Genomic DNA, 115,000 nt, shown 5'->3' with positions numbered 1-115,000 from the left:
ATTTACTTTGATATTTTGAGAAAGTTCATAAAGGTTAAAAACAAAAACTTTATTTGCTAATTGGTACCAAAGAGCGAATTGCTGAATTGTTTTGAAATTAAATTTCAGCATGTTTTACGAAACATATCTTAAAATGGTGAACATGCATTAACAGGAAATTGTTTTTTGAATAGAATTTATCAGATTTTGGTATTTCAGTCGAACCACCTTAAAGTGCGTAACGAATTCCGATCGGTAACTACTTATTTGACTTCAAATATGTCTTTTAGAGTCTCTGAAGGCATATTCATAAGAAATTTGATGGATATGTCTATGAATCCGTCGTTTTCAGTGTCATTTTGAAGAGAAAATCCTATAAAATCGAAAAAATAAGGCCGTTGCAAATATTTTTCAAAGTTTATGTCGCCCCCTTCAAAATTGGTCTGAAAAATCAGGGTGCAAAACAAATATTTTTCCAAAAACTTCAAAATCCTATAAAATCGAAAAATAAGGCCGTTGCAAATATTTTCCAAAGTTTATGGCACCCCCATTCAAAATTGGTCTGAAAAATCAGGGTGCAAAACAAATATTTTTCCAAAAAACTTCAAAATTTCCATAAAAATATTAGTCTAATCATCTGAAAACAATCTAAAATGCATTGTTCTGCATTGATAATCATATTTAGCATGTTTGGGCTTGTTTAAAAATGTTTCGAATTTTTATGAAATTCCAATGTACAGCACCGCAAAAATTATATTTTTCGCAAAAAATTAAATTTTCGTCAATACATAGATATTTTGGAAACAAATGATGGCAAAACAACTGGACAGGTGTATAATGCATTTTAAAACACTTTTTTTTCCTTCAAATGTTGAAGCCATGGCTCGTAATTTCAATTTTTATACTTTTTTTTTTTTTTTGCCCCCCCCCCCCCCCCCATTTCAAAAGTGCTGCGATTTGGTTTTAATTTGGCTTGAGAGTTCCTTGGCCAAAAAAATCAGACCCGCATGTTTTTGTTTGGCGACAACGGAGGTTCTATTCGAAATAGGGTGGTCCAAAATTGCGTTCTTAACGCGTTTCGCAAAAAAAAAACACATTTTTCAAGAAGTCTTTTCTCCGGAATGCCTGAACCAATTTTAGCTCACTGCGTTGCAAAATAAGGTGAATGGTTGGTATTTACTTTGATATTTTGAGAAAGTTCATAAAGGTTAAAAACAAAAACTTTATTTGCTAATTGGTACCAAAGAGCGAATTGCTGAATTGTTTTGAAATTAAATTTCAGCATGTTTTACGAAACATATCTTAAAATGGTGAACATGCATTAACAGGAAATTGTTTTTTGAATAGAATTTATCAGATTTTGGTATTTCAGTCGAACCACCTTAAAGTGCGTAACGAATTCCGATCGGTAACTACTTATTTGACTTCAAATATGTCTTTTAGAGTCTCTGAAGGCATATTCATAAGAAATTTGATGGATATGTCTATGAATCCGTCGTTTTCAGTGTCATTTTGAAGAGAAAATCCTATAAAATCGAAAAAATAAGGCCGTTGCAAATATTTTTCAAAGTTTATGTCGCCCCCCCCCCCCCCCTTCAAAATTGGTCTGAAAAATCAGGGTGCAAAACAAATATTTTTCCAAAAAACTTCAAAATCCTATAAAATCGTAAAAATAAGGCCGTTGCAAATATTTTCCAAAGTTTATGTCACCCCCATTCAAAATTGGTCTGAAAAATCAGGGTGCAAAACAAATATTTTTCCAAAAAACTTCAAAATTTCCATAAAAATATTAGTCTAATCATCTGAAAACAATCTAAAATGCATTGTTCTGCATTGATAATCATATTTAGCATGTTTGGGCTTGTTTAAAAATGTTTCGAATTTTTATGAAATTCCAATGTACAGCACCGCAAAAATTATATTTTTCGCAAAAAATTAAATTTTCGTCAATACATAGATATTTTGGAAACAAATGATGGCAAAACAACTGGACAGGTGTATAATGCATTTTAAAACACTTTTTTTTCCTTCAAATGTTGAAGCCATGGCTCGTAATTTCAATTTTTATACTTTTTTATTTTTGCCCCCTTCTCGACTTTGGTCAGAGTCGAGGGACATAAACTTCAAAAAATATTTGCAACGGCCTAATTTAAAAAAAAAAGCATTTCAGAATGTGTCTTAAAAATCCCGGAATTTTTCAAATTTTCTCACAGGTTTTGCAAAATACGCACAATATATTTTTGCAACAGCCTCCAACTCATACTCCCTTCCGTAAAAAAAAGGAATTTAATTTGAAGCCCAGAGTCTGGTAAATCGAGATTTTTTCAGAAAATATTTTTATTTCTTTTCCATTACGGAATTTGTCAGTACTATTTTTATTCAACTCCTTTTATTTATCGGAGGGCCTCGTGGCGCGGTGGTTAGCGGCTTCGGCTGCCGATCCCTAAGTTGCTACGGGGCGCGGGTTCAATTCCCGCCTTATCCTCCTGGCCTTCTCTCGGAATGGAGAAGTAAAACGTCGTTTTTTTTTTTAATTTATATTTTTGCCTTTCTTACTATTTAATAGGTTTATGATTTCAAAAAAAAGTTACCAAATTCTTCAATTGGTCTTGAAAACTTTTCATAACCATTGTTTTTGAAAAATCATGAAGTGTGACATGCATCTTGTAATTTTTACTAGACCTGGTCAATTCTTCCCCGGGGCACCTGGAACCGGTCAAAGTAGGTAAGAATTGATTGTTGCACTACTTGGACATTAGCAGCAGGCTACTCTGTTGAAAGCATGACGTTTAAAATGCAGCATGCCAAAATTACAGGACCGTCCTTGACCCAGGATTTAACTATTTTCAATCGACTCCCAGGACTTTTTTACTTAAGAAAAGTCTGGCAGGACTCGTGGATTAAGTCCATAAATTTAACAATTTTGGAAGAATAAGACAAAAAATCTTTGATTCAAGTGTACGAACTTGGTACGAACCCTTATACAGAGAAACCTCTTTTGACGCGGTGCGTTACGTTTTTCTAATTTGTCGATTTCTGTGGAAAGACGCAACATTGTTGCAATCTTTTAAAAGCATTTTGTAGGTTTTGTTCAGAACAATAAAACGCTTTTTGAAGCTTGTGAAAATATTGTATGATTTTAGAGAAATCGACGAAATAAAAAGCGTAACCCCACCGCGTAAAAAGAGGTTTCTCTGTAGTTGAAAAGGACACTTTCAAAACTTTTATGTCCTTATGCCAGCACGATTGCAGGTAATATTTCGCTCGGATATATGCAAACATATCTTTGCAGTGATGAATTTTTAATATGACGGGACAAAGAGGACGACAAGGAAAGCGAAATACGCACAGCTGCTAGCTTTGCTCTTTGCTGAAACGTGGTTCCCAATACACATTTTGTCTGTACGCTAAATATGGCTGCTTTGGCATGAGTGTCATTGTGATAACATACTTCACTCTAATGCAGCAAGAATTATTCAGTATGGGAAGTTTCTTCGATTGATTTAAATTCCACGTCATATTTGAACAGTTAAGCGTTCGTGAAAAAATGTTACAATTGATCTCTATCACATCATGACCTGGATAAAAATTGAACGTTACAATATCATATGCCAACACTTTAAACTACCGGCAACCCAAATCCTTCATAATCTGTCGGATCACCGCGAGTTCAAAATAGCTTCAACTGTGTGCACCACAAACTACACTGTATGAGCATTCACTCGCAATCCCTTGGACAAACTTCCTCCCCGTTCACTAACCACATCCGACAAAACTTTTCGGCCACTCTCCGCCGACTCCCATGCACCATGGCCACCCCCCCTTCATTCCAGGGCACTTTGCACTGCAACACGGAACAACTTTCCAACTCACGTGTCAGCTTCGTGTAGCTATTTTCCAGCTGAACTTGCCCAGCGGGTTGCAATTTCCATTACTGGGGCAGACCACCATCACCGGAGCTCCAGTTCCAGTAGCATCAATTTTGCTGGCGGTTTTACATGGTTCCGACGAAACTTGGCGTCCCCGTTTTGTTTGCAACACGCGTGCGACAACAACAATGTTGATGCAGCCAAATCCCCACACCACCCAAATTTTCACTGCGAGCACGTGTGTATTTTTTGTTCAGAACAGACACAGAAAACACGACATTCCTTATCGCGCGACCGACCGTGAATGCCAACCTGGTGTGGAGGTGGTGGCCAGCCGAACTAACAGTTGCTTCTGCCAGACTGTACGGTTTGGGATGGTTGTCGAAAAAAGAGAGGATACCGGGGAAAAATGTTGGACCCCAGGGTACAGTGGAGGGGTGGTTCCTTCCAAATATTGGTATGTTGTGCGTAAAAAAAATCAATTTAAAAAAAATCTGGACTTTGCTTTTACATTTCTTTTCTTTGAAGGTTTGTTCTCATAATTCTTGACTTTACGTCCGAGCAAACGAATTTAAGATTTCTATTTATTATTAATAGGATCTCCGACTCCAACTCCAGCTCTCCAAAGATACCCGACCCCTGCTCCGACTAAATCGATAACATCAATTTAATGTTGTTAGAATTAAACCGACTCCAACGGTGGTTCTTCAGAATTTGTCGACTCCAAATCTCGAGATTCCATCTTCTGAGAATTATGTCAACGTTATTTTTTTTTTTAAATTGGTGTTAAAATACAGCAATACCACGTCAAAATAGCTCCGATTTGGCTCAAATTTGGCATGGGATTTCCTTGGCCAACATAATTTCATGTATCTATTCGGTTGTTTAACGATAAGGGTACACACCACGAAAAAAAAACCCGATATAATCCCACCTGGGGTGAGATAGCGTCTTTCTTACTAAAGAATATAACAATGATAGAACTTCTTTTAATTCATAACATCGACTTTGTTTATTTAAAACGTCAGCCCAAAAGAAAGTAAAATGATACAAATAATCTTATGATGAAGCAAAGTATTATAAATGATATGTTTTCCAAAAGAAATTAAAAAAACGCAATTTTCACCGAAAGAATATTTTTAATCGTACATATTCTTAATCAAACAAGCGTTTATGACAAACGCGAGCATAGCAAGCTTCCCGTGCGCCTGTGATAACGCACACCGCGGCTTTTGTTTTCTAGCTTCGGTACGAGCCCATCCGTGTGTTGGTATTTTGGTTCATCGCACCAGCGCACCAAGACACGCGTCGGATCGTCTGTTCGGTTTCATATCTGGCACTCACCCGTGGCATGAAACCAGCGTATGAGCCAAGGTGGTTCACTGGGTTTATGCCACGGTTAAGTGCCAGACACGAAACAAAAAATCTCTTCGAGCGAGATGGTGTAAACCCAACAAAGCAGGTGCAAGCAAAACCGAGGTACAAGTGAACCGCGTATGCCGCACGGTGCAGGGAATGTTGTCATTCAGCTTCTATGAAAGTGACAGAGTCAGAGAAAGCTATTTTTATAACCGCACCACTACACACTCAATCGCGAGTATCTTAGGTAGAAAGCCACTGGCGTCGCGAACATTGAAAATCTTGAAAACGATGTAAACGATAAAAAGCTTAAAGCTCTAAAAATCCTATTGGAATCCAATGTACTCTGTTAAATGAACTTACGAAATCACGGTAAAACTATGCCTACTTTCAGACGATTTTAGGAGCACATTGGAAACAAATTGATTTTAGCCGGATAAATGTCCTATGTCACAAAAGTTTTTGAATGAACATTGGACAGTTATGCAAAAACGGACAGGGCAAAAGAAACCGAAAAGCTACGATATCTTACATGCTGTAGGGAACAGCGGTAGACAAGCTACTATAAAACGAGTATATCTCGAGCCACAACTTGTCGACGAAGTGTGATTTTTTGACAATTTTTCCGATTAAAATTCATGCTGTATTGTAATATTTACGTAGATGAAAATGATGTCCAGCCATAAAGTAAAACTTATACAGTTTTTTAGTAAGAAAGGCAAAACGTGTAATATTAAGTCAAATAAGATGCACATAATCAGAGCGTCGAATCTACCGCAAACTTGTGTTAAATTTGACGTAAAATTACACGACTCCAAGGACGTGCCTCTAGACGGGTTTCGATCTAAAAGTTCACCAAAAATCAATTTTTCAACCAAATCAAAAAATATTGGAAAGAAGAACTCTTGAAATGTTTGAAAATTTTAGGGTTGGAAGTTTGACTTGTTTTATGTGACTTTGCAAATGTTTAAAAAAAATGTCATTTAAATGGGGGTCAACTTTGGTTGTGTTTTTTGCAAACATTTCCTATATTTTAAGTAAGTCCCAGACTATGCCTCTATGCAATTTTTTCTACAATTTAAACGATAAAGGTATCATTATATACCGGAAAATGTGAAAAACAAGAAAAAAAGTGACTTTAAAAACATGAAAAAAAAATCTAGATAGACAAAAAGTAATGATAGAAGGTGTTAGAATAAGCCAAAAACTATCAAAAACAAACATGAACTAAACATGATAAATGCAAATTTAAATACTAAAACGGAAATAAGTAAAACATAAAACAAGAGAAGTAAAGTTTTTCGTAGAACAAAAGTTGCTCAAAATGACGGGAAAAATAAAAAAAATCGAAAAAAATATTTGTGCAGTAGAGGGTTAAGATAATCTCGACGAAAATTGCTTCTGCATCAATATTTTTGCGACGTTAAACATACTTTTCGTTTGATGTAAAATTACATCAAATTTCATGCTCCAGTTATGTGCATCAGATAAAGCGTATATTTGGGTTACTTGTCATGTAATTTTCGGTTTCGCGAGGTGTAAAAGTGTACCAATGGTAATTTCACCAATTTACGTCAACATAAACATAACTTCACATCGAACATACGATTACACGTTTTGATATTTGGTTTAATTAACAATCACGTGAAATGTTAAATTGTTATTGTTATAGTGTGTAGTCCGAGCCAGGTAACGGCAGTCCAACAAATTTAGTTTGTTTACTTCTTTCGACAATCATATCTAGATTTTTATTTAAAATGGTCCCATAAGCTATGGAACCTCCTATGTTTATAGGACTTTTCAAATAAAACTCTAGATATCATATGAGTTTTACAACGTACTTAAGCATACATAAAGGTCAAATGGAAACATAATTTGCTGAAAATATCCCAAGTTTCAATCATCCAAAGTTCGATTATCTATAAAAACTTGGGAAAATTGAATCACGGTTTTTTTTAGTCATATTCGGATTCAGTGACCCTAAATAAGTTAAATTTAAAGTGATTGAAATTTCATTACCAAATAAATATTTGAAATAGTCCATACTTGCCATATTGGCTTCATTTTTTCCGTATTGATAATTTTGCAAAGACTTAGAATAATCGAATCTGGACTGTATTGGTTTTTAATTGTGGGCTCTAGGCGGCTTCAATCTAAACATTCTTAGAGATCTGAAAAAAAAAATAACTTCAAAATGCATTGAATAAACGAACTCTTTAAAATTAAAAAATAGGGTTCGGAGATTGACTTATTTTATTGTAAATTGCCCAATGTTTTTGAAAGTGAAATTTTTCTGGAATCAACTTTGGCTGTATGTTTCAGTAACAATTCCTAGAATTTATATGAACATTAGCATGCAGTAATTTTTGTAATGTCCTAGACTTTGCTTCTACCCTTTTCTCTACAATTTAAACAATAATGGTATCATTCAAAAAATTGTGCAAAAGCATAACAAATGACTTTTTTTTAAATATTTGAATACTAAAAAGGCAAAAGGTGGTGGTAGAATAAGCTAAATACTATCAGAAACAAACATAAACTAAACAAGATAAATACAAACATAGTACTATTAATGAAACAAAAAAAAACATAAAAAGAGAAGTAAAATTTCACGAACAAAAGTTGCTCAAAATAACCTCCTGATCAAGCCTCAAAAACATGTATACAGCAATTCCCCACGAAAACAGCATGGAAAAAAAACAAAAGTGCTCGGATCGGGCTCAAATTTTTTCTGGGGGTTCCCTGGCCAAAATAATTAGACCCGTATTTTTTGTTTGGCCATTAGGCTGACCTACGCCGTCTTATATTTTTATCGAATTCTCCGGACATTTTTACATAACATACTAAAAAATGGGAGGAGTTCATTAACAGGATTCCGAGATATGTTTTTTTGAAAATAAAATCCGTGTTTTTCGACGCGCCGCGCGCAAAAACACAAAAATGACAAAATCGGCAAAAAAACAACTTTTTCCACTAAAACTGCGATTACTTAAAAATTTCAGGAATGACCTATAACGTCATGATTCGAAATCCGGACACTTAGTAGCATATCATTTTTGTTATAGCTGGCAAAAAATCATGTAATAAGTAGGAAATGTAGAAATATCATAAGGATGTAGAATAAACAGTCAATTTCAACAAAATGCATGCAAAATATGTCTTTTCTAACAATTTTTCATCAGAATTTTAAAATTAAAATGACTTGTTGTGCTTCGAATCCCGGACACTGATAAATGCTGATTCGAAATCCGGACACTTTTGCTTCGAATTCCGGACACTCGATTTTACTAATGAATCGCACAAATTTGGACTGAAATGTTAGTGAATGGCATTCTTTAGGTCTCAAATAAGCTGTTAACATCAAAACAATCGATAGTTTATATAAAAATTTGCTAGAATTTAAGGAAATCGAAACCATAAATTTTTGCTTTGCCTTCCCGGTGCTTCGAACGCCTATGAAATATTTCAAGTGAAATGTTTCGCATTTTTGGTAAACTTATAATTTTATTGTATTTAATTGTTTTGGCATTAACTACAGCGTTCAAACAAACTTTAAATGAAAGTTGATGTTGGAATTCATCAAATGACACAGTTTTGACATTCATAATGCGAACTTATATCCAAATAATTGATAAAACAAGATGAAGTGTCCGGGTTTCGAAGCGTCCGGGAATTCGAATCATGACGTTACATGTCTGGGTACCAAAAGTTGCGTCTTTCAATTAAAATTTTGGTACCCAGACATGTATAGATCATGGCTAAAATTTTAAAGTTATCTCAGTTTTAGTGAAAAAAGTTGATTTTTTGCCGATTTCGTAATTTTTCGGTTTTTGCGCGCGGCGCGTCGAAAAACACGGATTTTATTTTCAAAAAATCATATCTCGGAATCCTGTTAATGAACTCCTCCCATTTTTTAGTATGTTATGTAAAAATGTTCGGGGAATCCGATAAAAATACTTCCAGACATAAGCTCTTTGGTCCAGACACCGTCAAAACGGCACTTTAAAGTTTCATACGCCCTTTTCATATGTTAGGCTAGATTTTTGAAACTTCTTATTATTTTTCTTTGAAAGGCCAACTTATCACCTTTCATTTTCGTATAAGACAGATGAAATCGGTTAAAATGGCGAGGAGTTATGATTTTTCGAAAAAAGTGGTTTTTGCGAAAATCGACGAAAATTGCCATTTTTCAGACCACCCTAACATGGCATAGGTCACCCTAATGGCCAAACAAAAAAATACGGGTCTAATTAATTCGGCCAGGGAACCCCCAGAAAAATTTTGAGCCCGTTCTGCGCACTTTTGTTTTTATCCATGCTGTTTTCGTGGGGAATTGCTGTATAAATAACACTTAATTTTATCAAAATATCTGAGATCCGGTCTCAAAAAAGTGTTTCCAAAAAACTAAAGTACTAAAGTACGCATGGTAGATCTGGACAACGTTTTCATCAAAATATGTGAGATCCGGCCTCTTAAAAGTGTACAAATAACACCTAAGTGGTTATAACTTTTGTTAGGGTTATCAGATCTTCGATGTTTTAGGCTCATTTGAAAGGTCTTTTTATTATCTAACTAAGAACGGGTCGCATGATGGACCCGGACACAATTTTCATCGAACTATCTGAGATCCGGCGTCCAAAAAGTGTATAAATAACACTTAAGTGCTAATACCTTTTGATATGGTTATCAGATCTTAAATGTTTTGGGCTCGTTGGAAAGGTCTTTTAAATACCTTTCTTAAAATGTTTAACATGATGGGTTATCTTACAAAAACCACTCTTTTTAAAATCTTCCGGACTTTTGTTAAAATCGTTTTATTTTTGCATAACTTTTGAAGTACTTTACAAAACATTATAATATTAACTAGGGTCTTGTGAGACCCCAAGACGGATCGAATGAAACCAAAACGGCCCAAATCGATACAGCCAGTCCAGAGATAATCGTGTGCATATTTTTCGGTGCACGGACTTACAGACATACACACGCACAGACATTTGTTCAGAATTTGATTCTGAGTCGATAGGTATACGTGAAGGTGGGTCTACGAGGTCGAATGAAGAAGTTCATTTTTCAAGTGATTTATAGCCTTTCCTCATTGAGGTGAGGAAGGCAAAAAGGCTTTTCTAACTGTCACAACCAAACTGATAATTTTTTTTATTTTCTAACGAAACAATTTTTAATACATTTTCTTCTCTTTTTAAACAAAATTAAAAGAAAAATCTTTTCATTTCCTCAAAATACTTTAATCCCAAAAGGAACCACTCTAGAACGCAATACTCTCGAACCCCGATAACATTCTCAGACTGCGACGGCAGTAACAGAACTCACAATAAAAAAAATGGGTGGTGGTGGTGGTGGTGGTGGTGGTGGTGATGGGTGAATGCGGAAAACCACGCTTACAAAGACAGGAAATGTTTCGCCCAAAGTGATGAAAACCCGTGTGCTACTCGGGAATGGTTCGCAAAAAAAAAGTTAACCAGTAAAATGATAGTTGAATCGTCTGAATTACAGCATGGCGTTCTAACTGATGTATCACGTGTCGGTAGTACGCGCCATTGTGGGTGCGGTATGGATTGCGAGGGTTTGTGAGGGTGGTTGTATCCTGTTGCGCCTCCAAGAGAGAGAGAGGGCATGAACAGCAGCTATGCTGTCAGTTTAGGGTTCACGATGAATGGAAGGAGAGCTTACTCTCACTTTGAAATGTTCACCGTGAAAAGCAGAGTTCATCAAGCTGTTTCATGCTGTGGAACACATGAAATTGCTTAACAGTTGATTGTTTAGTGGGAGGAAATTCCTTAAGGAATTATGGGATATATCAATTTAAAAGGATTCTAATTCCACGAATGAAGATGTCGATAGCGATGGCTTGAAATTAAATCCTAATGAATTGGTTCACCCTCCTCTGAGACGAACAAATCATGAAAAGGGTTCGCAAACAACTCTCTGCCAGAAGCAACTAACAAGTTTTCCATGAAATTAAATAATGGTTTAAAAGAAACTCAGTTCGATATAAAAAAAAACTAAAGTTTTTCAATTCAAGCAAACAAACCAGCTGTTCAATAAACCACAAGAAAAATGGACCGAAAAGCACAAGCAAACTTTTGTTCAAGATCCAACTTTATCCAATTTCCTTTCCGGCGTGGTTGTGGCCGATGATTTCCCCGTTGAGAAACATCTGGTTTCTACCGAGCCGGAAGCTGGAAGACGAGCTACGGTTTAATGCACGTTTCATAGCTAGCTGTGTGTCCCTGAATCCGGAAGGATGAGAACCTGGAGACATCTCGGAAGGCATCAACTCAACGATGGGTCAGCCAGCAGCAGCAGCAGTGTCACTTAAGGTCTGACGTACGCAAACTTGGGTTGTCGAGCAAATGGGAAAAGTTTATGACACTTTATGATGTGTTGATTGTGCGAAACTTTATGCTGAACCTATGAGGTCGGTCTGGCTTTTTTGTTTCTGTGCAAGTTCCAGATGGCCATATACCGTATAGTGAGCCATAAAATTACACTTTAAGTGCCCAGAAGGGAAAATTTTGTAGCTGGATTTCTGTTTTCCATCGTGAGGAGTGAGAAGCTGGTTTTTGAATTGATCTAATTTGAAATTTAAAATTTTCAATGATGAAATGGAAATGAAAAAAAATTAAGTTTAAAATTTAAAATGTTATGTACTGTGTATGGAATAAATAAAATAATTAATCAATTGAAATTTTATTAAATGAATAGAAACAATAATTATCCAAATTGACCAACAAATTAACAAAATCATACTTATAATTCAAGTCAAACCCAAATTAACTAAAAACAAATTCCAACCAAACCGGACAGAGCTGAGATTATTTCATCAGCAAAATAAAAGCAAAACACCAATCGATCGATCTCAATGGCAAAATAGGGAAATCTCTTTCACGGTAATTGAATTTATGTTGATTAGATTGGCGTAAAGAGAGGAAAATATGAGCGGTTAAAAATTTTGCTCGTAAACACTCGCCCCCTCACAAAGACAGACAAAAGGCGAGCGCGACCCGTCATAACTCTGTGCCTGTTGAAGAGGCCAAGGTCCTGCGTTTAGGGTAGACTGTTTGATGTTGGTTCTTTCAAAAATCAAAGAATTAAAAAAGAGTAAAAAAGAGTAAAAAAGAGCTAAAAAAAAAAAAAAGAGAAAAGAGTAAAGAGTAAAGAGTAAAGAGTAAAGAGTAAAGAGTAAAGAGTAAAGAGTAAAGAGTAAAGAGTAAAGAGTAAAGAGTAAAAGTAAAGAGTAAAGAGTAAAGAGTAAAGAGTAAAGAGTAAAGAGTAAAGAGTAAAGAGTAAAGAGTAAAGAGTAAAGAGTAAAGACTAAAGACTAAAGAGTAAAGAGTAAAGAGTAAAGAGTGAAGAGTAAAGAGTAAAGAGTAAAGAGTAAAGAGTAAAGAGTAAAGAGTAAAGAGTAAAGAGTAAAGAGTAAAGAGTAAAGAGTAAAGAGTAAAGAGTAAAGAGTAAAGAGTAAAGAGTAAAGAGTAAAGAGTAAAGAGTAAAGAGTAAAGAGTAAAGAAAGTAAAGTAAAGAGTAAAGAGTAAAGAGTAAAGTAAAGAGTAAAGAGTAAAGTAAAGAGTAAAGAGTAAAGAGTAAAGAGTAAAGAGTAAAGAGTAAAGAGTAAAGAGTAAAGAGTAAAGAGTAAAGAGTAAAGTAAAGAGTAAAGAGTAAAGAGTAAAGTAAAGTAAAGAGTAAAGAGTAAAGAGTAAAGTAAAGAGTAAAGAGTAAAGAGTAAAGAGTAAAGAGTAAAGAGTAAAGAGTAAAGAGTAAAGAGTAAAGAGTAAAGAGTAAAGAGTAAAGAGTAAAGAGTAAAGAGTAAAGAGTAAAGAGTAAAGAGTAAAGAGTAAAGAGTAAAGAGTAAAGAGTAAAAAAAGATTGAAAAGGGAAAATCTATTAAGAAAATGTTGAAAAAAGTCAAACAACAGACGCCCTACCCTATCCCAATCCTGATGCTATATCAGCGCTCAAACAGGAAAATTTTCCACTTTTTGAAGCCTTTGGCTTTCCACGAGCTTTTCTCCACTGCCGCCTTAACAAAGCAAATGACAAAGAAGACCCAACACAAAAACACTCCAAATCCCGGTGCGGTTGGGAAAATCGTGCCGTGCCTCTTGCAGGACATCCTTTTCTTTCTTGGTGGGTCGCATTTTCCGACCCAATCCCAAGAATGCGGTTTGTATGTTGAAGACCAAAAGACCAAACGAATCTTGAACAAACAGAGACACGAACCCCCACCTGTAGGGGGGGGGGGGGGGGGTTGCGATAAAGTGGTAGCATACAAGCTCTGGTGCAGCAGATGGGGTAGGAAATGAATTTTTGAGCAACTTTATGATTATCGTCTGCTAGGCTGAAGCACACGTGGTAAGTGAAAGTCTTAGCAAGCGACGAGATAATGGGTGAAATTTACCATGAAAAATGGAGTTTATGGTAGCTTTTGTGATTGGGAGTGTAGTTTAGTTGAATATGCGAAGAATACCTGGGGAAAACGTTTTTTGAATACTGATTAGCGAACATAATTTGATTGCGTGCTCTAAATTTGCGATAAAAACGATTATTTACTTTTTTGAGTTGAGTTGAGTTGAGTTGAGTTGAGTTGAGTTGAGTTGAGTTGAGTTGAGTTGAGTTGAGTTGAGTTGAGTTGAGTTGAGTTGAGTTGAGTTGAGTTGAGTTGAGTTGAGTTGAGTTGAGTTGAGTTGAGTTGAGTTGAGCTGAGTTGGAGTTGAGTTGAGTTGAGTTGAGTTGAGCTTGAGTTGAGTTGAGTTGAGTTGAGTTGAGTTGAGTTGAGTTGAGTTGAGTTGAGTTGAGCTTGAGTTGAGTTGAGTTGAGTTGAGTTGAGCTTGAGCTGAGTTGAGCTTGAGCTTGAGCTTGAGTTGAGCTTGAGTTGAGCTTGAGTTGAGTTGAGTTGAGTTGAGTTGAGTTGAGTTGAGTTGAGTTGAGTTGAGTTGAGTTGAGTTGAGTTGAGTTGAGTTGAGTTGAGTTGAGTTGAGCTTGAGTTGAGTTGAGTTGAGTTGAGTTGAGTTGAGTTGAGTGAGTTGAGCTTGAGTTGAGTTGAGTTGAGTTGAGCTTGAGTTGAGTTGAGTTGAGTTGAGTTGAGTTGAGTTGAGTTAGTTGAGTTGAGTTGAGTTGAGTTGAGTTGAGTTGAGTTGGAGTTGAGTTGAGTTGAGTTGAGTTGAGTTGAGTTGAGTTGAGTTGAGTTGAGTTGAGTTGAGTTGAGTTGAGTTGAGTTGAGTTGAGTTGAGTTGAGTTGAGTTGAGTTGAGTTGAGTTGAGTTGAGTTGAGTTGAGTTGAGTTGAGTTGAGTTGATTGTATTTGTATTTGTAATTTGTACTTAGCCTTGTAATGCCTCAAAAGGGTCACGTTTCCGCTGCAGTAATTAACTCAAAGTGCATCGTCTTAACTCTCAACTGCCTCCATCCGGCTTGTCGGAGCAAACCTGATAAGTGCTCAAGTTAACGTTAAAGCCTCGCCACTTTCCCGAGAGTGCCTTTGTACGGGACACGTTCCGACGGCTGGGCACACTTGAAATCTTGATCTTGGTCCACGTCCTCGTTCTCCTTCCCGGCTGTATGTCAAGTGGTGCTTAACCGCATCAGCAGCAGAAGGGCTGAGCTCTCGGACACGCAATTCCATTCACTCCCACAGACATACAAAGTTTGGGGCAACCCTCCCCTACACTGTTCGACAATGCTTTCACACACGCCTACGCCCAGAGAGAGAGAGAAACCATGAAGTTGGTAATGTTGTTTTGCTTGCATTAAGAGTTGCCGAACCGTCCCTCTTGTTGGTTGACCTTCCAACGTCAACCGGAAAATGGGACACATTTTGCTTCTGGAGACAATCAACACACTTCTGACTTTCCACATGGTTCTTAGCTGGGAAAGAGCTTTAGAAAGGAAGAAACGACGAGGAAGTTTGGTTACAGTCAGCTTTCGTAATGGCACACTTGTGCAACAAACAAGCAACCTTGTTATGTTTTAACAAGTTGCACAAGCTTGTTAAATAACAAGTTACAATAACATCATCAATAAGTTTTTTTTCGCAAAGGGATTTTGCCGAACTATTGACAGTTCAAGTATACCTTATTTAACATAAACCAACTGTGTACATTCAACCAGAAGAAAACTTGTCCTATCTTGCATCGGAAATTAAAGTTGGTCTTCACTAAGGAACCATAATAGACTCTTACTATGTGCCCTCCCAAAGTAGTGTCAGTGACCTTGCTTCAACCACTCTGAATGAGTTCCCCGCCCTCTAATTTAGATCCGGTAATTTCTGCAATTCATCACACATCCGCCCATGAGGAAGGTGGTGGAATACATTGATAAATGAGTATCCATTATTGCATTGCCATCCTGGCTGTGACTTGGAACAAAAGCGTAAACAATGCCAGTCTCATTATCTTCGGTGTCATGGCTGTCTATCAGCGAGGATGACAGGCCATCAACACTTTAAGGGGAGGGGGTAAATCAACACCCCCCTCCAAATCAAAAGGCTTTGCTTGGCATTGCTTAAAAAGAAGTGTTTTGCGAAAATGCCTTCCAGACGATGTCAAACTGGTCGATGACAGAGTGGTTCATCAACTCTCAGGAAGCAATTACGTCGTCGATGGTGATTCATTGTGTTTTGTGCATTATATTTTTTTTTTATAAAAATTTGTGCTTTCAAAAAATCAATTGCTGAAAATACTCTAGAGCTTCTCATTATTTTTCGAGGCTTTGAATTTTGTACTTTTTGAGATGGATGAACAGGGCTGCGGAGTCGGGTCATATTCCAAGCGACTCCGACTCCGACTCCGGCTTTCTGAGTTAAGCCGACTCCGACTCCAGCTCCGGCTTTGAATTTTGTTGTTTGAAAAATTGGAACATTTTTTTCAACTACTTTAAATTTACATTCATTTTTTAAGTTAATAAGCTAGCTACACTAATTTTCAGTTGTACTTTTTTTTATTAAATGTTAAAAGAAAGCTAGCCTTCACGATCGATTTGACATATCAAATAAATTTGCATACTTTTAGGCTGAAATTTTGAAGAAACACAGAAACTATTAAAGATACCCAGGTTTTGGAATAAACAATTTTCAAAGTAACTATTTTTTAAAGTGTTTTGAATTTATATGAGAAGACGTACATGGACATTGTGTGATCCAGCTTAGTACACAATTCAAACATATAAATCATGAGAAAAATCTAAATTATAATATCAATAAATAATATCTAATAAATTCAATGATTATTTCAAAATTAGTTGCAACTTATTTTCGATATTTTTTTTCAGTTTGAAATGTTTTCAGCATGAAACTTTGATTTTTTTTTATTAACATACAAAATGAGCATGTTGCGTTTCAAGTAGAAGATTGATATAATAGTTGATAATGTTTTAAAACATTATTATTTTTGTTAAAAACTGATAGTGAAACTTTATTTTTCCTATTCAAAAAAAATTAGCAAAAAGATGACGGTGTGTATATATTTTATGAAATAGTATGATAAAATTTGGTCAAATTTTAATAAAAAGAATACATAAATACAAGCATAAAGAGACAGTAATTAGTCATTTTAATATGTTTTAATTTTATGACTACTTAGCGACTATTGTTTACTATTTTATGAGTTATGACACTATAGTATTGTCAATAGAGAGGATTAACAGATTGTCATTCAGTGATCTTAGTGAAATAACACAATAAGAGCTTTCCAATCACAAACCACGTGGATTCTTTTTTAGAAATGAAGGTTTTCAAGGTTATTTTGTTAAAGTTGTTCAGTTTTTTGCGATTTAATAACATTTTATGAAAGAAAAGTACACCTGCAAAATAAATTATTATCGAAAGGCTGAGAAACTTTCCAACAAATTTCCTTTTAAGACATAGTTTTCAGACTGCTGGTTGTTGAGATAAAGTCGCTTAAAGTAAACATTTTTGAAAAAAAAGTTTTTTTTTAATTTCACTCAATGTTGATGAATGATTTTATTGTGATACTTTCTGCTCTCTTTATTGTTAATAATGTATTGTTTCTTAATCAAACCTGCCACATTAAAAAAAAGCTTAAACAGATATTTTGGACATTTTCAAATGAGAATTGGGTAACGTCATGATTCGAATTCCCGGACGCTTTGAAACCCGGACACCTAATATTGTTTTTTAAATTTTTTGGATATAAGTTTGCATTATGAATGCCAAAACTGTGTTATTTGATGAATTCTAACATCAACATTCATTTAAAGTTTGTTTGAACACTGTCGTTTATAAGTTTACCAAAAATTTGAAACATTTCACTGAAATATTTCATAGGTAGTGCGTCCATCCCGGGAATTCCCGGGACAAAAATCCCGTGATTTTTCCAAAACCGGGAATTCCCGAATCCCGGGATTTTTTTATATTTTGTCCCGGGATTTCCCGAAATTGAAAACAAATCAAATTTTGGTCTTAAAATTCTGATTTGTTTGTGGAAATAGATATAAAAAGTTGAATACGCAGAAGTCGATAAAATTTTTAAAGCAATAATATTTGTATTCTGCATATATCAGCACTAATTTGGCTTATCATTTAAAATTGTTAAAATTTTAGTTGACAGATCCGCAAACTTATTTGCGCCTTAAATATTTTCTAATAAATTTTGTTTATTTAAAAAAAGACTTGGTATTATATTCACGTATATTTATGACTTTAAACTAGAAAAAAAATATATCTAACAAAATAATTTAATTTTTCATCAAAACACGGCATCTAGAGCAAATTAGGACAAAAGTTACAAAATTAGACAGCTGTTTGAGCTATTTTTTGCATAGTGTTCTAATTGTTTTGATGATTACGGTTACAACAGGAACAAACCTAAACAATTAGTACACCGATTTCCTAATTTATTGATCTAAAATCTCCTGTACCTGTCTTTAAAAGCATTCTCAATTATCCCTAGTTGGCGGTAGTGACTCAAAGATAATTTTTAAAATATGTTTTAAATATAATACATAGAATTCTAAACTTATCCAGAGTGTTAAATTGTCTGGTATAATTTTATTTGTTTTCGTTTCTTGCTTTTTTAGACAGTTTCAATGATATTGTTGAGTAGTCTTGTTATATAAATTAATAAACAAAAGAAATATATTAAGAATTGTGGTTCATTTAAATTCCAAAGCACATCAAAGAACAAAAAAAAAATGTTCTAAACTATCTAAATACTGCTGTCCTTGTTCAGATTGAAGCGTAGTTTATCGACAATTATCAGTATTGAGCTAACTGTGATTGGCTAGCATGATAGGATGATAGGGACATTTGAAAGTTGCGAAGTGGTGATGATTGGTTCCTACTCTTCATCTGTGGTCCACGGAGCAATTCTTGGAGGTCCTGGTCAATAACAGAGTAGCAACTACGGGTAGACACCAATGCAAAAAAAATGCAAAAAAAATATCAGTATTGAGCTAATTCTATGATTTAAGCTTAAACAACATAACAGATATAATGAAAACATAGATTTTATGACTGCTTCAAAAATTTCCTGGGAATTCCCGGGATTCAAAAAATATTTTTCCAGTTTCCCGGGAAATTCAAAACCCGGGAAAATTGGACGCCCTATTCATAGGCATCTGAAGCACCGGGAAGGCAAAGCAGAAATTTATGGTTTTGATTTCCTTAAATTCTAACAATTTTTATATAAAATATCGATTGTTTTGATGGTAACAAGTTATTTTAGACCTAAAGAATGCCATTCCCTAAAATTTCAGTACAAATTTGTGCGATTCATTAGCAAAATCGAGTGTCCGGAATTCGAAGCAAAAGTGTCCGGATTTCGAATCTACTTTTATCAGTGTCCGGGATTCGAAGCACAACAAGTCATTTTTTTATTTTAAAAATCTGATGAAAAATTGTTAGAAAAGACATATTTTGCATGCATTCTCTTAAAACTAACTGTTTATACTACATCCTGATGATATTTCTACATTTCCAACTTATTACATGATTTTTTGCCAGCTATAACAATAATGATATTCTACTTTATTATGGTTCGAATCATGACGTTAGTTGTGTAGCGCACTAACATTTCAAAAAGGTCAAATATTCAATAATACGCCGTTTTGAAATGTTCAGTCCAAAATTAAAAAAAAAACATTCGAAATGATCAAAAATTTTAAAAATGTTTCATTTTTAACATTGAAAATATGACCATTTGTCCCCTTAAACATATCAAAAAAATTATAAAATATCGATTTTAGGATTTTTTTTTGTCGAAAAGTACGTAAAAAACGGCAAAACCTATTCCGTAAGTCAATTTTTTTTTAATAGTCTTCATTTATACCTTTAACTTTGCCGAAGACACCAAACCGATCAGAAAATTTCTAAAAAAGATAAAAAAATATAAAAAATTGCATGAAATCGGCCAACTTTAGTTAATTTAAGTCATGAAATAATATTTTTAAAACAAATATAAATGAATTCAAGTTTTCAATGAAAACAACGTTTTTAACGTTTATTTTTTTAATTTGACCTAATTTGGTTGAGTTTCACTCTTTTAATGATAAAGCTTAAATAAATGAAGCAAACAAACTCCCAATTGGAATTTTCCTTGTCATTTTATGGTTTCACTAAAAGCAACGTTAAAATCGATACGTCAAAGAGTCCATCTGAATTGAAATCAGCCTGAAATGCCATAAATCTATGACATAAAAGAGGCGAACGTCTGGAGAACGTATAACAAATTGTGCTTACCTACTCTCGTTCACAGGAATGAAATACTTAAAGCTACTTAAAATCCTTCGTGCGGCGCCGTTCAATAAATCCTTCTTCTTTTCACCTGCCATCGTCGTTGCTGGTATCGATGATGATATCCTGGCAGGAAGCGTTTTGAAATCACTCCGGATGAAAGGAAAATGTATTGGCGTAATCGAGACGCAGCTTTTTCCTTGGTTTCTTTAAATCCCAATTAACATTTTTTTCCAGGAGTTCAACAAGAGCTCTTCAAGATAGCTACAAATAGCAGTTTGGACCGCGGTAGGATAAAACTCTCTTCAAGTACTCTTCCAAACTCCTCAAGAAGTTTTGAAGAGAATTTTATCCTACCGCGGTCCAAACTGCTATGCTGTTGCTATCTTGAAGAGTTCTTGTAGAACTCCTGGAAAAAATGTTACTTGGGATGTATGCTTTGTAACAGATTATTTTCATTTGTTGTACCGTTGGACTTAATGTAATCAATTTCAATATTTTAAACAAATTTATTAAATCTGCTTGTTTTGTTTTAAATTTCATGAATTTTAGCATCCACTTTAAAATGTAACATAAATCCCGAAAGAGACACGTGTACCATCCTCAAACAAAGACTTTCCCGCACTTTTTCTCCACCATTGGCAATATACCATTCGATGTCAGCCGGAAAACCCTATCTGAAACAAAAACACACTAAAGCACACACGCACAAATATAAACAACACTGAAACGAAAAAAAAAAGTTGATGTTTTGTGATGGACAGCAGAAAAAATGACACCAGCCTCTCATTCCTTTCGAGCCGTCTGGTTCAGTCAGCAGGACCAACCGTGTCATGTGATTTTCGTCATCGCACACTGCTGACACAGAATCAGGACAGAAGGCCACTGTTGGCTTTGAGCCTGAATGGTGAAGCCCTTTTTTTCATTTTCCTGCTCGTGTGATTTTTCCAACCCGTTTCCTTTTGTTGCGTTCAGCTCATTTCAGAAGTTGTAAGTTACTGATGTTTGAAAAATGTCATTTGAAAAAAACGCGCAAAATTATAAATAAAATTGAAAAATTGCACCATTTTCATTTCTAAATAGGGGAAGAAGAGCAGGATGGTAATAAGGATAATATTTTCTTTCATTATTCGTTCAATTAATTTGAGCAGTTCTCCCTGAAATCCGTAAATAGATTTCATTGGTGGGTAATTCTCTACCAACTCACACGAAATCGGGAAAAGTTGCCCCGACCCCTCTTCAATTTGCGTGAAACTTTGTCACTAGGGCAAACTTTTGTCCCTGATCACGAATCTGAGGTCCATTTTTTGATACCTCGTGACGAAGGGGCGGAACGACCCCTCCCATTTTTGAACATGCGATAAAAGACGTGTTTTTCAATAATTTGCAGCCTGAAACGGTGATGAGACAGAAATTTGGTGTCAAAGGGACTTTTACTGAAAATTGGACGCCGAATTTGATGGCATACTATAAATTCCGAAAAAAAACTTATTTTTCATCGAAAAAATACAAAAAAAAATTAAAAGCTCTGCCATTTTCCGTTACTCAAATGTAAACAATTTTGGAACATTTCATTTTAAGGGAAATTCAATGTACTTTTCAAATCTACATTAACCCAGAAGGATCTTTTTCATTTTGAACAAAAATTTTCATTTTAAAATTTCATGTTTTTTTCTAACATTGCAGGGTTATTTTTTAGAGTGTAACAATGTTATACAAAGTTGTAGACAGACAATTACAAAAAAATTGAAAAAAAAAAATATGAAAAGTTGTCAAAAGTTGCTCACCCCTAGAATGATAGATTAGGATGTCAGGAACAATGTTTTCATACCACAAAAAATTCCCAAAAATGGTTTACAACTCGCGCGCGGAGCTTTAATGAAAAAAGTGCATTTTTCGGGTATTTTTCAGAAATGCGCGTAACAATCACACTAAAGTCATTCAAATTTGGTCGCCTTGGGCTTCAAGTTATAGTTTAATGTCCCCTGAACAAATTCCTGTGCAGACATGGTCCATAAAAGCTTGTGTTTGAGCATGGCAGGGCGTTTCAGGGAGAAAAAATTGTATTTTTTAGCTAAAAAATTCCAAAGATCACTCCCCTAAACGAGTCAAAAAATTTTGCCATCAAAACTAATGCATTCAGCTTATAAGAAATTTTACGGAGATCATTCATCTTTTTTTAACATTCAATTTATGTCCACGCAAAGCCGAGATATTTGCATTTTATGTATGTATGTATGATCCCCATACCCGCAGGCAACTTGGTCCTGGAACACATGTGAGCGCTAGGTGAACAATTCGATCATCTTTTACTCCGTAATCTGTACACCCACGTGCATAAGTTTTTTTGCACGAATTTTTATGCTACAAATACCGGCGCATAGATCAAAATGGTTTCCCGCTTCCCTCCCCAAGCGCCGGAAATTTGTAGCGGGTGTAGGGACACTTCGTATAGACGCCCTTGCTCCCATCACGTCACTGAGGGTATGGAGCGACGAGAAATTAATAAGCATGCCCCCCCAGTCGAACCTTCATTAGAGAAGCAGGCAATCCACAACTCACAGCGAACGACCGAGGGAACACCCTACCGCGTATATAATAAGGTTGGCGTAGTTGTCTTGATTGTTTTGTGCGTATGATAGAATAAGTGAGAGTTTTTTGTGTTAAAAAAAAAGAACGGGCTCACCAAATAAAAAACATCAAATCTTGATCCAATCCAGTCTTCAAACTTCAGGTTTCCAATGATGACAAGTTCCAGCTTCTTGGAATTGAACCGCGACGTCCATTTACTGTTACTGTTGCTGCTGGGGAATGCTGACCGTGATGAAAACCAGAAAGGAACACCAAATTTTGAAGCTGTCACAAGTTCTTCAGATCTTGAGTGATGACTTTGAAGGTTTTCCCGTTGAAAGGTTCCGTGGTTCCTCTGCCAATTGTAAAACAGTTGCTCAGGTTCTTGGCATGGACACTGAAACGCCGTGAGCCGTTCCTCTCTACACTTTCACTTTTGAATTCGAACATTCAAATATTCTTATTAAATACTCCGCTAGAACCACTACCGGGCACTTCCACAGCAACCAACACCAGTACCGGAATCACCGGAATCTGTCGGAATCACAAATTTGGAATAAATATACAAAGAAAAAAAACGACAGCGAAAATCTTTGACGTCCTTCTTCGAGCGTAGCTTACTTCGATCTCAAGCCGAGATATTTGCATTTTAGTGAACAAAAAGTGACGAATTTTCAAAATTCTTAGTATAAAAGCGTTTTTAGCATAAAACGTGGGCAACTATGATTACAAACGATAAGGCATATATTTTGGATATTTTTATTTTGCTCGTTAAAAAACGTTATTTTTAAATAACATTTCATGAAAAACATGAGATTTTCTCACAATGTAAACGACAAATAATTATAAATCAAGAGTAATTTTGTTAAAGTTCATATCTCCAAGATGTGAACGTGATTTTTTTTTGCATGTACATTCGAATGAAACAAATTCATCTAAAAAAAATATCGTGAAGATCACAGAGCAGTTCTTATAAATATGTCGTTTGCGTCACATTGCGAGAAAATCTCATTTTTTCATGAAATGTTATTAACAAATATCGTTGTTGAGCGAGCAAAATAAAAATATCCAAAATATATGCCTTCTCGTTTGTAATCATAGTAGCCCATGTTTTATGCTGAAAACGCTTTTATATGTACCAAGAATTTTGAAAATTCGCCTCTTTTTGTTCACTAAAATGCAAAAATTGAATGTTAAAAAAAGCAAAATGATCTCCGTAAAATTTCCTGTAAGCTGAATGCATTAGTTTTGGCTCGTTTTGAGGAGTGATTCTTGAAATTTTATGGCTAAAAAATACAAATTTTTCTCCCTAAAACGCCCTGCCATGCTCAAACACAAGCTTTTATGGACCATGTCTGTACAGGAATTTGTTCAGGGGACATTAAATTATAACTTGAAGCCCAAGGCGACCAAATTTGAATGACTTTAGTGTTATTGTTACGCGCATTTCTGAAAAATACTCGAAAAATGCACTATTTTCATTCAAGCTCCGCGCGCGAGTTGTAAACCATTTTTGGGAATTTTTTATTGTATGAAAACATTGATCCTGACATCCTAATCTATCATTCATTTGACAACTTTTCATTTTTTTGGGACGGCCTAATCAAGAATCAACATTCCAATCAGGTCAAACATTCAATATTACATGCCCAAGTAACATTTTCAGTTTGTACCTATCTTGAGGAGAGATTGAAGTTATCTTAGCTAAAAATGACCATAAAGCCATTTTATCTCCAGGACAACAATAAATCAGCATTAAACCTGAGTTAAGAGCAAAGTGGACAATTTTAGGAGGTTATCATGACCATTTATTAGGAGTCATCTAAAACTCATCAGCATAGACATTGATTTTTAAAACACTCTGCAGGTGTATTTAATTGCTTAAATAAAACTTATGCTCAAGCTTCTTAAATTTATAACCGCACAGAAGAGGTTTTCAAGACTGAAATAAACTTTCATTAAAGATGTTTTCTCTCGTTGAAGATAAAATTGATTTGTCGAAGGAAAATCAGTTCTAATTATAATCTCGTTAAATTCAATAATTCTTTATGAAATAAATCACAAATGGCCAATGAAAAAAGATAAAATTATATTGATAACTATAAAATAATATCAAAATAATAAATTACTGTGACTTTACGCAGCCGTTCTAACTGAAAAATTCTTGCCATCAAAATTTCACTGGTCAGTTTTCTTAGATACCTCGAAAAAATATGCATCGAAGGCATGAATCGTTCAAAATTGCATCGATTTTTTATTTTGATGGACCGATTAATTATTTTTTTTTCTGAAAAATCAACATGGCTTCCATTTTTGGCCGTTGCTTTTTCGTGTTAATATGGCTGAACTCATAAAATCTATTCTCTCTTACTCAAAGCAGTTATTAGGGCCATTTTTCTTAAGAAGCTCTTGTACAAGAAACTTTAAGAGCTTTGTTTCTTGCGAAGCTCTTGTTCAAGATTAAGCAAGAACATGTAGACTGCAGTGAGCTTTAAGGCGATTTTAACCAAGAGCAAAAGGCGTAGTACTGCGACCGTAGCGCATGCGAATTTTAGTTAGCAGGAGGTAGATCCAAAACGTTTTTTATGGTTATTTTTCATCGTTGGATGAAAAACAAAATACATTTTTTTCATATTCTTTATTCATTTATTTGATTGGGATCATCATAAGTTTTCTCGCATAAAGGAATTTACCGTCGACACAACAACACTGATTTTAATAAACAACACTAGACCAACGTTAAAACACTAGCACTCCGCGACGAATTTATCCGCTTCTCGGAACGCCTTATCAAGCTTATCCTCGAAAGGCTCTGACGGACAAACGGATGGCCTAACTGATGATTTGTAGCTTGTCGATTCTGCGCGTCGGCTTCACGGTAGCTACGGAATCGGCGCCCATGATGATTCTCGTGTTACTCGATCAACACGTGCCGTAAAAAAACATCTACTGCCCATGCATGTCAATGGACCAAATCGGCATGTACTCGATCACCCTCGGATAGGTGTACTCCGTTACATCCGCGCTGGAGCCGGAAACGGGCGAAAAGTATCACTTGTTTACCGGGATCACAAATTTTGGTAAAAGTTTCTTTGACACTAAACCGACCGACTGTACAAAAAATGTGATTTGACAGATCAAGTTCAAATAATCTGGAAATATGCTTTCATAGAACAGAGTAGTTTTAATTTAGTTTCAAAGCAGTTTTGACAATGCTTAAAAGTCTTATAAATAACCTCTCTGGGATAGCTTTAAGAGAAACAATGAAGTGTGATATAAAACTATGTTCCATGCTCTTAAAGTATTCTTAAAGATATTTTTAAAACTTTCGTATCATAAACCCAGCAAGTTTTGATCAATGTTTTCATAAAACAGAAAAGCAAATTTCATACCTTTTATAAAACCTGTTAAGAAGTAAAGGCATTTTGCTTGTTACTTGGGTGTATTGAATTTTTGACCTTTTTAATTGTTAGTCTTGATTTAAAAATTTTCCAAATAACTTTTTCGAAGAGATCACAAAATTTTGCGAATGTTTATTGTATGGATTATTATGGACTGATCATCACTAGCGTGCCCAGGGTGGGGCAACATGGGGCAGTTGCCCCACCATCCTCGGAAATTTGTTCTAAAATTGGGCAGGGGGTGTCCATAAACGACGAAATTTTCAAAACTCTAATATTTTTGCCCCACCTTCCTTGAGGACCTGGGTACGCTAGTGCTGATCATTCAAATTCCCCAAGCTACAAACAGGTTTGGTAACAGGGAATTGACAGGGAACTAAAAATCGATTTCGGTAATGAAACGGTGTAAAAATTTGTTCCGGTGCCCACCCCGATAAGCTTTACAGCAGATATTTATAGCCCATGAAATGGAACTGAGCATTTTAATGACTCATGAAAACAGCCTTTGTTTTTTCTAGCATCAGTGCCAATAAAAACGCAATGAGAATTACCCAGAAATTAGACTGAAAATAAGAAACAAACCCAAAACCCAGCTTAAAGTCAAGATTATTGCCTACGTTACAACGATTTTTTCCAACGACAATTTCCCCGAACCAAAATTGGGTCATTTTTTCATTCTTCCCACGCTGAAGCGGCACAACAACCAGAGAGAAGGGGTTTTCCCTTTTTTTTTTCTAACAGGCACCCGATTACGTGCCTGCATGGTTGTTTTTTTTTTTGGCGAGAAAAAAGGGTTAAATTCACTGCAGAAGTGGCGCACAAGACTGAGAAAGTGGTATCATTATCATCTTGCTGATGCTTCCCAGCAGCAGAACGGCTTGAACGAAGAAAATAAAAACGTTTTGTTTGTGGCGAGAACGGAACGACATTTTAACCGGAAGTGGCGGGAAATTGTTGAGTTGGATGATTGTCTGTAGTTTTGATGCGATATGAACGTTATGGAACACTTGTGTAATGCTCGGAATGTGAAGAAAAATTAACCACCATGCGACTCCATGAAACATGTTTTCTTGTTGTGATTTTTCATGGAGCCGCATGTTGCTTTTACTTTTAGTGTGTTTTTATCAGAACTGAGTTGAATGGCATCATTATCTCCTTAATGAATATGACAGTTACTACTTAATTTCATTAAATCTACCAAAAGGCTCGGAATTTTTTTTAACGTCGTTGAAGTTGTAAAATTAAGTTCACATTTATAAATTAGGCATAAAATTTGCAGAAGAAATTGCATAAACGTTAAACATAATGAGCTTTAAGTCAATTTAAACAATTTAATCTATCTCCAGTAGAGTTAGGTCAAGTGATCAAAATGATCCGATAAAACCCCGTCAATCTTAACAATCCCAACTGAAATTGCTCAGAACAGCCCAAAAAGCATTAGCACGAAAACACCCTGCCCGTGGGGCTAAAGATTGAAATCCTGGCCTTAAAAATCCAAAACTTCTACCCGTCTGGGTGACATTTTGGGACCTGATAATAGCTATCCCAGAGACCAGTCCCAGAACCACACCACCGGTGGACTCGCCGGTCGGCACTTGAATAAACAGTTTTTATCAGATTTGGTCCAAATCCCATTGCTGACGTGGCTTCGACTGTTGTCCTGCCCACGGAGGAAAGTTTGCGGGATTTTTTTAGTCGTCCCAGGACTGTGGTATTGCTATCTGAATGGGGAAAGTGGGGTTAAATCAAGAATAGTGAAAAAAAAACCTAAAACAAGTAAAAGTGATATCGGTCAAAGTTCATTTTTCCCATTTTCCCCCGAACCGCCTGGTACAAGTTTTTATTGGTTTTTCTCTGTTGGAACAAAACAGATATGATAATATAATATCATAATAAAAAGTCATTTAACGATGAGATGGGTCAGGACGGGGCAAGCTGCAGCTTCTGCGCTGATGCTATCTGCTCTGCCGTTCGAGGGGCTGCCAGACGGAGAACCGACCCTGAAGTGCTTGACCGGCAGAACTGTTTACATTCCATTTGTGGGTTTTGCTCCGAAAACCGAGCCGCACTCGGTGTGTGCTCTTTTTGGCTCAGCAAAAGTACATACATAAATTTTGCACAAAAAAAAACCCTTTTTGACTTGAAAGTTCTGCTTGGGCTCGATTAACCTTTGCAGCTTGTTTGAAAGGGGAAAGCTTTAAGTGCTGTTGATCACGAGGGACTAAAACTAAAAAAAAAAGTTATCTTGTTAGGGATCTATTTAATCTTGCCATAACCATGTTCAAAGTTTCCAAGTTTATAGTTTCCTAAGTATCGACAACACTCCATTTCAGAATACGAGGGTAAAAATGTTACGTTGACCTACCCCTCGTCGAAGCGCTTTTTTCTCTAGCAGAATAACTTGCACTCAAAATGTCGACGAATGAATGAGTGGTCAGAGGTTAAAGTGTGTTGTTTTTGGGAAGAAATGGGTCTCCTTCCGATCAGGACCAGCTAGCAGCAAAAAAACAAAGATGACCAAGAAAAGTCACCCCATCCAGATGGTGTTATTTTCGGCCGAAACGACCAAACAAGCAATTCAATTTATAGAAAGAAGACTTTATTAGCGGAGTAAGAGAGAGGATGAGGTCTTGCTTGTATGGTGGAAGGGAAAATTAACAAGTACTTTTAGATTTATTTATATTCAAAATGGTAAAAAGCACCATCATTTCAAAATGGCAAATCTAACCTGAATAAGTTTATTTTAATAGGAGGCAAATGAGCGATTCTATGATTCCATGACTAAAGAAGCCATTTTAAGCCATTGTTTCACCCATACAAGGCTCCATGCCATCTGACAGCTATCCATACAAAAAAGGGTACTTAAATATTGAAAATCTGTATCTTTTGGAGGAATTCTCTGATCGATTTTGTGTCTTCGACAGAGTTAAAGGTATCGATGAGAACTATTAAATAACGGTACAACATTTCTAAATTAACTTTTTTCACAAAAATGTATTTCTTAAAATCCGTTTAGGGGACAATAACCCGCTACTCTTGAGCGAGCCACGTAGCCCAATGGTCATGCTTCCGCCTCGTAAGCGGTAGATCGGGGTTCAAATCCCGGCTCGGACCAACACAACTGGTGATCCTTATCCTTCTGGATTCGATCGCTAAGTAAAGGGAAGGTAGTGTATCGTCACAAACTGGACCTTATCAAGACACCTTAGGAAGACAACCTATGGAATGTTAGCATTAACTGAATTCACTTCATTCACTGAATCCGCTTTGTAAATGCCGGCCCCGATACTCTTCACGGGTGTTCCCCTCAGGAACAGGGAAAGATTTACTTTTACTTTTTTTGAGCCTTAGAGAAGTAATCGCCAAAATGTTGCCGCCGATTTATGTTAAAAGAAAGTATTATTTTTAAAATCGAAATGTTAGCATCAGTTTTTAATGTAAGTCAAATTTTCAATCGAAAATACTCTAACGAAACTAAGATTTTTTATTAATGTTAGTTTGATTTGTTCGATTTTTATTTGCATGTAAAATTCAATATCTCGTGAAAAATTATATTTAAAACTAATTTAAAATTTTCTCAGGATTTCGATGATAAGGTCAAAACTTTAACCAAAAAATGCGCTTATTGTAAAAATTAGCAAAAAGTTTTCATTTGCCCAAAAAAAAAACGAAGTTGACTTTATATCTGTCGGCCACCATTGCTAGTACCAACCACTAGTGTCTTCCTTTTATCTACAAGGACTTCGCCGCCCTGGGCTCCTAAGTGTATGAAAGTATGGCACGGAGCGACGGCGCCGAATACCCATATTTACTCAAAGAATTTTAGAGCGCCCGCCGCAGGATTCGAACCGGCGACCTCTGGATTGTGAGTCCAGTGCGCGGTCCGATTGATCCACACAGGTGGGACCCAAAGTTTGCTGAAAACAATTTTTAAGGTCGATGTATACACCGGGACTCGTGGTGTAGGGGTAAGCGTGGTTGCCTCACACCCAGTCGGCCTGGGTTCGATCCTAGAAGGACCCGGTGCACACAAAAAAATATTACCGTAATGACAAAAGTAACTTATTTTTGATTTAAAAAGTTGCTAAAATTAGCTTGAGGGAAAGTTTTTTTCTTGTTTAAAATATGAAAACTTTTACTGGTAAAGTTTTTGAAAATCTCCTTACTAACTGATATAAAAGTCTTAACTTTTAATACGACTGTAGAATTTCTTTCAATTTGACGTTCTCGTGTAACCGTGTACGACTAAGTTCCAAATGTAAACAAACACTTTGGTGGGTCCGGTGATGCTGGTGATTCTAGGACGCAAAGCAAAGCCGACGGTGGCAGCAGTCAGGAATAGGACGCGGAAACCATCGTGAGCCAAACAGCAGCAGCGGAACGCCTTCGAAGGAGGGTGGTGCGGGTGCGGGACGAGGTGAAGTGCTCAAAAAGGACAAGGCGAGCTTCCTGCAAGAACTGCAACTGTTCCACGACCGGAATGGGTAAGAAGAAAGCTTGGGTGTTTGGTGGGGCTTGTGATTGATTTTGTTTGTTTTTTTAGGATGGGAGGTAGGAATGTGGATTCGCAGCGGTTTTATTCGGTGGTGGTAGCCCGGGATTGGTGATTGAAGGTCAATTCCCGCGAGGACTGTAACGAGATCATCGAGGAGATGGTGTTGCCGAAGAGTTGCGTGAACAACGAGATTGCGTTGAAGAAGATAAACATCCGGTTTTTGGACAAGTACGAGACAGATGATTTTCACGGTGAGGAGAAGGAGCCGACGAAGAGGAGGACGTCGAGAAGCGGGATAATCGGAGGTAGCCAGAGCGGATGTTGCACTCGGTGCGGTTTACAACACCTGTGAGTAATGAGAATGTGTACAGTGGCTTGCCAACTTCACTTACTTCCATCTCTTTTAGCAAATAACCGCCCACAAATGCTCATCTCGCGACGGCGCAGCTCCAGCCGAATGAACCCTGGACAGCGTGCCGAAAAAATCTGTGTCATTCTCGAAGGAGGATGAAGTGCTCGAAATCGAATTCCGTTCCGAGGGCCTCATCAACCCAATCTTCCGGATGCGCTTCCAGAATCGGGAACTCCCCGTTCAGGCACTTCACTTTCCAGCCAGGAAACGTCGATCACCCTTGCTGAATCTACAGCCAACTTCTCCAAACCTGTCCTGATGAAGGCCGGCAACGTGACCATCCTGTTCTCTACTTTGCTGTCGCGCGTCGAAACGTTCGTCTGGAACCGTCCAGCTTGGGGTCTTCGGAAGTGACCGGTGGCGTACCCTAAGAATCGGTACAGCTTGGACTCGGATTTTGGCCAGAAGCGTTAAATACAATAACAAAATGTCTTATTTAACATACTGTTTAAAACTTTTAAAAATGAATATAAAATCAAGCCTAGAATCAAGCACATTTTTGTGAAATTAACACTGTAGTATTAAATATTGTTTATTCTTGCTATAAAAGGTTTCTTTTCCAATTAAAAGTAAAACACTTTTACCGATACAACGATTTTGTTCCATAAATGCATGGTAGTATCAAAAACTTTCCAACTTTTAAATTGAAAAGTTTGAACTTTCTACGAATATTCACCAACGCGAACTTTTAATCCAACGAACGATCTTTTTAAATTCAGAGTATTTTTTCTTTGTGTGTGGCATTTCTCGAGACGAGATTTGTCTGATCACGCCTTCCGTCGGACGGGGAAGTAAATGTTGGCCCCGGTCTAAACTAGAGGTTAGACATCCAGGTGCTAGAATCGTCTCCATGGGTCCTGTCTCGGTGGTAGGCAGTTGGACTCGCAATCCAAAGGTCGTCAGTTCGAATCCCGGGGTGGATGGAAGCTAAGGTGTAAAAAGAGGTTTGCAATTGCGTCAACAATTAAGCCTTTGGATACCTAGTTTCGAGTAGGAATCTCGCAATCGAGAACACCAAGGCAATGCTGTTGAGCGAAAAATTAGATTTTTTATTTTGATTTGCATACATTTAAAAAAAATAGATTTTATGCCAATTTTTTAAATTTCAATGATAAAATTGTTGGAAAATGCATTTTAAGCCCGTACAGTTGATTTGTCATCATAAGTTTTCAAAGAATGTAAGATTCAAAGAAAAGAAAAAAATACAAAAAAATCTTTTTGCGATACTGTATTTGATGTAAAATCACTAAAATTAAGATGATTTTGAAACGCAGAGAAATGCATTTGAAATTGATTTCAGCTGATTGCACTTAAATTTCAACTGAAATTTAAAAAGCTTTTGAAAAAAAAATGTTTTCGTCCCCGATTTTTGGAGCCCATTCTGAAGGAGGGGTGACAAAAACTTTGAAAAAACTTTGAAAAATATTTGCAACAGCCTAATTGTAAAATGGACTATAACAATTGAATCTATGTAAAATGTTCTAAGAAATGAGAATTGGCTCGACCTTTGTACGTTCAAAAATGGTGGTGCAAAAAATTAAGAGTTGTGCAAAAAGGAAAGAGTGGTCGAATTCGGACGAAAATCGAGATTCTTGCTTGTTTTGATGGTACCAAATTTTAGCTTGACCAGAAAACATTGATTTCGAGTGCTCTGTTCTTTTGAGTTTGGAATATATAATAAACAAATTTATCAAATATTTAATTTTTTTTAAATTTTATTATTTGGTCATTTAAAGGTTGAAAGTTTTATCACATTTTTTTAAAGGTTTGATCGAAATTTGACCAGCCATGCCAGATATACAGATAAATCTATATTTTACAGATTTTTCAATCCCAAAAATCACAAAAATTTGTAAATACATATTTTTTTTTAAAATTATTATATTTTAAAATTTAAACAATTTAGCAATTGAATTATGCTTTCATATGATTAAAAGGCTTAAATCTGCTGCTAAAATTTTAAAATATCTTCTATGGCTTCGAGATCAACATGATACAGATAAAATACAGATTTATATTAAAAAAATACAGATCTCTTAATAATTTTAGAAATTTGTTGATGTTTTTTTGGGATGTTTTATGCAAATTTGGAAGAAAATTCATATCCATCAAATAGCTTAGGAATATGCCTCGTGAGACTCTAAATTGCTTAAATATCAATGTAACCTCCAATAAAAGGTTTCATAACTAAATTTATCAGATTTATAGCATTCTTTGAAAGTAACCCGAAATCCAAGCGGTAATAAACAAGACGCCCGAATAAAAATCTTTTCTTTATACAATTTGTCATGAAAATACAAATTTGAGCATTAAACAATGCTGAACTTAGAGTATTTCTTTGAAAAGCAGTTATTTATCTAATAGCAAGCCCGTTACGGGCTGATGTCCCCAAACCCCGATTTTTTTTGAGACATGGTAAGAGGAAAGAAGAAGAAAATTTCTTCTTCAAGCTTCCAATACAATTCACATGTTTCAACAACATTATCACAGACAGATTGTCTGTGATATTATCATCATATTCATTTCCAGAGATTTTGGAGAAATTGGAATATCTCTGCTTATATTGCTTCCCTTCTCTCTGGTTTAGGCTTAATTATCTCAGCTATTCATTAAAAAAAATAACGGAAAACGTGCCAGAAAAATGGTTGCCTTCTACACAACTTTTTATTGCAGCTTAAAGTTCTGATGAAATTTTTATATTTTTATATGAAAATATTGCTTTGCAACTGTGTTTTTCTATTACTTTTTCTGTCCCTACGGAGTGACAAAATCATTTACTTTTAATCTCCCAAAATAGTCCCAAAAATCTTTTGACCACTCAAAAAGTTCAAATTTTCCGTACTTGTGTCGAAAGTTAAGCGTTTTCACAATCAACTTGAAAGCTACACCACTACATTATCCCCTATAGGGGTACTGTGCCCGAATCCTAAAAATCAGCTCAATTGACTATTTTTTAAAGCAAAACTCGTTTTCGTCAGCACTCATCATATTAAATGAACTCTGCAGAACCTCGGTGGATAAATGTACGACTCGGGGGTGTGGCTGCCAATCCTACGTAAATCATTTCATCACTATTATAGCATGACAGTAAAAGTATGTATTTTCAAAACGGAATTGCTCATAAATTGTAAAATATGTTTTTTTTTTCTCCTTTGAAACAATCTATCCAATATAAAAATTAATTTAAGTCGCATCTAGAAGTTTTTTGGGCAGATGCCAGACGTCCAGTTTCACCTTAAAAATGATTTAATACAAAATGGAGAAAAACCAACACTTTATTTTTCACTTGCTTTATTCGATTTTAATTCGCTTGTTTGGTTTCCTCGCTGATGAAGCATGAAACGATATCGTTTCCTTTAAAATAAAACTAGTTCAATTTATTAAATACAGCAATACGCACGGGCTTTCCAGTTCATAACTGGGACTGCCCAACTAATAAAACTCTACATTTTACACACTCACATAGAATTTGTACAACTGAAACACTGTTTTCCTTTCGTTAGGCTCTTAAGATTTTTAGTTCGCGTTAAGTTAACTCTTCCTTGTGCGATTTTAAGTTTAAAACTGAAACGTGGTTAAGTTTTTCTTTTCTTTTTGGTACGTTCAAACGTTAAGTCGCGGCTTGCCAACGAGGGCCGAGGACCCTTCCGTCGTTCCGGCATGCCTTCGCTTGATGGCCTTTAGCCGCTGGTTGCAGTAGACACGGAGGAAGATTGCGAGAAAGACGATCATCACGCCGACGATGCCGAGGAAGGAGATGCTGTGCTTGTAGATCAAACAGGAGAGCAGAATGGCGATCGCCTGCCGGAGGGTCATGATGATGGTGAAGACGACCGCGCCGAAGGTGGCGATCGTGTAGAAGATGAAGAGCTGGCCGATGGCGGAGGAGATTGAGAGAACGACGCAGTCGAGTACGAATTTTGGGTGTTCGGCGGCGAATTCGAGCGAGGAGGAGAAGCCGCCCTGCATGGAGAGAGAGGCGGCGGTGAAGAGAGTGCTGAACAGGTTGACGCCGCACATCATCTGGATCGAGGACATGGAGTACGTTTTGAACAGTTCGCCCTGCCAGTTGGAGGTGAAGCTGTCGAAGGTCATGTAGCAGATGAGGAGCAGGACACCGGTGAGCGTGGTCATGGCGGTTGTTTTGGACTCGTCCGTTGAGCCGGTCAGGAAGAAGATCATTCCGACGGAGATCATGATGGCGGTAAGGTACTCGTAGAACTCGTACTTGTTGCGGGAGATGATTTTGCCCATCATCATGACGGGGATGATTTTGCAGGACTTGGCTAGGACCTGGGTGGGGAAGTTGACGAACTTGAGCGCTTCGTACTGGAACCACGCGCTCATGATGTTTGAGAATGAGGCGTACGAGAATTTGTACAGCGGAGCACGTTGCTTGAGCTGCTTCCTCACGGTCAGGTAAACCGCCGTGATCATGAACCCCAGCACACGGTTCGTAAACACCAAAAACTGCGAATCCTTAAAGTGAGCCTTCTTTTTGTCCGCATTCTCATACTCTTGCGTCATAATCTTCTCCTGCAGGACGCCCCACGTCAAGTAGGACGTCATCAGCCCAAACAGGCACCACAGCAGCAGAATAAAATCCCGCATCGAATTACCCGACTTGCCACCCTTGTCCTGGCCCCGTCCATCAGCTCGTTCCCCATCGCTCGCTCCTCCAAAACAGAACCGGATCACGTTTGAAAAAGGTGACTTGTCCGACCGCTCCAGATACTTGATCCTGCGTGTGTACTTGTAGATCAACACTCCCGGAACAAACACGCACAAATACCCGAAAGTATTCACCGATAGCCGAATCAACCAGGAGTATTCCTTCGAGCGGCGATCGATCAGCTGCGAAAGCGTCAGGGTCTGCTCCTCCCGAAACACTGCAACCCCATCGACGACGATGGCCGCCGGAATCGTGCCCGGTCCTAATCCGAGACTCTCGTGCAGGATGTTGGACACGAGCCGCACCACCGTAACCGTGACGATCACGATGAAGCTAAAAGGAACCACTCTTTAGTTGAGAATCAAACAAAAGAAACAAATTAACCTACCAGATGATCAAATCCGGTACAACGTTCCTCATGTTTGGCAGCTGTTCTAGGGGGGTAACAAAACAGCAATCTAATTCCTCCCTCAACAGCTGGCCATTCTCCGGCGCAGCGGATGGTCGACCTTCCTGCAATATAGACCAGTTTCATCCGCTCTATTGCGTGCGCTACCAAATTTGACCTTACCTAACTAAACTAGTTATTTCTCGTTGCAAAAGTTCCTTTCTCTATCGACAAAATAATTGCAGCTAGAAGTGCTGAGTTGGACCAAAAATATTCATGCTTTCGAATTACAATCGATGGACACGCTGTCACTTTTTGCAACTTACCAATTTTTTTCTCGATGCAATTTCGATAAACTTTATGTTTTCTTCCTCCAAAAATCGATTTTGATTGCGGACGAAAAACTAGCCAGCAAAATAGTTTCAGAACAAAACAGCTGTTTTACGGTTTGACACCTGCAGCAGCGCAGTGCGTGTACGTCAAAAAGTACCGTTCGCTTTGATGGTGTGATTTTTATGCTCCAGTTGCAGTGATGTTTATGCTGGTTTGTTTATCTTCGTGAGCGAGGAATTGGAACTGGCGCAGTGCTGCCAGAAGCGGGGTGAATGCTTGACGAAGATTGCGAACCGGTTCAGACCGATAAGCTCGAATATAATTATTTAGGTTTTAGATAGGTGAACGTCATGCATTTCCAATTGGCATTGGATTACAGCTTCTTAAAACGTTTTCAATCGTTTATATAGTGAAAATGTGATCGTGATATCGTTATGAATAAAATAAAGTGCCATTGGAATCTGACTTGCACATTTTTAACGCATTTTTAAGCATTGTAAGATTCTTGGACACATTCTGCCGTAACGTTACAACGGTTTGACCCTTGGTAAAACTGTTGTTGATAATAATCTGGTAGTTTTTGTTATGTTTGTGCTTGTTCGGTACAAGAAAAGTGCCAGCACCAAAGAAATACTACAAGTTTTTCAACCTTAAATTTGAATGACTTTGGGTGTTTGAAATTTCTCCCAGAACATTTCATTTCCCTACACTGAAAAAATCTGACATAGAAAGTTCAAATGCTTTTTCACGAGAGCTGCTCAAAAAATCATCACGATGATTTGCCATGCTTTTCTTTTGACATAGAAGTGTTTTTCGTGTGACATTTAAATGATAATCATTAGAAATCAGCTGATTACAAGCGAGAACTTTTCATTCTGTTATCGCGTGGTGTTCACTTTGGATTCAATAGAATTTCACTCAGATTTTCCCCATTTGACTTCTTCCTTGATTTCGAAGTGAAAATCACGTGAGATTGAAATGTGTTGGTTTCAAAGGTGGTTGATGAAAAAATACTTATTCGTAAGATGGCGACGGACGAAGACAGTCCAATTTGCTTTTTCTTTATCGAATAAATTATTTTATAGTAGAACTCATATTTTTGAGAGTAAAATAAATTGTGCTAGAACTTTTTGGTAAGTATTTGATAGAAAAAGAGTGAATATTGACAAATGTAAAAAAATACTAACAATGTCAACGAATTTGCAGGATTTCAAACTCCGGTGAAGGGTTGGCTCCTGAACTCGTTTTTCCCGGACCGACACTGTATTGTCCGATTAATCCGGCAACTTCGGCATCTGGCTGCAGTATGACTTGCGTTCCGGAACGAACAAAATGTGCAACCGGCGGCAGTTCCGTGATGCGGTGCTGGGCGACACTGCTTCCCATACCCGTCCGTGGCAACTCCAGATCCAGATCAAGGTTGAATCTATGGAAGCCTCCAAGAACCGTTGTCAAGCAGTTTGACGACTTCAAGAACCGGTTCCCGTTACCGGAAGCTATCCTCGTTCCGTCGCCCAGACATCTACTAGCAGTAAAATGTGCCGTTGCCTGGTCGGGAAAGTAAGAAGTGAAAAATATAAAAAAAGATCGTTGCCCGGTTGTTTTTGTGCGACAATTTGTATTTATTTCATGGGTTACATATAATAAAAAGTTTTTTTTCAATAAAATAGATTTTTAATATTAATAAAAAAAACTGTTGAGATAATCAGAAAACTGTATGCAATATTCAGTACACATGAATATCGCTGGAAAACCATTCAATTTACACTACAAAATCATTTGGAATGCATGTGCCCTCCATTCCAATGTCATGTGAGCTTTCACTTAAGATTAACGTGTTTTGCATTTGGATTTGCAGGGTCGCTCGATGGATTCTTTCAAGTGATTTACACGTGACATTCACATGCTAAGTCGTATAGGGCAGATTCATGTGTGAAACATGTGATATTGCTATGTTGGTTTCTTTCAGTGACTATCAAACCAAACGTTGGGTAGTGTGTGTGAGCTCCATGTAAAGAGGGTGTCAAAATAAAATTGACCCCGCTCGTGTTGGTGTTAAACCATCGGGGTTTCAGTGAATTTGACTTGTATTTTACAGTTCTGATCAAGGTTCTGATCTTTACTTCTTTTCAGTTATGAATCTTTGCTATTTATTTTATTTATTTATTTATTTTTGGTTTTATTGATATTTTTTTAAAGATTTGAAATCGTTTGAAGATTGTTTTATTTAAGGATGATTCGAAATTGTTTGAAAACATTTAAAAATAGAGATTTTTTTTTAATCTAACAAAATTCAAACCGGTTTTAAAAACCAACCGGTAAAATTGTACAATTCCTTATCACTAGCGACCGCTTCCTCGTTCACTAAACATCAACGCTAGATTAAATTTTCAAAACAACCTATCCCTCATGGGTTTCCTATGCAGATAGGGCCTTTTGAAAATTTAATCGAGAACGCACCATAAACAAACGTCATGCTGGGCTTTATGCTCCCGTCACATTTATGCTTCTCACTCACTCACACCTTCGCACTTGTTAGCCTCATTCATTCGTTGTCGTCTCGCCAGTGCAGTTCGGGTCGCAGTTCGCTGCTTTGCTTTGTTGTGAAATTAAAAAAGAGGAAAAAATAAATAATTGAAACGCAAATCGGGTGAAAATCTAGCTTTTCGATTGGAATTTTCGACAAATTCGGGTGTTTTCGCGAGTAAAAGTTGTCCCCAGTGAGCTTTCCGCAGGATGGGAGCCGTTTTGGGGCTGGTTTCGGCGGCCAATGTGAGTAATTTTGGCTATCTTTTTCAAGGAGGGGGGATTTTTTTTTTCTTGTTTGGCTTTATTGATTTTTCAGCTGGTAAGACAAACATACGAAAGTTGAAGGTTGCTGGAATGTTTGTTTTTTTGAAGCAATGTTTTTAATGTTTTTTTTTTCAATCGTAAAAATATAATATTTATATTTGTAATATATTTGTTTACTGCTTATTTATTTTTATGTATACTTAACAGAAATTTTCTAACGCACTATATTTACTTATCAATTATTTTATTAAACTTCATTTCTTAAGAATGCTAAGTTGTGTATTTTTTTTGCAAACTAACAAAACACTATCTAGAATCGTACAAAGTGTTAAAAGTTAGTCATCAGGGAAGTACAATTCCACGACAAGGAAATGGAAGAATCTCGTAACAAATAAGTTAATTAGCGTAAACCCTCCAAGTTTGGTTCTTCTATTGGCGTTTGATGTAATTTTACTCTTGTATTTTTTAAAATTATTATAAAATGAATCAATCATGAAAAATGCTCAAAATAAAGAAAAAAGAACAGAACAAGATTAGCTGAGAAGAGCGTTAATATTTGGTCAGTCGAAGGTTATCAAACAAGTGCTGATAAAGAATCTCCTCCTTTGTGACAAATGCGTCCAAACAACTCTGACGATCTTAAGCCTCAACTAACAACCTCTTTTCTCTTCCTCCCGCAAACAGTTGGCCTGCTGCTGCACCGGAACCGCCTGTTCGCTGTGCTGCTCGCTATGTCCGTCCTCGCTCAAGTCCAACTCGACGGCGACGCGCTTCATGTACGCGCTGATGCTGCTGCTGGGGGCCATCGTGGGCGCCATCATGCTCGCCCCAGGCCTGCAGGACTTCCTGCAGAAGGTCCCATTTTGTGCGAACTCAACCTCGACGGCGGGCCACCTGATACCGAACTCGGACACGATCGACTGCAGCTCGGCTGTGGGGTATTTGGCTGTCTACCGGATCTGCTTCGCGCTGTGCTGCTTCTTTGCGCTGTGGGCCGTGTTGATGGTGGGCGTGCGATCGTCCAAGGATTCGAGGTCGGCGCTGCAGAACGGATTCTGGGGCATCAAGTTTATGATCGTGACGGGAATTGCGATCGGGGCGTTCTTCATTCCGGAGACGGGCTTCGGACCGGCCTGGATGTGGGTCGGATTGATCGGAGGATTTGCGTTCATTCTGGTGCAGCTAGTTTACATCGTTGACTTTGCCCATCAGTGGGCCGAAGCCTGGGTCAGCAACTACGAAGAGGAGGAATCCCGCGGCTGGTTCGCGGCCCTTTGCTGCGCCACCGGTCTCCAGTACCTGCTGTCCCTCACCGGAATCGCCCTGCTGTACGTGTACTTTACCCAGGCCGACGACTGCTCGCTGAACAAGTTCTTCATCACGTTCAACATGCTCATCTGTCTGGGCGTGAGCGTCCTCTCGATCTGGCCCAAGGTCCAGGAATTCGCCCCCAAGTCTGGTCTGCTGCAGAGCTCGATGGTCACGCTGTACACGGTCTATCTGACCTGGTCGGCCGTTGCGAACAATCCGGACGCGGAGTGCAATCCCGGTTTCCTCGCCATCATCGGCGATAAGCAGAACAAGGTACACTTTGACAAAACCAGCATCATCGGGCTGGTCATCTGGATGCTGTGCATTCTGTACTCGACGCTGCGTTCCGCCAATAACGTGTCCCGGCTGGCCGATCCCGAGAAGCAAGGTAGGTTGAAGCATAGAATAGAGAAAGATAGAATTGCCACTCATTTACCGAACGGGGGACAAAACTGTGCTGCCTAACTGATGCCAGCGGCGAAACGGGGAACTACAACACCCTGCGCATAATACTGTCAAGAATGTGGAGAACTGGTTGGCACATATATATTATTTATTTAAAATGTAAAATGATTTTAAAAAAACATGGAAAACAAATCAAAACAATTATGAAAATTCAAGATAAGTGCATCCCTTAACTAGGATATTTTGTTTTAAATAAGATTAAATGATTTTTATTTCGCATCAGCATTTTTTTTTCTAAATTTCAAGATTATGCCAAATAAGTTGACACCCGTTTTCACTTCTCCAAAACATCTGTTTTGTCATGTTGACATTTCGCTGTCGCTGTCAAACCAAGTGAAGAATCGGAAGAGGAAATGACTATTTTGCCGTTCGGAGTGAAGAAAAGTGGTCGTGGTGTTCCAGCAAAGACTCCGCACTCCAACTTAAACCGCAATTTGCGCCTAATCCTAACGTTCTACCGCCTTCACTATAGTCTCGTCTTCTCATCCGGCTTCCAAGCTACAGATTGTCAAGTCAAACAGATTGGCCGATGCAATTTAAATCGGCTTGGCAACCTATGCCTTGCCTTACCAAAAAATAACTAATTTTCGGCAACACTGCAAAATGTTCAAATTTTGCGTGACTTTGACATTATTGAAAAAAAGTAAACAAAAAGTCCTTAGGTGAAAAACGGCATGAAGCGTTTCAGCAAGTTTTGCAACAGTGATTCGCAAAACGTTGTTGCGAGGGTGGGATTCTTTCGGTTTTCGAAGAAAAATCAAGAATACTGGTTGAAACTGTGCGATTATGGCAGAGAACTTGAGTTGAAATCTCAGAGGATTTGTAGCGTAAGTTAATCAATTTGTTGTTTACATCTGCTAGAATTCAACCATCCAGCCGCGTCGGATAATGTTTTAACAATTCACAGAATACTGCTGGTGACTGCATGGAATCGTCCTCTTCGACTGCACCTCGACGTTAGATTTGTTGGAGGGAATCTATCCGGCCGAGGTGTCCTCAAGTACCCTGCAAGAACTCGATATCTCCTCGGAATAATAATCTCGTCCGGCTGGAGAATTTCTGTCCGACGGTATCGGGCGATGTTGTGAACGTGTGTTAAATCAAACCAGAAAAATGTCGATCAATTACATTGAATAATTACACATTCAACTAAAAAGAGAACTGAGTTTTTTTTTATAAAATGTATTGACAACTTCATTATTGCCGATTGATAATATTCTTCTATCAAAACAATTTAAATTGTCCAAAATTCGTAAAAAAAAACCTCGACCCGTGATCCAAAAAGGCATAACTCTTAAATAAGAAACAAAACAATTTTATTTAAATTTGATTTTTTTTAAATGTTGTGTTTAACGTTTAACGTTTTAGTTAAATTGTGTGTACTAATAATTTAATTTATTAAAACAATAAATAAAAACAATATTGAAATTACAATACTTCTCATCTTTTCCCACCGTAAGAAACATAACGCGTTGCTCAGCGCCTTAGGTGTCCAGCGCGTTTGGATCTGTCAAAATCGATCGGCCAATCTGTTTGACTTGACAATCTGTATTCCAAGCACCATTTCACATTTTTGATTGCCAACTGAACGTCAACAAGCCTTTTTCCATCTGTCACTGTCAAACAAAACGCACCCTCCAGAATGCACAGGGCAGTTCCATCAAAGTGCACAGTGCGCATTTCGACTGAAGTTCCCCGTTTCGAGCAGTGGTGGCGCTGTCGGCAGTGTCGCTTGACGTTTACAAGGGGGAATCGGCAAGTGGCAATTCTACCTATCTCTATTCTATGGTTGAAGGCTTGTTGGTTTGTTCTTTTTCTATCGCACCACACCATTTTCATACTATTGTTTGCACTAACACATTGTTAATTTTTAGTTTTGGTTTATATGCGTTGACATCTGACTCGATTCTGGGATGCTTCTCTCCAATATCGACGCGGAACTCCCACACTTTCCAGATCTTCCTCAAACCGGCTCAAGGGCCAACTTCAGCGGATTGATTGTCTGGTTCGGTAAGCGCGCGGTTGGCAGGTCCTACTCGAACATCGTCCACGTCTCGTGCTCGTAGAGAACGACCGGTCATATCAGCGTTTCGTACATTGTATACTTTGTACGCCGGGAAAGGTGACCAGACCTCCGAATTTCTCTGCTGCAGTTGTTGTCCGACGTAACCAACGATCCGCGGTACACAAACTCCTCCACGACCTCGAACTCGTTCCCTTCGATCGTCACGCTCGGTCCTATGCGAGCCCTAAGGGAATCGGTTCCTCCTGCCAGCAGATACTTCGTCTTCGCAATATTCACCTTCAATCCAACCTTATCCGCTTCCCGCTTCAATTCGGTGTACCTCCTGGCCACCTCCCCGAAGGTTCGATCTTCACGCTGCACCCTGTGCGTTTCGTTAATTTCACCATCAGCTTCCCGGGAAAGCCGTTCTCGTACATGATCTTCCGCGCGTTGAGAATATTTATGGCTCGATAGTTCTCACATTCCAACTTGTCCCCCTTATTGTAGATTGGGTATATTACTCCCTCTTTCCACTCCTCCGGTAGCTGTTCTGTGCTCCAGATATTCGTGGTGATTATTGATCCTTGCACTGTAACTTGGATTTAGCCCGCAATTTTCTCTCGTACTTTTGACAACAAAATTTCCAAAAACTAGGCAACCATCAGTTGTTTATTTACATTTCCAGTCGCAGTTTCCACCAAACTGGACATTCGCACTTTAAAATTGCTATTGACAGGTGAGCAACACTGGCTCACTTTGATCATTTTTTGAGAAAATTAAAATTTCCCATGCCAGTTTGACAAGTCGCAATAGTGCGATCGATAGCAATAATTTAGTGCGAAGTCCAAGTTAGTGAGAATTGCGCAATATTGCATTCGTAATATTGCGATCGTAATTTCTCGACTCACGTTCGAAATTTCTCGATCGTAATTTGTCGATAGTAGATTGAGATCATTCGATCGTAATTTATTTTATGATTTTCAGAAATTCCATTTCTTTTATTTTTTTTTTATTTCAAAAAATTAATGATTTTTTGTAATAAAAAAACAACAACATTGTTACATTAGATTAGATTAGATTAATAAAAATAAACAATTTTTTTAATTTCATCATTCGATCGTAATTTATTTTATGATTTTCAGAAATTCCATTTCTTTTATTTTTTTTTTATTTCAAAAAATTAATGATTTTTTGTAATAAAAAAACAACAACATTGTTACATTAGATTAGATTAGATTAATAAAAATAAACAATTTTTTTAATTTCAAGAGAAATCAAAAACTTAAAAAAACGTTTATTATTTTCTTTTAAATAAAAAAAACATTTTTTTATTTCAAATATTACAAAGTTTTAAAAATTTCAAAAATAAAAAAAACTAAAAAAAAAACTAAAACTAAAAATAAAGATAGGTAGCTGTATCAAAACCATAAGAGGGGTGGAGAGTGGAATGATTGATCCTATATCAATTTTAACCGATTTACTTATTATTTTTAAAGTTGATTAAAAAAAAAAGTTCTGTGTTTTTAAAATTAAATATTTTTGTTAATTTGTTCTTGGCTTGAGTTACAGTCCAGACTCGATTATTCAAAGGCCTTGGCAAAATTTCACTTCGGATAATCGAAACTTCGGATAATCGAGTCTGGACTGTACCAACTTTTTATTTCGAATTTCTTTGAAATTTTTTTTTCAATTTCTTAATGCTTAGAAATTTTTTTTTTTTTTTATTGCAGGCCAAGGGTGAAATGATACCTTTTCGGTTGACACCCGGTGAGGAACATCCTGGAAGGAGCGGAACTACACCCGTAGTGCTGTTAGCTGACCTAGACCTTGGTCAAAACAGCTGCTCTGGTTCCTTGCAAGTTACCCATTTTCTTACCTCCACGTTGGCTTGGTTTCGTCATCATGATGACAACACGTGACCTTGCTGGTGGCCTGTGGAAACGAACTCGTAAACCTTTGACCAGCGAGGGTCAGAGTAGAGACGGCCAAAAGAAAGGGATGCGCAATGTGGGAAGGGAAGATTGTAGACGGTATTGTTTTGATTCACAGCATGTTGAGTTAACTGTTGTGGATGTACCTGATACATCGCAATACGGGGTTTCTCTTCTTTCCACTTTCAGCTACTATCTATCTTCTATTTCTTTATTATGTATAACTGATTTTCTAATTCTGCTTCTGTTTACTATCCACCATTTTATTTTGATTGCATGATCTTTCGTTTCTCTTATTTTCTTATACTAATGCATCTTTTTGTTTTGTTTTTGTTTGTTTCCATTTTCATGTCGTGTCTGGGCCTGCGGTTGGAGAACGATTGCACCACGACAACCACTTTGGAGTGATATTATCACACTGGAGACAACAGCAACAACATAAGAAACCCTGATGTCACTCAGGTTCACGAAAGTAACTGTATCGATATTGTATAGTGTTTATATTTTACTAACATCCCTTTCTTTGCAGAGCATGAACTACATCATAAAGCGGCAATGTGGGAAAGGGAAGTAATTTGTGATTGTAGAAGGTATTGTTTTGATCCACAGCATGTTGAACGAACTGTTGTGGATGTACCTAGAACATCGCAACTCGGAGTATCTCTTCTTCTTATCTTCAACTACTTTAGTCCTGTTTCACTTATCTGTCAAGTCTCCTCTACTTTATTTGCCAGTTTTAACTGCTATGTGTTTTCCCTAACATCCCCAATCGGCTCCTGAAGTTGTCATTAATGCTATCTAAGCTTATATGATATTACAAGCTCTTCCCGGCAAACTTCGTCCTGCCCTTTTTTCGTTTTTGACATTTCTTGCTTGTTTGCTAATTCAGCCTCCTGTGATCAAAATTTGATTTTACGCAGATTTTCCCATATAATCTGCAGAATTTCCGGAATCGGTTCCAGAGTGGCCAAAGTTGTAACTTTTTGGCGTAAGAACCTTCCTTGAACTTATACGAACCCAACGCAACAAAGAGCACCTCGATCCGACGCTCCGTATTGAACTGATTCGCGTTCGAACAAAACCGTCGAAATTTTTTATATATATAGAAGATTTATCCTTTATCAGATAGCTTTTTTCATAAATTATTGCCTATATTTTTAATCTACTTCATACAGCTTTTACTCTTCTTTCCTTCAACATACACTTATTCTTTCAGTATCGAACTTTATGAAGTTTGCTTTCCTTTATTGTCTATTGTTTTAATCTACGCCCTTTTCTTCAAACAAGTAAGGTTTGAGTCCTTACTCAATATATTGAATGATCAAAGTCACACACAACGTTATTGTACTTTTGGTAAACTTTTTAATAACATGCTTAGGTTCAAAACATTGTAACAAAACACCGCGACAGAAGAAATAGCAACAGATAAACACGACTCAACAATAGGGAAGATTTCAGGAGAAAACAATACACAGTAAATAACAATTAGTTTTTGAATTCAAACTAAAATAAAACAGTACTTGCTTTAATGAAAATTGATAGGCACACTATAAATGGATAGGCGCTTATACTTACATCAAACCCTACGTAATGTACCACCCCCGGCCGAGTTAAAATGCGTAACCGGAAAAGAAGGTGTGCATGCCTGGCACGAACACTCAAAGCGTGTTCTAGCGTGCTGCTCGTACTGACTCAGAGCAAGGGTGAGATGTAGGTGTAAGGGCAGTGCGTGTTCGTCGGGAACCTAGTGCATAAGATCGGTCAAGGCCCGTTCTTACACTGAAAATTGCGAATTGCGAATTGCTTAGAAAAATTTTTTTTATTCAAATCCTAAAAAAATAAATTTGTTTTTTTAACTATATGAAATTATTTTTGTTTTTTTTTTTAATTTTTGAAGTTTTAAAATCCCTCTTTTTTATCTTTAAATATTTCTAAACTTTTTTTTTTGAAATCTTGAAAATTTGGATTTAAAAAAAATAAGTTTTCTAAATTGTTTGAAATTAAAAAGAAATTAATTTAGATTTTCTTAGCATTTTTTTTTTCAATATTCCTTTTAAATAAAAAATATAAAAAAAAATATAATTAATTTCGATCGTAATTTGTCGATGGTAAGTCGTAATCTTACTATCGAGAAATCTAGATCGTGAGTCGAGAAATTAGGATCGAATGCAATAATTACCACGCTTGACTATCAGCCGGTGTAGACAGGCCGCCAGCTTGTTCGGGCCCATCTTGATGAGTACCGCACCGATACCATCCTTACCCGCTGCATCCTTAACTTCCCTCATCGTGGGTGCTGCCTCGTCCTCGCCGTATTCCGCCTCTGGGCCGTTCAGGTGCTCATCGAAATGCTGCTTCTACCTTTCGATCAACCTCACGCTCGTCCGTCAACTAAGTTTCTTGTAAAACTTGCGCGTTTCGTTGGAGCGATACAGCTGTTTCATGTCCTGGCACTCCAACTCTTCCAGGTGGCGCCTCTTATTCCGGAAGAGGTGGGTTTGCTGTCTTCGCAACTGTTTGTACGACTCCTTGTTCCCACGGGTGTTATGCAGAAGCAACTTGTCTCGCGCTTCTCGTCCCAAATCGCCTGACATTCTTCGTACCCGATGGCACTCGATTTCGCCGCCTACTGGGCTTTTTACATTTGTGTCAATTCAAGACTAGCAATTCACTCATCATACTACCTAGTAAAACGTAACTTCTAGTCACTAACAAAAACACTGCTTTCTTTGGTTATTCTTTCCCGGCTATTCAACCGCGCACTACTAACCCTGCTCTACGTAACTCCACGCACTTTCTTCCAACAAACTCTGTATCGGTGTGGCAAATGTTTGCACAACCTTTTTCCGCGAAACGTCTAACCCGTTCAGTTCTCGCAGCCACGCTCAGCGACGACGGGTCCGCATCCGGCCACGCCGACGGCAACGCAGTGCGCGACAACGAGGAGGACGCCGTCGCCTACTCCTGGTCGCTGTTCCACGTGGTCTTCGTCACGGCCACGCTCTACGTCATGATGACGCTCACCAACTGGTATCAGTGAGTATTACTTTTGAAGCTTTTTTGAGGTTGAAGATTGAAATTATTATTTTTTTCAGGCCGAACTCATCGCTGGACACGCTGAACGCGAACGCCGCCTCGATGTGGGTCAAGATCGTCTCGAGCTGGTTCTGCGTCGGACTGTACGCGTGGACACTGGTCGCGCCGATGGTGCTCGTCGATCGCGAGTTCAACTAAACACTAATCTCGTCGTTTCCAAAGTGTGTTTTTTGTAGGATTAGAGCGATTTGCTGATGCAACTGAAAATAGGTGTTTTACTTCATCGTTAGGGAAAGAGCAAAAGGTTGAGGGAAGTGTGAGATTGAAGAAAAAGGTAATTTACAGCCAACAACGGTGTAGCTTAAATTTAATCCGCTAACTAAACGTATTTACAATTACTCACAACAAGCATTGATCTTAACCAACCAATTCGTACATAATAAAGTCTTGCGTTCCCCTCCGGAAGTTTTCATCTCTTTTTCGCCGCGATCAGCATCCGTTCAAGCGTTTTATCACGGCCCAGAATCTCCATCATTTCCGCAACGCCGGGACCTTCGTCCAGGCCGCTGAGGCAGCTTCGTAGCGACTTCATGAGCACGTCAAATGCAAGCTGGTTGCGTTCGGCGAACGCCTTAAGGAATCGACTGAGGTCGGCTTTGGTGAAGGTGGGAACCCACTCGGCGGCGAGGTTCTTCGCGAGTACGGCCAGCGTGTCTCCGTCGACGTTGCGATCGCGAGCGCCCTTCGGCAGGACCCACAAGAAGGAGAGTTTCCCCTTGACCAGGTCCTGGATGGCGTCGATTCGCGTCACCGACCAGCCCAGTACGGCCCGCACGTGCTTCTCGTCCAGATCGAGCTGCTTCAGGTTGTCCTTGTACTCGGCGCGCACCATCCGGATCACTTCCTGGACCAACGCGGCCGCCTTCTCCGGGCAATGTTTCAGCTGATGGGCGATCTCTTCCCGATTGCACTGCTTCAGCAGATCCGGATTCAACCGGCTGGAGTGGGCGTTGATCTTCTTGATGTCAAAGTGCCCGATCAAGTCCGCCATCTGGACGCCCGTGACCTCCACCAAATCCCGATCGAATCCACCCCCGCTCTGAGTGATAAAGTTCAGCAACGCCTGCGGGAAGATTCCCATTCGCCGGTAATAATCCAACTGTACATCCCCTTGCCGTTTGCTCAACTTCGACCCGTTCGGGTTCATCACCAGCGGCAAGTGCGCGTACTGCGGCGGCCGCCACCCAAACGCCTCAAACATCTGAATGTGCTTCGGCGTCGAAATCTGCCACTCAACGCCGCGCAACACGTGCGTAATCCGCATGTAATGATCATCAACCACATTCGCAAAGTGATACGTCGGAAACCCGTCCGACTTAATTATCACCGGATCGCCCTCGTTCTGCGCCAAAAAGTACACAATCTTCCCATAAATCAAGTCGTGAAAATCGTCCGCCTTCGGAGCAACCTTAAACCTTATACAAAACTTATCGTTCTTCGCCAACCGCTCCGCGATCTGCCCCGGCGTCAAATGCCTACACTTGTTGTCATACTTCGGAACCTGCCGCAACCGCACCGCCTCCTTCCTCAACAGATCCAACCTCCGCTCGGAACAAAAGCAATGATACGCCCTCCCGTCCATCAACTTCCGCACCTCCCGCTTATAAACCTCGTACCGCGCACTCTGCACATAAGGCCCGTACTCCCCCCCATTCCACGGACTCTCATCCGGCTCGATCCCCGCCCACCGCAAATCCTCGTAAATCCGCTCCTGCGCCCCCTCCACCAACCGCTCCTGATCCGTGTCCTCAATACGCAGAATAAACTTCCCACCGCGCGACCTCGCAAACAGATAGTTAAACAACGCCGTCCTCAAACCTCCCAAGTGCATGAAACCTGGAAGAAAATCAAATTAAAACTTCAAAAACAAGCACCTCAAACCTTCCACCAACCCGTCGGACTGGGAGCGAATCGAACGCGGACGACGTTCGCGGGTGGCGGTTCTTTCGCTTCCTCCGGAAGCTTGCTGCACAGCTGGCGCCGCGTCCACAGCTGCAGCGGCAGGCGTTTGGGCAGTATTTTGCGGTAGAAATGCATTTCAGGCTGCGCTGAAGCAAGATTGTGCGGAATTTCGTAACGATTTCGGGGGGTGACGATTTCACATCGCGCGAGTGTCACTGACAGAGTGGGAGAATCAAAACAAAAACAAAGTAGAGGGCTGTCCCTCGTTTGGGGGGCCCTTGAAGCAAAAATGGTTGTGCCCCAGTCAGCAGGGTTGCCAGGTTGCCAGATAAATCTGGGAATGCCAGATTTTTCAAGTGTAAGCCAGAATAAAGATTCCTTCTCTGTGCCAGATATTGACAGACTTTGCCAGATTTTTCACTAAATGCCCATTTCAAACAACTTGTTTTGATTAAAATAAAGAAATATTTAAAAATTTTATGTGTTTTTCTTAAAGAAAATATAAATTCAACATTTTTAGGGCATAAAATCACTTCAACCACCTGAATTCTACCAACATTTGAATTAATCCATATCTTCTCTCTCTTTCATCATTCAGAATTGTTAGAATTTCGTCTGCCAGATTTTTCCAGATATTTTATCGATACTTTGCCAGATTTCTCAAATTTTGGCCTGGTGCGATTCGAAAACTGAATACGAATTCTATTCGAATCGTAAGCGTAATATAAAGGCTGATACGGAGATCGAAAGGAACGCAAAACTCCATATCTAGAGTTTTTTGTTAAAGGTCCTATAAGCTTTTGCGTGTCATATGTTTAGAGAACCTTATCACAAAAAAGTTGTATAAAAAAACGCCCAAGAAACGGTCAAGGAAAGGGTCAATAGCAAATTTTTTATAAGCGGTACGCAGCTGAAAAGGTACAGAAACCAAATGTGGCGTTTGACGTTTCTTTGCACGGTGTACCATGTTTCATGCTTGTTTGAAATATGTTTTGGTTGAAAAAACTGAAAGTTTGATTTGATTATTTGAGTGCGACTGAAAATTTCAAATGTATCAATATTTTTGAAAATTCCGAATCTCAAAATGCTGAATCTTTTAATATTAACACCCGCCAGTCGACCAACTGGTACCAGTGAGTATTACTTTTAAGGTTTTTTTTTATGTTGAATTTTGATTGAAATTCTTCGATTTTTGCAGACCAAACTCATCGCTGGACACGCTGAACGCGAACGCCGCCTCGATGTGGGTCAAGATCGTCTCGAGCTGGTTCTGCGTCGGACTGTACGCGTGGACGCTGGTCGCGCCGATGGTGCTCGTCGATCGCGAGTTCAACTAAACACTGTCAGTCGAGAACAGAACACTGATGAAGTCTGCAAGTAGTAGACGAAATACGTATCTGTCAAGATATTAAAAATATATAGCGGAATTAAAAGGAACAACTCGTCTCTTTGTATTCATAGTAATGCATTCTGCTAAAACGCTCAACCAAACCACAACGCTCAACCAAACCACAAAGATTTTGTTATTGCTCGAAATGTAGTAAACTAGAGGGAAAGCCCCTCGGAAAGCCCAATAATTGTCATTAAATTGTCTGGCAGAAAAGTTAAAAAATAGTAAATCAAAAACCTAAAAAAATAAAAGGAATTTTTAAAAACTAAACAAACGTACCAAAAAAAAATAATTTAACAATATTTTTAAAAATTTAATAATCTAAAATTTAAAAATTAAGAGATCAAAAATTCCAAAATTCTAAAACTTAAAATTTTAAATTTCATAGTTTAAAAATTCTTTATTCCAAATATCAAAAAAAAAAAACTAAAACAGAAATTAAAAATTAAAAAAAAAAACGAAAAATCTAAATTTTGCATGTTTAGAACATATAAATTTAAATTTTTAATAATGCTACAATTGATTTAATCTAATCTAATCTAATCGAACACAAGCGCAGCCAGTCCGAAGAAAGCATCCTGGAAGAACTTGCAGTTAGATTACGCCCCAAGTCCTTTCTTGTCAATATTAATAATTGCAGTACATCCGAGTTACCCCGAAAATGTATAGCAAAAATTAAAGTGGCCAGGCCTACTGCGTTGCATTAACCGCAGAGACCGATTCTGTGAACGGATCACATTTCACAGAATCATCAGGGGAGGAAGGATGCGTGGACATACCGTACCAAACGCTCCGAATCAGTTAGATGTGGTGTGTTAGTGTAAATTGGCAAATTATTATATTTTTAGGGAGAAGTGGAAATGGGAAATTCGGGGTTGGGGAAATCGGGATTGGGGAATGGAAACGTGGGAAAGTGGGAAAGGGGTAGGAGGGTTTATTTAATATATAATATTATAATATAGGAGAATATAATCAAATATCAAATAATTATGGAAAGTTCTCACCAAGAAACAGCAAATCTTCAAAAACACAGCCAGGTGGTGGTAGTTCCGATAGTCTTAGGGTCTTGAAAGGACACAGGCCGGTCGGATGAAGTGGAAGTGTTCCTTTAGCACCGAATATCTCCACTCCCAACAAATATTTCCGGATGATTCGCTGGTTCAGCTCTGGTAACGGCCTCCTCCAGGTTGGTTAAGCCTTTTCACTTAGAAACAAAATTCGCTTTTAACACAAAAAAAACCTTATACAACAATTCATGTAAAGGGAAAAAATAAAATTAGACAAAAATGACGCGGAGTGAAAAAGTTTTCCAACCGTCAGCACCGGTTGCTACAATTGATTTAAAAAAAAATTACAAATTTAAAAACAATGAATTCAGAAATTAATGAATCTGCTTTTGACCTTATATATGACTCGAAAAATGTTTGATTTTCTGGCGGCATTTTAGAATTACAAATTTAAAAATTTCAAAATTAATTAATTTAAGTACTTAAGAATTAAGGACTTTTAGGTCGTCGTTGATCATGACCGTTCATGGTCACCCGCTCCAGACACAGACGCAAAAAAAAGCGAAACCCATAAAGTAACTTTTTCAAAACTTTTTTTTCGTAAAATCGCGAAAACTCATGTTGAGTACAAGCAAATCACTTATGATTGTAAATCATTTTTTTTTGTAATTGTCTGCTCTACAACTTTGTACAACAACTTACAAAACTTATCAGTGTTGCCAAGCTCAAAACATACGTTGCCAGATCGATTTAGTCAGCTTAGACCAGTCTCCCTATTTAGGGTCTCTAGGTTGGGTCACCCTACACTGAAAACCCAACCATGGTAGTTGCTACCATATTGTAGGGTGAAATTGAGAGCACGCACCGACGTATTTTTGCTAAAAACATTCCGTGCTTGGATTGACTGATTAACGCAGTCAGTTTTACTATGTCAAGAGCGGTATGGTAATTTTTACCCTCGATTATGGAGAGAATGAAAATGATTTCGTAATTGCTACCATGCAATTTTGTGGAAGCATGGTACATTTTACCATATTTGCGTTTACTTTCACCAAAAAGCCACAGTTAATTTAATAAGCAGCATTTTTAGCAAATGTTCTTAAAATTACCATGGTCGGGCTTTCAGTGTAACTTCCCCACGCCCATGCAGCAATATCCTCCACTTTTGACACTTGTCCAAACGTCACTCGCTCGGTGCACCGATCAGTCTTCTTCGCGCTGCTGGTCGTCTCTGCGTGTGTGAGGTCGAGCTGCGGCGGCTGCCAATTTTTTCTTCGAGCTGCGAAAATTGCTCCCGAAATATTCGGATTTCCTCGTACTTTCCCGGTAGTTTAGAGCTCGTAAAACCGCTTCCGCGCGGCCGCGTCTCGAATTTTTTAAGCAGTTGAACGGAAACTTTAAAGTGCACGCATCATGACCAGGTGAGGGTCGAGAGGGTTTTCTCTTGGGTCTTTTTTTCTTCCTTGGTTGTTAGGCGATTATAACCTCAAATCCAGTTGGGACGACGGAGAGGGATCTGTCAAAATCTGAGTTCTGTCCTTTGTTGTTCTTGCGAAGACCCAGAAAACTAGATGATATTTTTTTTAAATTCAATTTGTTTATTTAACTTGCTGAAGACTTCTTTTTGAGTCGATTTTGAATCTAGTTGGTGTTGAAATTGTTTGTTTATCTGTGTGGTTGCAAGTGATAAGAGTAAAAATATTAACATTGTTTCGTTACTTCCGTAGAGCCAACATCGAGCTGGGGGACGTGACCCACCACAACCTGAAGCAGCTGAAGAAGATCAACACGGTGGTGTTGCCGGTTCTCTACAATGACAAGTTTTATCTGGACGTGCTCGAGTCGGGCGAGCTGGCCAAGCTGGCCTATTACAACGACGTCGTGGTCGGTGCCGTCTGCTCGCGAATCGACACGTCGGAAAACATGCGCCGGCTGTACATCATGACGCTCGGTTGTCTTTATCCGTACCGGAGGCTCGGCATCGGCTCCGTCATGGTCAAGCACATCCTGAACTACGTCGAGAAGGACGGCAACTTTGACAGCATATTCCTGCACGTGAAGGTCGACAACGAGGGCGCGATCGATTTCTACAAGCAGTTTGGCTTCGAAATTGTGGAAACCAAACAGCACTACTACAAGCGCATCGAACCGGCCGATGCCCACGTGCTGCAAAAGACTCTGACCAAGCGCTCCGGAAGCCAGCAGCAGCAGCCCGCTCAGCCAATCGCACTTCCGGCCCCGCAGCAGCAGCAGCAGCCGCACCACCATCAGAACGGAATCGGACCCAACAACAACGGCAGTCAGAGCATCCAGAACTCGACCTCGCAGCAGCAGCAGCAGCCCGAGAAGAACCGATAAACCCTCTCCGAGGGGGTCGTCGTGAAACCCACTTTTTTTTCTCGGCAAGCGGTAGCGCGCGTGTTCTTTTAACTGTTAATTTATTAGAAATCAACAAAAACAAACAAGCAAGAATTACTTCACGGTGTGCACCTGCCCACAAACAACACACACGCAAAAGCAAACAGAATTCGCAAATTAATAGTTGGGAAGCGAACAGAACAGAGAGAGAGAGAGGGTGGTATTTTAATTTCTGGCGAAAGTCGAAACGACTTAAACCACGCAGCGGCCAGTGAGCGAGGGAGAGATATTGTGGCGCTTTTTTTTTTTTGGAAGAACGAACAACAAAACAAACAACAAATTTAAAATCTTGGATGTGTTTCTCTAGCATAAGTCGAATAAAAAGGTAAACAAGTGAAGCAGTGCAGATTGAAGTGTTTTGAAGTTCGTTAAGAATATCACAGTTCCTTGCTGCATTTATAATTCAAGGCCGATGCTGCGAAACTTTTAGTTCATCTACCAACCAAAACTGTGTTTAGGGCTGAGAAATTTTAAATCCAAGTGATGGCTGGCATGGATCTCGGTTTGAATGCAAAACTCTCAAGAAACGGCCAAGGTAAGGATCACGAAAAGATTTTTTTTAAGCGGTACGCAGCTGAAAAGGAACAAATTTCGGATAATCGATTGTTAAGCTCAAGTATAACCCCTCAAAAGTGATTAGGGTAGAGTAGTCATCAATGAGACACGGGGAACAATGATAAAATGGCTCTCACAAGTCGTAGTTTCAACCAATCAGGCTCATATTTGGGGGAAAGGTGTGTCTACTGGATACACGTCTGCCATATTAGTGGCTTTGGTTATGGACGCTCCCTTGAAAAGTAATTCATAAATGTTTGATTCTGGGGTGTAAAAGTAAATTATGGACAAAAAAAACTTTTTCGCTCGTAGGCTGCCATTTACACCAAAACTAATATTTCTTAAAATTTCTTTCGACGTTCTATAGGGATAAAGTTGGGCTACAATGTCCTTTCATTAGATTTGGCCAAAATTTAGAATAAACTCAGAATCCAGGGCTGTCTCATTGTTCCCCACTCATTTCAGCCCATGGGTAACAATGAGACACTTTGATTTTTCTTCAATAAACTTTTCAAAATCGATGGAAATCTTTCAAAACATGAATTAAAAGTGATTTTTGGCATATTTATAGAGTTTAAACTTCATTTAACCAAAAATACAAAGTTATTTGGTATTAATATATGGATTTTACAAAATTGAAATACTTTTTAGTGTAACTTTTGTTATTAAAAGTTTCATGTTGGCAAAATTGCTCTAAAATATTCAAAGCAAGTCACCTGCAATGGAACAATACAAAAACATGATGTTTTGCTAGAAAAATGTTGATTTTCGTAGAGTGTCTCATTGTTCCCCACCTGTCTCATTGTTCCTGCCAAGTGCGTCTACAATGAGACAGTTGAATAACTCTGGCTGTAGATGTCGGATCGATCTCATATTTTGGTCAATGTTAGAACACATTAAAAGAAAGAAAATGCATTAAAAAGCTCATTAAAACATGCTGATGAAAAAAATAGAAAAATCGTTGAAAGTTGAAAACCAAAAGTGTCTCATTGATGACTACCCTACCCTAAGCATTTTTTAATCCAAGGTGGCGGCCAAAATGGCGGTGATGAAATATTAAAAAAATGCATTTGGTAACTTTTACGGGCAATACCATTCAAATTTGACTAAAATTGGGTTGCACAATTTTAATTTGATGTTTAAAGCAAGAAAATAAAAAAAAAATACGAAACATGTTTTTTTGTTCGTGATTTGATTCTTCGAAGCACCTTACAGACCTTCGGATAATCGAAACCTCGGATAATCGAGCCTAGACTGTTGTAGTATTGTAAATTCAGAATTGCCTTATAATGCCAAACCTTAAAACGCAAAAAATTAAAGGACAGATTTAGTTATTTGCTCGAAATGAAGTAAACCAGTGGGAAAAGCCCATAACATTTTATGGGTAAAAAACTCAAATATTTAAAAAAACAACTCAAACATTTAGAAACACAGAAATTAAAGAATTCAAAAATGCAAATATCAAAAAAAAGATCTTAAATTTTGAAATAGAGAAATAACAAAAAAAAATAATTTTACCAATACTAATATGCAAAAAATCTTAGATAAAAAAAAATCAAAACATGAAAATTAAAACAAGATTAAAAAAATCAAAATAAAATAAAATAAATTCAAAATAAAAATCAATAAATTCAAATGCCCGAAAATTCATAAAATTTAAAACATATTTTAAATTTAAATATTAAAAAAAAATCAAAATTCACAAAGTCAAATATTGTAAAATTTTAAAATTATTTTTTTTTTAAGATTTTGCTAAGGCTGGTACAAATATTTTTAAAAGTTTTTGTCACCCCCCCCTTCAAAATTGGGTACTAAAGCCCTATGTAAATTTTTAAGTACAACGGTACAAAACACGATTAAAAACCATTTCTGATCACTTTTTTTCATTTTAATGCAAAAATTTTGTTTGACAAGACAACATTTTTTCAATGGATCAACTATGGTCCCCTTGGAACGAGCTGTCAAGTAGGAGCTTTTCTATCAAGAAGGACAGCGAGGTTAATTTTTCAAAATTGATTTAAAAATCCATTTTAAACTCTTTGTGGTCGTACAAAGGGTCATTGTACTCAGAAAAATAAGCTTTATCGCTGCAAACAATAATATCAGCAATCTAAGCTTCATTTTAGGACCCAATTGGCCCGAAAAATCAGGGGGCAAAAAAAATATTTTTACAATAAACTTCAAAATTTCAATGAAAATTCAAGTGCAACCAGCTGAAATCAAATTAAAATACATTCTCCTGCGATTTAAATCATTTTTAGTATGTTTGGGTTTATTAAAAAAATCTTAAGATTTTTTGAAAATTTTCGATGCAAAATCTTTTTTTTCGATACAATTTTTGTTTTTGTCAGATCTTAGATTTTTTGAAAACTAATTATTGCAAAACAACTGAACTTGTGTAAAATGCATTTTAAAACACTTTTTTCATTTAAATGTGAAGACTATAGCTTGTTATTTAAATTTTTATATTTTTTTTATTTTTTTGCCCCCCCCCCCCCTTGACCTCGGCCAGGGCCGAGGGACAAAAACTTTTTTAAATATTTGCATTGGCCTAATAAAATTTATGAAATTGACTTTTTCCAAAAATTAAAAAAAAAAAAATATTGAAAAGCGGTTTGTACTCGATTCTTTGAAGTCCTGGTTTCTAGGGTTTCTAACCTAAATTATGACTCTAACTAAAAATGTCTTGTTTACTGTTATTGGAGATGGTGGCATTTAAAAGATTAAAAATAATAATAATAATTCTCTAGTAAGTTTGCAATACGTTGCAACAGCCATAACGACTAGCATTTTGACCTTCGATGCATGTGTTCTCAAAAAAATAAAGCAAATTTTCAGCGATTTTCAGTAAAAGAGCATTTAAACCTTTCAGGCCGGATTAAAATAAGGCCTGGATTAAAATAAGGCCTGAAAGGGTTAAAGGACGTGCAGGTGATCAGTATTTTTAAAGTTGATTATTCAAAAATTCAACGCGAATTAATCGAAACTTGCTTTGTTTACAAATGGCGCTTGAAACCTTTTAAAAAAACTTGCCAATTCTGTAAATTTTAGAATTCAGGAATTGAACAATATAGCAATTTAATAACTCTCAATTACTTTTTCAAAAGGTTCCAACTAAATGAGAAACCTATGGCGCATTGGTTGTTTTGAAAAAGTACTCAAGAATTTAAAAATCAAGCCATTTTTACAATTTAATAGTTTATCAATTGTACAATTTAACAATTTAACAATTTATCAATTGTACAATTTAACAATTTAACAATTTAACAATTTAACAATTTAACATTTTTACAATTTAACAATTTAACAATTTAACTATTTTACAATTTAACAATTTAACAATTTAACAATTTAACAATTTAACAATTTAACAATTTAACAATTTAACAATTTAAAAATTTAACAATTTAACAATTTAACAATTTAACAATTTAACAATTTAACAATTTAACAATTTAACAATTTAACAATTTAACAGTTTAACAATTTAACAATTTAGCAATTTAACAATTTAGCAATTTGACAATTTAACAATTTAACAAATTAACAATTTAACCATTTTTGCCTAAACTACTCTATTCAGATTTTTGAGCGAAGATTGCGTTACGAATGACCGATTTTAGAGTGACATACCTACTTTATGGATGACGCCAAAGACGCCCTTAAAAATGAAAAAAAAATTCACGGACTCTAGAAAACGTCAAACTAAACTAACGACAAAAATTCAGATTTGACCAAAAATAACATGGGACAATTATGCATAGAACGGCAGTATAACGCACACTTAATAAAATATTTCGATTTGTTTTCAATTGGTTGCAATTTTTGTCAACTGCCGCTTGAAGCAAGTCCGTTGCAAATGTTCGTAAATGTTGAGTAAATGATGCAGTTCGGTTCTAAATCCTGTGAACTCACAACAAACAAATATATGGTAAAGGCGCATGCGAAAGCATGTACGTTTCACTACACACAAAAAAAATGTTGTACTGGGATGACTGGCGCCTTATCCCGCACGGCTATCAGAACGTTTAAATAATAAAAACGTCTATAAGAGCTTGACATTTCGGTGTTTTCTTTTATGTAATACAATCTTTAAAAAAATTAGGTTGCGGCTTGAAATTTTCTTTTTTGTCATTTAAAATTACTGTTTAAATTTCGCTGTTTTTTAAAACAAAATAAAATGTAGTTGGATAGAAAATTGTGTACCCGATTGCTCATATAAAATTTAGGTTTTTTGATTTATTGATAAATAATATATATAATGATATCTAAAGTTTTTTTTAAAGGTCCAATAAACCAAATTTCCAGTTTTTGCTTTTTGGGTGTTTTTGAAACAGGTTTGAGTCAGGGGTATTAAAAAACACCCAAAAAGCAAAAACTGGAAATTTGGTTTATTGGACCTTTTCAAAAAAAAAAAAAAACTCCAGATATATAATATTGAAACAATCTTCTGATAGTAGAATAACCCTTATCACGATTCCGTCGATATTTTTAGGCATGTTAGGTTTTTTTTTATTCAATATTTAAATTCAAATCTGTTGCTGAATGGACAACTGAAAAAAAAAACTTTTTTTATAAATAAAACAAATATCTATGGTTAATCAGAAGTAGTTTTATTCATTAGTTCCATGTAATGTTTGTTTCACAATGTGTAAATTTACTTCAACACTTGAAATATGTAACCTTTACCCTAATCGCTTTACACTCTAACAAATGAGTAATATCTGAAATGTTTAGTTAATATCTAGGTACACACAGTTTAGTTAAATTTTATCTTCCTTTCTTCCCCTCCCCCTTATAATGTGATGTGTTGCGTCTTTTGAATCTCAAACTCACCGAACCTTGTAAATATATAGGTGTATGTTCATATCATTATTTAGGAAGGATTAATTTTATATTTTTCACACATCAGCAAAATCATACCGAAATACCCAAATCAGTAGCGTTTCGTGTTCTTTGGTTCGTTTAGCACCCCACACGTGGTAACAAATTAACAAGCCTCAACTCTAGGTAACAGCCAATTGCACTGGAGATTTTTTTTTATTTGCTAGTCTACACTGAGCATCTATGTTATTTTTGTTTGCTAAATAAAATTAGTTAAAAAATAGTTTAACATCAGACTGATTCACTGCAAAACACATTTTGAATCAACGCACAGGTGGATTGTTATTGTTCGGTATTTTGTCGCTATTGTTTTCGTTTTAATACTTGTTGACATTCAGAGTTTAAGGTAGATAACGGATCACACATTCGTAACAGATTTTAACACATTAACAAATAATAGGTAAAAAAACATGATTGTTACAAACGAGATTGCTTCAAGTGCCTCTAATTGAGTATGTGTTAGTGAATGTTTCGTTTACTTCACTGGCGTTATTGCTTCACCGATTTCGTGAAAAGTTGAGCTGATTTTTTTCTTTTTTTTTGTTAATAACATGTGAGTGTGTTTTCCTTGTTTCGTTACAAGCTAACAATAACAAATATTTTAACGCGTTTGTCGCGAAGCGGCACGCAAACAATGTTGGACCCAAAACGGAAGGCCAATTATTTGTTATCTTTTCAGGGGCGGGAAATTAGATTTCCTTTGCAAAAATGTGTTTTGTATAGGTTATAAAACGGTACAAAGCTGCCGGAAATAAGATTTGTCGAAAGGGTAAAAATGCGGTGTTGTTTTTTTTTACACGTGTATAATTTATCAAAGCGAATGTTTGCGTAAAAGTGCGAAACTTTTCAAGTTTTCTAAGAAAGTAGCGTCTTAAGAAGCTGTTTGTTTACTAATAAAAGCTTTTGTTTTTGTTTGTCTTTCCTCTTTCAGAGACGTTCTCTACACGCTGGCGATGCTTTCACTACCCTTCCGCAACAAGTTGGTCGTTGGTCGGTCGAGGCAGCGCCGCAACTGCTAACAGCAGTTCCGCGGCGGAATCTCGTCCTCATCCGTCAGGACGGGACGCTCCAGCAACTCGGCAATCCGCCGGACGCACGTCTTGGAACCCTCGTGGGCCTCCTTGGAAATCTGGAGCGCGAAAAACGGTAAGTTTCGAAATAAACAACAGTGTAAACAAACAGTTAATCTGCTCATTGGGCAGTTTGTTTAAAGTTTTATCGATACCAAGACGTGCATAATCTGACAGTTTCCGATTAAAACTTTTCGTTACCTGACTGTTGAATGACCTTAGAATGCCTTGAATCATGTCAGTTCAATGTCAATCAACATTGAGGTAACGGAAAATTGCAGGCTGCAACTGTCAAATCTGATGGAGTTCCGTTACTTACAGAAGCAAAGTTGAGAAAACCGTGCGGCAACCCGGGCAGAATGTCCAGCGAGACGGCATTGTTCAGCGCCTTCAGTCTTTTGGCAAACATGACGCAATCGTCCAGGCAAGGATCGAGCACCACCGACTGAAACAACAAATGTTCAAACAAAGCTGTCAAAAATAATCAACAACAAATCTCACAAGTATTTTCGTGGGCGGAAATTGACTCAGCACCGCGTCCGTGGCCCAGAACGGCGACAGATGGGAATCCTTGGGCACGTCGAAGATAAACTCGTCCGACGGGCTGCGCGCAATCAGCGCGTCCAGGTTGCTCTGGAACTCGGACTGCGAGCCGCTGCTCGCGATCGGCTTCGACGTCGTGATGGCGCTGAACGTTGAGGAAACGCGATTGACCAGGTTGCTTGCCACGTTGGAGACTCTGAGGAAAGAGGTGAGTTATTTTGATCTTGTGACAAAGAGATAAAAAGTAGTTACTTTTCCTGCAGGTTCTGCACGCTGATGGTCTCCTTGCCAATGTCCAGCACGACGTTCTCCTCGGAAGCCGAAGGCGATAGGGCCCTCAGAATGGGTTCGATTTCCCCTGCGGCATTTGTGGTTGTGTCCAGTACGTATCTACAATAGACAAAATCTAAAATTATCTTCTCTCCTTCCCAGCCAAACCCAAAACCCTCACCGTTCGATGAAGTCCGACACGTTCTTGTTCGTGTTCTGCTCGGAGCTCATGTCGCTCGGCAGGTCCAGGTCCAGATCGTCCATCACGGTGACGTTGCTGTGTTCAGTTTTCAGCGCGACCTGCTGCAGCGTGATTGGCTGCGAGTCCTCTTCGAGCGAGGTGATCGTATTGCTCTCGTCCGGGCTGAGGTCGATCGTGTTGCCGGCCACGTTCAGGCTCTTGAGCGCGAGCGTATCGCTGACGGTGTCGCTCACCGGGCTCAGATGCTGGTTGTTCAGCTGCTACAAAAAGGTGAGAGGTAAGTTTGCCTTGTAAGGCTGAGACAATATCACAAACAAAAATACCTGCGGCACGTTGTTGAGCGTATCCCACGCGGAGTTTTCGGGCGACTCGGAACGATCGGAGCGGTTGTCTTCCTCAACCTTGCAGACGACCTTTTTTGGTTGAGTCCCTGCGTTGACGATCGCCAGTCGTTCCTCGAGTCGTTTCCGGTTCAGCTCCAGCACTTCCTTTGTTGGGCAGGCGTAAGCCTTCAAGCAGCGCATCATGAAGCCGAACGGCAGCAGTGGATCCATCAGGCAGAGCATGCGAGCTGGACTGGGCACGAAGCTGATCAGCGTTGGACAGTACGCAAGGAAGATACCGTCCGGACGTCGCACACCCATCTCGATGCACTTCATTACGCAGCCCAGGTTCAGATTGGCTCCGGCAGAGTCTCCCGCAAAGACGATTCGCTCAGCTGTGGTTCCCAGCAGTTCACAGTTCTTCAGCGCCCAACAATACGCATAGAAAACCTCCTCCAACGCCCGTGGGAAAGGGAACTCTGGCGCGAGACTGTAGTCGATCGACAGAATGGGCACGTTAAGCGAGACGGCCCACTCCCGAAGATAGCTTTCGTGGGATTTGGAACTCTGCGCGACGAAGCCACCTCCGTGACAGTGGAAGATCAGCCCGGCGGACGGTGGATGAATCGTGCTGCGGGTGTTGACCTTTTCACCGATCATTCCCTTCCGCTTGACGGCGCTGATCAGTCGAGCTTTGACCGGACCTGCCCCGCAGTGGCTCTGCGGTATCGGAATGCTGATCATGACATCGGATTTCTCCGCCTTCAGCTCGATCGGTTCGGGAGGAATCGTGATGACTCGACTCACCTTCACTTTGAACCCGACAAAGGACGGCAGGGAATGCATCAGCTCGGATTCGGCGAGGAACCAGAACGCTTTGCAAAAGTCAACGTTCGAATGCTGGGAGATGTTGACAATGCGACGCGCTCGAAGCTCCGGATCAAGCATGTACTTTGTGCTGGTGAACATGAGACTGGTTGCTTTGGAGATCTTCCCCCCTTCCGAGTAGTAACCCTCGGAAAATCCGGCCATCCCGATCGAGATAAACTTGAGCAGTGGCTTCATCGATTCACAAAACTGAAACCCGAGACAGCGTCCGTAGAAGCAGAACTGGTTGATGGTCTCCGCCTTGCCCAAAAGTTCCTCGACGGTACGAGAGTCCGGAAACAGGTGACCCGGCTCGGTCCATCGACGCAGCGTGTGACAATGCTTGAGGCAGGTGCACAGACTTGCCAGCAGATGGTTGTAAGCCTCCACTTCCTTCACGTACATCGCCTTCCGGAACATCATCGTGCCACGGTTCTCCATCACGTACCTTGCCAGCTTCAGCGTCGTCTTTACGCAGCATTCCACCACGTACAGGAAGCTTCGAAACCCATTCCCGGGTGTATTCTCGTCAAAGTCATACTCGTGGGCAAAGTCGTGCACCTCCTTGACCAGTGGCTTGGCCGTCACGACGTGGTCAATCAGTCCGACAAACGCACCGTGGATTCGCAGCCCATTCTCCGACTCATCGTCCTCAAAGTACTTGATGTTGTTCTTGCACAGGTCGATCAGCGTATCAAACAGATACAGCTCATCCGTGTTGACCTTGAGCGTTCCATCTGCTTCTACTGCGAGCTCATCCGGCAGCTGCTGCTGCTGTTCTTCCGGTGAACCGGAAGTGGTCGGCAGAATCGCACTGGGCTGACCCCTGTCGTCACCATCTTTACTGCTATCGATTAGCTGCTCGTTCGGCATCGTAATTGTAATTGCTACTATTCGTCTCTACCTAAGGCTTCCAGCAGCTGTGCGGACTAATAGGTGGACTGCGCGATAAGGTGTACGGAATCGAATTGAAGCTCGCTCGCTGTGCCTGCTGCTGCTGCTGCTGCTGGACTATGACCGGACGCTTTCTTTTCTTATCATATTATTCGCGCGGAACGAGGTCATCGACGGCGAAGAACTTTGATTCCGCGTTATTGATTCATAGACTTCGTGCCAAAAGCTCTAAGCAGCGAAGCAAAATGTTGCAATCTAGTTCTCCAGGTGTTTACACTCGACTTGTCACCGTATCGAGCGCACTGAACTGAGTTTGCTACAAGTGACAGCCGTCGTCGTCCTTCTCCTTGTCGATTTCTATTTTCGCCTTCCCATCATGAACTGACACAGTTATTATAAATATCGAAGAAGGCCCTTTTCCCCTGTATTGGCCCTTTGAATACGCAGAATCACGTTTTCTTCGCCAAGGGTGGACGAAGGCCTGTCACACTAAAGTCAACCGTTTGTTATTATTAGTTTAGAGTTGGAACCTGTTCAGTTCAGTTTGGAACATAGTGTGAAGCAATTTTGGCCGAAAAATACCCGAACTCGGCGGTATAGGAGCTTCTCTGTATTTATATATGACTAATACCAGCAAATTTATTGACCCTAGCGCGATAACAGTGCGTTTGGGACAGGTTGTTTTGGTACGTACGGTAGGGGTATGTAAAGTAAACATACACAAGTATATACACAGGTAGCTGTCACTGTGACAGTGCTTCGGTTGTCAAACAATGTTGAGGGTATGGTGTTTTTATTGTATGGAGGTAGACTTGGTAACGGAGCAGTGATGTCAGTTTGTGCCGTTTGTGCAGCTTTTTGGTATTTGGTTAAGATTGTCTATGTGCAATGTTATTTTTGTTAAATTAATTTAAATGTCAATTTTAAATCCTTTGCGGTCATACAAAGGGTCACTGTACTCAAAAAAAACAAGTTTTATCGTTGTGAACTGGGTGCTGAAAAGACAGAATGCGTAACGTGATTTTCGAAAGCTCCCCACTAATACATCTGCACTACAGCTGTAAACATAAACAAAGTAGAAGGCTATGTTCAAGCTCAAGCGTGACATATTTTTTGCTGCTGAAGTGAATTATTATGAAACATTTTGGATCTGTTGATGTTGATGTTTTAGATGAAAAATTAAGTGCTTCGCACTTTTTTCTTCGTAGACTAAATGATGGGCGGCCAAAAGAGGCCTTTTTTGTTTTCCACGTGATGAAAAATTGTGTCAAAAGTGGGTGGAATTTCGTGAATCAGAAGAGCAACCGAATGGATGTTCCGAGATTATGTATCTTTGATGTGTAGTGATAATATCGGAGTATCCAATATTATTTGGAAAGTACTATTGATAGTTATTGATAATTCGTCGCTAACATTTAAAAAAGCGTCATAAACATAGATTTTGTAGACATAGCGATTATAAAATTTTAGCGACGAATTATGCCAAACTCGATTTCAAACCTCTAATTAAGATGTTTTGACTTCGAATACCTCAATAGTCATCGATTTTTTTTTATTCCTGACTAAATAAATTTTAGATCGATCACAATACTTGCCACTTCTTGGTATAATTATGCGAACAGTAAATTGGTTCCGCTTTGACAGTTATTAATTGAGGCCGCTTTGCGGACAACTATTCTGCACCCAGGTTGTGAACAATAATATCAGCTTCATTTTAGGACCCAATTTTATCGGCGATAATCATATCGCCGATCATGGGCGATAACGCATTTTTTTAAACTTTCTAAAATCGACTTAATCGTGTTAAATTTTCAATGCTTTCGCTAAGGATAGATTATTTGAAAATTTTGTAAGTTCATAATTGTTCACAAAATACCATATTTTTTCGAAAGTACTCGAATTTGCAATATGGGTTTCAAATGAAGCGCAATTTTGTATGCTTTTCACTTTATAAGAGTTTTTTTTTGGAAAATACTACAATTTTCACATAAAACCGTAATTTTTTTGAAAATACAAAAATTTTCGAAATTTGCAATTTGGGTATTAAACGAAGCGAAATTTTGCATGCTTCAAACATACATTCAAATTGTGTATGCTTCATATAAACATTTTTTAAATAAAAAAATGTTCTTTGGTGTTTTTGGTTAAGCAGTTTTTTTTCATCAAAACATGCCTCTGTGACCAGTTTGAAAAAATGTTTTATGACACATTAAGTATAAATGAAAAAAGAATGCAGAAATGAGATTTTTCATGACAAAATTATTTTTTCTAAAACAAGTCATACTGGTTTCCGCTCTTGAATGAAATAGTAATGCTTTATAGTTTTTTCTTAAAAATCTAACTTATCGTGTTTGTTTTACTTCAAACGTTTTCAAATATTTGGAGCAAGTTTCAAAATATGTTTGCAGTTTTTCGGAACCTCTATGATCATCATACAAAATAGTTGAAAAGTGTGTTTTTTGTGCCTTTTGTTTCGCTTTTTTGTCGTGAATTGTGTGCTACGATGAGGCCACGCGCTTGCCTTACTGAAAAGCACGGCGTCGGGTAATGATATGATCGAAAGACGCGCTAACATTTTGGATCGTCGAGATAATAGTGGAGTAAAATAACTGTGTGTGAATGATTTTGTGTGTTAACCAGAAAGACCTTTCCATAGCATTGTTGCTCGGAAGGCTCGCCGACGGGTTTGTTATGAAAGTCCTCTCCATAGCATCGTAGCTCGGGAGGCATCGAAAAACCAATACCTTATCCTACTAACCCAAAAAAAAAAAAAAAAAATTAATCACGTGATGCTTGAAGGAGATGCTGTGGATTCAACGGTCTTATGCGGTATCAACAGGTATATAGCGAAAAGCTGTATGCTTGATGAGTCTGCAACTTCAACTATCGGACTAACATTCCTCCCTTTCGTTGAACTGCAGGCTTCTTGGGAGGCCGCCGGTATTGACTAATCAAGTAGGGATCTTCAGAGGTTAAACAGTGAACGGATGGTTGGCTCCCACTGATCATTTTTGATTCATTGTTTAACTTCAGCTGATTTGTCAATAACGGAGTAGCAGCTCATTGGCAGTCAACCATGCTCATTCTCATGCTCATGCTCTATGATCATACAAAATAGTTTTTCAATGTTTTTTTATGGTTTTATTATACCACATTTTAGATTAAGGATTGGCATTGGTTGAAAGTTTTCTCATAGCACAAAAAATGATTCAAATTATATGATATACTAGTATCATTCCACAATCAGACTTCCATTTTTTGTTCTTCTTACGTCTTTGAAGTATTTAATGATATCAATTCAATTTTCATATCATTTGATCATGGTAAAAAAGTGAAAAAAAACCTCAATTTTGCTTTGGCGGGAAGAGGTTAATATTTTTTTTATCAAATAACACCAATTATACTTAGAAAAGTTTACCGAAATTGCAATACTATATTTTCATAAGGATATTTGCAGATGCTTCAGAAATTAATATTATCATAAATAAATCTCAATATAAAATTTTCTGATTAATTATAAATGGATTTAACAATAAATTGAATTGAAAAAAACATGTTCATTTTTTTCAGAACATTTTCCAAAAACTGGTGCCAAAAAGTTAGGAAAATGTATACTTTCGCTTGAATTTCGGGAAATCCCGGGAATTCCCGGGACGGGAAATTGGACGCACAAAACTCTATTAAAGTTCGGTATTTTGTGAAAAGCTTAGTTTAAAAAAAAACTAGAAAATTGAAAAGCATACAAAATTTCACTTCGTTTGATACCCATATTGCAAATTTTAGAAATTTGAGTGCTTTCGAAAAAAAAACTGGATATTTGTGAAAAATTTTGAGTGTTTTTACTTTAAAACTTACTATACATTTTCAAAAAACATATTCTTAGTGAAAGCATTGAAAATTAAACATGATATGGGTAAACTAAGTCGATTTTAGAAAGATTTTAAAAATGCGTTCGTCCATTATCGGCGAAAAGAATTATCGCCGTTAGAATTGGGTCCTAAAGCCCTATGTAAATTTTGATGCACAGCGCTTAAAAACACGCTTAAAAACCATTTCTGATCACTTTTTTTTTTATTTTAATGCAAAAAAAAAGTTGACAAGACAACATTTTGTCGATGGATCGACTATGGTCCCCTTGCAAAGAGCTGTCAAGTAGGACCTTTTCTGTCAAGAAGGACCGCGAGGTTTGTTTTTCAAAATTGATTTAAAAATCCATTTTAAACTCTTTGTTGTCGTACAAAGGGTCATTGTGCTCAGAAAAATAAGCTTTATCGCTGTAAACAATAATATCAGCAATCTAAGCTTCATTTTAGGACCCAATTATCGAAATAACGATAAACGATACATAGAACTATCGTTATCGTTATCGATCCTCGAAAATTTTATCGTTAACAACCTTGATATCTTGTTATTTAAATTTTCTATTTTTTTTTGTTTTACTCCCCCTTCATCCTTTATTTTCGCCAGAGTCGTGGGTCATAAATAAATATTTGCATAGGCCTAAATTTAATTTTGGTTTCATTACATTCTTATTTTATATTTGTCATTTTGCAAAATATAAACATCTTCAACCTTTTATCCCAGCCATCAATGTCACCCCCGTATACGGCATTTATTAGGAATATTCAGAAAAGTTTGCTACATTTTAAATAAAATCAAACCTCTACAACCCAATCGCGCCTCTAGACAAGCCTCAACCAAAAAAAACTCCAAAGAATCATTTTTCAGTAAATTTTTGATCTTCAAAAAGCATTGGAATGAATAACTCTTTTAGAAAATTTATAATTTCGAAGTTTAATGTGACTTCTTCAATGTTTAAAAAAAATAGCATTTAAGCTTTAAAAACTGCTGTCCCTACTCGAACTGTGGTTCCGATTCGGCCCAAATGACGATATTGAAAGAAATTATTTTGCAATAAAACATGAAGCATTATTGATTGCAGAAACCACGCTTACCACTACACCAACACGAAAAATTTAAATAAAATTTTGGCTTTTCAACTTGAATATCCAACAAATAGTTAGTTTTATAATGTTATGATTTTGTATACCGTAAAACGGGGTGACTTTGATAGCCGGGGTGACTTTGATAGGTTTGCGATTTTTCCGCAAAATGAAGAGTACAATTAAAAAACGAACGGAATTGTTTAGAAAAGTGTTCAAAGCACCTCAAAAAGAACTTTTCATACAATTTTGAAAAGTTTAAAAAGTTAGTTTACTATAGTTAAGAGAATGTTGATTAAAGTCATTATTTTAAACTTCCTAAAGTGTCATGATTTTCTCAATGAACATGATTTTGAATCGGAAAACGGAATGCATTTTCGGATTCTTTGGACAATTTTCCACTAGAAGAAGGTTAAATAAGTTTGTATAAATAATAAATTATATGTCTTTTTGAAACACAATTAAAAAAAATCTCCAAATTAATAAGCAATTTCAGTTGAACAAATTTCATCTAAAATGTAGAAACTTGTGATTCGTGCTTCGAATTCAGTATAAAATGCAATATAAATCGATAATTTTATAAACAAAACTAGTTTTAACAAATTTTAGACAAAATTCCGACTTTTTAACAATTTTACCAAAAATTCATTTGTATTTTTTTACTTTTACTTATAAACTTAGTTAACTAAATATAAACATTGATTTTTTTTCTTAAAAACTATATCAGCTACTTTAGTGATGGTACATCTAACGTACAAATAAAGTTTGAACGTCTTAAATATGATTTTAACAAGAAAAACTATGAATATCAAAGTCACCCCGGAATTTAAAATAAGAATTTTAAACGTAACTATTTTTCTAAACACTATTGATTTTTTTTCCAAAATAGTGCATGGACTTTGTGTGGCCTACCCCAGTACATGTTTTAAAAATAATAATCTTGCGAAAAACCTTACCTGTTGGAACATATTTCAAAAACAAATTGAAATCCTATCAAAGTCAACCCCGTTTACGATACATAATGTGTAAAGATAGCTAGTGAAGTACACGAGTATAAATATTTTTTAAATTGAAATCGACTTAGCAAATACTGAAGATTTGTCAATCAAAATTGAGGTCAGTTTCATGCACTGCTAGTTTCTAAAAAATATGTTTAAAGGCCTGTTAACTTGTACTAATAAACTCATGTTTATAAAACTCATAATGGTGCTCATTTCTAATTTTAGACCCCTAAAAATGATAACTTTTTTCGTCCTTCATTTGTATCAATTTGCTTTCATCAGTTGTACGATTTTTCGAAAATGTTTTCAGATTGAAACATGAGATGCGAATTTGAGATGCGCGTGGCCGCTGCCGATGTTATTTTCCACTGCCTTCGCAAATCAATTTTGGAAAGCATATATCGTGCGTTTGGATATTTCTTTTTATCGCAAAGCGTTCTTGAAATTTGAAAGCAAGAATCACTGATAAAAATGACTGAAACTGACACCGGAACATCGCGGCTGCTTGTTATCGATAATGAAATTTTTATCGAAGTGTGCGATTTTTCTTGTTGTTTCTTCTCATTTTGGGGTGCAATTAAGTTAGTATAAAACATGTCTTCTAACTGGAGAAGAGCATTCAGTTTTGCAACTTGCTTCAGTACACGTTGACCGACCGGAACGGAAAAGTGACCAACCCAACCAATTTAAAAATGAAACGTAAGTGACAACTGTTGATTGGTGCAAAAAGTGAGTTTAACCTTCTCAAATGTGTGCTTCCCAGTGATCATTTTCTTCGCTGCCCTGATCGCCGCCGTCGTGGCCCAGAACGGTTGCGTCCGGGATGATTCCGACGGACGTCCGGCCTGTAACGCCGCCGAAGTGACCCAGGGCAGATGGCGCAACAACTGGGACCCCACCGCGTACTGGGTGTGCACGACGGCCGGAACTGCCGCCACCCTGGTCCGTTGCCCCACCGAGGGAATGTTCGACCCCATCACCCTTAACTGCATCAACTGGTTCGATTGGGTCTGGCAGCCAACCTGCAGACCACCAAGTGCCCTGGCTTAAGCTGTGCTTGTTCGAATTAATGTGAAATAAACGGAAATTATACTAGTGAAAAGCATAACGAATTTGTTGATTGTGAATTGGTTGTATGTTTTATAATGCTGAGTTTGTATGAAAATGTGGTTAAATGTTGCATTAGAGCGATACTGAACAGTTAAACACAGTAAACATTACAACTTTGCAAGCTGTGAAATATGGTGGTGTTAATGCAATATAACCTCACTTTATGTGTATAAATATTGAATTCACATAAGATGATGTAAATTTGCACAGTTTTTGAGGGAAATGTGGGGTGGATTCTATTTTTGGCGTTTCGAGAAATGTCGTGTGTCGTGGCAGCTTTATTTAAATCGCGATTTCAGTGCGAATTTGAAGGATTGAACCTTCTTATTTGGTGTCATTCGGTCGACCGTGAAGAGTTTGTCGCGAAAATTGTGGAGTTTGCCCGTTTTCCTACATTATTTGTTCGTTTCGAGCGTTTTTTTTTTGCGGTCGGTGGTGACGTTTCTGGCCACCTTTGTTTTTGTTGTTTTTCTTTTTGCGAGCGCCGTCGCGAGTGAGAGCATTGCACACGGTAGTGTGACCTGACCTGAACATCGAAGAGATCAACTTGCATGCAAGTATTGTGCAGGAGCGGCGGTGGAATAAGATGGTGTTGGTCAGCCGATGACTCCCCATCTCCACCATACCCCGGTGTTGATGTGCTGCCTGACGGGAGCATGAAGCAGTCTTTTTGAAACGCGATCGGCTCGGTGAAGGCGTGACAGAGACGCGGGGTGGAGGGGAGCCTGCCAAACTTCCACCTGCTGCTGAGAGGAGGCTTGAAGAAGGAAGCTGCTGCCTCAGTGCTTCCAGATTGTATCCTTTTCAAAGAAATTTCTAATATTTATTTCTTAAATATTTTACTGCTTTTCTCACGTTTCTAAATTCCGTTAAATATTCTCTTGTTTATAGTTTTTTTTTTCTATTGAAGCTATCGAAACAATCATACCTTTCCTTACCATTATTTCTTACAATCTCTACATTCCTTCTACTAAAACCAAAACGCTGTACTATACACTCTGCCTTATTTCATTTAATAATTTGTTATATTTCAGCTGGTTATGAAGGTAATTTACTATATAAAATAAATTTATTTTATATATTCATTCATTATATTACATTTAACTATATATTATTACACTAAACACAATTTCCACAACAATAATGCAAAAATAAACCGGAGCGTTTGGTACGGTATGTCCACGCATCCTTCCTCCCCTGTAGATTCTGTGAAATGTGATCCGTTCTCAGAATCCTCTCTGCGGTAAACACAACGTAGTAGGGCTGGCCGCTTTAATTTTTGTAATACATTTTCGGGTGTTCTCGGATGTACTACAATTATTAATAATGACAAGAAAAGTGCTTGGGGCGTAATCTAATCACAAGACTTTCCAGCATGCTTTCATCGGACTGGCTGCGTTTGTGTTAGATTAGATTAGATTAGACAGTTTTTGAGGGAAATGTGACACATTTTTTCTGACACAAAATCTGTCCACGTTCCATTATGTAATATTATAATGGTTCCACGTCTACAACTTAGGGTGGTTGATGCATACTTCACATTAATATACTTTTGATAGGGTTATGAAATCTTCAATTTTTTAGGCTCAATGGAAAGGTCTTTTGATTACACATCTTACGATGAGTCGCTTGATGGATCCGCTGATCTTTTTCATCAAAATATTTTAGATCCGGACTAAAAAAAATGTATGTGCTCATAACATTTGATAAGTTTATCAGATCTTCGAAGTTTTGGAAAGGTCTATTGATTACCTATCTAACGATGGGTCGCATGATAGATCCGGACAACGTTTTCATGAAAATATCTGAGATCTGGCCTATAAAAAGTGCATAAATAACACTTAAGTGCTAAAAACATTTGATAGGGTTATCAGATCTTCGATGTTTTGGAATCGTTGGTCTTTTAAATACCTTTCTAAAAATGTATAACATGACGTGTTTTCTTACAAAAACCACCCTTTTTACGATCTTCCGAACTTTCTTCAAAATCGTTTTTTTAGCATAACTTTTGAAGTACTTTACTAAACTTCATAATTTTCAATAGGGACCCCAAGACGAATCGAATGAGACCAAAACGGTCCAAATCGGTTCAGCCAATGCTTAGATAATTGAGTGAGAATATTTCGGTGCACACATCCACATCCAAACACACACACACACAGACATTTGTTCAGTTTTTGATTCTGAGTCGATATGTATACGTGACGGTGGGTCTCGTATTAAGAAGTTCACTTTTCGAGTGATTTTATAGCCTTTCCTCAGTAAGGTGAGGAAGGCAAAAATAATTTAAAAAAAAATTGAAATTGCCAGCCATGGAATCAACTCTTTAATGGACAATTTGTTGTAAAATGCATTACAACCAATACGGTTGTTTTTCAGCCATAAGTTTAAAAAAAATTAGAGAAAACAACAACAACAAATAACAAAGATAATCAATGCAGGAAACGCACTTTAAATTGTTTTCAATCACGTGAAGTTTTTTGAAAAACTATTTTTTGCCACCTAATTTTTTGGACCTAATTTAAAATATTTCATAAATTTTTAATTAGACTACATACTCCGATTTACATTTTGGGGTTTTTTTTAATTTCTGTTGGCCCTTCCATTTTTTTGGCCCTACATAAACTTCAAAACTTATTTGCAACAAAAATAACTGGAAACAGTTGGAATAAATGAATGCGTTTATCATCATATTCAGCATGTTAAGACTTGTCTAAAAATATTGTGATTTTTTGTGTGGAATCCCGATGTACCGTACAGAAAAAGCTTGTTTTTAGCCTTCCTTCTATACTCAGATATTTTGAAAACTAATGATTGCAAATCAACTGGACTGGTGTAAAATGCATTTTTAAACAATTTTTTCATTTAAATGTTGAATCCGTGACTTGTAATTTAAATTTAAGATTTTTTTTTATTATTATTATCAGGAGTGGCTTTGCAAGAAAAATGTTGTGATAATTTTTTTTAAAGACGATCAACATATTTTTTTAATATCTGAACAATTAAAGGATTTGTATGAAATATCATAGGGTACGTTATCCATTAGAGCAGTTCTCTACGGAATCGGTCTTTTTTCTTTAATTTTAATTTTTGTATTTTTTAATCCGGCTGAAACTTTTTTGGTGCCTTCGGTATGCCCAAAGAAGCCATTTTGCATCATTAGTTTGTCCATATAATTTTCCATACAAATTTGACAGCTGTCCATACAAAAATGATATGTGAAAATTCAAAAATCTGTATCTTTTGAAGAAATTTTTTGATCGATTTGGTGTCTTCGGCAAAGTTGTAGGTATGGATATGGACTACACTGAAAAAAAATGATACACGGTAAAAAAAATTTGGTGATTTTTTATTTAACTTTTTGTCACTAAAACTTGATTTGCAAAAAAACACTATTTTTAATTTTTTTTATTTTTTGATATGTTTTAGAGGACATAAAATGCCAACTTTTCAGAAATTTCCAGAATGGGCAAAAAATCTTTGACCGAGTTATGAATTTTTAAATCAATACAGATTTTTTCAAAAAATCGAAATATTGGTCGCAAAAATTTTTCAACTTCATTTTTCGATGTAAAATCAAATTTGCAATCAAAAAGTACTTTAGTGATTTTTTGATAAAGTGCACCGTTTTCAAGTTATAACCATTTTTAGGTAACTTTTTTGAAAATAGTCGCAGTTTTTCATTATTTTAAAATAGTGCCCATGTTTGCCCACCTTTGAAAAAAATATTTTTGAAAAGCTGAGAAAATTCTCTATATTTTGCTCTATTGATTTTTGTTGATACGACCCATAGTTGCTGAGATATTGCCATGCAAAGGTTTAAAAACAGGAAAATTGATGTTTTCTAAGTCTCACCCAAACAACCCACCATTTTCTAATGTCGATATCTCAGCAACTATAGGTCCGATCTACAATGTCAAAATATGAAACATTCGTGAAATTTTCCGATCTTTTCGAAAAAAATATTTTCAAAAATTTAAAATCAAGACTAACATATCAAACGGGCCAAACATTCAATATTACGCCCATTTGAAATGTTAGTCTTGATTTTAAATTTTTGAAAATATTTTTTTCGAAAAGATCGGAAAATTTCACGAATGTTTCATATTTTAACATTGTAGATCGGACCTATAGTTGCTGAGATATGGACATTAGAAAATGGTGGGTTGTTTGGGTGAGACTTAGAAAACATCAATTTTCCTGTTTTTAAACCTTTGCATGGCAATATCTCAGCAACTATGGGTCGTATCAACATCAAACGGGCCAAACATTCAATATTACGCCCATTTGAAATGTTAGTCTTGATTTTAAATTTTTGAAAATATTTTTTTCGAAAAGATCGGAAAATTTCACGAATGTTTCATATTTTAACATTGTAGATCGGACCTATAGTTGCTGAGATATGGACATTAGAAAATGGTGGGTTGTTTGGGTGAGACTTAGAAAACATCAATTTTCCTGTTTTTTAACCTTTGCATGGCAATATCTCAGCAACTATGGGTCGTATCAACAAAGTTCAATAGAGCAAAATATAGAGAATTTTCTCAGCTTTTCAAAAATATTTTTTTCAAAGGTGGGCAAACATGGGCACTATTTTAAAAAAATGAAAAACCGCGACTATTTTCAAAAAAGTTACCTAAAAATGGTTATAACTTGAAAACGGTGCACTTTATCAAAAAATCACTAGAGTACTTTTTGATTGCAAATTCGATTTTACATCGAAAAATGAAGTTGAAAAATTTTTGCGACCAATATTTCGATTTTTTGAAAAAATCTGTATTGATTTAAAAATTCATAACTCGGTAAAAGATTTTTTGCCCATTCTGGAAATTTCTGAAAAGTTGGCATTTTATGTCCTCTAAAACATATCAAAAAATAAAAAAAAATAAAAATAGCGTTTTTTTGCAAATCAAGTTTTAGTGACAAAAAGTTAAATAAAAAATCACCAAATTTATTTTTACCGTGTATAATTTTTTTTCAGTGTAGTCCATATCCATACCTACAACTTTGCCGAAGACACCAAATCGATCAAAAAATTCCTTCAAAAGATACAGATTTTTGAATTTTCACATATCATTTTTGTATGGACAGCTGTCAAATTTGTATGGAAAATTATATGGACAAACTAATGATGCAAAATGGCTTCATTGGGCATACCGAAGGCACCAAAAAAGTTTCAGCCGGATTAAAAAATACAAAAAAAATCGAATGACCGAAATCTCAGAGAATTGCTCATTAGTGGACCCCTTTCCTATAGTGGACCCTCTGAAGGGTTTTTGATGAAAAATTCAATAAAATCACAATTTCAAGCGTGTTGTTGTCTACAAATCTTTTAATTGGCATGTTCAGCATCATTTAAATCAATGTTGACTGATATTGAATTGTCCTTTTCACCAAAATAAGTGTTTTGAGTTTGACATCTGAAATCAGCCATGGCCACTAGCATTTTCACAACAAAACTGCATTTATATTTTATGATTGAATTAACTATCCAATAATTTTTTGACTGATTATTTAACTTCAGCAAGTCTAATTAATGTAAGTTTAAAGATCTTTACTAAAATAAAGTGAAGAACTGCTCATTTTCGAGCAAAAATAAGGGGGGCCAATATAAGACAACGAAAATCCAAACTTTTCCAAAAGTGGACCCCTGTTAATTAAACCTTCAAAAATGAAGAAAACTGTGTATTCAAGCAAAAGTTTCTCTTAAACAAACAATACATGCTTGTTGTTATCAACCTAAACGCATATTTTTTTTCAATTATGAGTATAAATAAAGCTATTTCATGTTAAAAGTACCAAAAATGCTGAAGCCGTAGAAAATTATAATTAATCAAAACTATAGTCAATTGTACTTAACTGAAGCATCATAATTGCAGTTTGAAATGATATTTTTTAATAATAAATCAAGAACAAAACATTTTTTTTAAATTAACATGCGTGATTTTATCAGCAACTGTAAACAAATCTTTTGTTCAGTTTCGGTCAACCATTTATGTAATTTATATGAAAAAATTGCATCAAGATTACTTTTTTGAATAATTTTTATGTTTATAGTGGTTTTTGAAATGTTTTCACTGATCTTTTTCGGAAATAAATGTGTTTAAATGTCTGTTAGGTTTTTTGTTGTTTAAAGCCAAATTTGTTAACAAAACATATTTTTTATAATGAAAAGTGAGCAAAATCCATCTTTTATTCATTATATCTATCATTAGACCTACACCATGCATCAAAACATCAAATATCGGTTAAATTTGGTATCAAAATAACAGTTTGCTTATAGTGGACCCGGGTCCACAATCGGATTATGGACCCGGGTCCACTATAGGAAAAGGGGGTCCATAACAGGCAAAAAAACTTTTTTTTCAAATGGCTATTTTTCTGCTCAAAAACAAATAAACTGATGAAACAAATAGTCAAAATTGTTCAAAAGATTTCAATTTTCATTGTTTTGTACAAAGGGTTATGAAAAAGTGCTTAAAATATTGAAAATTTGTGAAAAATGTGCTTCGGCTCTACTAGGGGTCCACTAATGGTTAAAATACCCTACAAATCCAAGAATTTTTTTTAAATATTTTTGCTTAAAATGTTACGTTTTCTTAAATTTAGATTAGTAAGATAAGTACTTGTATTTTCTTAAAATATGGTGGAATTTGATGAAGCCTACCTTAAATGCCAACCGTTTGAAAATTGACTCAATCTCACCCCTTAGAGGGTGACATCGGGTCAAATGAAACTAAAATTATGCTCAAATAAGGGAAGGTGGGGCAAGACGACCATATGGGGCAAGAGGAACAATCGTTCGTACGGCCGTAATTTTTACAATTTTGATTATTTCCAGTATGAGGAATTGTTGCTAGCAATGCAATTAGCTGATTCTACTAATACATAACCGCCAAAACGACGTAAACTCCACGGGGCATAAGATTTAATGAAGTTTTTTTTTCAAAACCTTTGTTTTCTTATAATATTTGAAAAAAAAAACAAAATAAGGCTTAGGGTTCGTTTTAAAGCTCATATTATCAAAATGCTATTTTTCCTGGATCAGTAGTGTCCCTGCCAATGACTGGCACCTATTATAAAGTATGATTTAACTTTTAGTTATTTTTGTTGAGAGCTTTTAAAAAATCTTGCTCATGTGGGGCAAGTGCACCATATGGATTTTTAGTATGGAAAAAATACGAATTGCTGCGACAACATATTTTATTGGGAAATAAATACATAAAAGTACTTAAAAACTGATAAACAGTTGTTACAAAAAATCCATACAAAATAAAGTGATTAGGGTGTTTCATCCAAAACCATAAGTTCTCAGAATCAGGCAAACCGAGGTTCCCCTAGTAAAGGATACCCATAGGGACTCTCATGCCAAATATCAGCCCATTTGGTTGAGAATTGGCCTGTCCCCAGCGGTTTAAAGTTTACATGTAAATTACTATGGGATTTTTGTGATTTTCGTTCAATCGTTCCTACAAATCTGGGGACAACATGGATTCACTCGGAATAAAGACAGGTGTGTAGGGGATGGTCCAATGAACACATTCCAGAAGGAATTAGGGTTGTCCATTCTGTCCCCAAGGTGCGCATATGGATCGACGTCCGGTGTCTCCAGAATCAACGATTCACCCTTCAAATGTACGCATTGTCCTTAGTATGCTATGACGGCTAGGTGAAAATTACGACGCCCCATGTCAGACGGTGAACACGTGGAGAAGCATCAATTGCATTATTATTACAAAATCATCATGTTACGATATTTGGAATAGTTCAAATTGTTACAGGAACAGCAAAAATTATAATTTTATTACTTTAAAGTATGTTTCTGAGCCGTTTATCAAGTTTAAGTGACAAAAAGTGTAATTAAAAATCACCAAAACAATTTTTTACCTAGTATCATTTTTTTTCAGTGTAGTCCTATCCATACCTACAACTTTGTCGAAGACACCAAATTGATCAAAAAATTCCTTCAAAAGATACAGATTTTTGAATTTTCATTTATCATTTTTGTATGGACAGCTGCGAAATTTGTATGGAAAATTATATGGACAAACTAATGATGCAAAATGGCTTCTTTGGGCATACCAAAGGCACCAACAAAGTTTCAGCCGGATTAAAAAATACAAAAAAAAAACGAATGACCGAAATTTCAGAGAATTGCTCATTTAGGCAAATGTGTCTCAAAAGTTATATAATTTTGTGAAGCAATCATTGTTTATAATGATTTTCATAACTTAAAAAAAGAAGAACAAGATCGTTACCAAAAAGTATCAACACGTATTGGGTTGTTCTAACAGCTTGTTGAATAATTTTAACAACTTGTTGAAGAAGTTTGTGAAAATATTATAAACGAAGCAAAATTGTCGTCTAGCGAAAAATCATGGTAATGATGGAAGTCGTCACTTTCAACAAGGTTGATTTGATATCAAGTAAAACAATGTAAATGGGCAAAAGACGAAAAAACTTAAGCGTAATCAATCAGTTAATTTGGAATTATCAGGATGAACTATTTGTTTACAAATCCACAGAGGTATCGGTAGATTGTTCGATAGCGATGAAATGATAACCATTGCATTTTAAAAATATTTTTGTTGAGTAATCAGCACATTGACATTACAGGTTTCAAAACGATTATTTTCAAAATTACTCACCTTTATAATTGCTTGCTAAAAAAAACTCAGCCCACCATGCGTCTCCATCACCTTTGGGTAGGCAACATCTGCCCCGTTCCAGCAGCTCACATGGCCGGGGAAAGTTGCCAGTCATCGTGGCGAGAGCAAATTGTTGACTTAAATCGCCACTTTTCGAGACGATAGGGTTGTTTTGTAAGCAAACAAATCTCTCAGCGGTGGCCAATTTTCAAAAACAACACATATTTTGATCTAAAAGGTGGCGAGAGAGAGAGAGAGAGGGTGTAATGGAATTTATTAGCTCCCTCAATTTACTCGGAAGATCCCACACACTTTCGTCTTTAACTTGTCGGTACGATTTGACGTTTTTGGAATTTGGTTGCGAGGATGATATCCATAGCACCTCACCGTAACTGATTCCGAAAAGATGAACTTCAATGGCAATGAAATGTGCATTTTTGCACCAACAAAGAAGATTCTTTTCCCGGTGAAGAAATTCCAGGACCTGATCGCACATATTTCTGGTCCCAAAGCCATCGGGAATGCACAGCATGTCCACCTGCAGCAGCAGCTCCTTCCGACCTACAAAGCTAGGTTTATAGCCGTTTGCAAGTGTTCAAATATTCATTGCACGAACGAATTGCAATCCGGCTACATCTTTTCTAGCTCTGTTGAGTGTGTGCTGTGGTAGCACATTTGCGAGTTAGGGAAAAAATCGATATCTTCTTGAGACATTTTAACATATTTTTACATATGTATTGGTTTATGTTAAATATTCTTATGAGTTTAAAGTTGCATAGACAAATAAGTATTTGCGACAAGAGATTATGACACCAAACCTTCGAAAGTCCAGAGCATGCAAGGTCTGTCTCATAAGCATATTGGGTTGAGCTCAAAGTCATGAAAAGAACCTCTAATTTATTAAATAAAATTATCAAACAAACCGAAAACATCTACTTTGCCCTTTTGCATATGTGATTCTCATGAAAGAGCTGAAAATTGAGTTTGTTAGAAAGAATGTATGAGAATGCAATTCAACTTCATTGCGTTCTTTAGATTTATTGCATTGAACGAGCTGGTAAAAGCTTCTGTAACAATCGGATAGCCGAGGCATGCAGAGTGGAAAATATTTTTTCATATTTGATTTGTTTCATAGGAAACGGAGATACTTCAACGATCGGAATCCGTTTCTGGAGCGCAATGCTGCCTCGAATTTTTTTCTGAGTATTTGGGTAAAAACGAGTTTATGATTTAGTGAATGTTTTTGATTAGTATTGGGAGGTATTCAATGGAAGTTTGAATTTGTTTTTTTTAATACTTATAGCAAATTTAGAATTTTTCGAACACAGATCAAGAAAAGATATTAAAGTTCTGGAATAAAATATTTTCATAGTGATATTTTTTATAGATATTTTCTTAAATTTAATGATATTTAGCTTATTTTGGTTGCAGCATAACTGTAATAATGTTTGAAGCATTTTGTGATATTACCTGCTTAAAAAAATTGAAAGTTGGGCTTGAAATTTAATTTATTTTTGTTTCTTTTGTGAAATTTTCTGCTATTTCAAATCAAATTCAGCCTAACATTTGAAAATGTTCAAACTAAGCTCTTTTTAAATGTAAGATTCAATATGAAAATACAAAAACTATATTTATAGAAAAAATGCAAAGCAGAGCTACTTCGGTACCATATTTTGTCCCATACTTAACTCTGGCACAAAAGCTGTCTTTTTTTAGTTCCCTTAAAAAAACGCATTTCGGTAATCAAATTTAAAAGTGGTTTATAGCAAAAAAAAAAAAAAAAAACAGAACATTTAAATACTGATTGTATGGGAAAACAAATCATGCAAAATAGGGTGTTCAATTTTCCCGATTTTTAAATTTCCCAGGAAATGGGAAAATTATTTTTAAATTTCGGGAAATCTCAGGATCCCGGGAAATTTTTAAGAAAGCTTAAAATATATTAAAAATTGTTTTTTTTTGGTTATTTGTTGCGCTTTGAATTTAAAATGAACCACAATTTATAAACCAATATGATTCTAATGAATGAGTTTGTTATTGATATAATTCTTTTATTTATTTGTTTATATGACATGTCTACAAAAGTTTAACAAATTTCTTTGAACTGTCTAAAAAAACAAGAAACAAACACAAATAAAATTATACCAGCCAATGTTTAGTTTAAGATATGTTTCGAATTTGATGTTTAATATAAAACATGTTTTACATTTTTTTTTGCAAATTATCTTTAAGTCACTAGGGATAATCGAAACTACAGTATGAATGCAAACAGGAGATTTAGAGCAATACATTTGAAAATCGGTGTACCGTAAAAAAGTCAGAATTTTGCATGATATTAGTTAAAACTAGTTTTGTTCATGCAATTATCAATTAATTTTGCATTTTAAACTGAATTCAAAGCACGAATTTTTTTAGTTTTGTTGTAACGACACATTATATGTATTATTTGCAAACTTATTTTATCTTCTCCTAGTGGAAAATTGTCCAAAGAATCCAAAAATGCATTCCGTTTTCCGATTCAAAATCATGTTCATTGAGAAAATCATGACACTTTGAGAAGATCAAAATAGTGCTATTCATCAACATTTTCTTAATTAAGTTAACTAACTTTTTAAACTTTTCAAAATTTTATGAAAAGTTCTTCTTGAGATACTTTAAACACTTCTCTACCTTGCTCAGTATGATTCGATACCATTCCGTACGTATTTGATTTGTACATATCATTTTGCTGAAAAATCTCAAACCTATCAAAATCAAAGTTTTACGGTACTTGTTGCTTTGTTCTGTTCCTGTTTTAACCGAAATCAATCAAAAATCAAAACATGTTGCAACAAATTTGGCTTAAATTGCTGTCTTAATTCGTTACTTATGTCCTGATTTGCTCCAGATAACGGTGAAAAATAATCAAATATGATATTTTTTTGAAGTTTAAAATCATAAATATACGAACGTTTTTTTTTTAAATAAATAAAATTAAATAGAAAACATACAAATCGCTAGGAATTTTGCAGATCTGTAAACCAAAATTTCAGCAATTTTCCCTTAGAAGCCAAATCAATGCTGATATATGCCGAATACAAATATTAAAGCTTTAAAGTTCTTATCGATTACTAAGTATTCAACTGTTTGATTTGTTGCTAACATTACAAAAATGCTATGTCTTACGCAAAACCTATGTTTATGACGCTTTTTGAAATGTTAGCGACGAATTGTCAATAACTATGAATGGTACCTTCCAAATAATATTGGATAATCTTAATCCGATATTATCACTGCAAATCAAAGATACATAATCTCGGAACTTCCATTCGGTTGCTCTTCTGATTTACGAAATTCCACCCACTTTTGACACAATTTTTCATCACGTGGAAAACAAAAAAGCCCTTTTTTAGCCGCCCATCATTTAGTATTCGAAGAAAAAGTGGGATGCACTTAATTTTTCATCGAAAACATCTACATCATCAGATCCAAAATGTTTCAAAACAATTCACTTCAGCAGCAAAAAATATGTCACGCTTGAGCTAGAACATAGCCTTCTACTTTGTTTATGTTTACAGCTGTAGTGCTGTTGTATTAGTGGGGAGCAGTGGGGAGCTTTCGAAAATCACGTTACGCATTCTGCCTTTTCAGCACCCAGATCAATACCTACAGCTTTGCCGAAGACACCAAATCAATAAAAAAAATCCTAGAAAAGTTTCTGATTTTCGAATATTTACGTACCATTTTCGGTGAGAACAGCTGACAAAATTGTATGAAGAGTTTTAGGGACCATCCATAAACCACGTTGTTGCATGGTCCCTTATGGGTGAACCAATGACACAAAATGGCTTCTTTGGTAATAGAGAAGGCCCCCACAAAGTTTGAGTCAAATCAAAAAATATATGTATAATCCATTTGCGGGGTTGGTTGGTGGTATGCAATTGTTGTTAGAAAATCTTGTTAAAATACTATTTAACCTTCCTACGGTATTGAGGTCCTTTTCGGCCTTTTTGAAAATTAAATTTGCCATAACTTTTGCTTTCTACATGCTAGAGCCTTGAAATTTTCTGACATTAAATTTATAGTACATATACACATTTCACAAAACAAATAAACCTCGGACGACCCCAAGGGGAGCGTCCATAAAAAAAAGTTACTTTAAAGGTATTGGCGTCCTTTTCGACCCAAACTTAAAAAAATCATCAAAAATACAGTTTTTGACCGATTCCGGTTCTTTTGATCACAAATGAAAGCTTTTGTCACTGTGGCCACCGGGATTCGGCTACAACCGAAAAAATACCTTTTTGAGACCCCAACTTTGACGACCTGTATCTCCGGCAAATTTCAACCAATCAGGATGTTCCGGGTTGTATTCGACAGGTACTTTGACCACAAATATCAATATAAGGGCCAGGTGACCTACCGGTTCCGGAAATCCGGAACATCCGAAAAGTTCATGTTTTACTGTTTTTCACGTATAATTGATACCAATTTTCTCATGATAGTTGAAATTGATCCATTAAACTTACTGAAAACACAATACACGATTACCAGAACCACTCTGGAGTGTTGGTGGCCACTTCCGGGTAACCTGGAACCGGTTCCCGGGTACCCGATGAACCGTCAACTTGACTTTTTTGTTGAAAACCGATCATGTTGATATGCAAACTTCATAAAATTGAAAGATATGTGCACGGAGAGACTGTGCCCAGAAATTTTAACAATTAAAATTGTTGATTTTACTTTCGTAAATTTTAACAAAAACGTACTTGTTACTGCCAATATTCCGTTACAATAACTAAAATTCAGTAATAATTTAATAACCTGTTTGTTGAAAATGCTAGAGGCAAAAAGCTAACAGATTTCCCGAACTCGAATGAACGTGCTCGACTGTTAGCTTTGGTTTTAGGAAAATCAAAAATTTTGTTGGTTGAATATAATTAACAATTGGTTGAATATTTAAAAGATGAACTTGGGTTTGTTTACGTCTGTCATTTGAAGTCAGGATTTGAACGAGAGCGGTCGATTTGTTGAGTTTGTGTTGTTAATTATGAAGTGAGAGGATGTGAAAGGTGAAAATTACACTATTTAGCTAATGTTGAAGTGGCAAATCAAAGTGTTGCAACTGGGGAGGTGGAATTGGTGAGTAGGTTTGTTGATGATTTCTTTCCAGGTGATAAACTATGAAGAGCAAGACGAGGACATTCGCAATGGGGACCTCTGATGCGAGGGGACTTTATGATAATGTTTGATGGAAAGAGAGGAGCAGTGGAAGGAAGAGGCGGGCCAACTCTTGCACGACAATACTTGCACGGGCAAATTTAACAAAATGTTGGTTAATCTAAGTAAGTATGGGTTTAATTTTACACAACAATTTATCTATTGTGATTTTAATTAGAAAACTGAATCATCAGGAACCTTCATGCTTACGATGGATACAATTTAAATGAACCATTCTTTTTTCAGAATTATCAACCATTAAATACATGGAAATGCGTACACATTATATCAAAATAAAAATTCGATGGTGGGAAATGTCTTAAAAAAATAAAATTTATAAAAGATATACAAAAGAAGATATTAATATTTTTAAAATGCAGTTGAAAAAGACTGCTAAAAAAACTGGTAAGTGAAACTCAAAATATTGTTTTCAGGAATCGGAGTACGTTGAATAAATTGAATCAAATGCAATGAAAGTGTGTTGCCAAAAGTAGTTGTTAAATTAGTGCAAACTTGGTAAGTAGCTTTATTGATATTTCTTGTTAATAATTACATTTATTTACGTTCCTTTTATCAGTTTAGAGCAAACATTATTTTTTTTATTAGATTAATAATAAATTTCATATGTCTATTTTCAGCAAAAGGTTCGCTTTGGTGTAAATACTGTGTCCAACCACAAGAAAAATAACTAAACATGAGACCGTTGTAGATGATGACGACTTATCGGATGATGGTAAGTGAGTACAACACTTAATTGTATACAACATAATAAAAATATAAGCTTAAAACCTGGTGAAAATTTTACTCGGTTTCTACTTTTAAGGAATTTACGAGAAATTAAACATCTGTTTTGAACATGTTTAACAAAATTTTTAAAATGCTTTTTTTATTATAATTATTTTAAACATTAATCAAACTCAACATGTTTTATAAAAACAATTATAAAAATACGAATAAGTAGGGGAACTATACCCTTTCTCAGCCTATTTCTATTATCGGCTTATCAGCACTTTGATCACGAATTACAGCTTTCAAAAAGTGTTTTTGACTGTTCCAAAGTATTAAATAACTCAAATAAAAGTGAGCAAGCAACTCTCCATTGTTGATACATCTGAAAATGTTGATTTAATAGCGGAAAACGGCAAAAGTGATGAGAATTGGTCGAACGGCTTAGAGTGATTAAAATAGGTATATTTCCCCTAATTCATTTGTGAGGCATTATTATAAAATTTACTGCAAATTCAATAAAAATATTGCTAATAACAGCTAATTACTGACTACTTGTACGAATATTTTTCTGTATTCAAGTAAAACATTAGTTAAAAATATAGCTAGAAATTCGGCCCAGCCTGTATCGTTAAATAATTAAAGAAAATATATATAGACACTAACATAAATTATGTTTAAATAAGAAATGTTTTGTTACAAACCACTAATAATTTGCTGCATGCAAAAATATTTCAGTTGATATAACGAAAAAAAAATGTTAAAAAATAGTTGAAAAATATGGTCCAGCCTGTTTTTTACAGAATATTTAACAATATTTCAGCTGAAAACAAAAAAAAATGGTGTGAATTGAAGTTTGACGCTTAAAAGAGATCTTACACATAATCTCACATAATATGTTTCAAAATACCCTGCATCTAAAAAGTCATTTGAAACCAACTCACAGATTTTTAAAAGAGTTTCATAGAGCGCGTAATTGCAATGTTTTCAAAACTGTTTTGTTTAAGTTTATCGCACAAACACTGCTCGAGTCTAATTGAATTCCGAGAAAGTTTCTCATAACGCTATAGAACGCGTGTGCCATAAATGAGAAAATGGTCGCTTAAATACTCGTCAAGGTGTTAAAATTGCGTCAAGAAGCTGGGGCTGCAAGCCACAAACAGCAATAGGGGCAGGGGGGGCAGAATGGCCCGCCTAAGTAAAATGCGCCAAAAACCATAGAAAAAAATGGAAACTTACGAATTCAGTATAGTAGGCTTATGCTTTGGGATGTTCCCTTCAATGTTGTATACTTGGTTGATTAAATTTTTTAGCTTAAAACTATTTTTGAGCCACATTAAAAAAAAAGTTTTTTCGACTGCTTTTCCAGGGTGCGGGGCAGAATGGGCCACCCTGCGGGGCAGAATGGGCCACCTTAGAAAACAAGCCATTTCGTCTAATAAAACGTTGAAGGCAGATAAGAAATGACTTAAGGTTTCCATGAAGTTAGACTACTTTTATAAAAATAGTCACTTACCAAAACAAACATTTTTGAAAATAGTGTTAATATGTTGTAATAAGACATTATTTATACAAATAAGCATCAAAACTACTAAAAAATCAACTTATGTTGCAATAAACGTGATTTGTGAAGCTACCAGAAGTGAAATAATCCATTTAGCTCAAATTTCGTAACTTTTGATTGTTTTTATAAGGCAGAAAAAGGGTGGTCCATTCTGCCCCCAAGTGGATTTTAATTGAACACTTCCACCACCAAGCCTCTAAATGATTTCAAGGTTCCGTTGTTGTTTGTATACCTTGGTAGTAACATCTAGTAACGTTATAAGCATTGAACAAACTTTTTCAAACAATCCAACTTTTCAGAAAGCTTATTTAAAAACCTCAAAATAAACAACATTTGCGTGGTTTTTCAATAAATTTACATTTTTGCTCATAATTCGAAAAATACAATGAATTCAAACGTCGTTTTCGGTATGGTGCTGCTATTTGACGTCCTTTATAAAACCCTTGCCTTACAGTTGGTCTATATCCATTCTAAAACCCAAAACCAAGGGTGGCCCATTCTGCCCCCATGGGCCATTCTGCCCCCCCTGCCCCTATGCACTCCGTTTAACTTTTGCCATCGCAACAATCCAACATCGTCGTCGTCATCACCATCGTCGTTCTGGCCTTGCCACCGAAGAAGCTTGTTTGCCTTGCACTTCCGGCGTTCCGACCGTTAGTTGAAGGTGGCAAAGAGTTTCTTCTTCTACAAGTTGCAGGGGGACTTTAGATATGCAATTTGAAATCAAATTACCTGGTGCTGTTAAGGGTGCCTGTACCTGGTGGTGGAAGGTATTTGGATTTATTCCCACCTTACAAGACACAAGACTTTGGACGGGATGCATGTGTGTGAATTGGAATTCTGGTTATGGAACGTGCCCAAGTGGCACAGAGAGTCGAAAACTTGGACTTGGCGCTGAAAATTGGTTCAGACTTCCTTCCTTGTTTAGGTGCACTCTGGAGTGAGTGAGTAAGAGCAGCTCTTGTGTTGTGGATTACACGCCAAGGAATCCGGCTTGGCGTGGGTTACACCTACATATGTTGAACTCGTGGGATATATGTTCCAGACTTTTCTGGAGTTTTATCATGCATATGGTAGAATCTGGTCTTGAGACTAATTTATACGGATTTCAAGGTTTTGAAGTTGATGTACGTGGTATTCCAAATTAAATTGGCCTAATCAACGTTGAATTATATTTGCAAATCATTAGTAAATAATCACTATCAAACGATATACTTGTCAACCACCCTCCTCGAGTGATATCACCTTCTACAGAAAAAGCAATCCAATGTCATGTACCCCTGGTGCCTCCACCAGCCATCCAGCAGAGCCACCATACCTCAGTACATATTGATCGATTTCTTCAATTTGCACTAATGGATTTCCGCATCCTGCTTCATGCCAAAGGGCACTCCCCCCGTAGGTGACACACTCAACTCAACTGGTTGTCGCTGCCTTCTGCTACCGTCGGTGACATTGAGAACGCTAAGTTTGACTTTGGCCTGAATCGGTTCCTAGAGAACAGTTAAGCCATTAAAAATTTACGCATAATTGCAGCAAATGGTGCATCGTGGTGGGCCCACCCGCAGTGCTTCCGGGCAAAAAAAAAGGGTAGCGAATAATTTATCATGGTCGTTGCGAGACGAAACAGTCTATTTGTGAGGCACTTTTATTGATTTAAATTTACTGGAAATAATGGCAAATTGGTATCAGTGATTTGCCGAAGGTTTTTTACTCTGCAATGCTATGCTTCACTCACAGAAAGGTTCAATGGAGACGCATGATGATTTATATTTATGAAAATTGGTTAATTAAAAAAATCCTATCTCCGTAAATCAAAACTAGCGATTTTTTGGCACCCCAAAAACAGCAAATGGCTCTTTAATTTTTTTAAATGTTTCATTTTTCAATATTGAAAATTGGATCATTGTTTGCTGCTGAGATATCAATATAAGATAATGACTGTATGAATGTTTGGATAAGACTTGAAAATTTAATTTTCTTTTTTTTTTCTTTTTTTCGCTGTAATTCAGTAATCAGAAAATCTAATCTTCAATGTCTCTGAGGCAATTTCACTGGACATATTTTGTCCTTTGCGAATAAAATATTTTCAATAAAGGACAATCATGCAAGGGTTTCCAGCAAGGCCTCAGACTGGCAAGCAGCGATGGAATAATCATCATCAAAAGAAAATCATTGGACGTTCATCAAGAGAAAAAATCCGAAGGGAGAAGAATAATCATCTTGATTATTCTGCGGAACATCTTTTTCATTACTATACTTGCAAGTGTAACGTCACACGTCGAAATATGACATGTTACATTTTGTAGATGGGCAATGTGTGTAAACAAAGTAAAATGAATATTTTTAAGTGGTGCTGACAAGGAAATTCACAAAAAATCATCAGCAGATTGATTTTCTTGGAGAATTTCTTGCGTGATTTGATCCTCTCTCTTTCGCGGGTGAAGAAAGTTCGCAAGCGAAAACGATTTTTTGCGATTATTCCATCCCTGCTGGTATGTAATTATAAACTTATTGGATTTTAAGCTGGTAATTCTGTAATTCATTAATTGCTTAGTGATTTCGAGTAATTTAAAGTAATTAATTGGTAATTAAGGTAATTTTTGAGTAATTAAAGTAATTCAATAATCAAAAAAAGGACTTGTTCAACGAAACTTTTAAATTTTTATAATAATCTGCTGTTACAGTATTTTTTAAATTTCAAATAAAAGTATCAAACAATGATTAAAAAAAACAGGCTCTGTACGTAGATAGTTTTAGTAACCAAGGTCTCTCCTAAAACTTTTGTACAATGCAGTCAATTTATCTATTCACGGGTCCCCCACAGACCGTTATTATGAAAAAAAAATTTCCTCCCAAACCAATGTTTGGACATGGTTCCTGGGACCATTCTGCACCTCTGTGCCGAGTTTCAAAATATTTGCCGGCAGAAATTTCGAATACGGTCAGTTTTAGTGTTTCGAGTAGAAATTAAGGTGAAATCACATGTAAAATGCGTAGAAAAAGATCAAAGTTTCAATGTTTTAACTCTAAAACATTACTGGTCATGGTTTTAAATTGTATTAACATGTAGCAGAATGATATAAAAACGATTTACAGCTCTGACTTAGCCGGATTAAGCCTAAGTGAAGTGACTTAAGTATATTATTTACAAGTTTATGCCTTAATATCTAAAAAAAAACTCCTACATCAAGTGATTTTAAGTCAAGGAAAACTAGATTGCACAATAATAACTTAAAATGGGGTTACTTTGAGCCAAGGGGTGACATTGTACCAATGAACGCATAAAGAATGCATTGATAAGCTTGAATTTTATGTTAATTTATTTATTTGTAGACGGATTAATTTGGTCTTTTAATGTTCCCACAAAGCAATTTGATGATATTGCTACGCTAATCTGCTTATTCTGTTTGAATAAAGAGCAATTCCAGCTCAAATCAGGAATTTTTCTGGTACTTTTGTACCCGACCCTCTCCGATTTCAATGAAACTTTGTAGACATGTTATCCTAGGCCTATATAAGCAATTTTTGTGTATATGGAGCCAATAGTACTCGAAAATAACATTTGAGAAGGGCGTAAGGTATTTAAATATTTTTGTATTTTGTAATTTAAAAATTACTGTATCTCGAAGCCGTTGCGTCGTATCAAAAAGTGGTCAAAGACAAACTTGTAGGAAATTGGACGGGCTTTCTGAAAAAAATACACTGAAACAAAAATACACGCCACATTTATAAGATTTTTTGATTTTTAAGTCTAAAACTTAAATTTAAAGGTGATGTCACGATTTTTTTTCGTTCAAAATTTTTGAGGAAATAGCCTAAAATGTTACCAAAAGACTGACGAAAAATGCAGGATGGTATGTCTCTCCTAAAAAAATACAAAAATCATTTACTAAAACAGTTTTTTTGAAAAGTGGTCTAAACGTCAAAATTTTTGAAAACCGGTAGTGGCAATCGATTCTCCTGACAATTTTACATAAAAGTCTCCATATTGACCATTGTCCTATGTCCAATCCTTGGGAAGATACAGCGGTTTTAAAAATAAAAATGTTGAAAAAACGGGTTTTTTGGTGGTTTTTGCCAATTTCTATATGACAAACTTGATTTTTCAGTCTCGAAAATATTTTTAACGGAAAGCTCGTCCAATTTCCCATAAGTTTGTCTTTGACCACAATTCAATTGGATGTATGGGCTTGCAGATATAGGCTAATTTACTATCCAGGTTACTATACTACACTGAAAAAATATTCTGTTTTCAGTTATGTGTGATGTAATTAAGCTTAAAATTTCATAAAATAATGCAAAATTTATTTTAAAGCCAGGTCTTTGACACGCAGCTGGATTATTCTTTTTTTTTGCTGTGTTCCTTCTAATAAGTAGTCAACATTATTTGAAGTTTATGTGGGTCAAATAACCAAAATGTTCTTTATTATCATTGATAAAAGCAAAGTTTTCAAGTGATAGCCATTTTAAAGTCTACTTAAAAAAATAATATTTTTATGCAGAAATTTAAAGCCTTGTAATGTCTCTTTTTGAAGAGATATTTTTCTGAAAAATTTCTGAAATATTTCTGAGACAACAGTTTACAGTTTTCATGATGAGCTAAAATAACAAAAAATAATAACAAAGATTTGTTCGAAGAATCACTTAAAATGTTATTAGTCTGTTATTACAATAACAATCCAATAACAAAAAAATCGAAACGAAACGAAACTATTGGCACTACGCCCCCCGGGGCATGGCCTTCCTCTAACGTGGGATTTCTGCTCCAGCGCCTCTGACGAGACAGGAGAAAACGGGACCGACGTTTTACTTCACCATCCGATAGAAGCTCAGTGGATAAGGCGGGAATCGAACCCGCGTCTCATAGCATCATCGGGATCGGCAGTCGAAGCCGCTACCCCTGCGCCACGAGACCCACCGGGGAACAAAAAAATCATAACGACGAATAACAAATCTTGTTATAAATAACATAAAATGTTATTGGCCTAGTATTTTCAAATATCAAAAAATGTTATTCCCAAGTTATTTCCGTCTGCTCGGGTACGGCAGTTTTAACCCTCTACAACCTAACCCCGCCTTTAGACGGGCTTCGATCTAAAAAATCGCCAAAAATCAATTTTCCAACCGATTTTTGATATTTAAAAAGCATTGGAAAGAAGAACTCTTAAAATTTTAGAAAATTTCAGGGTTGGAAGTTTAACTTGTTTTATGTGACTTTGCCAATGTTTTTAAAAATGTCATTTTTTTAGGGGTCAACTTTGGCTGTGTTTTTTACTAACATTTCCTATATTTTCAGTAAAAAGAAGTATGCAGTAATTTTTGTAGTGTCCCAGACTATGCCTCTACGCATTTTTTTGCAATTTAAATGATGATGGTGCGATTCTATGGCAGAAAATGTGAAAAACATGCAAAAAATTGAAAAAGTGACTGTAAAAACATGAAAAAATTAGATAGGCGAAATGTAATTATATTAGATGGTAGAGTAGGCCAAATACTACCAAAAACAAACATAAACTAAACAAGATAAATGCAAATTAAAATACTAAAAATGAAACAAGAAAAACATAAAACAAGAGAAGTAAAGTTTTTCGTAGAACAAAAGTTGCTCAAAATGACCTCCTGAAAACGGGAAAAATAAATATTTTCGAAAAAAAAATTTGGGCAGTAGAGGGTTAAGCAAAATCCATGTTGCGTACGGTGTTTTTGCTTTTATCATAATACACATCTAAACCAAACCAAACAAGAGGAGTTTCAACCCCAAAGTGCAATATTTTCAAGAAAAATATACGTGGCGACCATATTTGTTCTAAATAATGGGTTTTCTTTTTCGCCGTTGCAAACTTTCCTCAATTTGGAAAGCACAACAAACCAAGCCGGCAACAATTTCCAACAAACACCACTCAACAAAACTTTTCGGGACAGACTGCCAAAGGAAATTACAAAACTGGAAAGATCTATTGAAGACACATGTTCCGCCCGGAGATCCGTTCCCACATCCTTTGGCTCTCCGAAATGTAAACACAAACTTTCTTGAAATACTTTTTCAGGGTGGTGAATTTTACCCCTTTTTTCTTCATGCGAGCCACTTTGAGGGGGCACGAAAAAGGGCATATCAAGAGTCTTATATTAAGGCCAGGGTTGCGAATGAGCGAGCGCTCACGGAAGGAGTGCTCGCTCCAGCAGTTTTTATCAGGTAGCTCGTGCTCGCTCACGTTCACCGGAGCGTTTTGCGCTCACGTGAGCTAGTGAGCAAAAGTAGGTAGTTGTTTTTCCCTGTTGAAGCATCTGCCTGTTTGAAACGAAGTTTCTAGAACTATCTCAGTACAGGCAGCAAAAACAAACAAGAATGTGGTCAAACAAACAAAAGTAAGCAATGAAATGGATTTATACATTCTATTTTAAATTCAAAATAAGCCAAGGAGTAAGGTAACAAAGGGCTAACTCATTCTGAATGTAAAAATTCATTGACGTGAAGAGTTGCACTGATATGTACAAAAATTGAATTAATTGACAAATTATGTTTATTTTAAGTTTTTAGAATCCGGACTCAAAGCGGTTTTAAAACACACAAAAAAGCAAAAAAATAAAATGAAATTTGTGTTAATGGATCTCTGAAAAAAAGAAAAAAAACCAGCAGTAAGCATTATTAAAGTTATAATCATCCCTCATGTTCGGAACATTCATTTATTGAATATTTTCAGAGGCTTGGTAGCGGAAGTGTTAAATATAATTTACTTGGGGGAAGAGGAGCCACTTTTTATGTTATAAAACAAAACAGTGACAACTTATATTATTAAATTCAAATGGCGTATTTCAAACACTATCAATTTGGAGTTTTGTTTTTTGGCTTCCTCTCCGAGGAATGCCTTATAAAATCACTTGAAAATTGGCCAAAAAATGTCACTGCGATTTCTCGGAAATGGCTGAACGGATTTGGACACTTCCGGTTGCATTCGATCCCTCTTAGCTTCCGATAAGTCGCTATTGAAAATTTTCCCCGTAGCCCTTTCCTGTCAAAAGATATTTACGAAAAACGATTTGCAAAACTAAAATGGAAAAACAAAAAACGATGAAAAAATTTCAAAATTGCTTCATTTTTGCACAACTAGGTAGTCTGGAATGTCCTCCATCCACGGCTGAAACGGGACAAAAATCCATTGAAATTTGCCAAAGTTACAGCCACTTTAAGAAAACTGTTTGCATTCAGCCGCCTCCAAATCGACTAAAACGTGGCCAAAATTAACCAAAATTTCGGCATGTTGCACATTTTTGTAAAGCTTTTTCAAAACCCAATCCAATGAGATACATATCTCGACGAATTATTAGGCTTAGTCGCTAATATCTGCACTAAACTGCTATTTTTGACGATACCAATGCATTATCACATGCTGGTTCGCCCATCCGGCTAAAAAACCCAAAACTATTATACTTCACTCGAAAGCATTTTTCATCGCGTCCAGCATGCTAAGATTCTGTCGTCCCTAAATCAGGACCAGAATAGCCTCAAAAACGTCTTCGCCAAGCCAAGACAAGTCAAGTCAATTCGGGAAATGACAATATGTGATGTGTTTTTAGATACCTTTCCATGAGCCATCGATCGACTCCGTTAGCGATACACTTTTTACCCTTTCTTAAATTTTCGCTTTAGCTGTAGAAGGTGAGAGCGGAATGCAAGGCGAGAGAAGGATAGAGTTTACGGAAATTTTGACTCGTTCGAGCACTGCATAGGGAAGTGGCGTTATATCGTGCTGCCATCTGTTTTTTTTAAGTGCAAAAGTGCTGAGTCATCGTCTAAAAATAGACGGCGTCCTATCTCGCCCAGCAAAATGAAGTCGATAAAGTAGTCGGTTTCGATAAGAAAAAGTGGAAAACGTGGTCTAAAAATAGTGACGCCATCCCCCTATGCCGTTAGGTGTAAAAACTCGCGTGCATTGCTTACACTGAAATAAAAAAAAAGGAAAAAATTCCTATATTCTAGGAATTTTGCCCCCTTTCCTTATTTAGTAATTTTGCTACCTTCTTCGCAAGCAGTAACCAAATTCCTAAATTTGACAGCATGCTTTGCCAGCCAAAATTGACTGGTGGCGCCAACTACATTTCATAATGCGTATTTGAAAAGCACCGAAAAAGCTCGAAAGCACAAAAAGCGACATCTGGTGGCTATTCTTTTGAAAGCTTAATTTGTGATAGCTTGCGTGTTTGATGAATAAAATGGTAAACGATCAGATTAAATTGTTTTAGAAATAAAAAACAACACAAATTAATCCTTTTTATTACCAAAAATGCTCTAAATTACATGACAAAGGGTATCAAATTTAAAACACTGAACTTTCTCAAGAACTGAGCAATGATTACTCCTGCCTGAAATGAATTCTGCCCCGGATTAAAGGTGCTGGGACGACGGTCGATTTCGGGCGCAGCTTCCGGTGTCTGGAGTGCGGCAAGTAGCAGCCGGAACCGATTTCAAACTTGTATCTTGAACGACCCGCTTGCTCATACCGAGTGGTCCTTCCAGCTCTGCCTGAGGGAAAAAATAAAGAAATTTCTCATTTCTTTTCCAGAAAATTTCCTCAGTTTCCTTACCTTGGAAAACTTTTTTCGGAACGCGGTCATTTTTCCCAAAACCGGTAACCAACGTATCGCCCGTCGCCATCAGGACACTGGCGTTGACCGATTTGCACCTCAGAACCGTCTCGACAAAAGGATCTCCAGCCCGGATATCTGGAACGACGTAAAATTGTGATTAGAGCTGGAACAAGTCGTGGCTTTGTAGCGAAAAAAACTCGAATTCAGCTCAAATTTAGTAGTAACTTACCTCAAAACACGATCCGGAACGTCCGTTGGCCGGTTGATAGGGATGGGTTCGACAATTTCTTCTGTCCCGTCCCGAAATCTGGAACTTCGCGCAGAAACCTTGTCCAGCCACGTTCAACCGCTTCTCGGCATTTGATTGTTGTCAACTGAGCAATTCTCTGAGATTTCGGTCATTCGATTTTTTTTGTATTTTTTAATCCGGCTGAAACTTTTTTGGTGCCTTCGGTATGCCCAAAGAAGCCATTTTGCATCATTAGTTTGTCCATATAATTTTCCATACAAATTTGGCAGCTGTCCATACAAAAATGATATGTGAAAATTCAAAATCTGTATCTTTTGAAGGAATTTTTGATCGATTTGGTGTCTTCGGCAAAGTTGTAGGTATGAATATGGACTACACTGAAAAAATTGATACACGATAAAAAAATTTGGTGATTTTTAATTTAACTTTTGTCACTAAAACTTGATTTGCAAAAAAACACTATTTTTAATTTTTTTCAGTTTTTGATATGTTTTAGAGGACATAAAATGCCAACTTTTCAGAAATTTCAGAATGGGCAAAAATCTTTGACCGAGTTATGATTTTTGAATCAATACAGATTTTTCAAAAAATCGAAATATTGGTCGCAAAAATTTTTCAACTTCATTTTCCGATGTAAAATCGAATTTGCAATCAAAAAGTACTTTAGTGAATTTTTGAAAAAGTGCACCATTTTCAAGTTATAACCTTTTTAGGTAACTTTTTGAAAATAGTCGCAGTTTTTCATTTTTTAAAAATAGTGCCCATGTTTGCCCACTATTGAAAAAATATTTTTGAAAAGCTGAGAAAATTCTCTATATTTTGCTTCTTCGGACTTTGTTGATACGACCCTTAGTTGCTGAGATATTGCCATGCAAAGGTTAAAAAACATGAAAATTGATGTTTTCTAAGTCTCACCCAAACAACCCACTATTTTCTAATGTCGATATCTCAGCAACTATAGGTCCGATTCACAATGTTAATATATGAAACATTTGTGAAATTTTCCGATCTTTTCAAAAACAATATTTTCAAAAATTCAAAATCAAGACTAACATTTCAAACAGGCCAAACATTCAATATTACGCCCATTTGAAATGTTAGTCTTGATTTAAAATTTTTGAAAGTATTTTTTTCGAAAAGATCGGAAAATTTCACGAATGTTTCATATATTAACATTGAAAATCGGACCTATAGTTGCTGAGATATCGACATTAGAAAATGGTGGGTTGTTTGGGTGAGACTTAGAAAACATCAATTTTCCTGTTTTTAACATTTGCATGGCAATATCTCAGCAACTAAGGGTCGTATCAACAAAGTCCGAAAAAGCAAAATATAGAGAATTTTCTCAACTTTCCAAAATATTTTTTCCAAAAGTGGGCAAACATGGGCACTATTTTTAAAAATGAAAAACTGCGACTATTTTCAAAAAGTTACTTAAAAATGGCTATAACTTAAAAACGGTACACTTTATCAAAATTTCACTAAAGTACTTTTGATTGCAAATTCGATTTTACATCGAAAAATGAAGTTGAAAAATTTTTGCGACCAATATTTCGATTTTTTTAAAATCTGTATTGATTCAAAAAATCATAACTCGGTCAAAGATTTTTTGCCCATTCTGGAAATTTCTGAAAAGTTGGCATTTTATGTCCTCTAAAACATATCAAAAAATAAAAAAATTAAAAATAGTGTTTTTTTGCAAATCAAGTTTTAGTGACAAAAAGTTAAATTAAAAATCACCAAATTTTTTTTTACCGTGTATCAATTTTTTCAGTGTAGTCCATATCCATACCTACAACTTTGCCGAAGACACCAAATCGATCAAAAAATTCCTTCAAAAGATACAGATTTTTGAATTTTCACATATCATTTTTGTATGGACAGCTGCCAAATTTGTATGGAAAATTATATGGACAAACTAATGATGCAAAATGGCTTCTTTGGGCATACCGAAGGCACCAAAAAAGTTTCAGCCGGATTAAAAAATACAAAAATTAAAATTAAAGAAAAAAGACCGATTCCGTAGAGAACTGCTCAACTGAGCTTTTTCACTCGACGGGTCGTTCAAAAATAACGTACATTGAAAGGTCGTATAGATATTACGTAGCTTTAAATTAAAATCTATTTAATTGAAAAAAAAACATTGCATAATTGGAATTCTTGTATTTATCTTATTTTGTGTAAATTATTTATTGAATTACTTATTACTTCAAACAATGTATTAAAAGTTATTATAGAATCCATAGTATAGAAAATGTAATAATAAATATTTTTTAAATTTAGATTATTTGAAAGATTAACGCAAAACCTGGATCAAAAATATTAAATACAAGGTGCCAAAGAAATAGCGCTAAAGAAAACAATAAATTATTCGAAATATTTAAAGTAGTTATTTTTTCAAAAAAGTATTAAATGATATATCTAAATTAAAAGTATCGAAAGTAATTAAAGTATTTTAAGTGTTCAATGCATGGAAAGTATAATAGTAGTTTATGCAACAAGTTGCAAAAAGAGGATTTTTTCAGCACGAGTCGTACATTTATCCAACGAGGTTCACCGAGTTGGATAAATACGAAGAGTGCTGAAAAAATCATGTTTTGCAACGAGTTCCATACAACATTTTTTGCAATTCCGAAAAAAACTCATTGAGTGAAATTTTAAGTAAAATTTTCATGTATTTTGACAATGAATCGTTTAAATCAAAAAAATGTTGAAAAGTGTTACTTTTCGAAACAAGTGCTGAAAAGTTCAACTTTTCAGCACCCATTTCAGTGCTGAAAAGTAGAACTTTTCAGCATTTATTTTGAAAAGTGTTGCTATTCGATTCTGTTATTATTGGTACAGAAAAGTAGGCTATTTCATCGTTCAAGAATGACAGGAAAAGTAAGTAGTTTCACGACGGAATTGCAAAAAAAGTGTTTAAGGAATTTAAAGTATTAGAAGCTATTAATTCTTAAAGTACTAATCGTATATAAAGTAAAATAAGTATGGAAAGTTCTTAAAGAAAATGAAGTTCAAAAAAAATATATTTAAAGTGTTTTTATTACATGTATATAATGCATCGAATGCATTCAAAATACATAAAGTATTCAAAATATTAAAAGTATTCTAAAATTTGCATCATATGTTATTAAAGTATTTAAAGTATAAAAAATACCGGCTAAACTAGTGTTGATTGCTGAAAGGCTTGTTGAAAAAGACTATTTTTTTTTAATTTTTAAAGTATTTTTAAGTTTGTAAAGTATTTTATTTTATTTGAGTATTTCAACTTATTTAAGTTAATGAAGGAATTGGTTTAAGTGGTATTAAACCCAAGTAGCACCCATAACTTGTCGACTGTTGAATAATAGTTAGATAGTTGTTTTTGAATAACATACGAGCAAAAATTGCAACATTAGTTAAATAACAGTTTGTGTAACTACTTGTGTAACTGGCTTATATAACTATTTAGCTTTGTGCCACACAAGTGTTAAAACACAGTCAACTTCACTCTTTTCCAACTTTAACACACAACATAGGAAAAATACTCACATGTTTGAGAGGTTAAGCACTCGCTCCTAACTCCATTCAATTTGCTGATTTTCACTATTTAAACAACTTAATTTGGAAAACTATTGATAAAAACTTGCTTGCTCACTTCCAATAGAGGTATTTATCACTTGATATCAGTTGAAAACGCTTTTTTTGAGCTGTAATTAAACGTCAAAGTGCTGATATGCCAAGATGCTTTCCCTCATCGGCAATGTTATCCTCGAAAACAGTTTGTTGAATAAAAACAATATTGCACTGTTTACTTTACTGCTTATCTAACATTGTCATGTGACGGCATCTTCTGAAAATGGGCGTGGCCTATATTCTATAAATAACCTTAGATTTTCTAGCTTTGTTACATAAATGTTTTCGGAGATCATTTTTTATAACTGATAAACAACATACATATTCAACTTGACATTGCGTGTTGTTATGTGGTGTAAATTTGTACGTGAGGAATTTAGAGTTTAAATAATGTTTATTTATCGATGATTGCAATAATTTTAATTGTTGACCGATTAGTTTGTAAACATATAGCCGGTAAAAGCTACAAAAATTATCAGCTTATAAAGTTTATGACAAACAACAAATTAAATTCACTCCGATTTTCAATATTACTCCGTGGTACGGTAATCGAAATGACAGTTGAATCGATTTGTTATAACAAAGTTATATAATACAGTTATGAAAACTGTCATGAAACAAACATATAAAACTTCGATTTCGATTCCAGTCACTGTTGGAGTCAAGTTCTTTAGCTCACTGCTGCATAACAAAGCTGACAGCAACCTTCTTATTGACGATTAGGTCAGCTTATTTATATAAAGCCCCGTGGAACGATGCGGAAGGGCGCCTGGACCTGCCGTGGAGATAACAACAAGTCGTCGAAGTCGTCGGATCGAATCTTGGGGAATAGGAAGTTCATCTAAAAAGGAAAATCTAAAAGTTCGCTATGTTATCCTGTCCAAATGAAGAGAGATTAACAGTTCACAGATAGAGGGCGCCAGTGTTCGTTTTTTTATTCAATTTTAAATTATTTTTGAACGAATCGGCCAGAAACAAGTTTTTTAACATAAACAGATATTCTATTCTTGTTGGCCTCATCGAAATTCCAATAGGAACTGTTTGTTTACATGTAGGTTGGTCAACGGTTAGACAGTTGATTTCAATCTAACTTTCCTTTTCAGTGTGCGCTTTGATTTGACAGCACAGCCGCAAACCACGCCCCTTTTTTTCGTTGAATCTCTTGTTAGATAGCACAGTGTTGTCAATTACATTTATACAACTTACTCTGATAACTTGCATCTTGTTCTGACAAGTTATACAACAAAAAAAAGTGCGCTTTTTCCAGTTCACAGGAGTTGTAGAACAAGTTGGGGTAACACGGCCTATCGGTTATACAACCAGTTAGGAAATAGGTTTATCTGACAAAGTGTGTTGCTTGGGAAAGGTATTTAAGGTAGTTAAAGTATTTAACTACTTTAACGGTACACATCAACCATAGCTTTTGCACCCATATTTCTGTTACAGACATTTTAGTATCTTCAATACTACGGAAACTATCGATAGAATTTTTTATTCATCCCCTAAATTACTGTCATCGTAGTTATTTACAAAAAAGTTTGACTATTTTTACAATCAGATTCTTGCAGGATTGGGTCCGTAAGTTTCACAATTTTGAAATAAGAAGACAACAACTTCCTTGGTTGCTGTGCACCCTTAAAGTATTTAAAGTATTTCAAGCATGATTTCAAGTATTTTAAGTATTTCAACTATTTAAAGTATTCAGAGTGTTTAAGGTATTTTAAGTATTTAAAATATTAAAGTTATAATTCAAAATATTTGTGGTATTTGAAGAATTCAAGCTGTTTAAATTATTTTGAGTATTTTTAGTATTTAAGTTGAGCAATTATTGTATTTAAAGAATTAATGTTCTTTAAGTTTTTGAAATATTTACATTATTTCATGTATCCTATGTATAAAAGATATATGAAAGTATTTAAAAGATTGAAATTATTAGAAGAATCATGAAAATTGAATTTATTTGAGATTTTCATTCTCAAAAGAGTGTTATATGTATTTTAAGTATTTAAGATATTTGATTTATTTTACGTATTCAATGTAAAAAGAGTTTCTAAGAGTTTTAAATATGTCAAGTATTTAAAGCATTTGATAAGTGCAGTGCTACTGGGGACGCGCAGTCCTGTTTTTTCGCGATAATTTTCGTCTCTTTTGTGTCGTTATTTGTGTGAATGGGGTGATTGGTCATAATAATTGAATAATGCCTTCATAAGTGCAGTGCTTCTGGGGACGCGCAGTCCTGTTTTTTCGCGATAATTTTCGTCTCTTTTGTGTCGTTATTTGTGTGCATGGGGTGATTGGTCATTATAATTGAATAATGCCTTCATAAGTGCAGTGCTACTGGGGACGCGCAGTCCTGTTTTTTCGCGATAATTTTCGTCTCTTTTGTGTCGTTATTTGTGTGCATGGGGTGATTGGTCATTATAATTGAAAAATGCCTTCATAAGTGCAGTGCTACTGGGGACGCGCAGTCCTGTTTTTTCGCGATAATTTTCGTCTCTTTTGTGTCGTTATTTGTGTGCATGGGGTGATTGGTCATAATAATTGAATAATGCCTTCATAAGTGCAGTGCTTCTGGGGACGCGCAGTCCTGTTTTTTTCGCGATAATTTTCGTCTCTTTTGTGTCGTTATTTGTGTGCATGGGGTGATTGGTCATTATAATTGAATAATGCCTTCAGAAGTGCAGTGCTACTGGGAACGCGCAGTCCTGTTTTTTCGCGATAATTTTCGTCTCTTTTGTGTCGTTATTTGTGTGCATGGGGTGATTGGTCATAATAATTGAATAATGCCTTCATAAGTGCAGTGCTTCTGGGGACGCGCAGTCCTGTTTTTTTCGCGATAATTTTCGTCTCTTTTGTGTCGTTATTTGTGTGCATGGGGTGATTGGTCATAATAATTGAATAATGCCTTCATAAGTGCAGTGCTACTGGGAACGCGCAGTCCTGTTTTTTTCGCGATAATTTTCGTCTCTTTTGTGTCGTTATTTGTGTGCATGGGGTGATTGGTCATAATAATTGAATAATGCCTTCATAAGTGCAGTGCTACTGGGAACGCGCAGTCCTGTTTTTTCGCGATAATTTTCGTCTCTTTTGTGTCGTTATTTGTGTGCATGGGGTGATTGGTCATTATAATTGAATAATGCCTTCATAAGTGCAGTGCTACTGGGGACGCGCAGTCCTGTTTTTTCGCGATAATTTTCGTCTCTTTTGTGTCGTTATTTGTGTGCATGGGGTGATTGGTCATAATAATTGAATAATGCCTTCATAAGTGCAGTGCTACTGGGGACGCGCAGTCCTGTTTTTTCGCGATAATTTTCGTCTCTTTTGTGTCGTTATTTGTGTGAATGGGGTGATTGGTCATAATAATTGAATAATGCCTTCATAAGTGCAGTGCTTCTGGGGACGCGCAGTCCTGTTTTTTCGCGATAATTTTCGTCTCTTTTGTGTCGTTATTTGTGTGCATGGGGTGATTGGTCATTATAATTGAATAATGCCTTCATAAGTGCAGTGCTACTGGGGACGCGCAGTCCTGTTTTTTCGCGATAATTTTCGTCTCTTTTGTGTCGTTATTTGTGTGCATGGGGTGATTGGTCATAATAATTGAATAATGCCTTCATAAGTGCAGTGGTTCTGGGGACGCGCAGTCCGGTTTTTTCGCGATAATTTTCGTCGTAAATGATCGTAAAAATTTATTCCAACTTTCAGTTTTAGTATCAACTCATCAAACTATCGATTTTATGAAGAGTAAAGCGTCATTTATTTACTATTTTTGAAATTTGCTCGCGTTATCTAAATTGTAAAAACAGTAAAATTATACTGATAAGTCCAGCCCATAGCACTACTGCTCGGCTGGCACGCGTTCGATAAAAATAAACCATTTTAAATAATCAATTATCTATCTTTCCGCAGCCGGCTGCCTAAGATTTAAAAATTTCAACCGATAAACAAAATGCTCATGGTCACATCACTGCCACTCGTGAATCCTGACCTCATACCCATCTACTAACCCCTCAAAACTCATGTGATACTTTGTCGGAGAAGCAGTCGATTGGGCGGTCTCTATCACTCAAGTATCGGACTAACATTCCCATCCACTTCCCCGTGACCCTACCACTGGTCGTGGCCGGCGCCGGTATTGATCAGCATGATAGGGGCCTTTGAGAAGTTGCGAAGCGAGGAAAGATAGCACCCACTCATCTTCCACGGCTCGTGGATGTAACTTCTGGAGGTCCTGGTCAATAACGGAGTAGCAACTGCGGGTGGGCACCTATGCTTATGCTTATGCTTATGCTTATGTCAAGTATTTAAAGCATTTCAAGTAATTCTTGTTTTTGAAAAATTCATTTTTATTTTTTAATTCCAGAAGTTAGGAAAGTACCAAAAATACTTAAAATACTTAAATACTTGAAATACTTGAAATACTTGAAATACTTGAAATACTTGAAATACTTTAAATACTTTAAATACTTGAAATACTTGAAATACTTTAAATACTTTAAATACTTTAAATATATTAAATACTTTAAATACTTTAAATTCCCAAAACATTTTAAATACTTGAAATACTTATAATACTTTAAATTACCAAAACATTTTAAATACTTTAAATACTTTAAATACTTTAAATACTTTTAATACTTTTAATACTTTAAATACTTTAAATACTTTAAATACTTTTAATACTTTTAATACTTTTAATACTTTTAATACTTTTAATACTTTAAATACTTTAAATACTTTAAATACTTTATAAACTTAAAATACTTTAAATACTTTAAATACTTTAAATACTTTAAATACTTTAAATACTTTAAATACTTTAAATACTTTAAATACTTTAAATACTTTAAATACTTTAAATACTTTGAATACTTTAAATACTTTAAATACTTTAAATACTCTAAATACTTTAAATACTTTATATACTTTATATACTTTAAATACTTTAAATACTTTAAATACTTTAAATACTTTAAATACTTTAAATACTTTGAATACTTTCAATACATTAAATACTTTAAATACTTTAAATTCCCAAAACATTTTAAATACTTTAAATACTTATAATACTTTAAATTACCAAAACATTTTAAATACTTTTAATACTTTAAATACTTGAAATACTTTAAATACTTTAAATACTTTAAATACTTCAAATACTTTAAATACTTTAAATACTTTAAATACTTTAAATACTTTAAATAATTTGAATACTTTCAATACATTAAATACTTTAAATACTTTAAATTCCCAAAACATTTTAAATACTTAAAATACTTATAATACTTTAAATTACCAAAACATTTTAAATACTTTTAATGCTTTAAATACTTGAAATACTTTAAATACTTTAAATACTTTAAATACTTTAAATATATTAAATACTTTAAATACTTTAAATTCCCAAAACATTTTAAATACTTGAAATACTTATAATACTTTAAATTACCAAAACATTTTAAATACTTTAAATACTTTAAATACTTTAAATACTTTTAATACTTTTAATACTTTAAATACTTTAAATACTTTAAATACTTTTAATACTTTTAATACTTTTAATACTTTTAATACTTTTAATACTTTAAATACTTTAAATACTTTAAATACTTTATAAACTTAAAATACTTTAAATACTTTAAATACTTTAAATACTTTAAATACTTTAAATACTTTAAATACTTTAAATACTTTAAATACTTTAAATACTTTAAATACTTTAAATACTTTGAATACTTTAAATACTTTAAATACTTTAAATACTCTAAATACTTTAAATACTTTATATACTTTATATACTTTAAATACTTTAAATACTTTAAATACTTTAAATACTTTAAATACTTTAAATACTTTGAATACTTTCAATACATTAAATACTTTAAATACTTTAAATTCCCAAAACATTTTAAATACTTAAAATACTTATAATACTTTAAATTACCAAAACATTTTAAATACTTTAAATACTTTAAATTCTTTAAATACTTTAAATACTTTAAATACTTTAAATACTTTAAATACTTTAAATACTTTAAATACTTTAAATTCTTTAAATACTTTAAAAACTTTAAATACTTTAAATACTTTAAATACTTGATATACTTTAAATACTTTAAATACTTTAAATACTTTAAATACTTGAAATACTTGAAATACTTGAAATACTATAAATACTTGTGTTCACGCCCAGGTTCACTCATTTTTGACGATTAGTAGAAAAACACTTCCAGACAACACTGTAGATTATGTAACCCCACACACACAATCTCAGTAGCCCTTCGTGTACCTTTATGTTCAATGTTTGTAGTCGTTTCAGGACACGAATAGGTTTGTCTTTGTAAAGTTTGTAGACTTCCCGGTCGCATTTAACTTGACCAGCTAGAACTAGACTAGAAACTCAACCACTAAACACTTCTGACCAGATGGTCGACCGGGACAGTCACCCCTCCTCAGGGGCAAGTTAAGTAGAGCAATAAAACCGATCTTGTAACCCGTCAGTTTCAGTTGTTCCCCCCAATAAAGTTGTCCCTAAGTAAATCGCGTTTGCTTACCGGATCACAAAGTTTCACCCCCGACACACAGGACCACATCCGCTACGATGTGCGTAAACATTTTGGTCCTTCGAGCCGGATTGTGTGTTGGGAACCGCGAAGAAAAGACAAATCCGCCGGTAAAGAAGTCCGCGATGGCGCCGCGTAAAACCCCGTTCAAGATGCAAATGGCCCGAGCGCCATTCCTGCCGTACCCAAACGGAGAAGTTCCGTCCACTTCTCACCTGCAAAAGAAGAATGCTGAAACGCAAACCGTCGTGCAAAGATGAACAAACTTCCCGAGTGCGCATCCAAAATCCCGCGTCGAAAAGTGCCTCAGAAGTGCATCCAGTTCTTTTGGAAGGATTCGCCATCTTCCAATCTTGTCCATCAAGAAGAAACCCGTCCAATCCGCCATTCTACCGTCGGCTGCAGCATGGCCGACCCGTGACACCATCGCACGAGTGTCACGCTGTGATACTGCCACTCGAAGAAGACGCGAAAGTGCAAAAAACCCGACAAATCCGCGAAAAACGCAAACATTTCGTTCAAAACCGTGCTGCGCGAAATGAAAAATACGTGACCAAAACAAATTTGGTGAAAAGTCATTAGGTCTATTCCCGTACTTGCAGAATTGCAGAATTTCTGCAGCTTCTGCAGAATTCTGCAGCCAGCATAAGTCACTTTTTTGCAGCACGTTCCCGTACTTTTCAGCTCGCTCTCTTCATCTCTCTCTTTTGCAGAAGTTCTGCAAGGAGAGAAGCCGCAAAACTTTTGCCTGGGTAGCGCGTTCCAGTACTTTTTCTGCAATATTGTACACAGTTGAGTGGATTTACTCAAATTGGGTATTGAAGTTTTTTTTAATTAATTCAAAACAATTAAAAAAATGGATTGACAAAAATTGTAATTGAAAGAAGTTTACCTCTAGAACGGGGACTTATTTTTTATGCAAATCAACATTTTATCTAAAAAATCAAGCATGTACCATTTATTAAACTAGAAATTAATAATGCTTAGGTAGACATTTTATATTAGAAACAACTCAAAACTTTACATTAGGTAAACAATTTAAGAAATGAGATTGGCAGGTACGTTTAAAAAACATGATTTAAAAAAGAAAAAGGTTAAAGACCATAAATACATGTTTTAATAGCAAAATGTTTGAAAGATAACATAAATAAATTATGATTGGATTTCACATCGAAGAAGAACGGTGACGCAGCGAAATTGACAAATAAAAAAAATGAATCACAAACTCTACAATTTTGAAACTCATAAATTTATAAATCTGAAAATTAAGAAATTCGTGATTAAAAATATAAAAAGAACTATTTTCAAATTAAGGAACTTGAAAAAAATAAATCGGATATTAGAGAAATTTAAAAATGCAAATATTTATCTCAGAAAAATAACAATAAATCAGAAATTCAAAGCTTGAAAATTCAAATAATTAAAAATTAAACATTGAAAATTTAAAAAAAAATCTTAATTTTCAAAATTAGATAAAAAAAATAAAGGTTTTTAACTTAAAAGTTCCTAAACTTAAAAATTCAAATATTTTTAAATTCGAAATAAATGAATCAAAAGTTTTCAATATTTCAAAGTTCAGAACACCAAAAATACAAAAGCTACAGTTTAAAAAAATAATAAAAAATTAAGAAACTAAAAAAAAAAAAATTAAAATTCTGTACATAAAAAAATGAAAACTCAAATATAAAAAAAAAACAGAAACGTACTCTATTTTCCGAAGAACTCGTCAAAATGTTCAATCTCTAAATCCTCTAAACCTGATTTTCTAACGACTCCAAAAAAATGTACTTTTTGTGATTCAAGATGGCGCATTTAAGAATTTCCGAATTTTACAATTTAAACTTCCTAAAATTTAAGAATTCGACTAAATTACATCACATTTATTGGTTCAAATAAGAATACAAATTGGTAGCACCGTTAAAGGTACAATTTATTATTTGGCAATTAAATTTACCTATTATTTAAACAAACATATTTAGTCTATTCAAAAAGTTATCATTTTAACACTAAAAAAAATATCGCTATTTCATTTACATTAATGAACTAAGCATGAAATCGTTAACACAAAAAAATCGTTCTCAATAAAACCAGACATAAAAAAAAACTAACTACCCAAAAAATCCATCAATTCAAAATATACAAACGTCTCTTCAAAAGACTAATTCAATTTAGTAATAATAAAACAAAAAAAAATATTACAGCTAATAATAAAATGCTTGATTTCACCCAAATTGCAAACTTTATGTAAGCGTGTACTCAACATCCATTACACCAACTTGCAGTCACTTTTCAACAAGAAAGAGAAGAGAGAGCTTGCAGAAAAGTACGGGAACGGTTTTGCTGCAACTTCTGTCTATCTCATTGCAGAAGTTCTGCCTGGGAAAAAAGTTACTTATGTTGCAGAAAAGTACGGGAACGCTCTGCTGCCGATTTCGTGCAGAATTGCAGAATTCTGCAGTACGGGAATAGACCTATTGACAGTTTGTTTTGTCGTTTGCTGCTACAACTTTCGATGTTGACCGAAGAAGGTGTGCCAGTTGCGCATGTCAAAGTCTGCAGAGCCTCCGCATAGGTCTGCAGAAAGACTCGTGACGTAAACGTTGTGCGTTACGTGGAAAATCCGCGGAAAACCGTGATGGTCGCGGACGCCATTTCTCGGGAAAGAAAATGGCGCCGCTCAAGAAGAAAATGTCGGTCAACGTTGACCGGCACACGAAAGTTCCGCGCGAACAAAACGACACCACCTCTGCAGTGAAAGTGAAAGGTCTGCGCTAGACCCATGCAGCAAACAGTGTTTTCGGAAAACCACCCTACCTCGCATACCGCGGTCTGACAAACCTTGCTTTCGGAGAGAGAAAAGTGAGACGCGAGAAGTGAGCAAGAATACGTGAGAGACGAAAAGGTAAACAAACCTCGTCGGTTCGCGATCGTCGCTAGAAGTGCTTATTCGGTCGTTTTTGCAAATTGCACTGTTTCGATCGTCGTGCGTGCAGTGTACGATACACTGTAAAAACGGCGTTGAAATCGTGCTAGCCAGAAGAGGTCGCCAGATAAATCCCTCCCAGTGCTGAAGAATATTGCTGGTGCACACACATCCACACACGCAGCTGACCACAGCTGTGCGGTTCACACAACGGTCAGCAGAAAAACACAGCGGCGTCGCAAGGGCGCCCTTCGTGTCGTGAAAGCTTCAGCAGCGTGCGAGCGAAGGCTCGCAAATGTTCACCAGTCGTCGTAGATCATCACAGCTGATCCACCGTCCCGGTCAGCGCAGCGTCGGAGTTCAAGTGCTCCAGGTTCCAGCTAAAAGGCCTAAGGGGCAGCGCTGCTTTGATGGGACGGGTCGAAGCTGCTGCCCCACAGCCACCCTGAGTTAAGTATCATTACATTCAATTAGTTTGAACATTCGCTCAGCGCATTTGTGGTCTCAGGTGTGGCTGAGCTGGAATCTTGGAAGTCGGACGGACTTCAAGTCTCACCACCGGACAGTTCGCGACCAGACGATCGGACGGATCGTCAACACCACCAGCTTTGGTCGGCCAGCCGGTCGACAACCAGCATGTACTGAGCAGCGCCAGAGCTGCCATCTCGCACCTCGCAGTCGGACGGACTGGAGGTCACCACACTCTCCGCAGTTGGACGGACTGCCGGAGATCACCTGCCATCGAACGCGGCGAGCGTTCCCCAAGAAGTGGTTTCCTCGGACCGCCGAGAACCAACCCTACAAGTCATCGGACGCGCCGAGCGTCCCCCACCAAGAAGCTCTGCGAACCGAAACGCCGAGAGCTAAACGCGTCCTACGAAGAAGAAGCTCCCTCGGAACGCCGAGAGCGAGCAACCATGTTCCTGCTCAAGTTCTGCCAGCGCGACGAGGCGCTGGAAACCATGTCAGATTTGCGGCGGGTAGGACCAGTCTACCGCGTCGTGTAATCTCCCAACCCAACGACGTCACCAACTCCCAGTCTGCTCACCTGGAGCAGATCCCCATCCAACACCGGTTGGATTCCCGGCCATGCTGAAGTGTACAGCAGCATCGGTCCGGCCGCCTTCGGCCACCTTCCTCTCTGGGCTCGCGGAGATGGATTGAAGTCACGAGCAATCGGGTGACGTCATGGTCAACGGGGACACCTGGTCCCACACTCCAGCCACACCATGGTGGCATTTTCCAAGGCCTCAACGGAGGCATCCTACGGCCACACAGCTGGCACACGCAAGCCCTCACTGGAGGCACTAAGATCCACACACGGTGGAACCCAAGTCGGCCACAACGGTGGCATCACAGCACAAGAAGCAGGAAGCATGCAAGCAGTTCGGACGCGCGGATGGCGCTGCAGATCATGACGGGCGGCAGCAAGGCCGCTGGCACTCGTCAGGGGCGGCATCCAGGCCGCAAATCATCACTACCATGGTCACGAAGCTGCACAACCGGTGCAGCACACGGCGGGCGGCGCGCAAGCCGCACTACCTCAGCAGAAGACAACCTAGCATACAGTCCACACACTCCACAAAGGCAGCACGGACGCTGCAGTCCCGAGTGGCAACACGGCCACGTCGAGCGGCGACAGGCCGCACTTCTACATCCACGGCAGGCGGCGCAAGAGCCGCTGACACCAGCTTACCCGAGCAACGACAACGACGGTGATACGATCGTCGCATCACCGCAACACGGCGGTACCCGAGGAGCGTGCAACCGCACAACCTACCACGGTTTCCCCTACGTTAGGGCGGTGCAGCAAGGCACCGAGTCAGCACATCAGCTCACCAAATGCTGATAGCAGAGTTCCAGCAGCGAGGCATTTGGGGGTGGCGCGTTCGTGGTCGGACGGGCCAGAACAGTCACCCCGCCACTTCCCCAAGATAAGTACCTGTTGACTATCGTTTACGCAGTAGCTCAATCAGCTCCCCTCACAGGTCCTGCTGGAACATCTCTGGAATGCCAGTCATTGGCATCGTACGCGGTCGACGTGGTCGACACTTCCTGACGTCAACACAACCGATGCTCATCGTCATCTCCACGACCTGCAGCAGTGGCCAATGCTGCACGAGTCGTCACACGATTGTCGGGGTAGACGTACCCTTGTCAGCCGTCTCCAGAATCAGCAAGTTCGAGAAGCGTGACGTCAGCGATGGAATCTCCACACCAAGTCTGCTCAACGAGGAGCGGAACCGGTGGCAACGCGCCCACCAACAACATCGTCTTCGACCGCGCCTATTTGGCGGCGGTGTTTTCAACGGTCGCTTCATCGCAGTGTGGTAGCGGCATCCCACGGCCGCGCCAGCGCAAGGCGCGCGGCGTCTTCGGCAAGTGAGCGAATCGATCGCTCTTGCCACAGTCTACGGCAATCGAGGACACAGCAACAAGGCACGAGGAGTGGCGCGTTCGTGGTCGGACGGGCCAGAACTGCCGCTCCACCCCCGCACCAAGTTAAGTAACCCCATGTTTAATCCGTTCAAACAAAGCTCAGCGCTTTCCACCCTCACAGGTTGCTGTCATCCCTCGATTCGGCCTATCGTCAACAACAAGAAGCAGAACATCGTCAACAAGCTTCCAACCAGCAGCCCAACAGTCAGCAAAATACTTGACGAAGAAATTTAAAAGAAAGAGCTGTGATAGTAGTTTTAAGAAAAGTAGGGCTGTTAGGACTTAATTTTGTTGAAAGCCTTCGGCCTTTCAAGGCGGGCGGTATGTTCACGCCCAGGTTCACTCATTTTTGACGATTAGTAGAAAAACACTTCCAGACAACACTGTAGATTATGTAACCCCACACACACAATCTCAGTAGCCCTTCGTGTACCTTTATGTTCAATGTTTGTAGTCGTTTCAGGACACGAATAGGTTTGTCTTTGTAAAGTTTGTAGACTTCCCGGTCGCATTTAACTTGACCAGCTAGAACTAGACTAGAAACTCAACCACTAAACACTTCTGACCAGATGGTCGACCGGGACAGTCACCCCTCCTCAGGGGCAAGTTAAGTAGAGCAATAAAACCGATCTTGTAACCCGTCAGTTTCAGTTGTTCCCCCCAATAAAGTTGTCCCTAAGTAAATCGCGTTTGCTTACCGGATCACAAAGTTTCACCCCCGACACACAGGACCACATCCGCTACGATGTGCGTAAACAACTTGAAATACTTGAAATACTTGAAATACTTGAAATACCGTAAACTGGGGTCAATCGGGACACATGGGGCGAATTGGGACAGCAGTTTTAACCATGTTGGAGCACAATATTTTGATTTTTCTGGTTGGTTTCGGTTAGAACAGACTCAGGCCAACAAAATGTGTACATCCATTTCCAAATTTGAAAGCTTTAAGTGCTCTAAAAACTGCTGTCCCTATTCAGACTGTAGTCCCGATTCACCCCAGATTACGGTACTTGAAATACTTGAAATACTTGAAATACTTGAAATACTTGAAATACTTGAAATACTTTAAATACTTTAAATACTTTAAATACTTTAAATACTTTCAATACTTTAAATACTTTAAATACTTTAAATACTTTTTATACTTTTTATACTTTTTATACTTTTTATACTTTTCATACTTTAAATACTTTAAATGCTTTATAAACTTTAAATACTTTAAATACTTTAAATACTTTAAATACTTTAAATGCTTTAAATACTTTAAATACTTTAAATACTTTAAATACTTTAAATACTTTAAATACTTTAAATACTTTAAATACTTGAAATACTTTTAATACTTTTAATACTTTTAATACTTTAAATACTTTAAATACTTTAAATACTTTAAATACTTTTAATACTTTTTATACTTTTTATACTTTTTATACTTTTCATACTTTTTATACTTTTTATACTTTTTATACTTTTTATACTTTTTATGCTTTTTATACTTTTTATACTTTTATACTTTTTATACTTTTTGTACTTTTATACTTTTTATACTTTTTATACTTTTTATACTTTTTATAATTTTTATAATTTTTATACTTTTTATACTTTTTATACTTTTTATACTTTTTATACTTTTTATACTTTTTATACTTTTTATACTTTTTATACTTTTTATACTTTTTATACTTTTTATACTTTTTATACTTTTTATACTTTTTATACTTTTATACTTTTTATACTTTTTATACTTTTTATACTTTTTATACTTTTTATACTTTTTATACTTTTTATACTTTTTATACTTTTTATACTTTTTATACTTTTATACTTTTTATACTTTTTATACTTTTTATACTTTTTATACTTTTATACTTTTTATACTTTTTATACTTTTTATACTTTTTATACTTTTTATACTTTTTATACTTTTTATACTTTTTATACTTTTTATACTTTTTATACTTTTTATACTTTTTATACTTTTTATACTTTTTATACTTTTTATACTTTTTATACTTTTTATACTTTTATACTTTTTATACTTTTTATACTTTTTATACTTTTTATACTTTTATACTTTTTATACTTCTATACTTTTTATACTTTTTATTCTTTTTATAATTTTTATACTTTTTATACTTTTTATTCTTTTTATACTTTTTATACTATTTATACTTTTTATACTTTTTATACTTTTTTTTCTGTTTCTTTTATACTTTGATATTTTATTTTTTTATTTGAGCGAATTATTAAATTTTCATTATCTGAAAATATTTGTAAATGAAAAAGTTTTATTCTGGCATTTATGTGGATCGACCATCAGAATCCTGTCGAAACAAGTCAAGCTTGACCAGCGTCTCTCGAGAACAAAAGAAAGAGGAAAGTTCAGACTGTTAAGCTCTGAAGAATGCTTTCGAGTTTCAATATCAGATGGCGCAGTTGCGCAAGAGAAGCTTTGCTGTCAGTTTAAGCTCATTTTTCCAAAGAAGTATCAGAATTCCTAAATTGGGCCAGCAAATTTAGGAATTGGGTGACTTCTCTGGCAGAAGTTGGCAAATTCCTAAATTTTAGGAATTGGATTCCTTCTTTTTTTTTCAGTGTACATGGATTTTCGTCGACGAACATAGGCGTATTTTACTTCTACTCGGATTGAATAGCATTCGATTTAGTAAGTCTCTAGACTATATACTAAGTATTCTGCTTTCAGTCAAAAAGGATCGCAAAGTTATTATTTTAAATTGTTTTAAAAATCCATTTTAAATCCTTTGCGGTCGTACAAAGGGTCATTGTACCCAGAAAATTAAGCTTTATCATTGTGAACAATAATATTAGCAATTTAGTTGAATTTTAGAACTCAATCAACGAATCGCCTCTATATATACATGTACATTCTCAATACATTTATTTGTGTATGAACCGAGAAGAGGAAGCCCCCATTCACCTAGGTGGATTAAGTAACGTTTTTTTTGTAAAAATAGAACTGTTTCAACAATTTTACCCTTTTTTCTAGAATGAGAAAGAGAGAGATTAACTTTATAAAAAAATATCAGCCGTTCCCAAGCACTGAACGATTTATTTAACGGAATTACTTTTTTTTACCATTAAGGTTGCTCATTCTGACTCGCACGCTGGAAAGGATGTCAACAAACTGCTTAGGTACATAAAACAGTTTAATGTTATATTTTAATCAACCAAGCACATAACATTGAATCGAACATACCACAGCATAAATCTTCTTGAATTAATTCATTGTTTTGTAAGTTTTTATAAGGTTTTCAGTCATTTTTGTTTATGCGCTCATACCCTTCCCCCAGCAATTGTCTCT

The 115,000-nt window shown here is 36.5% G+C and overlaps 7 protein-coding genes across 10 annotated transcripts; 4 read left to right on the top strand and 3 right to left on the bottom strand.

Moving 5' to 3' along the window:
* The first annotated feature begins 15,761 nt into the window (after positions 1–15,761).
* LOC119768943 lies at positions 15,762–31,280 on the top strand. The gene is made up of 4 exons (XM_038260778.1): positions 15,762–15,824; positions 30,185–30,366; positions 30,426–30,725; positions 30,785–31,280. Exons 1-3 carry the CDS (start codon positions 15,762–15,764, stop codon positions 30,487–30,489), a joined length of 309 nt encoding a protein of 102 aa, XP_038116706.1. The 3' UTR covers positions 30,490–30,725; positions 30,785–31,280.
* Positions 31,281–34,063: 2,783 nt separating this feature from the next.
* Positions 34,064–36,373, bottom strand: LOC6049390 (adenosine 3'-phospho 5'-phosphosulfate transporter 1). Of its 2 annotated transcripts, none has more exons than XM_038260205.1 (4): positions 36,176–36,373; positions 36,033–36,128; positions 35,850–35,974; positions 34,064–35,794 (listed from the first exon to the last, which is right to left on the bottom strand). In XM_038260205.1, exons 3-4 carry the CDS (start codon positions 35,879–35,881, stop codon positions 34,393–34,395), a joined length of 1,434 nt encoding a protein of 477 aa, XP_038116133.1. In that variant the 5' UTR covers positions 35,882–35,974; positions 36,033–36,128; positions 36,176–36,373; the 3' UTR covers positions 34,064–34,392. The 2 variants fall into 2 exon arrangements, with proteins under 2 accessions (XP_038116133.1, XP_038116132.1); XM_038260204.1 differs by having other exon boundaries at positions 36,033–36,103.
* Positions 36,374–38,717: 2,344 nt separating this feature from the next.
* On the top strand, positions 38,718–48,188 carry LOC6049389 (serine incorporator 1). 2 transcript variants are annotated; one of them, XM_038260207.1, is made up of 4 exons: positions 38,718–38,954; positions 39,660–40,674; positions 47,567–47,723; positions 47,783–48,188. In XM_038260207.1, the coding sequence occupies exons 1-4, from the start codon at positions 38,919–38,921 to the stop codon at positions 47,919–47,921; spliced, it is 1,347 nt and encodes a 448-aa protein (XP_038116135.1). In that variant the 5' UTR covers positions 38,718–38,918; the 3' UTR covers positions 47,922–48,188. The 2 variants fall into 2 exon arrangements, with proteins under 2 accessions (XP_038116135.1, XP_038116134.1); XM_038260206.1 differs by having other exon boundaries at positions 47,558–47,723.
* Positions 48,059–49,909, bottom strand: LOC119768831 (probable glutamate--tRNA ligase, mitochondrial). Its single transcript, XM_038260203.1, has 2 exons — positions 49,676–49,909; positions 48,059–49,619 (listed from the first exon to the last, which is right to left on the bottom strand). Exons 1-2 carry the CDS (start codon positions 49,818–49,820, stop codon positions 48,193–48,195), a joined length of 1,572 nt encoding a protein of 523 aa, XP_038116131.1. The 5' UTR covers positions 49,821–49,909; the 3' UTR covers positions 48,059–48,192.
* A 3,368-nt stretch (positions 49,910–53,277) lies between these two features.
* LOC6049383 (probable N-acetyltransferase san) lies at positions 53,278–54,846 on the top strand. Its single transcript, XM_001866123.2, has 2 exons — positions 53,278–53,503; positions 53,810–54,846. The coding sequence occupies exons 1-2, from the start codon at positions 53,496–53,498 to the stop codon at positions 54,438–54,440; spliced, it is 639 nt and encodes a 212-aa protein (XP_001866158.2). The 5' UTR covers positions 53,278–53,495; the 3' UTR covers positions 54,441–54,846.
* Positions 54,847–59,647: 4,801 nt separating this feature from the next.
* On the bottom strand, positions 59,648–64,809 carry LOC6049382 (hormone-sensitive lipase). 2 transcript variants are annotated; one of them, XM_038262116.1, is made up of 6 exons: positions 62,348–64,809; positions 62,004–62,281; positions 61,805–61,942; positions 61,511–61,748; positions 61,329–61,454; positions 59,648–61,068 (listed from the first exon to the last, which is right to left on the bottom strand). In XM_038262116.1, exons 1-6 carry the CDS (start codon positions 64,085–64,087, stop codon positions 60,955–60,957), a joined length of 2,634 nt encoding a protein of 877 aa, XP_038118044.1. In that variant the 5' UTR covers positions 64,088–64,809; the 3' UTR covers positions 59,648–60,954. The 2 variants fall into 2 exon arrangements, with proteins under 2 accessions (XP_038118044.1, XP_038118043.1); XM_038262115.1 differs by having other exon boundaries at positions 62,004–62,284; positions 62,348–64,808.
* A 5,837-nt stretch (positions 64,810–70,646) lies between these two features.
* Positions 70,647–71,164, top strand: LOC6049386. Its single transcript, XM_001866121.2, has 2 exons — positions 70,647–70,751; positions 70,816–71,164. Exons 1-2 carry the CDS (start codon positions 70,745–70,747, stop codon positions 71,100–71,102), a joined length of 294 nt encoding a protein of 97 aa, XP_001866156.2. The 5' UTR covers positions 70,647–70,744; the 3' UTR covers positions 71,103–71,164.
* Positions 71,165–115,000: the final 43,836 nt, after the last annotated feature.

The sequence above is a fragment of the Culex quinquefasciatus genome, chromosome 3, assembly GCF_015732765.1.
Source record: "Culex quinquefasciatus strain JHB chromosome 3, VPISU_Cqui_1.0_pri_paternal, whole genome shotgun sequence".
Taxonomy (NCBI): domain Eukaryota; kingdom Metazoa; phylum Arthropoda; class Insecta; order Diptera; family Culicidae; genus Culex; species Culex quinquefasciatus.
Note: the sequence above shows the minus strand (reverse complement) of the source record. Positions and strands in the feature narration are given on the sequence as shown.

What these genes read in the sequence shown, in the direction of transcription:
- LOC6049382 (XM_038262115.1), bottom strand. Translation starts at nt 64,087, where the DNA reads ATGCCGAACGAGCAGCTAATCGATAGCAGTAAAGATGGTGACGACAGG. An exon ending in GTGTCGGACTTCATCGAACG is followed by an intron (nt 61,943 to 62,003) that starts GTGAGGGTTTTG and finishes TGTCTATTGTAG; the next exon opens with ATACGTACTGGACACAACCA. An exon ending in GTGCAGAACCTGCAGGAAAA is followed by an intron (nt 61,749 to 61,804) that starts GTAACTACTTTT and finishes CTCTTTCCTCAG; the next exon opens with AGTCTCCAACGTGGCAAGCA.
- LOC6049390 (XM_038260205.1), bottom strand. Translation starts at nt 35,881, where the DNA reads ATGAGGAACGTTGTACCGGATTTGATCATCTG. An exon ending in GTACCGGATTTGATCATCTG is followed by an intron (nt 35,795 to 35,849) that starts GTAGGTTAATTT and finishes GGTTCCTTTTAG; the next exon opens with CTTCATCGTGATCGTCACGG.
- LOC6049389 (XM_038260206.1), top strand. Translation starts at nt 38,919, where the DNA reads ATGGGAGCCGTTTTGGGGCTGGTTTCGGCGGCCAAT. An exon ending in GGCTGGTTTCGGCGGCCAAT is followed by an intron (nt 38,955 to 39,659) that starts GTGAGTAATTTT and finishes TCCCGCAAACAG; the next exon opens with TTGGCCTGCTGCTGCACCGG. An exon ending in ACGCTCACCAACTGGTATCA is followed by an intron (nt 47,724 to 47,782) that starts GTGAGTATTACT and finishes TATTTTTTTCAG; the next exon opens with GCCGAACTCATCGCTGGACA.
- LOC119768943 (XM_038260778.1), top strand. Translation starts at nt 15,762, where the DNA reads ATGTCAAACTGGTCGATGACAGAGTGGTTCATCAACTCTCAGGAAGCA. An exon ending in AAGCAATTACGTCGTCGATG is followed by an intron (nt 15,825 to 30,184) that starts GTGATTCATTGT and finishes TGGTGATTCTAG; the next exon opens with GACGCAAAGCAAAGCCGACG. An exon ending in CTGTTCCACGACCGGAATGG is followed by an intron (nt 30,367 to 30,425) that starts GTAAGAAGAAAG and finishes TTGTTTTTTTAG; the next exon opens with GATGGGAGGTAGGAATGTGG.
- LOC119768831 (XM_038260203.1), bottom strand. Translation starts at nt 49,820, where the DNA reads ATGCATTTCTACCGCAAAATACTGCCCAAACGCCTGCCGCTGCAGCTG. An exon ending in ATTCGCTCCCAGTCCGACGG is followed by an intron (nt 49,620 to 49,675) that starts GTTGGTGGAAGG and finishes ATTTTCTTCCAG; the next exon opens with GTTTCATGCACTTGGGAGGT.